The sequence below is a fragment of the Euprymna scolopes genome, chromosome 36, assembly GCF_053919585.1.
Source record: "Euprymna scolopes isolate OS-2025 chromosome 36, ASM5391958v1, whole genome shotgun sequence".
Taxonomy (NCBI): domain Eukaryota; kingdom Metazoa; phylum Mollusca; class Cephalopoda; order Sepiida; family Sepiolidae; genus Euprymna; species Euprymna scolopes.
The window spans coordinates 53,899,901-54,044,079 of NC_136517.1; the positions used below are offsets into that span (position 1 = coordinate 53,899,901).

Below are 144,179 nucleotides of genomic sequence, written 5' to 3' on the forward strand. Positions count from 1 at the left end.
GAAAGAAAATAGACACAACAATGTTGCGAAATTGAAGCCAGTGATTAAAGGATCGATTCTCACAAATGGAAAAAAAACTGGAGAAAAAAAAGACAGAAAGGAAGATCTAACACAAGAGACTACATGCAAATGAGAAAGAGAAAGAAAAATAATCTGATAATGATTCACAAAATGGTGTAACAACCAGTAAGAAAAATAAGATGGAGAGAAAATGTAACTGCATGAAAAAAAAATAAATAAAAAGAAAAAAAAAAGAAAAAGAAATCAATAAAAAAAAGGAGAGAAGATAAAACAACAACAAAAAAAAACGCTGACAGAAAAAAGACATGCAAAGGTAAGTGAGTGGCTTTGCTCATTTAAAACTTGGCATAAAGGGTCGGCTCATTCTACATATTTTTCTCGTTTTACTAATATACTAGCGGGACCTGTGGAAATTCCACAGCGGACTCTTTCATATGTAATATATTGATGTGGCATTCTGTAGATGTTCAACATAAATATAGGCACTCTTATATTATTGTACTATTTACAATGCCTCCCCACTGGACAGAGTTAGACACCAGGGTCGTTTTTTAACATGGAGCTCTTTTGTTAAAACTGTAAAATTATCTAAGCTAGCAGGGACACCCGGCGTATACCTGTCATAATATATGCTTAAATATGATATTTTAATTCATGCAGATTTCAAATATATTATTATAGAGTCAATTTTTTTATCGGTTCTTATGTATTATAAAAGTTGTGATTTCAAAAATAAAAAAAATACATCCATATGCATCAGCTTGAATCAAAACCGAAACCAAAACTTTTGAAGAAGAAAAAAATATATGTGTATATTTATACTCCTACAATTTTCTTTTTTTGTGTGCATTGATATTCATATAAAAAAACTCTTTTTTCTATTTATTTAATGTATTTATTTGCTTCCCCACCAAAGCAAATTAGGCACAAGGCCGTTTTTAATGTGGGGTAAAAACCAGCTTCCCTAAAAGTAGGCAAAAAGAGGGGTTCTCTGGTTACCAAAAATAATAATTGTCCCAGTATAGAGGGTTTCCCCTCCATTGACTGGTACAAATTATCTTAAGTGCAGCATCTGCAGAACAGATACTACACTTTGATCCCGGCCCGAAGGCCAAGAACAACAGGGTATTTATTTGCTCCTCCACCAAGCAAATTAGGCACAGGGCCGATTTTTAATGTGAGGAGTGAAGGGGGAATGGGGACCAACTCCCCGGGGAGTAGGGGAGCTGGATAGTGACAATTGGTATGAAGGGTTGCCCCTACATTGAGCAAGGTCTTATATGTGGGGTTTTCCCCACATATGGCTTTGCTTGCAGTATCTGCCTGAACAGATGGTATTTATTTGATCCCCCACCGAGCAAATTAGGCACAAGGCCAATTTTTAATGTGAGGAGTGAAGGGAGGGGGAAGGGAAAAGGGGACCAGCTCCCGAGAGGTGGGAAATGGGAGCTGGTTAAAGGTCAGGCATGTGGGGTTGCTCCCACATCTGGTCTTTGCTAGTCATAGCTAGCAGTATCTGCCGGAACAGATGGTATTTATTTGCTACTAAAAGTATTAATAGTAATAATAAAACTAATAACAAAAGTATTAGTAGTAATATAATTTGTGTGAATAATTTGGAATCTAGTTTACTGTGCAAGCCGAACAATTAATGTGAAGGATTGTTTTGTAGTGAAAAAGAATTGGAAAAGTTACAATACAATCTACATTAAAAGCGACACTGAGAAAGGTTTTTGCAGTGTTCAGAAATACAAACTGCTAATCTGAAAAACAATTGATTCTAACATTAATGTGGTGATTGCAAGATTTTCTGCTAAACTAAGAAGCGTTCATTATTTTCAATTTTTTTGCCAACATAATAAGTGGGACACTCATGGATCTATGAAGTAGAATAATTTCCTAGTGGCACATGGCTAAGTATAACTAAAAGACCCAGTGATTTTGGATTTTGTGAGAGGACTAAATTTAAAACAGAGGTAAGATTTGCTACTACCTATATGAGATTACACAGCTGAGAGAGTGAGGCAAGGAGAGAAAATTGTATTTTTAAAACTGACAAACTGTGCGTAATCTTGCTTGAAAACATGCTGCAGTATTAGCATAGGAATGACCCTTTGGTTTCCTATAGTGTCGCGGAAAAATGTTATTTCATTACACATAGATATAAAAGAATTGCTGTGTTCACAAAACTTCATGAATAGCTATTTATTTGATGTTTTGGAAACGTGCTATGATATACACTATAAATGAGACTGGGTAAATCCACACTGAAATTTAGACAAGCATACACAACTCAAATACATTTGATTTTCAGAGGTTTAAAGTACAATTTTTAAATTCCTTGTTCCAAAAACTTGCTTGTTTTTAATCTTAGAGTTAGTCTAGAATTCATTTTATTTACAAAATACTCTATTTTCTATTGTGCCCTTTTTCAACTTATTTGAAACCTTAAAACTGCAATATTTTGGAAATGGCTTTAAATTACAAACTCAAATGATCTGAATGATTAGACATCAAATTATCTTGAAATAGTTTTAAATCTCACCATACTTTTTTCGCCGATATTTGTTAAAGTTATCCTCTCCTTTAGATTGTCTAGCTTTAATTTTAAAAAAATGTCGCTTCCAATTTGGCGGTGGTTATAACAGCATAAACGTTAGGTTTTCCTCCTTTGCAGTACAGGTTTGAGCCTGCCTTCCTACTACCACTTTTTTTTTTGGCTCAACATACACATCTAAGTACCCAGGCAACGTCGGGCTGAAATGCTAGTATATCTATAAAAGTGAACGTGTCTGTCTGTGTAGATTTTCCTTCGCAATAACTGTTAATAATTTTCAGTCTACAGTTTGATATATAGGGTACTGAGATTTGGGAAAATCTGTGATCGGTTTTCGGCCAGAAATTTTGCTGTTAAGGGGTTAAAGTTTAACGACTTGACCTTTGAGAACTCTACCAAAAACTCCTCCGACAATTTTGGGTCTAAACACTTGAAATTTTAGATATGGGTTCCTTGTACATGGATCTAACTTAATAACTTTGAGCCCAAAACAATAAATTTTAAGGGGTCATAATAGGGGTTAAAGTTAAAAAAATTGACCGCTTTTTTTTTTTTTTTTTTTTTTGCTCAGCATACACCTCGAAACACCCGGGCAGTAATTACATATAATAGTTAACTAAAGGTGATCACCCCATAAGAAAATCGAAAAAACTAATCGGGCATTAATTAAGTAAATTAGCTAGATCTTTTGCTAGTGAATGCAATCCCACAACCCATATAAGAAAATTGTATTTTTTTAAAAAATAGAAAAGAGGGTTTTTAATATGAATATCAATACACAAAAAAGAAAAACGAATTTATAGGAGATAGATAGATTATAACATTTTATAGACCTTGCTTGCATCTGGTCTTTGGCGATTCTATCTTTTAAGAGATAGCAGGTGAATTTTTTATATAAAAATATATAAAACCAGGTGAGTGACACGTGTGTGTGAATGTGTGTATGGGCGTGGCTCAGAGGTTTAGGAATGATGGTGGAGAGTTGTATGTTTTGATTCTAGCTGATGGCATCCAAATTATGTTTTTAATTTTTATCTCACTACTATATATCAGGTTCAATATTATTGTCGCTCTGATATGTAATCTGCATGAATTAAAATGTATTTAAACTTATCGTACAACCCAACAGCCTGCTAGTATTCATATAAAAATCATAGAAATTACTGTTCCTAAAATAATGGAAGCATTTTATCATGTAAATTTATTAGTTGATAATTAGTTACATTTATATGAAGAGGGGCAAGGGGTTACCTTTCCTAAGTATACATTATGAATTCGTGCATCTTTACCCTATCAAATATTCAGGAAGTCATGAGATTCGATTATGGACCCTTTTTGATCAATTTCACAAATCGTGTTATAAATTCCATTTGACTGTACAAACAGGTGCTTGTTAGATTAATAAAAATCCAATTTTAATGGTAAGCAATTTTATCTAATTAATTATCATGTCGAAATTACCACACAAAACATTTTCATGATCCAGCATTACTGCCTGTGCAGTTACCTCCCCTGGCTATCATAACTTATTTATTAGTGCAATAAAATTTGAAATTTTCCTCATTAAATTGATTTTCTACTTATCATTTGAGGTTTCTGAATTTTTGAGATGTGGATTGATTATTCGTATTATTTGGATTCATCGGACTACGGTCTGTGGTTAGAGTACTTGGAAAAATCAATTGCAAAAAGTGATATTCACCTGAAAGTTTAAGGCTCAATCCTCAGTGTGGGCAACCGTAAAATACAGTTGTGAATTACTGAGGATCTCTATCCAGTCATGGCTGATGGAACAAAAGCATGCTATCCCTATGAAGTAAATAAAGGGTTCTGCTCAAAATTCCAGAGTTCGACAAGATACACCTGAAGAAGGTTGGAAGTTAGATCGACCGAAACATGAAAAATCACACTCAAGATGACAGTAGTTTGATAAATCCAAATAATACGTACTTATCATTTATCGTAATTTTTGGATACGTTACTAATTTTGACATGACAAAGTAGATATTATTTTTAGTACTTGTACAGTTTGATCAAGACATTAAAAAATGAAAATATCAAAAAAAAGTTTAAATTGTACGTGTCCGTTATGGAATGAAATTCTCAAAAAAAATTTCATTTAATTTCATCAAGTAGTTTTTTTTTTACAGCGAAAAAACAATTTGTTATGATACTGAGCAAAAGGTTTGATTTTTAGGAAGAAAAGCTAGTATTATATTAGTATTTATTGGGTGGGGAGGGAGTATCGACACTTTAAATTGAGTTATCTCCCCGTGGCATGTTCTAAAAATCCAAACAAAAATTTAAAGATGTCTACCTTCAACGTGCTGTTATAACAAAGTGTTTTTCCTTTGTAGAAAAAACAACAAAAAAAAACTACTCGATCAAATTAAGTGAAATTTTTTCCAGATATCTTCAGTTCAAAACGGATATGTACAATATAATCCCCACCCCCCGATAGTTTCATTTTTTAATGTCTTGATTAAATTGTACAAGTACCTTGTTTTTGATTGCAATTCATTTCTTTTCGCTTTTTGTTATTCCAAAGTACCAGAAAATGTAAATAATTAATGACCACAAAAAAGAAACAATATTCTTTTTTTTTAAATTTATTTTGTCAATGACAGTTTTGTTGTAACATCAGGCAATCATGATGCTGGTGAGAAAAAAAAAAACGATGCCACCTGGTTCACAGGTAAAGACATTCTCTATTACAGACCAGAACCAATCCTCACACCATTTATTACAGTTTTTTGTTTTGTTTATTCTTCAACCGTGCCCTTTTCTGACACATAAATTCCGTCCAAGAATTTTCGAATGTCCTTCTCTTTCACCGAGGTGGACTGTTGGATGAGTGCTGCAGAGCGAGAGACTAATTCAATGTCATTGCCTTCAAGAATGAACTCATCCTTCTGGGCTGGAGAAACGGAAAAAACAACGCCGGGTAACATATCCACATGTCGCACATACTTCTCACCAAGGAAGTTACGGATTTCGACTGCTTGGCCTTGTTCGAGGATGACAACGTTGATGGGGAAGTGAGCATAGACCGATCGCATCTTGTAACTGAAACCCTTGGTGACACCCTTAATCATATTCTCAATGTGACTGCAGACTGTGCGGACGGCAGCCAGCTCCTTCCTTTTTCCAAACTGTTTCTCCACCTTGATGAAATTGGGAGAGGGATGTGTGATTGTAATGAACAAGTGGCGAAAGCTACGGTTGAGCTTACCCCGCGGTCCAGTCACCTCAACCTCTCGAGATTTCACCCGCACAGACACTCCCTTAGGGATCTTTATGAGCTGATCAGCTTTGATGGTCTTCATTTTTATTTATACAAAACCTGCAAGAGGAGAAGAAAAAATAAGTCATTTTCAATTAAAGAATTGCATCCTTTAAGTTAAAATAAAGTTTAATGCAATCATGTAGATATAAGGATATCTTTTAACAGGCCCTTTTTATTATTAAAAAAAAAAAAAAAAAAAAAAAAAAAAAGGCCTGTCAAGGAATGTTTTTGTCTATCCTCTGCAATATTAGAAGTTGACAGTGTAGGACTAAATTTGGTTTAATATTGGACTTAATTTTTAAAGCCACCTAATAGAGTTTGTACGGAGGAAATAGGTCAAAATCAACGTTAAGGGTGTGAGTTTTATTATAGAAACGTTGATTTAATTTGAATAAAATATGCATCAAGTGCGCTTGAAAGAGAAATCACAACGTAATAGGAAAATTAAAAATATTTTACTTGTTTGAAATTCATAATTTAAATATATTTTGAAGCTAAACTCCATACTCGGTATGTGCTTTTCTTCTTTCTTGCTATATTGTGAAGTTGGAGAATACACCGCACAGCTCTTTACAGACAGACTCTTCTTTCTCCAACTTTACAATATGGGGGAGAAAAAAAAAAAAAAAAAAAAAAAAAAAAAAAAAAAAAAAAAAGTAAGATGCATTTACTACAGGGTGTCCAAAAAGTCACCGAAGTTTGTTTTTTTTTGTTTTTTTTAATATTTTCCTGTAATTTTGACACAATCTGACTACGACATTGAGAATTTTTTTTTAAAATGCAAAATTCAAACAATCTTTATGAAAAATAATGTCAATTGGCCATTTTCAGTTTCACACATTTGTACTCTTTCCAAAACATTCATGACAGATTGCAGAATCTCTGGATTGCGATTTAACTCCCTTCTGCAATCTGTCATTGAATAATGTTTTGGAAAGAGCACAAATATGCGAAGCTGAACATGGGCAACATTTAAGACATTTTTCGTAGATATTGTTTGAATTTTGTATTAAAAAAAAAAAAAAAATCCCATTGTCTTAAGTTAGATTGTGTTACATTTTTTATTTTAATGAAATAAATTGGGCGATTGTGCAGTATAGTTAAAAATATGAATGAAAACAATAAAATTAAATATTACTAAATGATATTTACTTATCCATATAATTTTCACGCATTTTTTTTTTTTTTTTTTTTTTACAATATACATTAGTATGAAAGTTATTACTTAAAATATTTACTTTCCAATTTGCGGCCATTCTTGTTTTTACTTAACTAAAAAACTATACAAAATACTGTTAGCAACCCACCAAATATGTGAGCCTATGTTATGGTAACAGAACATATATTGAGTGGGTTTCTAACAGTATTTTGTATAGCTTTTTTAAAAAAGTTTTAACGCATTTTCCCAAACTTACGCATTCAACAGAGCCTACCGCCATTTGCATTTTTTTAAAAATACATCGCTAAACACTTTTTCGAGCCGATTAAACACGTTACATTAAATAAAAACACTAAAAACTTATCCAGTTAGGTAGAAAAGTAACTTATTTTACCTTTGATAACACTTGTTATATATTTGTTTTTTTTTTTGACAACTTTTTCGAATCTATGTGTATAGCAATATAAACCCAAATACTAAAAATTTATTCATATAACTAGAAGAGCCTTTGATAACATGTCATATTTGTTTTTGTAACCACTTCTCCGTATTAATTGTAAATTAAATCCGTATTTACTTAATGCAAAATTTATGCATTTGTTATCGTTACTTTTACTTAACCAAAGCAATGTGATGTCATGGTTGCCAATCTTGTTAGGACTGGGTCGGGAAATTCAAATACATCGGTTTCATTTAAGAATCATGGTTTATTGTTTACTTATGATTATCATGGGATAAGATCTTATTGTATGGAAGACCAAAGCGTACATAATTTACTTAAGAAAAGGTTGTCAATAATAATAATAAAAAAAAATCGTTAAAATAAAATAAGATTTTAGGAAAGGTTTGATTTTTATAAACCTGTACGTTTTTTTTAAAATTCTGTTACAATATTTTTTTATATTCTAATAGTAAAATGAAGTGGCATTTATTAACTATACTAAAAAAGAAAAAACCTGTAAGATTTTCAAACGAGATTTTCTTTCCTCCAAAAGGTAATATAGCTGTAGCTTGGGCAGATTTGCCGTTTAGTTGTACAAATAGCCTCGAAGCCTATTATCACAAAAAGGGACATGTTGGTTGACACCGGTATACAGCGCTTAAATCACATGGTTTAACAAAAAAAAAAAAAAAAAAAAAAGAAAAAAAAAAGAAAGAAAGAATCAAATATTAAGTTTTAAAATGATTAAATGTGCTTTAGTTTATAATTTAAAACATTGAACAATACAAATATGTTGGTTAACAAAACGCTTTGAAATCTTATCTCATGATAATCGGAAAGTAAACAAACCCCGATTCTTAAATTAAACCGATAAATCTTACACAATCAGTAAAAGAAAAAAAAAAAGTGAAAATTAAATAAAATCTTACATTCAGTAAAAATAAATAAATAAAAATAAGTGAAAATTAAGTAGAGAAGCAAATTTTCTTGCGATTGGTAAACAGCGAATTTGTCAATTTCATTTTCAACAATTGTTAACTATACCGTACAATCGTCAGAAATGTACATACACAGGCAATGATAACGTTTATTTTTATCTTATTTTATTTTTGCGTGTGTTGGTGTTGGGGTCAATTGTGTGAGATACAGCGAAATATTATTTGTAGCACTGAAATTATTTTAACTTTCAGTATTTCCATTATCGTCATGACCACTGTTTTCACTTCCGGTTAATGTTAAGATAAGCATGATGTACTTTTCCCTAACAATTTCACAAAAAATTGGAAACACAGATAAGCGTATTTTCTATGGAGTCACTGAAGACCATTTTTACCTAGTTCCGTGACCATACTTTATTGAAGATTCTCGGCTCGTGGTCTTCGCTTTAAATTTGTTAAAATTTACACACAAAGACACATTTGGTGGGTTCGTATTACTGTACACAGATTCGAAAAAGTTGTCAACAAATATATAACAAATAAATGTTATCAAAGGCAAGATAAGTTACTTTTCTACCAAACTGGATATATTTTTCGTGTAACATATTTATTCGGCTCGAAAAACATACAGTGTTTACCGATGTATTCGAAAATTCAAGATGGCGTCTCCACACCCTCGTTAACACCGTAAGTTTGGGAAAAGGTGTTATAAATAAAAAACTATACAAAATACTATTAAAAACCCGCCGAATATATGTCAACCTATGTCACTGTAACATATATTGAGCGAGTTTTTAACAATATTTTATTCTGTTTTTTATTTATAACACCTTTTCCCAAACTTACCATGTTAAAGAAAGAATCAGACACCATCTTGAATGTTCCAATACATCGGTAAACACTGTTTTTCGAGCTGAATAAATGTTACATTGAATAAAAACACAAAAAATATATCCAGTTTGGCAGAAAAGTAACTTATCTTGCCTTTGATAACATTTATTTGTTATATATTTGTTTTTTGACAACTTTTTCGAATCTATGTGTACAGTAATACAAACCCCATTTGGTTACTTGTGCAGTTTTACGACGTGCCCCAGCGTATTATAAACACCCCATGTTAAGAACAGCTTTCGGAATAAACACCCCCAACCTCGAAAGCCGTTCTTAACATGGGGTGTTTATACCACGCCGGGGCAGGTTGTAAAAACATACCGATTAAATTGAGTATTTAGAAGTATAGACAAAACAAAATGTTAAATTTTATCTGGATAAGTTTTGTGAATTTTATAAGGAAGTGTTTATTATTTTGGAACAAAAACAGCTCAAAGTCTTAAATTAGAACAAAGACATGGCTGATATTAGACAGTCGATTGGGAAGTCTCGATGATAGCTCAAAAATCGAAAATTTAAAATACTGATAGAAACTCACAATTTTACAGTATTTATATTAAAATACTAGGTGAAAGTACAAATTTAAGCCCTCTCTCATAAAAATGTTTTTTTTTTTTTTAACGCATGGTCTGAACTGCACAAGTATCCAGATTAGTTGACGTGAAGTCGACGAGAATCGGCGATACTCATGCAAAGATGCCGTACTAATTTTTGATAACTAGCAAGTTTTACGGTGATTTTCTTTCATTAAATGGTTAGATGAAAGTACAGGATAGCTACAAAACAGTATCCCCATGTTAAGAATGGGTTTCTAAATAACATTTTCAACCCGGTTTCTCTACATATGCACCGAATCGGCAAATAAAACAAAACTGGGTCCTTATGCAGAACACGGGCCGTGCTGAAATAACGCCATTATTTAGAAATATACAGTAAAATAAAAATTAAAAAAAATAGCACGGTCCATATTTTGCCTAAGTACCAAAAACTAAATAGTTCAAATTTACAGATTTGAAACAAAAGGACAATTTTATTGCAAATTCAATTTAAGACAAAGATTCGATTGTATCCAAAGTATAGCTGAAAGGGAAGAATCCTCATCACAAAGTCAATAAAATACAGTGTTTAGAAAAATACATAATATATGAACACCGGCGTGGCCAGGTTAAGAAAGTGCCACACGTGCAATAGAAATAATTTGAGAAAATGTCATCCGTTTAATATTATGGCTTTGAAATTAGTATTTTTAATTTACAAGACAATCTAACAAATACAAGTAAATCATGATCTAAATAGATGTAAAACTAACGGGGAAAAAATCGAGATACTAAAAAAATCACACGCGGAAAAGTAAAAAAAAAAAAAATGCGATACCAATATGGCGCTTGTCTACATTAATCAAATTTGATTATCAAATCTCACACTTAAACATCATAATAAAAGAAAAAACGGCATATGAACAATAAAATAAGGACCTTAGCAACAATTTCAAGTAATTTAAACACATTAAAGATAAAATTATCAAATAAATTTAAAGTGTGCAATGTGATCTCCAAATACGTACCTGCACCTCGGTATACAGGAAAAATCAGAAAGAACGAGATTTGGCTGACACACGTGTGAACAAACGAGAGTTGACCGCAGCAAATAGATAAATAAGTGAAATAAATCATACCAACTTAAAAAAAAATAGTTTTATCATATATTTATTTTTTTAAATTATTAAAACATGCTTAATTAGTAAATATATTATATATACTTAAAAAAAACAACAACCATTTTTATTGTTAAATTTTTATTTACTCCGTGACTACAATTTACAAATTCTAACTCTTTAACGTTGAAATCAAAATTGTTTTGTTAACAACTTCCGTTCTCTATGTTGTTGTCGGTTTTATCCATTAACGAAAAAGAAAAATGCCGAGTACTAACGATATTACCAAAATAGACTTATATGAACTGCTAGATGTGACCGAAGTTGCAACCAAGAAGGAGGTAGGCTTATCATTACCAATAGTTATAATTAAAAAATTAAACTTGTTCAAGTTACTCTCTAATAGTAAACTGCATTTATTTAACTCTGAAATGTACAATTTTTTTGAGGGGGGTATTATTATTATTATTTACGAATATATCGGACCAGTCTTCTCACCTTGATTATGGTTATCAGAGCGTTTCGGCCGATTTACTTACCGACCTTCTTCATGTGCCTTGTGTCAAACATGGCAACAATCATGACATTTTTAAACGAAAACCGAGCATTTTGCAATTAAGACAACAGCAAAATAGCGGTCAAAAACAAATATCGGTGTTTATTTATAATTATACTTATTGAAATAAAAATAAACAAACATACAAAAATATTTATGATGTACGTACTTGTCACGAAACCAATGTGTCATACTCCAGAAAATCGCATAAATTGATTAAGTATTTTTTCTTTTTAGCCAAAAAAAATAAAATTGTTTTATTTTTTTCGTTGAAAATAAAATGTCTTTCGGAATAAACACCACCAATCTCCCCGAGTTAAGAACAGCTTTCATGATACCCCCCAGGGTCCCCCACCTCCCCATGTTAAGAATGGCTTTCGGAATAAACATCCTTTGAAGATTGAACAACCAGTGCACATTGATCGTCATTTCTTATGTTATTGCTGGTGACCATCTTGGTACGCGCGTGCTCGCACGGTTTCTTGGGGTTGTTTGTGTTTACGCACTAGCGTGCTGACTGCTGCTCGCGTGTACCAGCAGTAACATAAGAAATGACATTGCTTAATATCTGTTAAACTATTTATTTGTAGAAAATTTAAATGCGATATTCATTTTCAGCATACTCCAAAACTTATTAGGTCATCATTTTAAATGAAAATGTTAAGACAGGTAAAATTTTACCAAAAATAAAATAAACCAGTGACTAGACTGACAGTTAAAGGGAGGTAATTTAGATTTCAACAAACTTCAAACAGTCATAATTTGTTGACTAATTATGGTACCAAAATAAATTCGCGGACCTGAACGAGAATCACCCCCCCCCCGATATATATTAGTGTCCAATCAATAATAATCCACTGAAACAATTGCAAAAAAACGAAAACCGTTCTTAACACAGAGAGGTTGGGGTGTTTATTTTGAAAGCCGTTCTTAGGGAGGTGATTGATTCTCATTTAGGCCCGTCAATAAATTCAATATCATTGTTTATTGTTGTATTCATTTTTTTTGCAGACTGTTATCCTCATCTTCATAGTTTTTGTTTCACCACGTTTCGCCCATCATCCTCTGGCCTTTATTTGAGTGGTTAAACGCAACGGTATAGAAATGATGAGTAACTGTATTCCCAGTAATTACTGCCTTCCATAGTTCATTTTGTCTCACTACGTTTTGGCCAATTAATCCTCTGGCTTGCTTTGGGTAGGATTGAAACCTTCTTCAGACAATGCTTACATAAAACTGTAGAGACTCAATGCCTTTATCCATTGCACCATGGGCCCTGAATGGCATTCAAGGTTGGATTTTATGGTCTTATAAATCCAATTTTGTGTTCTTATCTGGTCTTCCATCGTCAGGTCTGTACTGAATGGTATTATATATTATTTTATTTTCTGATAGAGGCGTTGAATCTCTATGGTTCCAGGTGAGCATTGTCTGAAGAAAGCGGTTTCAATCCTACCCAAAGCAGGCCAGAGGATTAGTTGGCCAAAAAACGTGGTGAAACAACAACAGCTATGGAAGGCAATAATTATTGGGGGATACAATTACAAGACTCCACATTCCTATCTCATTGTGGTTAACACCTGAAGAAGGCCAGAGGATGAGTTGGCTGAAATGTGGTGAAACAACAACTATGAAGATGAGAATAACAGTCCACAAAAAAATAAATAAATAAATAAATAAATACACAAATTATCGAACCTCATCTCAAAAGATTCTAAGAAATAAAAGCAAAATAATATATAATCATCGTTTATGTTTTGCAAAGATCTATTTGCTCAGATTAAAAGTTTTGGTCTTTCTTCAGGTTTACATCTGGCTTGAATGTGTGTGTAAACCCCCCCCCCCCCCAAAAAAAAATAGCAAGACGTCTTTATAATGTAAGAGAAAATAACTACCATTCACCAAAATTTCTAGAAATTCACCCAGCAGTTTTATTTTTATAAAATAAATTCCACTTTTAGCTGTATGTGGAATATGGCTACTATTATGAGAATACTTATGGAAATAAAGGGAGATAATTCAAATTTGAGGGAGAGAAATTAATCTTTTGTTGTTTAAACCCCCAAAATGGAATTATTTTCCTTGAATATCATGATAATTGCAAAGATATTTTGCATATGGCTAAAAGTTGAATTTATTTTATGAAAATAAAACTACTGGATGAATTTCTGCAATTTTTGGTGGATAATTTTATTTTCACTCACAAGGAAGTACACCATGCAAATTTTTTGCAATTTTTTTTTTTATGATGTCCATATTGAATCTAGGTCTAACCATGGAGAAGCACCAGTGATTTTAAATGTAATAAAAATAAATTTTGAATTTTGGATCTCTATAAATATCAGAAAATACAATAATTATTTTCTGCTTAAAACTAAACGAAAGTTGTAATGAATGTTTATATTATTCAAATGATGAACTTCATTTCCTGGTAAAATTACATCTTATAGTTTTAAAGCATGTAACAGTATTTTATTTTTGTGAAGTTACATTAATATTTGTTTTTTGTTTTTTTACCAAATGATAGACTTGGAATCAGAATAGCAGTCACTTTAATCTGAACACAAAGCAAGACTAGTCCACATAAAATCCTAACTGCACAGTTACTTTGCCTGTTTTGCTTGAATATCACTGTTAATTACAGTAGACCACACAGCAAGCTCGCTGAAATAATGGGCTGTTTTATCAATGGGCATAAAAATCGACCAAACAAAAGTTGTGATGAATGTTATTATTATATATACTAGCAGTTCAGCCCGGCTTTGCTCGGGCCCTATGTACTGTTCATAACTTTATGTGCATATATATACTGTTTTGTTTTTAAATCCCCGAAACAGTGTTTCATGGTAAACAACTGATGATCCCTTGAAAAATTTTAAAAAAATTGGTATTTTAGTAAATTCGAGAGAGTTGATGCAGTGATTGCAGGTGATTAAATGACTTACTGACTAAGTGTTTTTTTTTTTTTTTTTTAACGAATGATAAAAAGTAATTTTTTGTGTAGTTTCAAATGTTAAAAAAACTTCAAAGACTATATATATACATATTAAAAAGTTTGACTCATGTCCAGGTAACCTACATCTAAAATTTCAAGTGTTTAGACCCAAAATTGGCAGAGGAGTTTAGTAGAGTCTGCAAAGGTCAACTCTTTCAACTTTGACCTCTTGGCAGCCAAATTTCTGGCCGAAAACCAATAAAAAAGATTTTCCCAAATCTCAATACCCCTTATGTCAAATCTCGAGTTTGTAGGCTGAAAATTGACAGAGTAGTTTGGTAGGGAAATGTACACACACAGACAGACAATTTCACTTTTATAAATATATAGATTATTTAAATAGAAATGTGAAGTTGTGATTGTGTGAATCTGCTTGTTGTCTTCTGAATTTGGTACTTGATTTATGGTCTCAGTTAGTGTTGTAAACGAGGGATTTCTCTTTCAAATAAAATTACAATTTTGAATTTTAAAACAAGAAAGAATATTTTATTTTATGAATTTACAATGAAACTCGACTTCTAGACCAAAGAAGACTTGCAGTCAGAATGACAGTCATTTCCAGCAACAGACCAGTCCATTTAAATTTCTGACTATATCCAGAGTCTGATCAAAAGAAAAATTTCTCTACCTGATTTTGCTTGAATATCACTGTCAATTGAAGTAAACCACACAGCAAGCTTAAAAATAATGGGTTGTTTTGTTAATGGGCGTAAAAATCAAGCAAACAAAAGTTGTGCTAAATGTTGATATAATTTTGTTAAAATGTTTTTGAGTGTGAATGAGTATATGACCCCAATGATTCTGATGATCTTACTTATAACTTACGGTTAGGACAATCAACCAATCAAAAGCCTCTGACCTTATTATAAAAATATTGAATTTTGGATTCAATTCAGTTCGCTGTCAATCTCTGTCTTGAAACGACTGAATTGATTCTTCGCCGATTTGATTTACTACTGCCATCTTTGTTCAACATAATGTCTCAACACTTAAGAAGTTATGGGCCTAGCACGCTTATACAACATGCTTGCACACTTCCACATAGTTATAACAACAGAAGTGTGCAGTTATTTTTGTGTGCATCCACTTGTTGTCTTTGTCTAAATTTGGTGATTGATTTTAACACTTGCCATAGTGTCGATCACATAGTTTCAATCAGTGCTGTGAATGAAGGATTTCCCTTCAAGTGAAATTACAATTTTGAGTTTTAAAACAAGTAACAATATTTTATTAAGTTTAAAATGACACTTGTTTTTCTACCAGACAACAGACTTGCAATCAGAATGATAATCACTTCCAACTAAGCACAAAACAACAAATCGATCTATTTAAATTCCTGGCCAAAAGGAAAAAAAAAATTATCTGCCTATTTTTGCTGGAATATCACTGTTAATTAGAGTTAGAGGTTTGTCAACCGGAATGAAGATGACTATCTGATCATCTTAGAGGGATGATGGATGACTTGTGCTGAATTATGAAGCAAGGGTTGCACAATCCCTAACCATTCCTCTCCTGAATCGGCACCGCTTGATTCCAATGGCGAGAAGTCTAGGATGATTGAAAACAGTGCTGAGTGAAGTGGAGAGCATGTAAAGAATCTGGTCACCCATTTTAGTGGTAATCAGGCTCAACAAAGCTTAACTTCACTGATCTAATGGAAATTGGTATGTGAACATAATTATACTGTATTGGAATAGACCACACAGTCCGTTTGAAAATAATTGGCTATTTTATCATTGGACATAAAAAAACAATTAACTAGAGTATATATTATCTAAAGTGGTCATAATTTCTGTAGGATTTCAAGTGGTTTGCTTTAAAGTAATTAGTTTTTCAAATGGAGAAATCAATTTTTTGGTGGTCAAACTTTGAGCCAAATATTTTTCCCATCATAAGCCTGTCGTTTGCATGCATGGCAACAATGAACCTCACGAAACATGCAATTTATATACACATTATTTGTTTTGTTTTTAATTTATCTTTTTTGTTATTTGTTTGTTTTTATAATTTTACAGGTGGAAAATAAGGAATAAGCAAATGGAAAAAATGGCATAAATAACCCTGTTTAAATGTTAACACTTTAAAAATTGAAAAAAAATGTCCGATATGTCTGCGCGAATGTGCAACCTTAAGATTACGACACTGCCAAGATAACCACTGCTCTACAGTGGCATCAACGAAGTAATGTAGTTTTTTTTTTTCTATTTAAATCAATTCAAGAAAGAACATTTTTCACCCATGCATGTTTGGCTAAATTGCCATGAAGGAACGATTTTTTGCTACCCTCCCTCATCGCGAACGTCAATTTCTATAGGAAATAACTGACCGTTTTTTTTCTAATTTTCAACTGAGACATCGCCCTTTCAGACGGTACCGGTTTCGACCAAGTTCAAAGTTTAGGCAGATATACAAACACCCATACATACATTCAAACAGACAGATGAGATTTATATATTAGACTAGCCTGGGTGCCTGGCATTGCCCTGGCTGTTTGGAGGGGTGTGTTGAGCAAAAAAAAAAAAAGTGGTAGTAGACAGGCAGGTTCGAACCTGTACCATGAAGGAGGAAAAGAATGTGAAAAAAAAATGTGTGACGTCTTTGCTGTTGCATCCATCACCAAACTGGAAGTGGCAAAGGTTTAAATTAAGGCTAGTCAATCGAAAAGAGTGAATGACTTTAAAAAATATCAGCAAAAAAAATTACCCCTCCCTGTAGAAAAATGCCCAGTTGAGAGTGAAAGAATTAATGTTTTCAGCCAACTTTTCAATATTTGTCGTCCGAAGGGTTGAGCTTAAAAGTGATATCAATCTCGTGAAAATCTGTCGCCTAAGTCAAAAGTTTTAGGAAGATACATACATGATGATTGCAACGTCTTGTCAGACGAGTGCCACTCCCTCAGACATTTAAAATCCATGAGCCAAAATGCCTGAGAGAGTATCTATACAAAGATGATGTTACAGAGTCTTAGCTTTGTACGACAGCTAAGTCTCTCTCTCGGTTCAAAATGTTGAGATCCAGCAACAAGCAAGAGCAAGATAGCCAGCAACAAATTAAACTGCAGACCAGCTTAATGCGGGTACTGGTCTCCCGCTTTATGGTTTATTAAATCAGAGATTTGCTTCTCCTAGAAAGGTTGCCTTCACCACGGCTTACGGGAGCCCTCTCCACCCCAATACACATATGCACACACACAAATATACACGGTGCTAGTTGGCCGTTGACCCAGAAAAAGGGTCCATTCGCCCTTTGGAAGGTCTTGTTTTTAATCCTTCAGGGAGACTAGCCGCCCTCCTCACCAAACAAGTCTGGTGGGGGAACCAGTTTAGTCGCCGGTGACCCGACCATGAGGCAGGTAGTACTGGGTTACATGGTACCACTAGCATATGACATGACCTGACACATACATACATACATACACACACATACATTTAAACAGACAGGTGAGATTTATATAATAGATTATTTTATTTTATTTTTGTTATTTATTTTTTTTTATGTTTATAATTTTATTATTTTATCTTCTTTGTTATTCATTTATAGATAATCTCAGCATATCGAAAGAAGGCCTTGAAATGCCATCCTGATAAAAACCCAGATAATCCAAATGCAGGTAAGCAGTATTTACAAAACCAAAACATTTATATATTTTCTTTTATATACTAATAAGTCACTGATGGATGGGCATAATGAGATTGTCGGTTGGATGACAAACAATTATTGGAAATGAGTGATGGAATGGGCAAAATTTGATTACTTAAAAGTGTAAACATGTGCTGCATTGCATGTTTTGCTGGTGAATATGGATGGTGGTTCCCTTGGCTGGAACTCCTTACAAATCCTCATTAAAAAAAAATTCCAAACCTTTTTGATTTGTACATTTTTGTTACATTGTCATTGTTGAATTTAAAGAAAAAATTATTTGAAGCTTTGAAACAAGTAATTTAAAATCCAAAAATCATCATTTTAGATTAAAAAAAAATCATTTTTTCATTGAGTAGCCATGCTTTAATTTTGACATGTTTGTTCTTATCTGATAGAGAAACGCTTTCGACCAAGAATTTATTTATGTATGAATATTTTTTAAACAAAATATCAATGAAAAAATTTCCATAAATTAGAGAGTCACTTTTTGCAATGAATTCTTTAAACTGTAATTGTACCTTTTGGATGATTTGAATTATTCCGACTCCTTTTACTCCTCTTAGATGTTACTCTCACAATGTTTCGGTTAATGTAAGCTCCGACATTTTTCAGGTAGATTGTGTCAAACATTGGAATCTGTACAGAATCATTATTGGTTCAAGTCCAGGGTTCAACCTAATTAAAAAACAAATACAAAATTACAAATTACAAAAAAATCTTTGATTTACATACACATCATGGAATGAAGATATATTCCAAAAATCACATAAACTGATCAGGTATTGTTTTTTTTTTGTTAACTAAGAAAATAAAATTGTGTCTTGATCCGGCATGTTTAATAAAGGGAGACAATTCAAATAAAGCACTGTTTGACTGTCCTTTACTCTTGTAATTGTTACAATGATACTATTAATCGCTAAAGATAGGAAAATTTGTTTTTCTTATTAAAAAAATACTTAATCAGTTTATGTGACTTTTGGAATATGATATTTTCGTTTCACGACGGGTATGTACATTATAAAAGATTTTTCTATAATATTGTTTTTATAAATTAGGTTGAACCCTGAACTTGCACCGAATTATCAATACTGATTTTAAAAATCTCAAAACATTTAACTGAACCATATTGATAACTTTATTTTACTAATATATTTGTCAAAGTAAAAATATTCAATTTGATGTTAAATATTTGTATGTTAATTTTGCAGCTATTGAATTTCAACAATTATCCAGTGCTCTTCAAATACTTACTGACATTGCAGCCAAGGTAAAAAAAAAGTCTTTTTTTATATTTCTATTTGAAAGAAAAAAATATGTATTTTTTTGGTTTTGAAGATTGTTTTGTTTTATTATTTTCTTTTCATTTTTTTCAAAAACCTCCTTTTCTCTTTGCTTCTTTCAAATCCTTTTTCTTTCTTTCTTTCCTGATGCCATCAGATTAGTCTATCTGAAAATATTAGCTTCCTTAACCTAAAATGCATCAAACATTGATGGTATTTATTTTTTCTTTTCCAGTTGCAAAACTCAATCATATTCTGCAAAGTCAAAAACAAAAACAACAATTTTCATCCATAAAATAACCAAATAAAAATATTTGGAAATAAATAGAGTGGAACCCCGGCATACGGCATTAAAAATTAGTAACAAAATACAGTACAGTATATAATACACATGTATATAATCAAATAACATTATAAATAACAACATAAGGCAAGACAAATACCGTGACCAAGGTCCGGAAAAACATTGTATTCCACATCGTAACCTGAAAAAAACTATATCCTGGGGCCAACGTATCCCAGGGTTCTACTGTATTTGATGATCTAAAGAATTTGAAGCATGAAATATTTTTCCAAAATTACTAGATTTGGTATTAATTAACCTGAAAAGAGTTGATATGCTGTAAAACAAAAGAACTAAACAATCTCTTCCCTTCTTTCAAACTCCTTTTCTCTCTTTTCGGTTCTTGTCCTGAATTATTTATTTACTAGCCTAGGTTCCTGGTGTTGTCCAGGTGTTTGGAGGTGTGTGTTGAGCAAAAAAAAAAAAAAAAAAAAAATTGCAGAAGGCAGGCAGGCTCGAACCCATACCACGAAGGAGGAAAAGAACGTTAAAAAAAGAGGATAGTGAATTCAAAGAGTTGGTAATTAACTTTTGCCTGGGTAGAAGATATTTGCACAAGGACGAAATAAAATTAAAAAAAAAAAAGATAGAGAGAGGTGGGATTGAACTCAAAAACGTAGGGTAATTAGTCTTCCTCGCTAACCATTAGGCCAAAGAGGATAGTGAATTCAATGAGTTGGTAATTAACTTAACACTCATAGGAGATGCCACGCTTGCGGAGAAATGAATGTTGCTTTTAAACCTGGCCGGGATGAGAGCTTTTGTTGGAATATTAAACCTGGCCGGGACGAGAGCTTTTTGTTGGAATATTTATTTGCTTCCCCACGAAAGCAAATTAGTTGTTTTTTAATGTGAGGAAAACCAGCTCTTCCAAAAAAAGGGGGCATTCTGGCAATATCCCCCCCCCCCAAATAGTAATTGTCTCAGTATGAAGGGTTTCCCCTACATTGACCAAGGACCAATTAACTTAAGTGAAGCATTAATCCCGTCCGTAGGCCAAGAAATGCTTTGCCGCTTTTTCGAAGAGTTTTGTTTTCTACGAAAAAGCCAAACAAACACCTGAGACGACGGCATGGTAGGTATTTTGTTTTACTCGATCAAAAAAAAAGGAAAGAAAGGATGTCGTTTGCGAATCTGAGATATTACGATCTGGAAAGTGTACAAAAACTTCTCACGGAATCTAACCGACGCGAGAAGCCCGATGCAAAAAGCCTTTGGCGGACATACACAAATGCTTCCGCCTATTTTGCCTTTTATATATTAGATTTTTTACTTGGCAGTCACCACTTATCAAGGTACGAAGGCCACTCGAGGATAAGGGTTAACGAATGTAAAGTGGTAGTGTAGTCATCGTCGATGATGTAAAGTGAGTAGAATTTGATTATTTATTGGGACGGTTCAACAAGAACTTGTTTACATTGGATTTGAAGGCTACCATGTTGTATTCAACTGGGAAGCAGGCCAGCAAAACAGTGTTCCACAGGTGAGCAGTTCTGGGAAAGAAGCTTTGTTCATGGAATCTGTGTTTAGATTTATGCACAGATAGAGTGGGGGAAATCATATAGTGATTGTAGCTAGTCAAGTGTTTTTTTTTGTGAAAGTTTAGCAAGGGGGAGCCATAGATTGGAGTTCAGTTGAACACTTGCTATGAAAATAACAATAGAGCTGAAACAGGCTTGCAGTGTCTCGTCCGTGGGAAAGAGGTTGTAGGGTAGGGAAAAGGGTATCACTTACTAGATTTTGAAGCTGGTTTTAAACTTTATCAAGGCCGGATAGGGTGCGCTGAGAAGCTCTTGTCCAAATGTGGCAACAGTACTCCATTTTAGGCCATACCTTGCTCATATACAGATAAAGGATTGCATCGGCAGTGAGATACTTGCTGGAGCGGTAAAGTGATCCAACCAATGTTGGCAACAGATTTGATGTACGTATTCCATTTCAGATCAGGAGGGAAGGTCAGTCCCAGAAGCTTGTCAAGACATGAAGCTTCCCCAAGACGAGAGCCATTCATTTCAATTGGAGCGTGATGGGGGCCAGAGCGATTATGATGAAAGGTGAGAAGCTTGGTTTTAGATGCATTAAAATTAACCAGCCACCTTTTTCCCCATTGCACCACATTCTTAAGATCAGAACAGAACGAATCAGAAAGAACTTGTTGATTGCTGGCCTTTGAAGTGTTGCCATAGATTGTGGTGTCGTCTGCATAAATGTCTACGAATGAGTTAAGAATATGATTTGAGAGATCACTGATGAATTAAAAAACAAAAATAAAGAAAAATTTGTATGAAGTATGTACCTGTGATAAAACAAAAATATATTCCAAAAATCATGGAAAATGTTCAAGTAGTTTTATTTTTAAAAAGAAAATCCAATTTTATGAGCACCCAAGAAGTAACTGTAATGCTCACCATTTTAAAAATAGTCAAGAAACAAAGAGATGACTTAACGATAATTCAAACATGCAAAATTTATGTTGTAATGCCTATGAATTCACATTAATCGCTTAAAAATGATTTTCTTTATAAAAATAGAACTACTTGATCACTTTATATGATTTTCGTAATATATTTTCGTTTCGTCTACAAACTTTTCTTTATTTTTGTTTTCTAATATAGAAAAATTCTTGACAAGAATTGTCTTTTCTTTTTTAAAACTCCTTTTCTCTCTCGCTTCCCTTTTTTCAAACAACTTTTTCCCTCTCTTCCCTTCTTTCAAGCACTTTTTCCTTCTCTCTCTTTTTTATTTTATCAAACTCTTTTTTTTGTTTTTCCGCTTTCAACACATTTTCTATTTTAAACTCTTGTTTTTTTGTTTTTTTTTCTTTCCTTTGAATTTTTTTTCTCTTCTCTCAGCTTTTTTGTCTTTCTAATCCCTTTCTCGTTTCCATTTTCAAAATCCCCCTTTCCCCTGTTTCCTTCTTACAAAAAACATTTCTTCTTTTCGAAGCATTTTTCTTCTCCAAAATCTTTCTGTATTAGTTTGAGATGACAAATATTTATTTATTTTTTTTTGTTTTGTACAGGCTGCTTATGACAGAGTATGGAAGGCCAAAAAAGCAGCAAAAATAAGACACAAAGAACTTGACAGCAAAAGGAAAAAACTTAAAGAAGGTTAGTTTACAATTTTACAACCATGGAAAATTGATTCCTCATCATTCTTATCGTAGTTGTTTTTTGTTATGGCAGTACTATACCCTTTTGTTATGATGGCGTAAAATTTTTTATTTTGCCAGGAAAGTATCACTATTTATCTTTTAAATCAAATTTCAGATTTAGAAGCCCGAGAAAAAGCCTACGAAGAAAAGAAGGTTAAAGAAGAAATTTCTCAGAAGGATCTGCAAGCTGAGGTACCATAATAATGGAGATGTAACATTTTATTTTATTTACGTTTTATTCTTGGAGGTAGGTGTTGTATACCATTGTGATTATCTAGTGGCTCTGCTTTGAGATTCTACTCATTTGTTGGGGCTCTTCTTCAGATGATGATGATGACTATTTGATCTAGACCTTGTTACCACTGAAAGGAAACTTCAGTTGCTGTTTTATTTTTTTTTTTTTTTTTTACAAAGGAGTCACCATTTATCAAGGCCTGTAAGCCACTCAGAGATAAAGGTTAATGAATGTACAGTAATCAATGGGACAATATCGTAGTAAACATTACTAGTGGAAATTTGGTAAATTGGACTACTTAAGGGGACGGCTCATCAAAAATTTGTTTACATTGGACTTGATGTTGACCAAATTGTAATCAGCTGAGAAGTAGGCAAACAGAAGAGAGTTCCACAGGTGTGTAGTTCTGAGAAAGAAGCTCTGTTCATGGAATCTACGTTTAGGTTTAGGCACAGATAAAGAGTGGGGGAAATTATTGATAGTAGTTTCAGACAGACGAGTGTTTTTCGTGAAAGTTTGGAGAGGTGGGACCGTAGATTGGAGCTCAGACGAGCACTTTCCATGAAAATAATGATAAAGCAGAGACAGGTTCGCCATGTCTCTTCTGTGATAAAGAGGTTGCAGGAAAGAGAAAAGGGCATCCCCCACTAGGCTACGAAGTCTATTTTGAACTCTGTCAAGGCAGGATTAGGTCTTTCTAGCAGCTCCTGCCCATATGTGGCAATAGTACTCACTCCTTGGCTCTTATATAGGTAGAGAATTGTGTCAGCAGTGAGATATTTACTGGAGCGTTAATCTTTATAATTAACATTGATGCATGACCATAACAACTTGTTCTTTTATTCATCATCATGATATGATGAGGGTAAGGCAACCTAAGTTTGTTTTCATTGCTTGTTTTATGACCCCTTTTTTTTACTATGTGATGTTTTACCGACTTCCAGTTGATTTTTCACTGCTAAAATCTCCCCTAACGTTTTTGTTACATAATTCTTCCGCCTTCTCTGTTCATCTGACTCCTACTTTTACATCTTTCATTTACTTGACTCCTACTTTTGTTCCGTCCATTTCCCTGACTCCTACTTTCGCCCTGTCCGTTCACACGATTCCTACTTTTGCCCTGTCCGTTCACACGATTCCTACTTTCGCCCTGTCCGTTCACACGACTCCTACTTTCGCCCTGTCTGTTCCCACGACTTCTACTTTCGCCCTGTCCATTCTCACGACTCCTACTTTCACCCCATCCATTCCCACGGCTCCTACTTTTGCCCGTTTGTTCCAGCCATGCCTACTTTTGCCCTGTCCGTTCTCATAACTCCCTATTCTGCCCTTTCTGCTTACGTAGTTGTCAAACTTGAACTGACCTTGATAGATCTAGTTGCTAGGGTTGTCAATGAAACCTTCAAAGCCTCATTTAGTATACAACATGGAGAGGCCGATGAATAAAAGCTAAACTGGGAGTTTGTTTAAAAAGGAAAAAAAATCACTGACTTTGATTTCTGCGAAAATATTTATGACTGATTCCCTACCTCAGATGAGAAGTAGGTTGAAGTTAATCTGCTTTAAAACTTTATTGTTTTAATTTAATTTTTTAATTTATTAATTTTTTTTATTTTATTTTCTATTTGAATTTTAAAACAGTATATGTAATTTAATTCAAAAATGTTTTTTAATTTAATTTTTTAATTTTATTATTAATTTTTTTAATTGTATTTCTTAATTTTATTTATTAAATTAAAAAAAACTTTATAATTAATTTTTTGTAATAAATACCTATCATTTCACAACCGATCTCTATTTGATTTTCAAATATCTATACAAATTCTTGTTTTTATTTTTAATGAGTTAAAAAAAAAAATTCTGAGTTCAGTGTTATCGTTTTTTTTTTTTTTGTTTTTTTTTTCTGCTATAGATTGAGCGTTTGCAAAGAGAAGGTTCTCGATTGTTGGAACAGGAGCAGGAATTGCTGAAAGAACAAATGAAGAAAGAACAGCAGGAAGCAACAATCATCCAGCGTATGTAAAAAACAAATCTAGAAATTATTCACTGAGATAGGGATTACATAAAAAAATAAATGTTAAACATGTAAAATAAAAAAAAACAATTTATTCACTTGCATTTACAAGAAATTATTTGAATGGTTTAAATGGTTTTAGTATGAGTGAACGTTTCCAAAATCAAAGTGATGGTAGCGCTTGTAGTGTTGGAAAGATTACAAAAAGAGGAATTTTGAACAAAATATTCAGTGCAGTAAGTTTTGAACAAAGTGATGATCAGTTGTTGCAGTGTTTAAAAGAGGAAAGTTCCTATGCTCAGTTCAAGTGCAATCCATTGTTTTTCATTTGTGTCTTAGAAACATTGTCGAAGAAGTTTCGTATGAATTGCCTAGAAGAGATATTAAATGCTGACAGTTTTAGTACTTATGGTATAATCACATTGGCACACTGGTTCCAGTTAGATTACCAGAGTTAAATGACTTTGAGCTTGATCAGTATTAAATGGGTGACCATTGGAGAATAATAAGTGCAGAAGAGATGCTGTATACTGACGATTTAGTATTTATCTATGGCATTATCACATTGACACACTGGTCACCAAAGTTAAGTGACTTTGAGCTTGGTTAGTACTAAAATGGGTGACCATTTGGGAATACGAGGGGCTGTATATGCTCTCTGCTTATCTTGGTATTGTTTCCAGTCGTCCTGGATTTCTCCTTGCTACTAGAATCAAACAATATCAACTCAGGAGAGGTGTGTTTAGGGATTGTCTAACCCTTAGTTCACATATATAAGCACTGGCACTCCATTCTCTGTTTTTCTTTTCATTCTTTTTTTTTTTATTTAAATAATATGTGTTGCTGTAAATACCTCCAGACACACAAGCACGTAACACTCACCTAACACTCATCAACCCTTATTTTTAAGTTGCCTCCGGGCCTTAGTAACAGCCATTTGATATTCTTATTCGCCATGAGTTCAAAGTTAACTAAGAAACCATCCCACAAAAGTTTCAATAATTTGCACATTGTAGAAAATAATGTATAGGCTCCTTGCTTTTGCAAAGAGTTTTTCATTCACTGGGTTTCTGAATGGCAGACTAGGGAACAACCATCAGTAGATATGTTTCTGAATTTTTGAGATGAGGATTAATAATGTATATTATTTGGACTACTGTTCTCATCTTAAGTGTTATTCTCAGCATTTCGGCTGATGTAATCTCCAATCTTCTTTCACAAAGACCCATAGCATAATAGATAAAATACTAAGTAAACTACAGTTTTAAATGACACTCTTCTAAAGGTTGAAGGTTCACTCATCAGTGCAGGTAATACTAAAATTGCAATGGTGATTTTAAACTTCTATTTGGTCATGGCTGATGGAATGTGAGCATGCTAGCCCCATGGATTAAATAAAGTATTCTGTTTGAAATTCTATGCAGATTCCAAAGTCTGACGGAAAGATTCTTGAGTCCAGCAAGATACTCCTGATGAAAGTCAAAGGTTACATCAGCCGAAACATTATGCGAATAACACTCAAGATAAGAACAGTAGTCCATATAAAACAAATAATACAAACCATCAGGTGGTCTGCTATGAATAACTAATAGGTAGTCCAACTAAATGATGGTGTGGCACTCGTCCTAGTCAGTTAAAGAGGAATAAGTATTTTATATTTTAATATATTTTTGGGTGCTTATTTAGAATGACACTTATTTAAACCACAAAAATTCAGAAAAATATTTATGATGTACATATTCCTCGTAGAACTAAGATGTTATGTTCCAAAAATCATTTGGTCCTGGATATGACCTTAAACTATATCCGATGCTGAGGCCCCAGCTTGCGGGCTTTGGGGAGCGTGGAGCCACCCTCTAATTGCCGTTACTCCCAGGTCCACTCTGACCCGGAGTAGTAGTACCTGTTAGGGTCCCAACTATGGGTTAAATAGAAACCAACTTGAAAACAACAAATATATTCTATTAAAAATTTTTTCTTCAAAATCTTTGGATTCGGCATTAAATAACCTGAAAAGGGTTGATATGCCGTAAAACAACCAAACCAAACCAAAAATCATGTAAACTGATCAAGTTTTTTTTAACTGAGAAAATTTAATTTTATGATTAAGCAATTCTAGTGTTTTCATCGGCTATGATTAAATAAATAAGGTAGATACAGCTAAATTAAAAAAGGTTTAGATCAAAATAAATCTTATACTGAATTCAGTTTGGTATTAAAATCGCTAAAAATCATAAATTTTGATTTTCTTAGTTTACAAAAAAACTACTTGATCAATTTACATTATTTTTGCAATATGACATCTTCATTCCGTCTTCTGTATTTTTTTATTTTTTTTATTTTAAATAAGTACAATTTTAAATAGGTACATTTTTTGTATGGATGTTAACTTTTTACATCTTAATTTCATTTTTCGTTATTCGATTTGTAGTTTTAAAAGTCGATCTGGTGTCTAATCTGCCCGAGTGGAGCTGCAGGCCAAAATTTTGTGATTTCTTTTTTAAATTAAAAATTTATTATTCTATAAATTTCTAAGTTCGATTTTTAATGTAGGGAAAATTCCGTTTGCCCCCTAAATAGGCACTTTGGATTACCCCAGTTTGGAAGGATTTCTCCTAAACTGATCAAGGACAGAAAAGATATTGACAAAACGATGCAGAACTTTTTTAATTAAAAAGTTAAATTTTATTTCGTTTTTATTATTTTAATTGGAATTCATTATTGAGATGAGTATTTATTAATTTTATTTATTGCAGACTATTATCCTCATCTTTTCTTAGTTGTTTCACGACATTTCGGCCAACTATTCCTCTGGCCTTCATCAGGTGGTAACCACAACGGGATAGCAACTGAATCTCCAAACTGCATCCACTGCAATTACTGCCTTCCATGGTGCAGTTGATAGAGACGTTGAATCTCTACAGTTCCAAGTGAGAATTGTCTGAAGATAGCGGTTTCAATCCTACCCAAAGCCGGCCAAAGGCTTACTTGGCCAAAACGTGGTGAGACGACAACAACCCTGGAAGGCAGTAATTGCAGTTTATTTCGTTTGTTTATATATTTTGCTTACAGGAAAAAGTTTGTAAACTTATTGTTTTGTTTTAGCTCCTCCCTCATTGGAAGACAAAACAAGATTAACTGAGCCTGCTTATAATTTTACAACTATGAATCAACTAATGAAAAATTAATTCAAAATGTTAAAAGTTAAAATATCTACCAAAAAATCATATAAATATTAGAATGTAAAATAATTATTATCTATATATATTAATACGATAGCGTGTGTTTTCTTTTGTATGTCATGCTTACATCCGGGTTGTTTAATTGTTATGTACTTCCATTCCTTGTCATAAATAATTTTACCAAGAATTCTTCATAAGTTTTGGTTTTGATTTCGATTATGGCTAAAGGAACTCATATTATATACATATATTTTTTTCATAAGTTTTTATTTCGGTTTCGATTCAAGCTAATGCACCCAAGTCATATGGATATAATTTTTCATTTTTGAAATCGTAACTTTATAACATATAAAAATCGATAGAGCATTAACTCTATAATAATATATACAAAATCTGCAAGAATTAAAATATCATATTTAAGCATACTTTATGACCGGGCTTTACTGGGCATTCGTGCTAGCTTAGATAAATACTTTTGTAGTTTTAACAAAAAAGCTACAATAATATCAGAACGTCTCCATTTATACTGAACATTTACAGAATGCCAACATCAATATATTACATATGAATGAGTCCCCTGTGGAATTTCCACAGGTCCCGCTAGTTAGAATTATAATAATTTACTTATAAGCCTCAATCATAGGGAACAAAGTAATTTGGAAATGAAAAATTAAGATGTATAAAATCTTCAGTTTTGACAAATGGAGACAATGATTTGTTTGTTTATTAAAAAAAAAACAAGTAAAAAACAACATACCAAAAAATAAATATTTAGTATAAACCCCTCCTCCTTTGTGTTTTTACATTAAAAATCAACCTTGTGATGAAAAACAAGACAACCAAGGTTTAGACAAATGTGTAGTTTAGCGGTGTAAATTATTTATTTTTATATAAAACAAATTATTAAACCCTAAGACTGAAATAAAACCCAAAAAGTTTTTTCAACATTTTTTATTAGAATAAATGTATGACAATCGAGGCTGCCATATTGTTTTTAAAATTTGACCTGTCTAAGGTTTGACAGATTGGCCTTTTAGAGGCCAAATTAGGCCTTTTTTTTACGCTCTTTCATGGACTATGTTTTTGGCCGCCATTTTTTTTTTTTTTGTAATGAAAGAGTATAAAAAAGGCCAAATTTGGCCTTAATAAAGCCAATCTGTCAAACCTTAGAAAGGCCAAATTTTAAAAGCAATACAGCGACTTCGAATGTCATACACTTAGTCTAATAAAAAATGTTGAAAAAATAATAAAAATGAATTTTTTTTCTGGTTTTATTTCAGCCTTTGGGTCTAATGTGTTTTATATAAAAATAAATAGTTTTTATAAATTTTTGTTTGTCAAATAATTTATGCCGCTAAACTACACATTTAACGAGGTTTATTATTCATTTGTTCACAGTGTGAACAGCTAAAGTGGAAGAAATCTGTGTATGTCCAAATTTTTCTCTTTCGTTTTACTTATTTTCTGGGGTTCCTTGAAACCTAACTGATCCAATAAATTTTAAAATAACTTATTGCGTTTTGCATTCAAATTCTTGATTTGCTATTAAAGATTATTGTTGAGTTTCATTTTGTTTGTTCCTTTTTAGGTGACCCTGAGGCTCTGCCGAGGTTGAAGGTAAAGAAACTCCAGATATTTCATTCAATCTTTCATTATTACAGAGTTTTTTCTATGAGTCCAACTTCGATATAAATTTAGGTAAGTTTGAGCTTATGAATTTGAGTCCTAAAAGTGATCAGGGTTTCTTTTCTTTTTTTTTTTTTTTTAAATATACATATTTTAGAAAGAAAATACTGTTTTTTTTGTGTGTGTGTGTGTTATCACTTTAACTTTTGAAAGTTTGTTTAGTGGTACAAAACATCAGTATTGCCTTAATATTTGAATACAAACAGTCTATGACGTGTTTGGTGGAAAAACGACATAAGCGCCACTTGATACTTTTTACAAAAAAAGAAGTTAAATCTTTGGAGTATAATAGTACTTCTTTGAGCCTTTAAATGGGGTTTAACATTTGTGTAATGGAAGAAATTTATTAACTGTTTAAATACAAAGACAATCTTACAATATCATCTATATATATATATATATATATATATATATATATATATATAAAAGCGAAAATGTGTGTATGTATGTATGTATGTATGTTCGCTTTTTGTGTATGCCTGCAAAAGGCTTTTTTCCAAGGCCTTCTTGGGGGGGGGGGGTCAGTCCTTCTTAAAACTTTTTATATCACGTCTAAATGATAATATCTACGACTTAACAATGGGGGTCGCGTGTGTATTTTAACTTTTACCAGCTTGCCGCGTCTTCGAAAAGTGAATGATGGGGCGGCTGGCTTGCAGCGCAAAACTAGGTCAAATATCACGCCACTTCCTCGCACCTGTATATTTCAGTTTATAAACCTTAACTGAACACACTTATCAATTCCTCTCCTTTGTGGCCGAGATGGTTAGGTGGCTGGCCTTTTTCCCCTTTCATTTCCACCTTCGCATCAAGGCTTTGGGGTTCAATCCTACCTTCCTACTAAAACTTTTTTGTTCTTTTACACCTCCAAACACCTGGCCAACGTTTTTTTTTTAACACACACACCTCCAAACACCCGGGCAACACTGGGTATGCCCCGCTAGTCTATATATATAAAAGCGAAAATGTATGTATGTTTGTGTGTCTGCTAAAAACTTTCGACAGACACAACAAAAATTCACAAACTTGGTCTCATATGAAAGCCCCATGTTCTGGACGACAAACATCGAAAAATTGGCCCAAAGTGACCATCAGAAGTGCGTCAACAGATCGATTTTTTGCAGGGGGGGGGCAAAAAAAGTGACATTTTAATGTTAAACATTACATATTTTTAAATCGATTTATAACTGCCCCAAAAAATACGGCCGCCAAGTCTTCTACATAAAGTATGCACGCGGCTGTTTATTTTGGATCAACTTGTATTTAAAACCCGCTGAGTCATGTCACGTGATCTTGACGTCAGCAACCTCTAATGGCGGTCTTAATTTACAATTTACAAATTGTTATCGGTAAAAAAAAATTAATTAAAGCTAAACTATGAACTTCTACGCTATGGCAACGTTACCAAAGTTATTACCACATTCAAAATAGTTAGACTCGATAGTTAAACGAAAAATAATAAGCCAAACATGTGAAGTAAAAAAAAAAATATGCTTACAAAAAATATTAACGAACGAAGTTTTTAAAAATAAAAACAGCCAGACGCCATTTTCCAGTCTTTAGAGTAAGGCAGACGAAGTGAGAGAGAGAGAGAGAGAGAGAGAGAGAGAGAGAGAGAGAGAAAGTGAGAGAGAGATGTCTAGACAGATTCGACAGGGGGGAGGGTCAACAACGCATGCATCAGATGACGTCATGACTTGATTTACTTTAAATAGTTGATAAACCGAACAAACTTTATATACGCCGCTTTAGCGTAGGTAGTTAAGGGTTGGTTCATTATCTAAACGTTTTGGGTTCGAATCGTGGTGTGAAATGTCTTCTTTTTTTTTTTCGATTTTTTTACATTTAAATATTGAACCCTGTATTATTTAAGCCATTTTTCACGTAACGTTCGTTCGTTTTTCTGTTTTAATTTGTGTTTCCCTTCTCCCCCGCGCTTAATTAAAACATTCTTTTCTTTTCTTACTTCGCTTATAACAATGCTTACATCGTCATCGTCGTAACGCTCGACGACTTTCAAACATCTTTCACTTATGGCTGGCCGATTTTATTTTCAAACTTCGCCTCAGGGGTTCGGCTTTGATCCTACCCCCCGGTTTCTTTTTTATTTAACACCACACACCCCTACAAACACCCGTCAACGCCGGGTACCCCTCGCTAGTATATATATAAAAGACAAAAGTGGCACTCACGTTCTTGTATGTCCAAGAAAGGCTTGGAGGGGGAGGGCTCTTGACCATGTTACTATTTTTTAGAACTTTTTATATACTCCCTAAATTATAATATCTACAATTTGCGAACGGACATCATATTTACATTTATTCATATTAAATTCCCTCTATTCCGTCCTTTTGCCTGTTTGTTGGTCTTTTTTGTATAAATAAAGCGAACCTAATCAGAGCGAAGGTACAGTGCCTGGCCTTTTGTGCCGGGATGTTTTGAAAGCAATTAGCTTTGATCAATGTTGGGGAAACCCTTCATATCAGACAATTGCTATTCATTTCGACGCTGCCAGAGTTCCCCCTTTTTCGGGGGAACGGCCTTGTGGGAAGAAAATAAATACCACGAGAGGAAGTGGAAAGCTTCACTGGCCTCAGGCACGTTTTAGAAGCCACTTTCATTTCTGCGCCGACTCCTATGATTCTGAACTTAATTATCATTGAGTTGACACCTTTTTGATTGACATCGCTAAATTTGCATGCTTTTCAATTTCTGTGGCGTCATAGCGTAGTGGTAAGAGTTCAGGTTTTCTTTCATTTTCTTTTCTGCCTTTGTGTCATGGGTTCGAGCCTACCTGCCTACTAACACTTTTTTTTTTTCTCGACAGACACCTCCAAACACTCCGGGCAACGCCAGGCATCCCTGCTAGTTCTAACTTAAATTACATATTTAACCAGATATAATTATAAACCATATAGAGGTCGGTGCAGTGAATAATATAGAAGAGAAAAGCGCTTTATATTAAAGATATTGATATATATCTATGCTAAATTAAATTACATAAATATACAAATTGTTGATTTGCAAGTCTGGAAAAATCAAAACAAATAGAACATAATTAGGTAGTAGTCTTAAATGTACACATTCCAACATATCAAATATTCAAACACTTATTTTCAAATAAATACTTTGAATTCAGCAATGATCTTTTATGATTAGAACCCACTTTTTATTTTGTGACAAAAATCTCAAAATTTCAAATTTTGGTGTTTATGCTGTTCTTCCACCGAATTCGTCATATAATACTAGAAGGCCACCCAGCGTAAGATTAAATATGATATTTTAATCCATGCAAATTATGTATTTATTATTGTTATAATTCTCTATTGATTATTATATTCAACCTAATATATAATAGTGAGTTCAAAACTAAGAAATACAGAGTGACCCCAAAAAAAAACAAAAGCTAAATGGAGGCCATCTAGAACATATGCTGTAGAATGTAGAAAAAAAGGGCCAAAGACCCTAGTGTTTTGATGTGATGTTTTGAATATAATAAACTAGTTATGACCAAAGTTTCATTTCATTCGGACAAAAACACTAAGAAACGGGGCCTAATTAGAGTTGGGGCCCGTTTTTTTTTTTGGGGGGGGTCACCCTGTACATAGTGCAAAACTTGTTGAAATTCAAAGACTTACATTTTTTCTTTTTTTGTAAATTTTGTTTATTTCATTTTGGATTTCTTCATTACAGCCGTTTCGTTAATGGAATGGCAATTTTATGATTTCATAAAAATTTCCTGCTTCCCATCAACTCATCAGATGTTGTTTCCATTCGATGTTACCAACAAAAAGTTGATTTTGTACATGACAAACCTGGTGTTTTTGGAAAAAGAAATTCCATCCCCACGTTGTTATAAGTCGACCATCTTGGACACCCAAGATAGATACATGGAGCTTCACTCGAAATTAACGGTGATTCAGTTTTTATCTTAACAGTCTTAACCCGTTAAACGAAAACGGTAGACATTGAAACTGACAATATTTCAAAAATAAACATTTATAGAAATATATACATATTACTTGGATGCTATCGGCTAGAACCGAAACCAAAACATGCAACTCTCCACTCGCATTCCTTAGCCTCTGAGCCATGCCCATACACATTTAATGAGGTTATTAAGAGTGCTCAATAAAGGAAGAGCAACATATATTTTTTATGAATATTAACAAATTTATATGGTTACGACACTGGACATGCTAATGCTTTGAACAAATGGTCAATCAAACCAGAAGTCCCCCCTCTCTCTCTCTCTCTCATATATATATATTCCAGGTTGACAAGAAAGTTCTTACAGCTTTAATTTCAAATGAACATAGCTCAAACAAAAATTTATTGATCAAAATAAGCACCATCACCATCAACACACTTTTGCCAACGCAAAACAAGTGTATGTAGGCTAGTAACGTAAAAATCTTGCATTTTGGTGGCGATAAAATCGCTGAAGGCATTTTTGATATCGTTTAGGTTTTTTAAACATTCCTCATGCAGAAAGTTGTCGAGATGTTTGAAAAAGTGGTAGGCTGAAGAGTATGGCAGATAAGGCAGAGTTTCGTAGTGAAATTCGTTCAATTTCTGTAGGGTCGGTTTAGCAATGTGCGATCGGACATTATCATGGAGGAGAATTGAGCCTTTTCTGTTGACTAATGCTGGGTGTTGTTGTTGAAGTTTCTGATGCATTTCATCCATTTGTTGACAGTACTTCTCTGCCATAATGGTTTCGCCTGCATTCAAAAAAATGTAACGGATGAGACCAATCGCAGACCTCCAAACAGTCAGCATGACATTTTTTTGGTGCAACTCTGGCTTTGGAAAATGCTGTGGAGTTTCGTTGACATCTAACCACTGAGCTGAGTGCCGCCATTTGTCGTAAAGAACCCAGTTTTTATTTTGTTGTTGTTGTTTGGGTTGTTCTTGTTACGTAAAAGAAGAGAAGATGACACTTCATCATGCCATTTCTTTTGGTTGTCATTCAATTCGTGAGGTATCCATTTATCAAGTTTTTTTTATCTTTCCAATCTCTCTCTCTCTCAAGTGGTTGGAAATCATTGTATACTTTACGTCTAATTCAGAAGCAAATTCTCGAACAGTAGTGCATGGATTGGCTTCGACTAAGGCTCTTTGTTGTCAACATCAAAAGGCCGACCACTATGCTCATCGTCTTCAAAACTCGTCGCCACCGTGAAATTTCTTAAACCACCATTGTGCTGTGCATTCAGTAGTGGTTCCTGGGACAAATGCTTTGTTGATATTGCGAGCTGTGCCAGCAGCTTTTCAGCCTAGCTTGAATTGAAATAAGAAAATCGTGTGAATTTGCTTTTTTTTTTTCCATCTTGATTTAATGTTCATAAAAGAAGGCATCATTGTTTTTAAACAATTGTGATTTCAATGATTAGATAAGATCGAAGGACGTCCTATAAAATGAGTAAAGGTATTATAATGAAAACTTATTTGAAAATACATCATTTGAAATCAAAATTAAAAATTCCACAATAACTTTCTTCTCAACCGAATATAAGTTTAATAGACTTACTACTTGTGGTGATATCCCCTTTTGTTTGTAATGGACTGTTCCAATCTTCCACTGTTAATAAACAGAGAGAAAGAGTGATTATGCTGGTATGATCATCTGCAACATTCATCCTCCTGGATAAACTCTTATAGCAGCTGTGTCAGAAGAGTCATAATATAGGGCAGTGAATGCTGGGCCCTCGTACAGTCCTCTTTCACCTGACTGCAGCGCAATAACATGGATCTGCGATTGATCAAACCCAACACATCATGTGAAAGGATTTGCTGAAAGAACTACACTTGCCCCGCATAGACATTTCCTAAGGACAAATCAGTTATACTAATACGGTTATGTAGAGCTTTCATTATGTGCGTAATAGCACATAATGAAACACATTATGGTTATGTGTAGTGCTCATCCTCCTGGATAAACTGTTGTAGAAGCATGAATGTTTTAAATCACAGGAAGCTTGACTGACCAAGGAAAACTTGCAAACAAGTGATTGGCACATAATCAAATTTGGTAACCTGCTGAACCACATGAACTGAATCAATAATGTTGGTATGATCATGGGGGACGTTCATCCTCTTAAATAAATCACTACAGAAGTGTGAATGTCCTAAACTGCAGGAAGGTTGGCCAGCTGGAGAAAACATGGAGGCAAGTGATTAGTAGGATTGTGACAATAGAATATACTTTTCATTCTTTTGACTCTCAAGTATATATCCGACACAGTAAGACACAGTCAATCAACCGAGAACCACATCAGTCTATATAAAAACATATAAGATATTAACAGATATATACTCAAGAGTCAAAACAATGAAAAGAATATGCTGTTGTCACAGCCCTAGTGATTAGACAAAATCGCACAGAATGGAATTCGGAGACAGTTGACTGATGTCAACCGTTTGGATTGGACTACATTAACCCTTAGGTTATGCTGGTTGTTAATTTTTTAACACCTAATTTTTACTATTACAAACAACTGCAACAATGGTGTCTTCAAGGACTATGGAATTCTTTTTTGTCGTAACTGCATTAATCAATGCTTGAAACCCATGTTTGAATGTTTGTATTGTTTTTTGATAAAAAAAATTCTTTTTCAAAGACCCTGGACTTGATTTTATGTGATGTGAAAAAATTCACTCCTTTCATAGGCAATGTGTGTAAAAATACCATCGTAGCCGAAGGGTTAAAGGTAAGTTGTACAGCAGTTGTGTCAGTTGCGTCATGTTATATGGCAGTGAATGCTGGGCCCTTACCCAGTCCTCTCTCACCCGTTTGCAACACGATGACAGATCCGTGATCAGATGAATCTGTAATGACCAAACCCAACACATCAGCTCAGAGGATTTGTTGAAAGCAATACATTTATCCAGCAATGGAGGTTATCATAATTATGGATCGGTTACACTAGTATGATCACATGGTCTGGATAAACCATTGCAGAAACAGGGATGTCTTAAATTTCAGGAAGATTAGCCGACCAGGGAAAACTTTGAAACAAAGCTGCACAAAGTGCAATCTGGAGACAGTTGACCCGTTGAACTGTGAGAACTGGAAAGTGAGCTTGCATAATATTAAAAAAACGTCTGCCCCCTGAACAAGAGAAAGAAGAAGAATCAGACGGGGAGTTCAGGAAATTTGCAGCATCTTAAATATCAAATTCGGATGAAGAAGAATTGAAATTATTGTCACCATTAAAATGATTAAACTATTTCAATTGAATGATTAGATTGATCTGCAATGTGAAATCTGACCAAACCCAACACATCAGATCAAAGGATTTGTTGAAAACACTACATTTACCCATCATGGATGTAATCCTAAGGACAAATCAATTATATTGGTATGATTATATGGAGTTTTCATCCTCTTGGATAAACTGTTGCAGAAGCATGGATGTTTTAAATCGTAGGAAAATTTGGCAGTAAGTGATTGGACAAGAGTGGAATTTGGAAACAGCTGACCCGCTGAACTGTAAGAAGTGGAGAATGAACTTACATAATATCAAAAAGTATTTGACCACTAAACAAAGGAAAAGTGACGTTAAATGCATGGAAGATTTAGTTCTTGTCAAGAATTCCACCTATATTAAAAAGCATAAATAAAGAAAACTGTATGATGTATGTACCCATGATGAAACGGAAATGTCATATTCCAAAAATCATGTAAATTGATCAAGTAGTTTTATTTTTATTAAGAAATTCATTTTCAAGCGATTAATGGGAATTCGTAGGCATTACAGCATAAATCTAGTAAGTATGAATTTCCTTTGTTTCTTGAGATCTGTTTTTCAAAATGGCAGGCATCACAGTCACTGTTCAGATACTCAAATTTTGATTTTCTTATTTAAACATAAAACTACATGATCAATTTACATGACTTTTTTTTTAATATTTTTTTTTCAACATGCATACTTACATCATAAAGAATTTTATTTCTTTTTGTTTTTTAATCTATATAAATAAAATGAACTCATTTTTTCCCGTCGGATTTTGACCTTAATAGGATTAAAAATCAAGATATTTCATGCAAATATAATATGCACAAACGGCAGAACAATATCTGAGGTGTGTTATAGGCTTATTATTTCTCAAATTCCTCGATAATCTTAGATTTCTATACTTTTTCTGCTGAGAAGTAACGGCCAAAATCGGTTAAGATCAATGGAAGTGGTAAAATATTTTCTCTCTAATAAATTCCTCCTCCCCCTGCCACCACTTAACACCGTTTGGGGATCGTTCACAAGGAACAGTTGAGAAGAGAACACCGGTTTGGCTTCGTAGTTCTTTCATGTGAAGTTATTTAAAATCACTAAACTAAGCTGTAGTGCTCTGTGGTGTAGTGGTTAGCGTGCTGGACAATTCACATTATATTTTCACGTTCGCGCCGATCTATCGTAGTCGTTTTTTTTTTTTTCCTAAACAACTGGAATGGTCTTTTCTTGGTGGCCGAACTGTTAACGTTGCAGATGTTTTTTTTTTTGTTTTTTTTTCACACTTTATTTTCCTACTTTTACTCATGACTCCGGGTTTGATCCTTCCTACTTACCTACCATAACATTTTTTAAAACTCCCTCCCCGTCCCGGAAACAAACATTCGGGCAATGCCGGGTACCCCCGCTAGTTTTTTAATATAGAGGAAATTCTGGACAAGAAGCAAAGATTATGCATATTTAAAACATATGAAAAAGCCTTAGGGAAACAAATGTTGATTAACTCGGCTTTAGTATAATAATAGAAAGTGGAGTACAAACAAAAATGGAGAGAAATGTTACATCAGGAATTGAAAAACGAAAAAATCAGTAACAGTTTTTATATTTCGATAAAATTGATTTCCATTCAATTATTTACATCATCCGTTTCTTGTCAGATATTGTTTAGTGAAAACTATTTGGGCATTCAATAGAAACTCCACAATTATGATGAAAACAAAGAAGCTTGGTTTTAGATGCATTAAAATTAACCAGCCACCTTTTTCCCCATTGCATCATGTGTACAAGATCAGAAGAGAAAGAATCAGAAAGATCTTGGTCATTGCCAGCCTTTGAAATGTTGAAATGAAATAAATTGTTGTGTCATCTGCATAAATGTCTGCGAATGATCTAAGAATGTGATTTGGAAAATCATTGATGAAGATCCAGGGTAGAAACCTGATGGATGCCAGCATTGATACTATGAGCTTTTGATTTCTGTCCATCGATGACTACTCTTATAAGCATATCAGAGAGAAAGGACTTAATAATTGAGAGGACATTTCCAGCTATGGAATAGCTGGAAATCTTGTGAAGTAGACTATGCCATACCCTATCAAAAGCCTTGGATATGTCAAGAGCTCTAGAAGCGTAGCTCCTGTTGAGAGATTCACTAATCCTGTGTGAGAATACCTGAGAGAAATTTTATATTTTTTAAACAAATCAATCAAGAATCGGGGGGAAAAAAAAAGATCAGAAACATTTTTATATTTCAATAAAATTTATTTACATTCAATGAACTATTTACGTCACCAGTTTCCTGTCGAATATTGTTTAGTGAAAACTTTTGGCATTGAATAAAAAGTTAAAATGTACTGCACTGTAGTGGGATTGAACTCAGTTTTCAGATTATAAGACTATTGTGTTTAATACATCCCCCACCACCCTTAGTTGCTCCTTCTAATACATTTAGTGTGCAAACAACTAAGCAGAATTTTCAAAGTTTTAATTTCCCCACCATCTGCTCATTTCTTCCCACAACTTCTCATCCTATTCGTCCTTCATTGTCTTATGTTGTTTACTTGGCTCTCCAAGAAGGCAGGCATTTTTTTTTTTTTTCTTTGTATTATTTGGATTCTTCTTGGGTGTTATTTTCACAATGTTTCGGTTGATGTAACCCTCGGCTTTTTTCAGGTGTATTTTGTTTAACTCAGGAATCTCTTTGTTGAACGTGGGAATCTGCATTAAATTTTGAACAAAACCTTTGATTTAATCCAGGATGTAGCATGCTCTCATTCTGTCAGCCATGACCGGGTGGAAGTCCTAGGTAATTTGCAATTATATTTTGAGTGTCACTCGCACTGAGCATTGAACGGATTGAACTTTTGACCTCCGAAGAGTGTACCTTACAACTGAATTTTAACAATGTTTTTATCCACTATGCCACAGGTCTTTTTTTTTTCTTTTTTTTTAATCATATGAATATAGCAAATTATCATTAAGATATGAATAAAGCAAATTACCATTAAGATATAATGGGGTACTATGAAGAATTGGGGATCATGCCTACTGGGACATTCTAAGTACGGAGTTGAGCAGCAAGAGTTTTTCACATTACACTTCTACATGTTAGTACAGTCGGGGAAGCAGAATACAGTAAGGGAATTCCAAATTCTAGCAGTTTGAAGGGAGAGACTTTCAAAGTAGAAGGTTTTCTGGCATCAGGGGAGCTCTACTACATAGGCATGTTTGGTTCAACTCTACATAGGTGTTCATGACCAGGGTAACAATTATTCATGAAAAAATAACCTCTCAGTCTAGGAGGTTTCCTTCCTGTGACTGAGGACATAAACTGTCATCATCGAGTTTTGGCATTTAGAGTGATGCAAGTTTCTCTGTCTTTGAGATGGACAACACAAAACAATGTCTCGTTTGCTCTCTATGCAGTTCAATTGAAATAGTTGACATAAATCACGTTGCATATCACTTCTTACACACGTGCGTCAGGTTTTCCTCAGTTTACCACATTCTTTTTATCTGGCATATTCAGCATGTTATGGAGTTGATGTAAAAAGATGGGATGCTGTATGTGGCTGAACCACCTGAGATACTGAATGTCATCCATAATTCCACCAGGTGCAAACCCACAACTCCACTTCTACGAAAAAACAAAAATACTAAAAATTAAAAATATTAAGAAAATTTTTATGGTATATGAGCCTGTGATTTAAAAAAAAACAAAAACATCATGCACCAAAAATCACGTAAATTAATCAGGTCATTTTATTTAAGCAAAAAAAAAAAAAAAAGTAAAATTTTATGGCTAAACAATGATTGTTGATCACTCAACACCATTTCTGAAGAACAAAGGAGACAATTTCAAATAATTAAAATTTTGCAAGATTTTAGGAGGCATTTAACATGGGAGGGGGAAAACATTGGAAAAACACAAATTTACTTAAAAGTGATTTTGTTCTCATTCTATATTAAAAAAACAAAAATAAACCTGTATGATGTACATAGTTGTGACAAAACGAAATATCATATTCCAGAAATCATGTAAATTGATCAATTAGTTTCATTTTTAAATACTAAAATCAAATTTTTTGAGTAGTAGAAGAGTGACTGTCTTGTCTGGCATTTTGAAAACAATCTACAAAACACAAAGGGGGGACAACTCAATAATTCAAACTTGCGAGATTTACATTGTAATGCCTACAGATTCCTATTAATCGCTTTTTGATTCCTATTAATCGCTTTTTCTTTATAAAAATGAAAGTACTTGATCAATTTATATAATTTTTAAAATATATTTTCATTTTGTCATGGGTAAGGTACATCATACAGATTTATTTTTAGTTTTGTTTTTTAATATAGAGGGAATTCTGGGTAAGAACCAGTGTTTTCTTTATAAAAATAAAACTAGTTGATCAATTTATGTGATTTTTTGGTTTTGTAATATTTTCTTTTCATCACAGGTATGTGCATCATGCAAATTTTTCTTTATTTTTTTTATTTTTATTTTTTTTCGTGGGGAGGGGAGAGGAGTTATGGACAAGCAGTTTCCACCAATATTAAGTTTGCCAGCCACACTTTCATCTGGTTATGGACAGATTATTATACTAAAGCTGTCACAGATCAGAAGTGTTTAGAGCCGATGTCTTATTGCAGTGTGTACACAAATTGAAAAGACTTTGCTTTGAATCTTAAAGAAAAAGTGTCTAGATGTAAGGATTGGAAGTAGTTTTCTGAATCTTCCATTTCCCCACACAGCGCAATATCGAGCAATGATAGTGTTCGTAACCACTGTTGATATTCAACATGTTTCCCAAGTAGCAGAAAGGTCCAATACTGTTAGAAATTTGCTCGATATATGTTACCGTGACATAGGTTGACATATATTCTGTGTTTTTTAATAGTATTTTGTCTAGTTTATTATTTATAACATGTTTTCCCAAACTTACCGTGTTAAAGAGAGAGTTGGGCGCCATTTTGAATTTTCCAATACATCGGTAAACACTGCATGTTTTTCGAGCTAAATAAACATGTTACATTGAATAAAAACACAAAAAATATACCCAGTTTGGTAGAAAAGTAACTTATCTTGCTTTTGATAACATTTATTTGTTATATATTTGTTTTTTGATAACTTTTTCGAATCTATGTGTACAGTAATACAAACCCGGTCCAAGATTTGACCTTAAGGTATCCAGTGGTCAGGCCCCGTTTGGAAGTTGTGAGGAATGTAGAATTGATCCTTAGTTACCATTGTTTCCAAATCCACTTTGGCCCAGAGTGATAATACTTCTTAGAGCATTTGGTGCTACCAGATCAGGCTGTCTGAAGATACTGGCTTCTAAACAAAAATGAACCAAATATTGATGTTATTGTTTTTTCCCTTTCCCAACTCAATCACGTTAATAAAAGCAATTGTTTTTTACAACACAATCTAATCAAGTACCAAGTTAAAGAACTTTAAGCATAAAAACCTTTTTTCCAAAATGACTAGATTCATCATTAAATAATCCAAAAAGGTGTTGATATGCTGTAAAACAAAACAACCAAACCAAAGTATAGGTTGAAAAATTTTGCCCCCAAATCTTAAAGGAAATCTGCCTAAATGTAAGGATTGGAAGTAATTTTCTGAACCTTCCCTTTCCTCATGCAATCTCAAGCAATGATAATGTTGGCAACCATGACCAACATTGAACATCTTAACAAAGTAGCAGAAAGTAGTGTCAGTATCAAGTGGGGCAGCTTCTATATCCACGTGGGCTACAGCTTATTTGATGGAGCGGGCAACACTACAACCTCTATAACAAATGTAATTCAAAACCACTACACTTTTTGTGAACCGATAATTTGCATTGGAAGCACCCAATGGAATTTATACTCACACTTCTTAAATTTTAGACATTTTTAGAATCAAAATCATGTAATGGATTTTGACCAGAATTGGAATAAGGATTATAGCTATAAGGTTTAGTATCATTATATCTTAATTTTTGTCTTGTAAGGGGAACATAAAAATGGTGGAAAACTGCTCTGTTCAGAAGAATTTAACGTATCCTGGAACCGGTATTATTTCTAGTGTATATATATATATATATATATATATATATATATATATATATATATATATATACAGGGTGTCCGTAAAGTTACTATACAGTCTTATTGTTTTATTGTATTATATTTGTATTAATAGTTAATATTTTTAAGATAAATATTAACAATTATTTTTATACCTACGGACACTAGTGTTTCATGCTTACACAATCATCAGTGTAGGAATTATAATTGCTATTAGTTGGGAGATTCAAACCCAGTTATAAAGTCATACTTGACTTCGTAGACTAGCATTTTACCTCAAGGTCACTGGTAATTAGCACCAGAATTGAGGGAAATTAAAATCTGGGAGAGAAGAACAACCTTGACAGATAAATAGTCAACTTATCTTTAATTTATAAGAGTAAGCATAGGTATAGTGACCAAATGTTTAAAATACTGAAGATATAAAGTCAGCGCAATGGTAGAAGAAATGAATTTGTTAGAGCTATCTGTCTATCTATATATATATATATATATATTTCTATATATATATGATGATTGCAACGTCTTGTCAGACGAGTGCCACTCCCTCAGACACTTGAAGTCCATGAGCCCAGAAATGACTTCTTTTTTTAAATTTTTTTTTAGTCCTACCGGTGAAAATTCACATGCTCAAGCAGGCATAACACTGAAGACGGTCATTGAGATCAATTATTATATACTACCAGCATTTCAAGCCTCCACACATCACAACTTTTCCATCGGCACAGGACCATTTTTATAGACAAATGCCTGAGGGAGTATCTATACACAGATGATGTTACAGAGTCTTAGCTTTGTATGACAGCTAAGTCTCTCTCTCGGTTTAAAATGTTGAGATCCAGCAACAAGCAAGAGCAAGATAGCCAGCAACAAGTTAAACTGCAGACCAGCTTAATGCAGGTATTGGTCTCCCGCTTTATGGTTTTTTAAATCAGGGATTTGCTTCTCCTAGAAAGCCTGCCTTCACCACGGCTTACGGGAGCCCTCTCCACCCCAACACACACATACACACACAGTGCTAGTTGGCCATTGACCCCAAAAAAGGGTTCATTCGCCCTTTGGAAGGTCTTGTTTTTAATCTTTCAGGGAGACTAGCCACCCTCCTCACCAAACAAGTCTGGTGGGGGAACCAGTTTAGTCGCTGGTGACCCGACCATAAGGCAGGTAGTACTGGGTTACATGGTACCAGTAGCATATGACATGACCTGACATATATATATATATATATATATATATATATATATATATATATATATATATATACACACACATACATACACACGTTTGTAAACAGATATATACTTATAATGTATATATTCAATAAAGTTATTCAAAATTGCCACAATGAATTAAGCTCAATAAAAATGAATTCACACTTTCAGAGCATATATAACTTTATTAAATATTCCAAAGTCACAAAAATATTCACTTAATTCACATTCATATTGTTTTATTTTTGCATGTTACACATGTTTCATTGAATGGGATAAATATACCAAACTGTAAACTGTTTTTGACTCCTAATGGGGGTATGACACCAATGATTTCGACAATCGTTTTTATAACCACCGGTTGTGGGAATCAATCAATGAAAATGTTCCAAAGTTACTATAAAAATTGTCGAATTTTGGATTCAATCAGTTCGCCGTTGGCTATGTCACGAACCACATTTGATTCTTAGCCGCCATCTTTGTTACTGGAAATTATTTCACACTCACTGTCGAGACTGCACTCTGTTCAACATAATGTTTCAACACTTAACACAAACAACTCATCAGAGATTTACATTAGTTCCCCAGGAAAAAAAAAAAAAAAATTTTTGTCCCCCCCCCCCCATCAGATTGAAAGGGATAAGTAATGTTAAAATGAATTGGAAACTTTTAGAAATCATAAAAAAACATAAAAATCTTAATAAAGTTGTGTGTGTATATTATATATATATATATATATATATATATATATATGAGAAAGAGATATTAATTAAATGGATATTTTATTAATATATAGCAGTAAGTCTCATGTTTACAGATATGATATGTGAAAGGTCTATTGAAAAATAAAAAGATAATTGTGAAGATTTATACTCGAAATATTATCTTTGATTGTTTGTTTGTGTTCATATTCCCTTTCATCATTTTGTCTTTTTTGCATCGCTATCAATCTTTATAAATAACCCTCTCTCTTACACACACACACACACACATATATGGCAGAGGAACTATTTAAATTTTATTAAGTATATCTGCATATAAAGGCAATTAAAACATTTTGTACCACTAAATGAACTTTTAATCAATAGAAAATTTGTATCTAAATTTTGATTTTTACCAAAAATAATTAAAATTTACAAATGGATTAACTACAAATATTTATTGATATAAACTTGATCAGTTTTAAAAACCATCTTAATCTTATTTTTCTTTCTTTGCCAACATTTGCTTTTTATGCTTTCATCTCTTCCACAGATCAAATGGAAAGCTTCAAAGACAGATCAGGACAATGGTGGATATTCAGCAGGCATTTTGAACAAAATATTCAGTGCAGTAAGTCAACCTTTTGACTGACAGTCTGAAAGTGAATGTTATCAAGAACAAAGTGATGATCAGTTGTTGTAGTGTTTAAAAACTCTGCAAAAGAGGAAAGTTTCTATGCTCAGTTTAAGTGCAAGCCATTGTTTTTCATTTGTGTTTTAGAAATGTTGTTCAGGAAGTGTTGTAAAAGTTGTCCAGAAGAGATGCTGTATACTGACGGTTTAGTGCTTGTCTGTGGCATAATCACATTGACACACTGGTTCCAGTTAGTTCACCGAAGTTAAGCAACTTTGAGCCTGGTCATTACTAAAATGGTTGACCATTTGAGAATACCAAGTGCTGTATGTGCTCTCTGCTTATCTCAGCATTGTTTCCAGTCGTCCTGGACTTCTTGTCACTGGAATTAAGCAATACCAACTCAGGAGAGGTGTGATTAGAGATTGTCTAAGCCTTGCTTAATAAATATAAGCACTGCACTCTTACAGGGAGTATCCATTGTCTTTCAAGACTCAATGGAGGCCATGAATACTTGTCTGTAAAACAGTAGAAGACTTACTTGTTAAGTTAGAGACTTGGAGGAATGCTAGTTAGGACTTGGAGGAAAGTAAAAGTCTGAGAGTTAATGTTAATAAGACGAAACTGATGATCAATGATTGCAGTATTAGAAAGTTCCCCAAAAGACTTTATAACTGGGTTCAAATCTCCTAACCAATAGCAATTATAATTTTCTACACTGATGATTGCATAAGCATGAAACACTAGTGTCTGTAGGTATAAAAGTAATTGTTAATATTTTTAAAATATTATACATTATATATATACTATACTATATTATATACTAGAAATAATACCGGTCCCAGGACAGGTTAAATTCTTCTGAACGGAACAGTTTTGCACTGTTTTTATTCCCCAGAAGAGACAAGTTCCTCTGCTTAGATTGTGGAAAGGGAGTCGGATGCAATTCAATTTTTTCTGGTACTTGCAAACATTGGGTACAACAAGAAGTGCAGTGAAATTATTGGCAGGTTGAGAAAGGATAACCAATTTATGTGCAAGAAGTGTAAGACAATGAAGATAGATGAGAACTCGGATATGGACCAGACATATACATATGGCAAAGCTATTGAGGCTGACACAAAGTTTTATTACTCTGTTGATACCATTAGAGCACAGGGTGGAGTAGGTTATGGAGTGATTGCAAGAGTTAGAAGTGGATGGAGTAAGTTCAGGGAACTTCTGCCATTACTAAGCAGCAGAACATCACCAATCTCAATAAATGGAAGAGGCTATTAGGAATGTGTATGCAGTGTGATGTATGGAAGTGAAATCTGGACAGTGAGGGTTGAAGACATGTGTTGCATGAAGAGAAATGATGTAAGAATGATACAATGGATGCGTGATTAAAGACAGACTTAAATTTGATAACCTAAGATGAAGATTAAGTGTAGACAGTGTGGGGAAATGGGTACAGAACAGAAGATGCTGATGTTATAGCTATGTTGAAAGAATGGATGAGAGTGGTTAGTAGATGTAAAACAGTTGAGGTAGCAAGGTCAGTTAAAAGGAGGGGGCTAAGGAAAACATAGGAAGAAATAATAGAAATTAATTTGAGAAAAAGAGGGATGAATAAAAACTTGACGAGAGATAGGTTAGTTTGGAAGTCAATTTCTTAAAACCATCCAACACATGCCAGCATGTAAAACAGCTGTCAAACCAAATGTAATGGTGATGATGATGATGATGATGATGATGATTGTGGCTAATATTTTTCCTGCGATTAAAACTGCAATTCATTGTTTCTTTCCTTATAAAGCTATAAAAGTAATTTTTAATATTTTAAAAATGCTATACATTATATATATATATATATATATATATATATATATATATATATATATATACTATACTATATTATATACTAGAAATAATACCAGTCCCAGGACAGGTTAAATTATTCTGAACAGAGCAGTTTTGCACTGTTTTTATGCCCCAGAGAGAGAGTCATTGCTTAACGCATAAATGCTTTCTGTTTCCTTGACAAATTTCGTCGGTTTGCTCATTATCTTAAAATTCTGGTGGATCAGTCTTCTTCATCTCAACACAAACCGATCAGCCTCTTCTGCATCGTTAATAAGTTGTTTAAATCTGTGATAAATCAGAATCTGATACTTATTCTCTTTTGTTGTTCTCTTCTCTTTTTTGAAGTATGGTGAAGTGACGGCTCTGGCGATTTCGAGTAAGAAAAATGGATCAGCTATTGTAGAGTTTCCAAACACAACCATCGCAGTATGTACAGGAATTTTTTCTTCTTCTTTGTAACAATTTGTTCTGAGGGAAACTCGGTTATTCAGAACAGGCCACTGAAAGTTCGCAGTAAGCAGTGTCAGATAAAATATTTGCATTATATTTAATTATTTTTTTGCATAAGTAAAATGTTATTGTTTCATTGTTTTGAATTTGTTTTTCGTATTATCTAAAATGTATTACTTTATGAAATATTTATTTTTTTCTCTTTTTTCTTTCCTTTTCTTTTTTTTTTTTTTTTGTAAGAAAAATAAAATAATTTTTTATCTGACACTGTTCGCTGCAGACTTTGAGTCGTTTGTTTTTGATTCACCGAAACTTTCAACACTTTTCATTCATTATAAGTTTTGAAAATATATTTGGAAAAGTTTTAGAATATTTGTGAATAGAATTGATATTATCCATGCTATGATTCTCATCTTGGTTGCTATTTTCACAACATTTCAACTGATGCAATCTCTGTCTGAAATGAATAAACATACAAAGATCTGAAATCTGTTAACTTCTGATTGCATTTAATGAAAAAAATATAAATCCTCCTTTAGTTCTTATCCAAAATTTCCCTATATTTTTTAATATAGGAGAATTTTGGATAAGAACAAACAAAATAATTATGATGTACGTACCTGTGATGCAATGAAAATATTATATTCCAAAAAATCACATAAATTGATCAAGTTGTTTTATTTTTAAATGAAAAAAAAATCTAATTTATGAATATTGGCGGAGTGACTATTACTTAGTGATAAGAGTTATTATGAATAAAAATATAAAGTAATAAGATAAAAAAGACATATAAAGGTAAGTTGTTTGTATGACCAGTTAAAACTTAAAAAATACACAACAAACCCATACAAAGTTGGTATTTTTTTAACCAACATAACCCTGGAAAAATGAAATCTAAAATTTAGAAAAAAAAAAATTCTTTGTGGGATTCAAATGACCTTTTCTATCATTGAATGTTATCAAGAATTAAACATAATTTTTTACTGTTATCATGTATCATTAATCAACATTTTTTTTAAATTGAAAGACACTAGCTTTGGATTTATTTTATCATTTCTTAACTATTGTCATTTCTCTAGTTTAGTTTTAGTATTGCTTTGGAAGCATCCTTAATTTTATTTTCTGCTTTCAGTAGTGCTATGAAGGCCTCCTAAGTTTTATTTTTTCACTCCTCACATGAAAAAAAAAGAATTCTTCATTAGGTGGGAGTTGTGAGAAAATTAACACTATTTAACATCTATTTAGTTTTTTATGGTCCCAAGCAATGCTAGGTAACCCTGCAAGTATGCCATAAAACTGCATCCAGTGATATGCATGTAAATTTACATCATAGATAATTGTTGCATAGGGATGGGGTCTTTTTAAGATGACGGGTACATGTAATATAGGAGGTAACAATGAGAGTGGAGAGAGAAGAGACATTTATACAGTTCTGGAATGTTTCTTCTTAACACATATATTAGCAAGGAGAGAGGGTGATCAGTTCTTTTAACACAGAAGAGGGGAGGAGAGAGACATTTCTTGTAAGAGTTACATAACGATGAGGGAGACAAAGTTCATATTAAGTATGTTTTCACACGTTAAGGATGTTTCACACGCTGTTGAATGATGACACGGCACAGTTTTACAAAAACATGATGATAAGTTCTTTATTATCATATCGACCGGTTGATGATAATGATGACAAGGAATTCAAAGTCGTTTTACATGATTAAACCGTTCTACCCCTTCGCCTCTGAGGGAACCCTCCTCTGATCATGTCAGCTCTGTCCAACCAACTCTGCTGACTGTTCGACCCAGACTCGATTGCCTCTAATTTTTTACTCAAACTAGCTCCTATATTGAGAATTCATTTTTGCTATGACGTTAGATGTGTGCTCTAAACGCGATCGACTCACGTGGCTTAAACATACATGCTCGGCACGTGTTCCCAAAACACACTTCCAGACAAAGAATTCTCACTAACTTATTTTTCAATATATTTAATTTCTATTGTTCATTCTTCTCTAGCTGACCTTTTTTTTTAATTCAGTTTTCATAAAAACAATTGAACAATTAAATTCTTTTTACAATACCTATTTCCAAACAATAGCTACATTCTTACATTCCAATCTCAATCTATTCTGAACCTTGCTTGCACGGTTCAAATCTCGGTCTATCCCAATCCCATTTTCACTTATCTAATGTTCTTCTTACTTACAGGAAAAGGGGACAGCCCTTTTTCCTGTAACATAATTTCTGAAAGATATCACAAGTTGGAGGCTTTTTACCAAAACAATTGAGTTCAGTAAAGGGTTGATACGCCATAAAAATAAACAACTAACATTACAAGCTAGAAAAACTATTAGATATCATGTTAGCTATTTTTAAAATCTAGGTGTTTTCTTGATATTTTGTGCTGTTTAAAAAAAATAAAGCACTTCTGCTGTGTGCCTAATGTCAGGCAGAATTTCCATAAAAAGAGTTTCTTTTCAAAAATCTCTGTGGAACATATTTCCACGAAACTGCTTTACTGCAGATTATAACATGGTTGTCTTCAAATCCAATATCATCAAATATTTATCATAAACCGTCCTTATAAGTGATTCAATTTTATTAATTTTATTTATCACTAGCAGGGAGACCCAACATTGCTCGGGATTGAACGATGATCAATGAATGTTTCATACTCCCATATTTTTATTGGCATTGAAATTGGTGAAATCGCCTGTTTTTCAATCAAATCGATTGCTTGCTCAAGTTAGGGACCATTGCGGTGCACCAGGAGGAAGCTTCACATGTCTCCCTGTAGTGAGTTAGTCCACAGTTCATTTTAGTTTACATACACTGTAGAGAACCTACTCTTGATTTGTGCAGTTGTGCTTTAAATAAATTGATTTCAAACATGCTCCTATCATATCAAAGAATATATTGTTGATTTTATAAGTTTGTGTGGTAATAAAGCTCCTCAAATGCACTTATGATATTAGGTTGTGTAAAGTGTTAACTTTGGTCAAAATCGCCTGTTCCATTTTTCATCGGATTATTTTGATTATTGATACTTATCTATGAACACTGCCAGGCACATAAAGTACTTTCATAAAGTGAAATTTCATTAAAATCAGCCCAGCTATTTTCAAGTCCATAGAACAAATGCACATACACACAAAGTTTTTTTTATATAATAGTAGATAGATAAATATAGATTTTCAATCCTCTCATAATATTCATTATTCAACTGACAATCCATCCATCCATTTTATTAATCCTGATATTCAAGTGGCTTTTAGCCTTGATAAGTAATAACTCATTATTAAAAAAAAAGATATGGAAAATCTGCAAATGGCTTAAGATACATTCTATACATCATATCTGTTAACAAAATGGGCTTTCATTCAGTTTTTACTCAGCTTTTGGTAATTTTCACTACTTATTAAGGCTGAGAGCCATTCAAGAATAAATTTTATTAGTCATGGCAGAGATTACTATTTTTTAAAGGTTCTAAAGTTTGTTCAAATTTTTTTATGAGGGTAGGGAAGGGATTATGGTAACTATTTAATATTTATTTTCTTTCTTCCAGCAAAAGGTTCTGCTTTGTGAACGGGGTCTTGAAGAAAATCCATTCACTCTAACTTGGGTTGATGCAGCGCCTGTAAATAGAGCAGCTCCACCTCCAGTGCCCAGCAAGTGGGATGACAACGATGAAGAAGAAACCCACTCATTTGTGCACAAGGTAAGCAACTAAGGAAATGGAAATGAAGGAACAATTTATGATATCATTTTGGGCTTCTTGTCCAGAATTCACCCAATTAAAAAAAATAAAAAAATGAAGAAAAATCTGCATGATATACATATCCGTGATGAACCAAAAATATCATATTCCAAAAATTATGTAAAGTGATCAAGTAGTTGTATTTTTAAATAAAAAAAATAAGATTTTAACTGAATAGCGGTTGTCTTGCCCGCTATTTTAAAAACACTGAAAAAAAAAAATAGAAAAACCATGGGAGACAACTCAACATAATTCAAACTTGCGAGGCTTATGTTTTAATGGTTATGAATTCCCATTTATCACTTAAAAATGATTTTCTTTCTAAAAATAAAACTATTAGATCAACTTAAGTGATTTTTAGAATATGATATTTTCATTTTATCACAAGATCGTTAATTATTATATCAATCAGTGAATCTATTATGCCCTTAACTCATCAGAAGAAATAGCAACAATCAATCCGTCAAAAGGAAATAAAGTGTGATTTGACATGATTAAAATCCGAAAATTGGAAGAGAAGCTGGAAACATATTAAAGGTATTTGCAGCTTCTCTTCCAAGTGATTGATTTTGTGCTATGAAACAGATACTGTCAAGAATTGTAAATGTAAACTGAATTAAAGGAATAAATAATAAGATGGTCAACATCATGAATTTTGGAATATAGTCTTTTGTCATTTATTCACTATATTGCTCTGTAATTACATTGAGCTTCTTAAATAAGGATTGGTATATATTATAAGAAAATATATTTCTACAAAAAAAAATATATATATATGTATGTTAGTGGAAATGGTAATTAATAAAAACTGAAGAAAGTGCTCAATACTGTTGTAGAGCAAATATGCGTTTTATTTTTTATTACCGTATCTTTCTGTTAAGTTACATTATTGTTTCCGCTACCCGGCCGTTTTTTTGCAGTCTGTAGCTTCCTCAGACTTTTACAGAAATGTTCGTTATTATGGGATGGAATATATATATTGTCACTGTTCATGTAGACAACCTGTGCTGTTTTTGGATCACAGGTCATCTATGTTCAATTGATGACGTCATCCTTTTGTTACTTTAGCATTTATAACATTAAAAAGAATCTCTTCTCAATGTCTTCAATCTGTTTAAGTAGATGACATCATCCGCTGTGACATCCTAAAGGATATTTCCAGTGTCTTCCACCTCTGTATAAGGGCATGATGCCATCCACTGTGCACACAGACATACAAGATCCTCAGAGTTTTAGTAGTATATAGGGTTCTTGTGCAGAATTTAACCTAATTAAAAAACAAAAACACAGACAGATCTTTGAGATGTATGTACCTATCACAAAATGAAAATGTCATATTCCAAAATTCATGTAAATTAATCAAATAGTTCCTTTCATTGAGAAAACCAAATTTTATGAAGACACGAGGATGGTGTCTCGTTCCACCATAAAGGAAGCCAACTCAATTCGAAGTAGTAGTCTGTACATCATAAAGATTTTTTTTTATACTTTTGTTTTTTTAATTACGTTAAATTCTGGGCAACAAGCATATATAGTTGAAGGTTAGAAAAGTGTTATGCTGTGAAAGCTTTGTTCAAAGACTGATTATTTTTGCTTTGCATTTTAGATCCCATCATCTCAGTTTGGTCAACAGAACTCAATGTTTCAACCAATGACAGCCCAAGAACGAGACTATGAGAGTTTAGTCCTTCGAAAAATGAGACAAGCCGAGGAACGGAGGCGACTCACGGAACAAATGCTGAAAGAAGATCAGGAATAAGAATGAGCGAGAAAATGTTTGTCTTGTGTGTTTGTACAAATTTATTTTTGTATGTAAATTATGACGATTATTTGAGCAATTAAAAGACAATAAAAAACAGTTTTAAAATATGTTTTTTATTATTGTTGCATTTTGTTAAGTTGAAATGGATTATCATTTTAAGATATAGTCTGTTGGTACTTTTGCATAATGAGGGTCGTGCTATCATCAGAATTTCCCTGGCAGTTTACGTAAAACAGTGGAAAGTGCCAAAATGCTGAACCAATGAAATTGCAACAGCCAAAAGAAAAAAAAATCATCTATATATTAATACGATAGCGTGTGTGTTATTTTCTGTGTCATGCTTACATTCGGGTCGTTTAATTGTTATGTACTTCCATTTCTTGTCATAAATAATTTTACCAAGAATTCTTCATAAGTTTGGTTTCAGTTTCGATTATAGCTGATGGCACTTAAGTCATCTATTTTTTTATAAATAATTTTATCAAAAATTCTTCATAAGTTTTGGTTTCTGTTTCGATTAAAGCTGAACAAACTAAAGTTATATATATATATATATATATATATATATATATATATGTATAAGTTTGGGATTCTGTTTCGATTCAAGCTGATGAGCCCAAGTCATATAGATATATATTTTATTTTTGAAATTGCAACTTTATAATATATAAAAATTGATAAAACATTAACTCTATAATAATACTAGCATTTCAGCCGGCGTTGCCCATGTGTTTGAAGGTGTATGTTGAGCAAAAAAAAAAAAAAAAAAAAAAGTGGTAGTAGGAAGGAAAAGAACGGGAAAAAAAACCTGGCGTCTTTGCTGTTACAATCACTGCCAAACCGGAAGTGATGTAGGTTTAAATTAAGGCTAGACAATCGAAAGGAGAGGATGACTTTTGAAAATATCGGCGAAAAAAAGCAACCCCCCCCCTGTAGAAAAGTGTTGAAGGTGAAGATATTAATGTTTTTAGCCAATTTTTCGATATTTGTTGTCTGAAAGGTCGAACTTTAAAAAGATTCTGATCTTGTAAAAATCTGTCGCCTCTGTCAAAAGTTTTAGGCAGACATGCAAACATACATACATGCATACATTTATATATTGGTAACAAAAGATTTTCGACCCAAACCGATTAAAAAGCTTGCCCTATCTCTGAATACCCTTTATGTAAAATTTCAAATGTTTAGATCAGAAATTGTCTGAGTAATTAGGTAGAGACCGCAGAGGTCAATTTTTTTAAACTTTGACCCCTATTATGACCCCTTAACATTTATTGTTTTGGGCTCAAATCAAGTTATTAAGTTAGATCCAAAATTTCAAGTGTTTAGACCCAAAATTGGCAGAGGAGTTTGGTAGAGTTCTCAAAGGTCAAATCGTTGAACTTTAACCCCTTAACAGCTAAATTTCTGGCCGAACACAGATTACAAAGATTTTCACAAATCTCAGTACCCTGTATATCATATTTCGAGTCTGTAAACTGAAAATTGACAGAGTTATTGCGTAGAGAAATGTACACACACAGATACACAGACAGACAGATACACAGACACGTTCACTTTTATAGATAGATAGATAGATTTGAATTCTTCCGACTAATATTCTCATTTCAAGTATTATTTTCACATTTCGGTCGATGTAACCTCCAACCTTCTTCAGATGTATCTTGTGGAACTCGGGAATCCATGCAGAATTTTGAATGGAACCCTTTATTTAATCCATGGTGTAGCTATGACTGGGTAGAAGTCTGAAGTAATTCGCAATTGTATTTTGAGTGTTTCCTGCACTGATGATGGAACCTTCAACCTCCAGAAGAGTGTAATTACAACTGAATTTTACCAAGTACTTTATCCGCTATGCTACAGGACAATTCTAGTATGAATTTTAGGAGCCTTCAACCTATTCTTGTTTTTTTTTATATAAAGATTTGTTATTGTGTGAATAAAAGTAAAGTCTGCAACTATGGTTTCTTTTGTTAGTTACTACACAGAAATGTAGGGGAGGGCGCCGCTTATTTTTCAGGATTACTACACTTACCTTTGATTTTTCACTTTATGATGCTGAGCATTTCACAAGAGAGGAATTGAGTACCATTGTTTTTTTTTTTTTTTTTTTTTAGTCTTTGGTATAACCCGACTAAAAATTGAACCCTGGTCTCCCAACTCATTGGTCCTGGATATGACCTAAAACTATATCTGATGGTGAGGCCCCACCTTGCGGGCCTTGAGGAGTGTGGAGCCACCCTTTAATTGCCATTGCTCCCAGGTCCACTCTGACCCGGAGTGGTAGTACCTGTTCGGGTCCCAACTATGGGTTAAATAGAATCTGACTTAAAAAAAACAAATATGCTCCATTAAAAATCGTTCCTCAAAATAACTAGATTTGGCATTAAATAACCTGAAAAAGGTTGATATGCCATAAAACAAAAACAACCAACCAACCAACCAACCAACCACACTCATTAGCTAACACTAACCATTATACTTAACTTTGTTTTGTTTTTATTCAAAGACTTACCTATGATTTAATTTCAGATCAATTTTTTCTTTCTTTCTTTTTTTTAAATTTTTTTTTATACGCAAACAAAGCATGTTGCCACTTCGACGTAAGGGGCTATTATTTGAGATTGTGTCTAATGGAGGACTGTGGGGAGTTGAGTATTGAGATGTCTGTTAACATTACATTTAAGTTTTTGCAGGTTAGTACAGTCAAAGAAGCAGGAAACAGGGAGGGAATTCTAATAATAAGTCTAGCTGTCCAAGGGAAGAAAATATTAGAGTAGAAAGCTTTCCAGCATCTGTGGACCTCAGCAGCCTGAAAAATCTATGGCAACAATATTCTATGCATATATGAATTGTGGTTTGTAAAGATATAGGATACTGTCTGGCACAATGATTTTGTAGCACAGTAGAAGGAAACCCACCTGCTTTGCAACAGCCTTGGCAATGTCCTCAATGTGTTTGTTCCAATTTACATTTACGGTCCCATTCCGTTACATACTAAAGGTCGTTTTCCAGAATTTCTGCCATTACTTTGGATATGTGTACATTTAGTTTTCCCTCATATCGCATGAGTAGGGCTATGACAACAGCATATTCTTTTCATTGTTTTGACTCTCGAGTATATATCCGACACAGTTGGACACAGTTAATCAACCGAGAACCACATCACTCTATATAAAAGCATGTAAGATATCAACAGATACACGCTCGAGAGTAAAAACAATGAAAAGAATATGCTGTTGTCATAGCCCTACTCATGAGTTACCTTTCGTTTGCCAATTCAAAAACATTTCCAAAAGAATGAGAATTTGAAAACCTTGAATAATAAAAAAAAAAAATTAGTCATATATTAATAGGATAGCATGTTTTGTTTTTTTTATTTTTTTTACATGGGGGATCACCTCTTATCAAGGTCCGAAAGCAACTCGGGGATAAGGGTTATTGTGTGTACAATAATCAATGGGATTGTATTGTAGTAATCGTTAGTATTGGAGATTTGATAAAGTGTCTTACTTAAGGGGGCGATTAATCAGGAATTTGTTTCTGTTGGACTTGAAGACATCCAAGTTGTAGTCAGGTGGGAAACAGGCAGACGGAAGAGAATTCCACAGGCGTGCACTTCTCAGAAAGAAGCTTTGTTCATGGAATCTACGTTTTGATTTAGGCACAGATAAAGAGTGGGGGAAATTACTGACAGTGGTTTTAGCTAGACGGGTGTTTATCGTGAAAGATTGGCAAGGGGGAACCAGAGATTGGAGCTCGGACGAGCACTTGCCATGGAAATAATGATAAAACAAAGACAGGCTCGCAACGTCTCTTCTGTGGAAGGGAGGTTGCAGGGAAGAGAAAAGGACATCTCCCACTAAGCCACAAAGTCTATTTTGTACTTTGTCATGCAGGATAGAGAGTTTTTAGCAGCTCCAGCCCAGATGTGGCAGCATGTGTGTTATTTATTTTGTGCGTCACGCTTACATCTGAGTGACTGTCATTTACTTGTTATGAACTTCCATTTTTTTTAATAAATAATTTTACCAAGAATTCTTCATAAGTTTGGGTTTCGATTATAACTGAAAGAACTCAAGTTATATATATATATATATATATATATATATATATTTCATAATTTTTAGTTTCAATTCAAGCTGATGCCCCCAAGTCATAAGGATATATTCTTTTATTTTTAATCGCAACTTTATAACATATAAAAATCAATAGAACATTAACTCTATAATAATAATATATACAAAATCTGCAAGAATTAAATATCATATTTAAGCGTATTTTACGACCGGGCTATGTCGGACGTCCCTGCTAGTTTAGATAAATACTTTTGCAGTTTTAACAAAAGAGCTACAATAATATCAGAGCCTTTTGGCCAAGATCAAAGTGTAGTACCTGTTCTTCAGATGCAGCAATTCCATTTCTCGTTCTCTTTCAGTGGAGGAGAAATCCTTCACGACTGAGACAATTTTTATTTTTGTACCTTTTCTCCACGTTAAAAAACGACCCTGGTGTCTAACTCTGTCCCGTGGGGAGGCATTGTAAATAGGTACAATAATATCAGAGCATCTCCATTTATGCTGAACATCTACAGAATGCCGACATCAATATATTACATACTAGCCTGGGTGTGCGGTGTTACCTGGGTGTTTGGAGGTGTGTGTTGAGCAAAAACAAACTGGTAGTAGGCAGGCAGGCTCGAACTTGTGAATGTGGAGAGAGGTGTTTAAAAAAAAAAAAAAAAAAAAAAAAAAAGATGGTAGTAGCATGAGGAGGGAATCAAAACAACAGTAGGCAGCCAGGGCGAAGAGAGATATTTAAAAAAAAAAATTGGTAGTAGACAGGCAGGCTCAAACCCATGACGCGAAGGCAAAAAAGAAAGTGAAAGAAAATATGATGTCTTAGCCGATGTCTCCATGACGCGACCGGAAGTCAAAAGCGTTCAAATTAACCAAAGTCAATCCGCCGGTGACGATGACTTGCTAAAATGTCAGCGAACAAAATCGACCCCTCCTTGTACAAAACGGCTGAGTTTAGGGTGAAGGAATTAATGTTTTTGGCCAATTTTTTGATATTTGTTGTCCGAGATGTTGAACTTCAAAATGATATCGATCTTGTCAGGATGTGTTGCCTGTCAAAAGTTTTTGCGAGATATACAAATGTACATACATTTAAACAGAGAGGTGAGATTTATATTATAGATGAATGAGCCCCTGTGGAATTTCCACAGGTCCTGCTAGTTTGTATTATTTGAATTGCATTGTTTTCATCTTGGCTGTTATTGTCACAACGTCCCAACCAATGTTCCTGCCGCCCTCTTCAAGTACGTCCTGTCAAACTTGAGAATGTTTTTGTCAAACATGAAATGGCAAACGTTTAAATTAAAGCTCGTCAATTGAAGAGAGGAGATGACTTTCAAAAATATCAGCGAAAAAAGTAGAAAAGTGCCCAGTTGTGGGTGAAGGAATTAATGTTTTTAGCCAAGTTTTCAATATTTGTCGTCTGAAGGGTCAAACTTAAAAATTACATTGATATCGTGAAAATCCATTGCCTCTGTCAAAAGTTTTAGGCAGACATGCAAACATACATACATTTAAACAGACAGGTGATATTTATATTATAGACTAGCGGGGGGCACCTGGTGTTGCCCGGGTGTTTGTAGCTGTGTGTGTTTTTGGGTAAATCGTTGGCCGGGTGTTTGTTTAAAAAAAAAAAAAAATGAAGCCTTGACGCGCAGTTGGAAAATAATAAAGTGTGAAAAAAAAAAAAAAAAGTGCGACTTGGCAGGTGCCCATTTTTGACGAGTTAATGACGTCAACTTTGAGTGCGGGACAGTGTTTTATTTACCGCGAGTCTGTTTTTATATTAAAAAGCTTAATACAATCGAAAATTGTTGAATATTTATCTTTTGAAAGTTGGGCAAATTAAATAGACAGGCGACCCCGGTTGTTAACTCATAGATATTATCATTTAGGCGCGATATAAAAAGTTTTAAGAAGTTGTGAGGCAACCGATCGGTTCTCGGAAAAAAGCCTTTCTTGAACATACACGAAAACACACACACACACAAAGATTTTCACTTTTATATTTTTATATATTTATAGATATTTACTGCTAAAATTTCACAAAAATCAGAGGTATCTGAATTTTCACAAAGAACTTCCACCCTCTCTTTGCCTCCTTTACATGAAACTAATTTAAACTAAATATAGCCTGCATTATACAGCCTTACATCTCCTTTTCAAAATTTTTAATGATGAGTAAATTAGTTCAGGAGTGAATTCTCTACATGCAAATACACAGGGTGGCACATAAGTCATTTTACCATTTTAAAATAAAACTTTTTTATGAATAAGTGTACTTTATTATTTTTTTTATAAAAAGTGGCAAAGTGATGTATATGCCTCCTGTATAAGCACTAAGTTTGTATAAATAGATATATGTAAAATTTGAACACAGTTTGATGAAAATAAAATAAAGATGAAACAGGTTAAAAAATATATTTTTTTATTTACAAATTTTGACATGTAAAAATATTGAAAGGCATTCATAGAATGCAGCTAATTTTTGCCACAAACAGAATATTTATGAAAGAGTTTCTTGGAATTACCAATGGATTTTTAGCGTTACATTTATTATCATTTTTTTTTTTATTATCATTTTTAATTATTTTTATCATTTTTTTTATTATTATCACTTTTTAGTCGTTGTACAGAATTCAATGTAATTAAAAAAAAAAAAATGCAAATCATGATGTACGTATCTGTCATGGAATGAATTGTTATATTCCAAAAATCATGTAAATTGATAATTTTTTAATTTATATATGTTACAGTCATTGCCAAGATTTTATTCTGATTCATTAAATTTTATTCTAACCTGATGTAACGCAAAATTGATAGAGCCTTTTTGAAGTTATCAAAATAACAGTAACAGCATCAATATTAGTAGGAGCAGAAAGAACGATTTCTGCAAAAATAATCAATTCTGATTGGTTATATGTCCAAGTTTGGTTGGTCATAAAGATCCAACTTCAACCAATCACCTGGCAAACTTCTAAATATAAGGCAGAGCACAAGCTCACCCAGAGAGAGGCTTGGAGAAGCAGCAACGTTGCCTAACGAATCCTTGTCAGTCAGACCCACAGCTCTAGACCAAGAGTTATTGACAATTTAACAATGATAATTTCCACCCAGCAATGCCATCATTACCATTTTCTCAACAACCAGCAGCAAAACTTTTACAGTCTTGCTCTAACTATTATCACGATGATAGCCTTCATGCGATCAAACACCGCCCTAATATCATCTCACATAATAATTTCTATGCGGATAACTCCATCTTCACAAGAGAATTGTGTAGCTATTCAACAACCCTCTCTCTGACAATCTTTCTTCACTGTGATATCCTCTTACATGATCATTTCTATGCAGACAACTCCACTTCAATTCTTTTCATAAGGGAATCATGCCTCACTCTCCAATAATCTTCTCTCTGACAATCTTTCCCCATTAACAACAACTTCCCTTAAATTTTAATAAATGATTGTAAAACAATCAGTCAAAAGGTTCATCCCGTGTTTTGTCTGTTTCTTTCTTGTCACCATACGCTTTATTCATTATAGAACATAAGTTTGAATAGAAAACTTTATTCGAAATATAGAATCCCCACCATGGTGGCTTTATTGTAACAAACAAGACATTAAAAGCATGTATGTGTTATAGTCATTGATAAGATCTCATTCCGATTTATTAAGTTTTATCCTAACCTGACATAAGATAAAATTGATGGAGTCCTTTCGAAGTGATCAAAATAACAGTAGCATCAACAAAATTGACAGCACGAACAGCAACAAAAATTATCTGGAGCAGAAAAAATGATTTCTACAAAAATAATCAAATCTGATTAGTTAGAAACCTACAGTTTCATTGGTTATTTGACCTAACCAATCAGAACAAGTCACAATGGGAGCTGAGCACCAGCCAGATTTCTTGATATAAAGCAGGGTGCAGGCTTGCTGAGCAGAGAGATTCTGAGGAGCAACAACGTTGCCAAACGAACCCTTGTCAGTCAGAAACCGTAACTCTCATAAGGGGACGTCCAATTTGACCCTGACTGCAAGGCCACGGATTCTCGACAACTTGCATGATAATTTCCACACAGCAACATTATGTTTACGTGGACAACTTCACCTCAGTTATCTTCACAGGGGGATTTATGCTTAGCTTCGATAACCATCTTTCTTCACTGTGATATCACTTTACATGATAATTTCTATGCGGAAAAATTTGCTCCAATTATTTTCACAAGAGACTCACATCTCACTCTCCAATAATCCTCTCTCTGTGACAATCTTTCCTCACTAAAAACAACTTTCTTTAAAGTTTAATAAATGATTGTAAAACAATCAGTCAAAAGGTCCATCTTGTGTTTTGTCTTTCTTTCTCACCACCATCTATTATAGAACATATAGAAAATCATACCTTAGGATTTTTATGGATTAATAATAAATCGTAGCTATTAAAAGACTGATTCTATTATCTGTAGATCGAATTGATTTATCTCCCTTTATTTAAAGATGGTGAATCGAGACACACCATCCTTGTTTCCTCAAACAATTTTATTTTCTTAGTAAAAAAACAAAAACATTTGATCAATTTATATGATTTTGGGAATATGACATTTTCGTTCTGTGATGGGTATGTACACCATAAAGATTTTTCTATATTTTTGTTTGTTTAATATGATTGAATTCTTGATAAGAACCCACTTTTTATTATCATTTTTAAGTTAATAAAAAAAAATAAATGAAGAAAATTGTAAAATACGAAATTAATTGAAATTTTTTTTAATGTTTTAGACATACTTAACTAGACATATTTAACAAGACCATGTTTATATATACATCTGTTTATTGTATAAATGATCCAACAGTCTGAAAATGAAATATCAGGAAAAAATACAAACATCTCTCCCCTCACATTTTTATTTAATTTGTTAATTTTCAAAATTCCCTTTATTGCTTTCATTGGTATAGGAAAGTGTTCACTCTATGGCCTTTTTCCGTAATATTTTTCAACCATTTGGGCTTTGAAGTCGTTTACAAGAGTATGAACACTCTAAGGGGCATTGTTGGATGTTTCTCGACAGTTACTACTTCCAAAATGGGCCCCAATAATAGTTCAAGCTTCTTGGTTCCCAAAAGAGATAGGTCTGTTACTAGCAGCAGTTCAATAAAGGTTCAGAATTAAATTTTTGGTGAATCAGAAGAACAATTGACTAAGTCCGCAGCAAACAGTACCAAATAAAAAATTTGCATTATACTTAATTATTTTAGCATAAAATAATAAATAAAATGTTATTGTTTCACTGTTTTGAATTCATTTTTAGTATTATAAAAAATTATATTACTTTATGAAACATTGATTTTTTTCTTTCTTTTTTTTTTTTAAATAGAATAATTTTTTTTTATTTTACACTGCTTGCTGTGGACTTAGAGTCACCTGTTCTGATTTACAAACTATTTTGATTAACATGTAAATTTGACTCTTTATCAACACCAATAGCATGTAAAAATATTAGAATATTGTGAATAACTTAAAATGAAAACAAAACAAATCCACATCGAATTGGTACAGGATTATTGTTGATTTTTGTTTAACAAAAAGGATAACAATTTGGTGGTTTGTTTCATTAGTTTCATAAAAATAATCCTGTTTTCTTTTCAGACTGCATAACAAAAATCGTATCGACATTCATTATATTATGCTCTATCATTTTGAGAAAATTAGATTGCAGCACAATCATTTTGTGATATCAATAAAATGTTTGGTGTAGGAAAGAAATAAAATGAGCAAAATCCAAATTGAAAATTTTTTCATGAAGTTAAAATTGGTTTGATACAAACTTCACAAACAAAGAAGGAAATCAACCATCAAATTTCAACAATCGGACTCTTTTGCCAGCTGTGTAAAAGGACGAAAGTTTGATAATGAGAATGTTGGCTGAAGACTTTAATGTGAACCATTCGACCATCGTTTGTATAAAAAAAAAACTTAGGAAAGTATGGAAATTAGAGGGTAGGTCCCCACAAATTCTCAGATAGCAACAAAACTGAAACTGTCTAAATTTTAGCAATTTTTTAAATTTAACAAAAAAACCCCCAAAAAACAAAAAAAACCCAGATATTAAAGTAGCGCATAATTATGGAAGTTCTTTTTACAAAAAAAAAAAAAAAAAGCTGCCATAATTATGCACCACTCAGTATCTTTAATAGTGCTCCCCTAAAAAATAATTCATTGAAAGATAAAAATAAAAATAAATCCATAATATAAAAAGCAGGTGTGTGTGTGTGTGTGCGCGTGTCTCAAAAACAACAAAACAACTACCTACGGAGTTGGTATTTTCTTGATAAGTGTTGCTTTGAATGAATATTTAAAATTTAGAAAAAAAATCATTCTTTGATCCTAAACGGGTGCAGATTTTTGTCAGCGGTGGGTAGGTGCTTTCCCAGACAGATTATGTACTAACTAAAGGGAAGTAACTGCTTTTAATGAGTTAATTTCGTTATGCTGACTCATTCCTCGAGGAATCTATAAAAACAAGTTGTCTGTGTGCGTGTACATATTCAAAGAGAGGAATGGGCTGGGCAGAGAAGAAAGAAGAGTGGAAAGAGAGAAAGAGAGAGAGGAAACCAGAGGAGTGGGGGGGGGGGAGTCAGAAAGATATCAAAGAGATAGAAATTTTAATAGAGATATGTTGCATTTTTGCCCTGAGCAAAAACAGGTAGCCCTGTTAGTTTTAAATAAATATTGATGGAGATAAAAGTGTTACATCACAATCTGGTTAAATTTTAGCAAAATTTTCTTCAATCTCTTTTCAACTGGGGTTCTGTTTTTTTTTATATTCTCTTAATTATGACAGTTATTTTAGAGATTGAAATATTAGTCAATGAAGTCCCTGGAAATTACCAAGACCCTTGGAATATTCTTGGAGGTTTCATTATTTGTTACTGTTTCACAAGGGTCCCAGTGATAGTGCCATCTTCTTGGTCACCCACCAAAAGTTAAGTCTGTGAATGCTTTCATCCTTGACTCCATGAAAAAAGATGTTAGTACACGCTACACAGAAAAGTGTGATCAAGGAAACAGGTAAATTGAGTTAGAAAACGTCCATTTAGTTTGCCTGGTGGGCACGAATTGAATGGAACTCCATGAACCAATCTCTGATCATTCTTCTGGATATGGAACCGTCTGGAAGTCTGGGGATTTCTGGATGAAATTTAATGCCCCCTCGTAACTGTTTGAATGACGCACAATGGTCTGAAAAAAAAAAAAAAATAAATAAAATAAAAAAACAACGCTTTAGTGTCACAGAAAAAAATAAATAAATAAAAAAATAAAAAATAATAAAAAATAAATAAATAAAAAAAATGTGTCACAGACTGATCGATAAATAAATGTTTGCAGCGTTATTATTATCAGTCTTTATCAGTTTGTAGAAAGAGCATTTTAAACCATTGAAATTTATTTTTTTCACCTGAAAGAAAAGTTATAAATTAATCATGATGATATGTTCAAGTAATAACAATATGCACAAAATAAATTTAAATGTTTTAAAATGCCATCTATAATATAAATCTCACCTGTATGTATGTATGTATGTATGTATGTATGTATGTATGTATGTATGTATGTATGTATGTATGTATGCATGCATGTATGTTTATATGTCTGCCTAAAACATTCGACAGAGGTGATGGATTTTCACGAGGTCAGTATAAAAATTTTTATTCAAAAATTTTTATAAATAAAAATTTTTAAAAATATTTTTTTTTTAATTTGAAAATTTAAGAGAATTAAAAAATCTTTTTTTTAAAATTTAAAACACTTTTTTTTTTCCAAAAAATTTAAAAGCATCTAAATTAAAAAAAAAAAGTTTTAAAAAATCTTTAAAAATATAAATAAAATAGGATAAATTAAATTAAAAATTTTTTAATTTTTTTTATTATTATATTTTTACCCCAAACAAGGCAAATTGCCACTTTGGTGTAGGGGGCTACTATCAGGGGCAACAACTACTGGAGTACTATGTAGGGATTTGGGCAGCAAGATGTCGGTTCACGTTACACTTGAACTTCTGCATGTCAGTACTGTTGGGGAAGCAGGGACCTGGAATGGAATTCCAGAGTCTAGCGGTTCTGGGGAAGAAACTACTGGAGTAGAAAGATCTTTTACATCTAGGGATCTCTACTACAATTGTACAAAGAACAAGTGAAGCATGCATGGCCCACCATGAGTGCACAGTGAACGAGACAAAATAAAAATGACTGAATTTAGCATTTACCCCCACCCCATTTAGCCCCAAAAGTCCCCAGGGCACGTTAAATCCTGATGAAAATTAACAAGCGGTGCAGTTTTAAGCCTTAACATATGTAAACTTGAGTTCTGCACCATGCAAAAAAAGAAATGAAATCCATCATTTGCCTCACCCCTCCCATTTAGCCACAAAAGCCCCCAAAGCCTTAACATATTTAAATTTGAGTTCAGCACCATGCAAAACTGCTAAATAGACATGCACAAAAACCTTTTGGACAAATATGGTAAAATAGTCCCCAAAATGGAGTGTTTTTATTAGCCCTAAAAGAGCCCTTGGGGCACACCCAAGAGTTATCGCGAAGTATAGACAAACAAAATTATATAAAAATCAGTTAGTTACAATTTTTCAGAAAGATTTATAAAAATCTAAGGCATCAATTTTCTTTTTATAAGCACAAAAGTGTCAGTGTTAGCCATTTTAACCCCAAAGACACCTGGGGGGGGGGGGGGTGAATCAGAGTTTTCCCGGAAAATCCGTTCGGTTACTTTTTTACTCATATCATGTTTAATGTCTGTGCAAAATTTGCAAAAAATTCCAAGGTGTATTATTGAGAAAAATGTGGACAGAGGAACAGACGAGGGTGAATTTACAGGCCCACCCTCCTTTTGTCAGGGGATCGAAAACCCAAAGAATTGTTTTCAATGTCTAATTGATCTAAGGAGGCTCTGAAAAAGAAATCTGAAAAACGAATCTGATTCTGGGTTCTTGGATAAAAAAAATCCTTACGAAAAAATTGCATATTAGCGCTCCTTGTGCATAAAATATATTTTCATACATATCAAAAGGTTTTTAGAAAGGTGTAGTGTTTGTTCCAAAGGACCGTGCACAATACAGATATTAGGATGTTAAATTCAATAGAAAGGAGCAATAAAATCCAAGTGAAACGCTTTCTATAATTTTCAAGAAAAAAATTGTTCGATTTGAAATTATAGAAAAACTTAAAATATAAGTTAAGGTTAAAAATAATGACTAATAATTAAGGTCTGATGTGGACCAGAAGAAAAAGTGAATGTGCATCAGGCTGTCTCAAACAAGAGGCGAAAATACTGAATTTATCCTATTTCATTTATTGAGGAATCTATAAAAATAAGTTGTCTGTGTGCATGTACATATTCAAAGAGAGGTATGGGCTGGGCAGGAAAGAAGAGTAAAGAGAGAGAAAGAGAGAGAGAAAGGAAACCAGAGGAGTGTGGGGGGGGGAGAGTGAGAAAGATATCAATGAGATAGAAATTTTAAGAGAGATATGTTGCATTTTTGCCCTGAGCAAAAACAGGTAGCCCTGTTAGTTTTAAATAAATATTGATGGAGACAAAAGTGTTACATCACAATCTGGTTAAATTTTAGCAAAAGTTTCTTCAATCTCTTTTCAACTGGGGTTCTGTTTTTTTTATATTCTCTTAATTATGACAGTTATTTTAGAGATTTAAATATTAGTCAATGAAGTTCCTGAAAATTACCAAGACTCTTGGAATATTCTTGGAGGTTTCATTATTTGTTACTGTTTCACAAGGGTCCCAGTGATAGTGCCATCTTCTTGGTCACCCACCAAAAGTTAAGTCTGTGAATGCTTTCATCCTAGACTCCATGAATAAATATTGATGGAGATAAAATGATATATATTTTTTAAAAAGATTTTTTGAAATTTAAAACAAAATTTTTTTTTTAACTATTTTTAAATTAAAAAAAAATTGGTTTTGAAAAAATTTGCTCTGAATTGAAAAAAAAAAAAAAATGTTTAAAAATTTTTATTTTCTTTATTGTTTCTTCCATTCTCTTCTCTCTTTTGTATCCATCATATTATCCCTCCCCCGCACAATTTTTTTCATTTCTAATCTGAATATTTTTAAAATAGATGTTGTCTTTTTTACCCTCATCTTTGCCGGCTTTGTCTCCTCTTCTGACGAGAAGCATTTACCTTTGAAATGACAAGGCTTAAACAGGTGTCTTCCTTTCATTTCTATAACCCTTTATTGACTTGATATTGTAATAAGGTTTCAATGTAACTTTACTCTTTATCCTTTTAACTTATTTTTTGCTCCTCTTAATTAGGTAGAGCTTTTTATCCTGATGGGTTTCTCTTATGGACAATTTATTTATCAGCTTAATTTTATTACTAATATGAGTCAATAAAGAGAGAAAATGAAGGTATAAAGACTACATTCGGAGTAACATAAATTATTGAGACTGTTTGGGAGAATCCTATTGGTCATATAGTTCCCCCAAACAGCTTCAATAATTTATTTTTCTCCTAGACATCGCATACCTATTATGTTATTTAATATCTTCTCTTCTCTTCTGATGAGAAGCATTAGTAGGCTTCAAAATACCATGGTATAAAGAGTTTCCACTTACCCAACACCCCTAATTGATGTATACCCTTATTAAATAAATAAATAAATCCATATATATTACTATGCCCTTCTTATACCTTCATTTCTCTTTATTGACTTCTATATAATCTCCAAAACAATTTGTTGAGCTTTGTATTATCCCGATAAATCTCCTCTTAAAGAATTAATTTTATTCCCTTCCTTTAAACCCCCCCCTCCGTTTATTAATATATACGTACATGCATAAGGATAAGAAAAAAAATCTTAAAAAGAGGTGGCCTACCATTTATAAAATTTTGTAGTTCTTTTGCATCTACGTCTCTCTGTTTCACAACGAGGGCAGTTGGGATTTCTCCAGCCTCACCATCAGGCAACCCAATCACAGCAACATCTAACACTGCAGGATGATTCAGCAACAAGTCTTCAATTTCTTCGGGGGAAACCTGCAGAGAAAAAAATCAGGTTAGAATAACTGAAATTTTCAGAAATCTCTGCAGAATTTTGCACACATATCATGGGTAGAGTTTCAGTTCTTGTCCAGAATTCTCCAATATTAAAAAACAAAAATAAAGTTTGTATGATGTACTTCCCATGACAAAACAAAAATATCATATTCAAAAAATCACGTGAATTGGTCAAGTAGTTTTATTTTTAAATAAGAAAATTTAATTTTATGAGTTTTCAGGGAGTAACTCATTTTGAAAAAAACTATCAAGAAACAAGGGAGATAACTATACAATAATTTATACTTACTAGATTTATGTCATAATGACTATGAATTCTCATCAATCGCTTAAAAATGATTTTCTTTATAAAAATAAACTATTTGATTCATGTCTGTGATTTTTGGAATATGATGTGTCAAAAATACAATTAAAAATAAAACATGCAAAAAAAAAAAAGAGGCCCATCTACACTCGAGAGAAGGATAGACCACGCCAGTTTCCCAACTTATTATTTTACCTCGCGGTATATACAGCGCCTCACCTTCCCAAATCGTCACCTCACTGGGCAGGTCCAACGTTGCTTAATTTTGATGATCTGGTGAGAACTGGTGTGTCAACGTGATTGTGCCGTATTATTACCACAGGCACAAGGCTGTATAAAAGACCAAAGAAAACTTGGCTTGACTACTTACAACTGTTATTAACTTTATGGATCAAACCCCATGGAGAGTAGATGTAAGATGTTACCTGGTGTTGCTCACACTGGAGTTTGGGATACTCGCAACATCTTAAATGCAGGATGGAACGATAAATTTGTCGCCTAAAGAAAACAACACTATAGCATTATTTTAAAACTTTTATTGAAAAAAAAAAATCAATTCCAGGAACTTGATTATGTAGTAGAGCTGACATCTACTCAATGTAGCCGCCTTCAGCCTCAATGACCGCCTTGATACAAATCCGGGACTGGGAGCATGCCTTTTCCACATGCGCTGGCAGGAGCTCGGTGAATACTTGGTGGATGGTGGTGATCGTGTTAGGCTTGAGGTTGTAGGAGGTCATGTGGTGAGGTTTTCAACTTATGACCAAACAAAGTAGTCCAGCAAGTTCAGGTCGGAAGAGGAGAGGGGCTAGTGAGAGAAGAGTACAAAGTCGTAGCACTCATTCTAAAGCCAAGCCTGGGTCTCTCTGGTGCCGGGTCTGCCAGTGGCCATCTGATTGCATCAGGGGATAACCACACTCTTGAGCATATGCAAGTACACTTTGCTGTTAACTTTCAAGCTGACTTTGAAGATGTGAGGTGGTATGACGTGGCCCTCACTTGAAACCATACCAAAGACCATAACCATAACTGGAAACTTTGCTTTTATCACTCTGGGCATATCCCTATTATTTATGGCAATTCAGTGATGCATTTTAAGGGTGCTGGCAATGGTCCTGTTGTCATAACTTGGATCGATAGAGGGCATAAATTGTACAGCAGTGCATCATCGCTTGTTGAACATTGTGTCACTTTCAGACATGATAGAAGGCTCTTATCACTCTTGGGATTTGTACACAACTGGCCAGCTAGTAAATGATCTTTAACAAAACAAGAAAACCGGTTTTTAACAAACAGAAATGGAATCATGTTGTCTTTTCTAATGCGACAATTTTATTGTTCTACCCTGTACAAAAACTGGATGATGGTGACCATGATGATTTAAATTTGTTGCAGTTGGAACTGGGTAAATCGTAACTCCTCATCCTTGCTTTTTTCAAGCAACAGGATGAGTAAAAGAATGAAGATCTTAAGAAAAAATAATTAAAAAAGGTGGAGAAGGAGGGATACTGACTCACCTGGCAGCCTTTGTATTTAATGAGTGGCTTTATTTTGTCTACAATTCTATAATGACCATCTGGATCACACACACCAACGTCGCCTGCAATAGAAAGAACCTCAATTGGTAAACATAACCAATGCCTTGTATCTTTTATTTTTTTTGGAAAAGTGTTAAACTTTAGTGGCTGTTGATATCATTTATTTGGTTTGGTTGTTTAATTCCGAATCCAGTCATTTTGGGAAAAAAAAAAATTATACTTCAAGTTCTTTATATATTCAAATATTTATTCATGATGTTTGGTTTGGTTGTTTTGTAGAGGAAAATTGTTGTTTTTGTTCTTGACATTTCAGAATAGAGAAAGAAAAAAGAACAATAACAACAATGTTTGGTGCATTTTAGGTCAGTAAGCTTCAGACAGCCTGATTTGGTAGCACCAGGGATATCATTTGAAAGCGATTCTCTTATAACTATTCACAAAAAATATAAGTACTCTTTACGAAATGTGGTAATACCAATACAAAAAAATGCTAACAAGTGGATTCTTACTTTGGATTCCTACTTTCATCTTTTTTCTGAATTTGCTCATTTACATTTTTTGTGAATCTCCAGATTAACCTCTACATGTAATACTGTTTGTAAAAAAAAAAAAAAAAAAAAAAAAAAACAACAAAAAAAAAACATTGCACAAAAACTTTATTTTGTACTTACCTATTAGGTTAAAAAAAAGTTAATTCATCATGAACTATGCAAATTCATCCAGGATTTCTGTTGTTAAACAAATAAAATCAAATAAACTGTCGCCAACCATTTTCGACCTTATTAAGATCGATGATCAAGGGATATAACACAAACTTTACTTGTAGCAAGGGAAGTGTTAAAGCCATCCCATCCCCATGTTAAGAATGGCTTCCTAAATTTGCATGAGGATTGATTTTATTTTTTTTTTAAACAAAAATACTGGATGAATTTATGTAAAATTTGGTGTATGGTCTTTTTTTAACCTAACAAGTAAGTATAGAAATTTGTTGTGTAACTTTTTTTATTTTTTAGATATTGGATTTAATCTGGAGAAGCACCACAATTTTTTTCATATACTAATGCTTCATGTGAAGTCTCCTATAAAAAACAGTATAACTTTTATACAAAAATTTTATCGGTCATTCAATCATCTAGCACACTTTAGTTTTTAATAGCATTTCTATTGTTAAATGTCTAGATTTATGAGTGTAAGCATGCCTTACTATCAAGGCTGAATACAATCATGCTGATGTGTAAGAAGTTGAAGTAGACATAAAGATTAACTAAGATAATAAATATGAGAATAAAAATTATGTGCTAAAAGTTTAACTTGTGTAACAGTAAAAGTATTTTATGTTAAAAAATTGTTTGTTATTGAACTCTTTGGTTTTAATGAAAAAAAAAAAAAAACGTAGGAGATGCCATGTTTATTTTAGTGTTTGTAAAATGTAAAGTATTCCTAGGATGGGACAGTATCCAGCCAATCAGAACAGCGTATAACTTTCAAACCTGGATGGAGCAGTGCATATTTCATGAGGGAAGTATTGTTTAGTGATAGACACAAAATATGAAAATGAAACAACAATGAACTGAAATGAATAAAGTAAATGAAGAAGAGGAATTCATGGTGATTAATGAGAGAGTGGTAGGACATATTTATTAGTGAGTGAAAGTAATAACCACTTTCTCTAATTATGAATGTCATATGAGAGTCATGTATGTTGGAATTAATGTAGGAAATGTTTAAATTGAATGTTAATTTCCGGAAACACATCAGTTATTGTCAAGAAGCAAGAGCATTTTGGAATAATATGTAACTAGCGAGGGGTACCCAGCATTGCCCGGGTGTTTGGCGGTGTGTGGGGGGGTTAAAAAAAAAAAGTAAGTATGAGGATCGAACCTGAACCGTTGAGGCAAAGTTGTGAAAAAAACACTGTGCGACGTTAACCATTGCCCCACCGCGACATGCTTACGGAAACACGTTTGAATTTATTTAATTACTTGTATTTAGCAGGTGCTCGTTTTAATGAGTTAATGAGGTCAAGTTTGACTGTGGGATTTCATTTACTGCTGAACGCTTTTTTTTCCCCCAAGATGTTATAGGAAAAAGACTAACCCACATGCGGTGAGCAACAAATGTTGAATATTTATGTTCCTGAAATCGAGCAAATTAAATAGACAGGCGAGCTTCGTTGTTAACTGTGAGATATTACGATTTATATGTGATATAAAAAGTTTTAAAAAGTTGTGAACCGACCGACCGCTTCTCTGAAAGAAGCCTTTTGTAGACACACAGAAAAAGCGAACACACATACATACATACATACATACATACATACATTTTCGCTTTTATATTTATAGATGCCTGTGTTTCTATTCCTATTGGAACTTTAACCAGACGGGAAAATGCAATAATTCTATTATATAGAAATATACATGAATTTAGGTGTATAGAGATCAATAAAGAGAGAGTATCTGTCTTTAATGATCTAAATTCATGTATATTTTTATTCATATAATAAAATTATTTCACGTTTCCCCTCTGGTTAAAGTTTCAATAGGAATAGAAACACAGATATTGCCTACTAAATATACCAAAATTCATCACTTATATTTTATTACTAATGTAATAAAATATAAGTAATATTTTATTACTAATGTAATAAAATATAAGTAAAAACGAAAAGTATATTCTTTGATTTCATATAATTTCATACGATAAAAAATGAATTGGGGAACATGCGGGGGGGGGGGTAAATAGAAATTGCAAACTACATGTTTTCCCAACAAAATAATTCTGAGATTTAACTTTTAAAATAACACTCATAAGAAAAATTGGATATACATATTTAAAGTTTTAAGAAGGTTCTGTTCTCATGGATCAATTAGAGGTGGGAGGGGGGGCATGTAGATATTTAGCACATACAGGGTAACAAAGATTCCTGATCCCTTATATTGTCTTCCTGGAGAATCTTATACATATGATATAAATTTTTTCAAAATATTTGTAGCTTTAAAGGAGTTCGACTTCCATAACTCCCTTTGGTTAGGAGGTCACTTAGAGATTTAGGACCACTTCCATTGCCTTCCTCAAAAATTTTATAAATATGATTTCATGAAAGTAAGAGTGCATTTATGGATTCAAAAATACTTTCATTATCTTGCCCAGTAACTTTGACATAAGAATACACTTAAACATTTTATATAGATTCTCTAATCTTTTTTTCTATAGGGAGAACGAACACGAACACGAACACACACACACACACACACACACACACACACACACACACACACACACACACACACACACACACACACACACACACACACACACACACAGACAGAAATTTTATTAAGGGAAAGTTGTTTGGAAAAGAAAAAAAAGCAATCAAGATAAACCGACCTGTTCTGAGCCAACCATCTTCCAAAAGCATCCTTTCATTCTCATTACGAGCTTTCCCAAATTGTTTGGCCACGCTTGGTCCTCTCAGGCAGATTTCACCTTCCTTCCCAGCTGGCAATTCTTCTCGAGTACTTGGATTCAGAATCTGTAAGTTGGATTAAAAAAAGTCGAAAACAAAAACAAGAGGTGGAGACTTCGAAGCAAGTAATAAATTAGCCAAAATATTAGCTAATACACCAAAGTTGAAATAGGCAAGGAAACCTTTGAGGTGGTAGACTCCTTTTGTTACCTAGAGGATATGCTGCGTGCTGGAAGTGACTGTGACCTAAGTTCAACCATCAAAGTCAAGACAACTTGAGAAAAGTTCAGAGAATTTCTTCCAATCCTAACATCCTGAACCATCACAATTATTAGGTTGTCCTAAAAATTTGTAAACACTAACAAAACAAAAATAAATTTTCCTCGCTAAATAATGACAAAAAAACAAAAAGTAATCCTCAAAATAAAGACCATAATTTTCCAAGACTTTCTGCCACCGATCTGCAAGCTTTTGGATCTAGTCAAAATACCATTCAGCTGGCTTCAAATCAAAGAATTCTTGATACTCTTCCTCAACTTCATCAAATGAGTCGAATCAGCAGCCCTTCAGAAAGTGTTGCATTGAGCAGAAAAGGCCATAGTCTGATGGAGCACAGTCAAGACTGTAAGCTGAATGTGGAAGAACCTTAATGCTGTCCAGCTCTTCAAACTTGTCTAAGCTCACCAGCCAATTCTCGAATGTTCAATGAAGGCGCAATGTCCGACCTGGTTTGCAAGTCTCCATCATCTAACTTTTACGGCCGTCCCTAACGAGGCTTATCTTTAAGACTCATGTCATCAGAATCAAAACGCTTGTACCACTTTGAGATCGATGCATATGCAATTGTTCCTTCACCTTCAGAAGCACAAATCACTTTCCTGGTCAAAAGACCTCGCTTTCAACAGTAACGAATCAAAACTCGCAGCTCAATTTTATCAATTTCCATCTGGAATAGAAAGATGAAGATCTCTACAACAATATAAATGCAAAAAACAGTTAACAATTGCATTAAATATTTTGCAAGTGTTTACAAACTTTTTGGGTCAACCTAATATTATGAAGGGTAACTTATAAGAAGCATGGTGGCATATGACAGTGAGTGTTGGCCTCACTTGTCATACTCCAGAGAAATGACAAGGCAATCATTAGATGGATATGCAATGTAAAGCCAGATCAAATCCAGCAAATTAGGTGAGACACTCTACTTGTGAAATTGGCTATCCCAAAACTTGATTTTCTAACAAGGGCAAACTGAAAGACGCAAGGGGTATATTAACACTTACACAGACCTAAGACTGGACAGCAAAAAGAAAGCCAGGCACCCTAAGATACGGAAAAAACCCAAAAGCATCAAGCAAGACAAATGGACACAGTCAATTCCCACAACTGTGATCACTAAAGACTTAACAGAAGGACAGCCAGGCAGTGTCAAACATTTTAGTCAAAGGGAACATTGAGGATAAATCTAGATAGTGAGTGACTGATAGCTTGAATGGTGCTTAACGAAAGCAAAATGAAAATATAACTGGTGTTGTATTTAATGGTGGCGTGTACTTTTTTGAGGATGAGTGTGACTGATGTATTACATCAAATGATTGGCTAATTTTGGTCATGTGACTAGATTCACAGTGATGTGGATAGATTTTTAGTTTTCATTTACGAATTGGAGACAACATTATGTAGTCAGAGTCCAGATTCATACCTTTTCAGCAGATCACCAAGCAGAGAGAATCAACCAACAAATCTAAAAGAAGCTTTGCAATAATAACATATTTGACCGATTAATGAAAGATAATCCATCCCATAATAACTTCTATATAACTCTTCTACATTTAAACTTTACTAATAACTAGAAAAACAATATTGAACTGAACATTTTATTAGAGAAATTCTATATTATTTTTATATACTTTATGTGGCTCTAAGGAGGATGAAAATAGCACGTAAGTTATATGATGAAACTGTCGCGTTTTTTTAAGCTCATTTTAAATTGTTCAAATATTGTTAAACTAATCTTTGTACTGAGTATGTTTTTAATATGTTTAACCACCAATACCATAGATATATTTAATTTAATTAAATCTAACATTTTTGCTTTTGTAAGTGATTGTTTCAGTAAGGAGATCCCAGTACAATGCTTTGCCCAGGGGCCTGTAGTGCTGTTAAAACTGTAGCAGTCATAAATTAAGACTAGTTATCTTTCACAGTGAACTCTCCCTGCTAGGTGATTTGGTTACACATTGACCAATCAGCTTGAAGGGTATATTGATTCCATCTGTTCCCTGAAGAACTATTTCAGCGCCTTTGAGAATCACAGTTAGCAAAGAAAACCCTGAAAAGCAATGAGGAAAGATATCCCCTTTCTCTCTCTTCGGTCTCTGTGCACTAGATGCTCAAGTAGCGACTATCTTCACCTAAAAATAACTGATGAGAGACTTGCTCATATCAAGTTCCTTCTTACTGGATGCTCAAGCATTGACCATCTTCACCTGAAGATAACTGCTGGTTGACCTTTGACAGCCCATAATAACTTTCTACATTTCCTTCTTCACTTGGACACTGTTCAACTTTCTTCCATTTTTATCAAACATTGCATGCAATTGAATAAATCCTTTCGTTGTTGTTATAAAAAAATTTTTTTTTTTTTTCTTTTCTGCAATGGTTTTCATTACATATTAATAAAATATACGAGTTGGTGTTAACATTTCACTGATGAAACTACCACTTATGGCACTGATGACATTTCAAATTTGTTAAAAATTTAATTTAATTCCCAGCGTTACATAGTCAAGGTCATTTCAGAATTGGAATGTTGGGCTGAGAGACTTGCAAAACAAAAAAACAAACTTTTATGTGGAATGTTTTGTGTTCCTACTGTTAATTCTAGATGCTAAAAGAGAAACTCACCTTAATTTCCATACCAGGGATTGGAATTCCTACAGATCCACTTTTCCAGTTATCAATTGGTGTTGCCAAGCCAACTCCACAAGCCTCAGTTAATCCATAACCTGATAAAATAAAGAATATATAGAATCCAAAAAATACATTTTCTAGATATATTAAGTGAGGAGATTGTCAGTGATGTAATATCCTCATAACTTTGGACATTTTGCATCATATCGGCTCAACTTGAAATAGGCAGATTCAGGTTGCCTCCTTGAAAGCAGAGCACTACACCATAACCTAACAAAACTTATCAAATATAAAACTACCTTTTATACCGAGTTGAGCTTTCCAGTCTCAGCCAATCAGAATAATTCACACATACCGAAGCCCTTTTATGACCAGTTATGAGTAGTTTTCATGCATAAGGATTCATATGTTTCCAGCGTCTTTTACATGTCTTTTCACAGCTCAGTTTGTTTCAGCCAAATCAATTTGGAAGCAATTAATGTTTGTATTTGTAATATTTTTAGTACTTTTGTTCTCACTATTCCTATATTTGCAAGATCTCTGCACATATTGTGCTGCTGCAATTTCTGCAATGAACTTTTATTCGATCATGTTAGATATTCCATCTATTTCATCAGTTTGACAAGTTTGTGGTGAAACAAATAAGATAAATCACTACAGCCATACATTATTTATATATATAAGATTGGACAAAATAATTGGGCGAATACAATTTTATTCCAATATTCAATGACCAATTTAAGGAAAATGGACCTGGGGTTCACTTTTGCCAGCCCGATAACTCTTAATTCTCTTATTTTGTCCTTTATTAGTCTTCACATTCCATGAGCAATGTTTCTGATAAAGGGGTAAAAATTGCTGTTTTCTGGGTCAGAATCGATCTAACATTTATTGTTGATTAGTTTTTGACCTTGAAGTATTATTATTATTTATTTTTAGCTCAAGTGGTTACATGCCTTGTCTGTAGCGATTTTTATAAATAAAAACAAAAAAAAACAAGAAAATTATATCAGTAATATGGATTTGTAGCAGTAAAATGATGCATTTTTCTTGTACCAACATTCAATCACAGTTCGGTCAGACAACACAGGCATTCCCAGATTTGTGTAGTGATTAGTGTTGAAATGATTAATTGGAATATGGAATCAGAATTTTTTTTTTTGGGGGGGGGGGTATTATTGGAACAATTTTTGCCTATTTTCCAATGCCATAAACGATTCTTTTATTTTTTTGTTCATTTTTGTTTAAAGACAGTCCACCATTTTAGTCACATTACATTGATGCACACAGCGACATTCAAAGATGTTGCCATCACAGTGGTAATAATGGTTGTCCATGCCAATTGAAGCACCACTGACTCGTGTATTATACCTGTGGTTGTAGACAAACATCCAGGACAATGAAGTTAACCATGTCCAATTATGCAAATGATTTGTTTTGCTGAAGAATCAACATTTCAGGTTTGATATTAGCAGATGTATTTTGTCTGTTCAGTCAGTTGACTCATCTGCTACTGAGTTTTAGTTGGTTTTCTCAGTGAGCCCTTATCCTCCCTCTCTTCCAATCAGATGTTTGCTGAAGACAGTATTGATTGAAAACTTGTAACACCTGGTATTGTTATCCATCGAAGTTCAAGTCAGTTAAAGACTGGTCAACCTTTTGCTTTTTGTCGGTCCAGTTGCTATCCCATCAGAGTTTGGCTACAACCAGTAAACTGATAAAGTTTTATTTACTATAAAATTTTTGTATGGATTATTATTGAACTGGATTAATATTCAGGAAAAATGAAGGAAAATGGTAGGTTATTTGGTCCATTCATAATAAAAAAAGTCCAATTTTCATAATTTTTTTTGGGGGGGGGGGGTAGGTGATAAATAAAATGAAAAGGCTGAATTACCTTGTCTAATTTGCGAAATGTTCAGTTTTTCAGTCAACTGTTCAGTAAGATATGGATCGAGGGCTGCACATTGACTGAAGACTGTTTGAAGACTCGACAAGTTTATTTCCTTTGAAAATGGATGGTTGTTTAAACTCCAGAGCATTGATGGAGTTGCCATCGTGAAGGTGCCCTGTTTCAAGAGAAAAAGAAGAAGAAAAAAAAAATCTTACATTATCTATTAATAACCATCACTTCCATACACACACAAAAAATGAAGTTCTATTACTTTTAGCAAAAGCATCCAAAATCTTTAAGTTTTAAAATTTTTTAGATATGGATTGATACTTTGTATTATTCGGACTACTATTCTCATCTTGGTTATTATTTTCACAACATTCTGGCCGATATAAGGTCCAAACATTTTTATGTGAAAATGAACCAATCAGGCAATGGTTAAAAATGTTGAATAGCTTCTGGAGGTTGAAGGTTCAATCCTTACTGCAGACAATAAATAAGAATAACATTAAATTAATTAACATTTCTATCCGATGGAACAAGAATAATCAACCTCTATAGATTAAATAAAAGGTTCAGTTTGAGATCTTGAGTTTGACAAGGATTCAGAGGAGCAAAATGATGCACATGAATATTGATATTAAAGCGGCTAAAAAAAAAAGAATTGTGAAAATAACAACAAAGAATTTCATACCTTATATTTGTGAAAAGCTTGCAAATAGGAACGGGGTTCAAATCTTTTGAGAGTTACGACTGTGGCACCCTGCACAAGGGAGAGGCCGAATCCAACCACTAAGCCAGTTGCATGAGTCATTGGAAACACCATTATGCTATGATCTTTGCCAGATTCAAATTGCATAAAATTGGGTTGCCTGGAGTGGAAAAAAAGTAAATTAAATTTTGTCAAATATTTTTAATATAAGAAATTATCATCTATAATATAAATCTCACCTGTCAGTTTAAATGTACGTATGTATGTTTGTATGTATTATGTATGTATGTATGTATGTATGTATGTATGTTTGCCTAAAACTTTTGACAGAGGCGACAGAGTTTCATAAGATCAGTATCGTTTTGAAGCTTGACCCTTCGGATGACAAATATAAAAAAAATTGGCTAAAACCATTAATTCCTTTACCCTCAACTGGACACTTTTCTACAGGGAGGGGTAAATTTTTTGCCGCTATTTTCGAAAGTCATCCCCCTCTTTTTGATTGACTAGCCTTAATTTTAACATTCGTCACTTCCGGTTTGGCGATGGACGCAACAGCAAAGACGTCACATTTTTTTTTTCACATTCTTTTCCTCCTTTGTGGTACAGGTTCGAGTCTACCTGCCTACTACCACTTTTTTTTTTTTTTTTTTTTTTTTTGCTCAACACACACCTCCAAACACCCGGGCACCCAGGCTAGTTATTATATAAAACTAATATCATTATTGTCATATTTATGTGCGATATCAATAATAAAGATAAAAATAAAATAAGATGTACAATATGGTGGATATTTTTTCATAAAATTTTACACTTTTGGTTCAACCTAATCAAAATAAACTAAAATACCAAAAAATCTATATTATGTAGGTATCTGTCACAGAACAAAAACATCACACTCCAAAAATCACATCAAGTATTATTTCATATAGAAAATCATTTTTTTATGATTTGTAGAAATTTTAATAGTAAATCGTAGGTATTACAAGGCTGATTTTGATCTTGGTAGTTTGAATTGAATTATTATATTATTAAAAATGGCCAATCAGCATCACTTTTCTAATAAAATTTGATTTTCTTGGTTAAAAAATAACTACTTGATAAATTTACATGATTTTTGGAATCTAACGTTTCCGTTCTGTATGTAAATCAAAAATTTTTCTGTATTTAAAAAAAAAATGGACTTGGACCAGACTTTCTAATAAAACTTTTCACAGCTATAATGCCATGTTGAATTACATTTTATGTTAAGCATTATTTAATATTATTTTTCCAAAATCTTTTCTGAAAAATAAACATATTTTTTTAAAGAAAATATTTGCTTCTATGCCTAATTTACTGCATGATTCACAACATTCAACATTTTTTTTATTGGTCCAGAGACTGAAACAAATTGAGAACCACTGCATCGGATAATCCATCAAATTGTCAACAAAAAAACAAAAAACAGAAGTGATGCATATTCTCGCAGTGGATTTAATCTTTTAGGATATTCACAGATCTTTATATTCTATTTCAACTATACAAAATTTAAGAAAGGAAAAAAAAAAAAAAAAAGGAGAAAACAGAAAAAAAATTTGTCATAATCTGTATCCATGTCTCTGTTATTTAAGATAACCTTGTATTTATTACAATAGAAAAATGCAAGCATGAAAAGTAATATGGTTAAGCTTAAACATGGAAAAGTAAAGGACTAGTTGTTAGAAAAGAAAAGGACAAGATAGTCTAATAAAAAACATAATAAATATAGAACTTAAAATATTGCAGGATTAAGAATTGAATTAAAAATCTTTTTTTTAATACTGCAATATTTTAAGTTATAAATTTATTTTATTTTTTACTAGAATATCTTGTCCTTTTCCTTTCCTGTCTTAACAACTTGTCCTTTACTTTTCCATGTTTAAGCTTAATCATATTACTTTTCATGCTTGCACTTTTCTATTGTAATCCATGATTTTTTCAGGCTTCCAGTAAATTCACTTATCTTTGTTTAATTTCAGTCTTATTTTTTGTCCCCATAAACATAGCATACACATATGTAATAACAATGTATGACATTCGTCTGCTTTCAATAAAATCCCTCCAATTATCTCCCTTTCATTCTGTTTCACTTGTTACTTCTCTTTTCATGAGAGCAGTGAATTGGTAGCAACAGTAATCACTGAAGTGACGTGGTTGCTATGGAAATCAGTCATAAAAAACGCCGCTCACCTCCTTACATTTTTTATGATTTTGAACATCATTAAATTTATCACAACTTTTGTTTTACTGAACAAAAATTGAAATTTTTTTTTCACAATATAGCCGAGAAGGCTGTAATAATTGTTTGAAATTTGGTCCAAAAACGAGTGAGCGATGGATCTTTAAAGCAGTTCTAAATGACTAAAACTGCCACTTAACCATATATTCAATCACTACCATGTTTATATATATTATTCCTTAATTGGAATTCATTTTTGAGATGAGCATTATATATATTAATTTATTTTTATTTCGGACTATTATTCTCATCTTTATTAGTTGTTGTTTTTCACAACGTTTCGGCCAACTATTCCGTGTTTGAATGATAGTAGATTTTTTTTTTTTATTTTATTAAAAGTTATTTTATTTATTTAAAATTAATTGTAGAATTTTTTATTGTGTAAGTACTGTCTAGACAAGAGTTATACCCCCCCCCCCCGCTCAAATGTTCCATAGAGGAAAATAACATTTCTTTTTCTTTCTCAGAAGTTTATTTGAGTCATAAAAATAAAAAAAGCAATTAGCTAAATAATCATGGTCTTTGATAAAAACAAGGGAGGGAGGAATATATGTGCAAACTAATTTAAAGTTAACTCCCTTATTTAAAGTTAACTCCCTTATTTAAAGTTAACTCCCTTATTTATTTAAATTTTCAAATGTTTGTCGTCTATGGCTATTTATATTTTCTAATGACTAACGATAGTAACAGTAAATTTATCAAGCTACTAGCAGGCTGCCCAGCGTTGCCCGGTTATAAAATACACATTAATATTACATTTTAATTCACACAGATTTCGTATTTACTATTTAAGCGCCAGTTCTCTATTGATTATTATCCAATATATAGTAATGATTTCAAAAGTTAAAAAAAAAGAAGAAAAAAAGACATGACTAGGGTGTCATATCCGCTAGAACCAGAAACAAAATGTTCAGTACTCAATCCTTAGTCGTTATTTATCTCTTTAGCATTATTAACATCTCAATAGGGATATGAAAGATTAAAATTAAGCGACTTTGAGCTATGAACGTTTAATTTTACACATGCACAAAATAGCAGGAGTAACAGTTTTATTTGACTTACCCTGCCAAGGTAAACTGTTTTGACCTCTTAGCAGTTATTTTTACAGCCTAAAAGCAAAATCGAAATTGTTTCATAGGCTGAAATCCTCTATATATCAAGTTTCAAGTTTGTAGACCAAAACTTCTGAGAGGAGTTTGGTAGAGACTTTCTGCACACACAGAGACAAGGTCACTTTTATATATGTATATGTATAGATATATAACTATAAATACATTTGTGTGCTAGACTATTTTATCCTAAATGCTATGCAATTATGCACAATGTAGAAACTATGCATCAATAAAACTGAACATGATAGTTAAATGAAACCAATCATCTGACAAGAAACCATTAAAAAAACAATTAAAGTTCGTTTTTCAAAGAATATGCAAATTAGTTAAACTTTATTTAGTAGCTCGCATATCCATGACAGAGTATATTAAGTTCCTTTTAATAATTTTTAAATTGAAAAAGTAGGCTTTTAATATCAATGTAAGTATGAAGAAAAACTCTCTCTCTCTCTCTCTCTCTCTCTCTCTCTCTCTATATATATATATATATATATATATATATATATATATATAGAGAGAGAGAGAGAGAGAGATAGATAGATAGATAGATAGATAGATAGATAAAGTTATTATTTTTATAAATATTTAGATTCTTATTATTTTTAAAATTACCTTTACTCAAGAAATTATATAATAATTAGGCGATTTAGTTTTAAACAAATAAAATAACTTTGGTAAATGAAGCCCACTTAAAAATTATTTTAATAACAGACACAGGGACACAAATAATGCTGTAGCTTTATTTTATTTTTTCAATTTGTAAATAGGAAAATACAAGGATATCTAGTTTTTTGGAATAATAGTTTTTATCTGGGTAAGATCTCTCTATTTTTTCTGTTGGAAAATTATTTGTCCTTATTTATAATACGAATAGCAATGTGATTGGCTACTGAATATAGATGGCTATCCATTGAAAAATATTGATGTTTATCATGAACTTTCTCTTACTAAAGGACATATCTGCCGGATAGAATATGTAATCGATGAAGTATATTGGAATATTTTTTATTATGTGAATGGTGGTTGAAAAATCCTCTAATTCATTAGCCAAACGAAATCAAATATCAATCTGGCAGAATAGATGCTATTTGGTTCTGATGTTTAGAATCCAGCTGACTTTTTTTCATATGCAAGATGTCACAAAACTTACTATTTCGAAATATAAATAATCCTCAAAACAGGGGGTTAATTTTGGGGTACACTGCATTAGATGCTTGGTATTATCTAGGACTACAATGACGTTTCACTTGCAAGACAAATAAATGCGTGAGAACAAGGAAAATAAAAGAATCCTACTTGAAGACTTTTGTCAAAGTTCTCAGGTTAAACTATCTTATGTCTACATCTTGACAAATCTGTATTAACAAATGGGTTTTCAGGGACATCATTTTTGAATGCAAGGCCAAGAAATATTTGCAGGAACAAGCTTATCTTAAAATAAGTTAAAACAGTTTGTAAGACATGATGTTAAGTGCATATATGGGGATCCATTTCCTATGAGTATATGGTGTGGCACAATGATCTTTTTGGGGGAGCCCCAGCTCTCCACATTTGGGGGCCTTATACCTGATTCAACTTGTACTTGAATGGAGACAAGTATATTTTAACAGGTGTTATTAAAACCATGATGGAGAAAGCAGTCTCTGCTTCGATTCGGATTGACGGATTGTCTTTGTTCTCGAGTTTATAAACAAAGTCAAAGCAGTGAACTCAGCTAAAGTTTGAAAAATAACATTTCAGTCTTTTTGTTTTTAATATGTATTTATCTGTCTCTCTCCCTCTCTAAATTTCTTTTGTTTTGATGATGGAAGAATTGTAATCGAGTTGAAACTGAGATATCATCACAGCTGGGTCGCAAACAGTATCACGAGACTGTTGTAGATGATTGCAAAAAGTTGAAGCTTGAACTCTGCATGCAGCGGATGCAAAAAGTTGGAATTTTGACTTTGTCGAGAACGAGTCTTAAGTTAAAATGCGCATTCAATTGTTAAAATAAATTCTAAAAAAAAATGTTTATTTCATACAACTATTCAATTGCAGCACAGTGGTCCTACCAGTAATGACACCGACAGAAGACCCACCAACAGATGTAGCTGACAATCCTTTTATTATGGAGGATGTGCCTATGATTTTATTGTGTCTAAAACCTAAGGAGCTGGTTGCCATGCACAAGACGTAACACTCATTCCAGAAATATCCCCATGGTATGGACAAACCAAGATACTCTCCCCAGCAAATGATAGTAACACACTGGAAAGGGGGGGGGACAGTGAAAACTCCTATGAACATTTGATGCAATAACCAACTGGCTGGTGATTGAGGTGAGACAATAAATTAATCTTAGATTTAAAAATTCACCTTGACATTCAAGGCGAGTCCTTAGTATTTTGCTGTATGTATAATGAAGTATATGGTGTTCATACACCATGCCAACTTTACTAAATACTCAGCTTTGCTCTGACTGAAAATAGCCCACTTTGATATGACACAATTAAATGACATGTAACTAAATTCATTCATAGATCACTGCATTGTCCAGTGTGAAAATTTTCTGTTAACTGATTTGTTTATAAAAGGAGGTGTGATGGTATTTAAAAAAATGTTTTGTAAAACTATGCTTACCTCATGGCTTCAATGGCTGAAATTAGATTATAATGGGATAAAAGAACACTTTTTGGCTTGCCAGATATTCCAGCAGAGTATGGCATGAGGGCAATATCTTTTGAGGGATTGATATAAATATCTGGAAAAGAGAGCCTGGCATTTTTTATTAAATCCGAAAATGGACGACAACCTTCAGCTTGTCCCAAGACGATCACTTCCTGAAAAAAAAAAAATGTATCATTTTGTGAGTGCTAGGTAAATTGTATAGCCATTCGATGAAGGAATATTAACATTTTTAGCTACAGAAAGTGGACATAACCCTAAACCCTAACCCACTTAAACTTTTTACTATCATTTTTCTATCATTAACTTCAGAAATATAATTATTTATTTTTAAAAATTATAAGCCTTGGCCTTTTGACTTAGATCAACATGTAGTATTTATTCTTTACAATATCAGCACCATTTGACACCGTGTCAAAAGTAGATACACAACCAGTGACTTCCTAATATTGTGCCAACACTTGTTGACCTATGGTCATTTCTGTAATGTAAATTATCCACCCCCAAATTTTTTTTAAAGTCCATTTATCCATTTTACAGTGCCACATTCTATTCCTGAAGAAGGTGTTATATCATAGAAAATCTGATTATAAACAAAAAAATTTTCATAAAAAAAATAAAAAAGTAAATAAAAAAATAATGGCTTTCTAAAATTACAGATTTTATTCAAATTTAAATAATGCTTTCAGTGTGGAAAAAATCCATTTAAAAATAGATTATTTTCTAATTCTGTAATATTTTTCCAGGATGAGAGCAATAGATAGAAATTTAGTAAGACAGTGATCACTTGCTGAGCTGATTATAAATTGTAGCTAACTAGATTAAAATGGAAATCTTTTTTCAAACACAATTGAATCCTGAAACTGAGGAATATTTTAGCATGCATTTTGTGTGATTAAAACATAAGTAAAAATTAGCCTTAGTGAAATAAACGTGTATTAACTCTATCGTTTTATTGTTGCCTCAATTCAATATTATCTGTAGTTACTATCTACTTACAAGCAGCACTTTCTGTTTGCATGCCTGTCCATATTTTTAATTGTTTCAAGGGAGATAATTACATAAAAACTTCCGTTGTCAAATGGTGCTGATATTGCAGAGAACAAATACTACAAAAGGTCAAGGCTTATAATTTTTTAAAATAAATAATTATATTTTTAATTTATTGATAACAATAATATTGTGAGGTCTGCATTTGCACTTGACATTTATAAAATCGAAATACATTTTAATTTTTAATATATTCATGTTCACTGTTCGTCTGTCATTGTCAATGAAGATCAAGCACATCACTGATGCTGCTGCGACTTGCATGTGAATTTTTTGTGGTAAGAGTTGTGCAGTCTCCAAGCACACATCTCCTGAGTTGGCATTGTTTTATTCCAGTGGCAAATAAAAATTCAGGACAACTGGAAACAATGCTGAGATAGGCGAAATGCATGTGCAGCGCCTAATATTCCCAAATGATTACTAATCTGGTACTGGCCATGTTCAGCGTTGCTTAATTTTGGTGATTTGATGAGAACCGAATTTGACAATCATAAAAAGGAAATATGTTTTGATTTATTCATACCAATAATATTGTGAGGTTTATCTCGGCTCGGCGGATCTATTATATAAAAAGCAATTATCTGTCTGTCCATTTGTGTGTGTGTTCATTTAAAAGTCAAAAACTTTAGTATAATTATAGATTTGGACTGTCTGTAACTAAAAAAAAAAGTCTGATTTTCACAAATAAATGATTGTAGAAAACTCCATTACTCAAATATCGGAAAGCCAACACGTCTTAAGTTTATAAAAATGTGTTGCATATTAGGGACTCTATGCTGCTTAAATTAGTTGGTGTGAATTTTAACAAGGGTCACACTGAGTGCATGATAATCCAGATCTGTAATACAGAATCATTCCTAGATGGCTGACATCAATCTGAGGATAACAGGTCAAATGGTAAGCAAAACAGAGTTGAACAATGACGAATTAAGTCACATTTTCGAGCTGAGACAAACAAAGGTTTTCATATCAGTCTCTCACTAGAGACTGGCTTGAAAACCTTTGTTTGCAAATGAAACACTGCCAATAATATAGAATGATCTGAGCGGAATATTACTAGTATATCTATGCCCATCAGTGTTACTCATTTCAATGAGTTAAAAAGTTAAGAAATAAACAATTAGCTAAGATATCAATAGTCTCTCTCTCCCTGTGAAATCCATTATCTCCAAATAAAACCTTGAAAAAACTCAGTGAATATCTCCATCTGTTACTTCATGAAAAGAAGAATATTTTATAGTAACCATTAGACGAAATGGTGATGATGAAAAGAAGTGACTATAAAAAAGTGACCCCATATAAATACCCACACAGATATAAACGATGCACATGTGTATAAAGAATATTTTATTTTGTTATTGAAAATCTTACTAACATTGATCGTTCTAGCTTGGATCAATGAAAGACAAAAGAGCAGATATGTTAGCAAAAACAGATCTAGATATAGATGACAATCATTGAAATACCGACTCATATGCTAACCCTTTTAATGCATAATCAAATTTCATGGTTATTTCCATAATGATGTAAATTATCAACCAAAGAATTTAGATTTATATTTTCTGCTTCTGAAGCTTGACAGACAGAAGGAACGCCTTACAATAAAAGCTTGTTGAGGTAATAAATAAATGTTGATCAAAAAAAAAAAAAAAAAGAAAGAAAATGTAAATTAAAAAAAAAATTTGTACCTGAATTTCTCCACATTTTTCTGCTGCTGCTTTGGCACGAATAACGCACTCAGGTGTTGTGATCAAGAATTTGGCCCGTGAGTCAGTCAACTGGTTTTTCAACTCAACTGAAGAAAATTTTATAATTAATCAAACTTGTAGAAAACATGAAAATGTCACAGAATTTAGCAACATAAGTAATTTGGAGGCTTCTTTGCAATAATCTCAGCATGGAAATAAAAATCTTATCTTTTTTTTAAACTAGCAAATATATACTCCTGTCGATCACATTTTTGTTAAGCAAAGAGGACTATATGATTGTAAAAAAAATTACATACAATACATAGTTAAAACAAAATAAATTGTTTTAGACTATTCAAATAATTACCAACGTTATTGATAATATGTTTCTGAATATTTGAGAATAGGATTGGTTATTTGTATTATTCGGACTACTGTTTTCATCCTGAGTGTCCTGTGTGTCACAGCATTTTGGTTGATGTAACCTCCGACCTTCTTCAGGTGTATTTTATTGAACTCCGGAATGTTCTGTCTAACTCAGGATATTCAAAATGAGAACAGTAGTCTGAAGAATCCAAATAATGCTATTAATAATGTTTATGCAGTCATTTATTTGTTTTTATCACTTAAGTTTGAATTCATGTTTTGAAAAAAAATACAACATAAATCATAAATCTATAATGTCACACCAAAACTATGATTATTTTGTTCAGGTAATGTTTTAAGCTCTATTTATAAGAACCTCAGAGTGAAGATGTTAAATTTTCAGTTTCTGATCATGGCATCTGTTCTACGTGTTGGAAATTTATTATTTACTATTAATGCAATAGTTAAGATGTCTGATATCTCAAAATTAAACAAATTCCACCATGTCTTTATGACATTTAAAAATTGTGACAAATGGAAAGACAGAAAAAAAATCTATTTATATAAGCCCAATTTTTGGCTAGATACTCCTATAAAATTAGAAAAAAGAAAAAAATTGGTCTTAATTCTCAACCATATGTTGGTACTAGAGTTTTAAGATGATCTTGAGTTCATAAAATTTGAGGATCTATGTTTTTCCACCAAGAGAGAGTTTTTATTTTTGTTCTTCTTCATTATTGTAGTGAAATTCAAAACTTGAAATATTGAATTTCAAGTGAAACCAATTATATCTACTGAATTGTCATATCACAGTAATGAACATACCCAAAGATTACGAAAAATGATGGGTTAGAAAATTAATTATTAATGAAAATAGTTTTTGAAGACAATTAGCAAAAATTGAGTTTTGCAAACAAAAAGAAACCGGAGAGTTCTAATTGTAACAAAAGGGAGGTAAATACTTTCTGAAAACTGAAAATCTTTGGCCGATTTAGCAAAACTTGATTTTTACTGATTGTCTTCGAAAACTGTTTTCATTAATAACTAATTTTTTATCTTATGATTTTTTATAATTTTGGAATATTTTCATTACTGCGACATGCCAATTCAGTAGATACCATTGGTTTCACTGGAAAGTTAATATTTCAATTTTCGAATTTTGCTACAATAATGAAACATTTTTCTTTAGCCAAGAGGCATAATCCTGGCTTAGAATAAATTACATGTGCCATTCAGCCGACTGTGCTACACGTTGTAAACACTGATATACATAGATCCTTTTTAGCATTTTATTTTTGTATTTTATTTCTGTAGTGCAAAGAAATGACAAAATCAACTGGAGCACAAATATTATCAATAAAAACAAATTCATTGAATCAACTAGTTTAGTGATTCAAATACTTATTGATCACATCACAACCCTCATAACCAATACTGTAGGTGTTCCACTACTTTTGGAGCTATTCCAGCTCCTGCTTCACACGCTTCAAATTAGTTTCCCTCACTCTTTCTATTTTCAAAAAGGAGTCGCTCCAATTCCAATTTCTTAAAAAAAAAAAGAAGAGCAGCTCTTTTTCAGTGCTCTATAGTGAAAATGCATCTTTTTTTACAAACATTTTACTTTGTCAATAAGTGGTCAAACTATAGGTGTGAGGATCAAAGGATCTCATCAAAATGAGTGAGGATGCTACTTTAAATGTAAGATTGAAGATAATGTTTGGCAAAATCTCTCTAATATTGGGAGATTTGCTAAAATGTTATGCTCGAAAAGGAGAAAATGTTGGACAAAACATAAAATTATACATAAATTTTCATTGTTAAAATAGACAACCTTGAAATATTTTTAAACAATTTTAATTTTCATTACATTAACAACCAATTATTTCAGCCGAGAAAATTTGACCAGATATTTTTTTCAACACCCAAGGTGTCAACCAAATACCTTTGTACAAAATTTTAGAGCATTAATTGGATCTCATGGCAATTTGTTGATATTTTGAGCCATTGTTTATTCAAAAATACACTGTATATTTTAAAATAATATACTAACATACATGCACTCTGAACCTTTTGAGTGCTGAATTTTTTTTTGTAGAAAAATGATTTTTTGCATCTATTTTTAAAAAAGACTATGTAACCTTTCATTGTAAACTCAAACAATGCATATCGCATTTGTAGCACTATAAAAAGAAATTGACTAATTTGCATATTGTGATGCCGGCCATCTTAAATTTATAATGAAGCTGAAGGGAAATTGTCATTTACTCATGCATATATTTAGTCAATTGCTGAATTTATTGTATTGTGTATATTATTTCTGTTGTGTCTTATATTGCAAATAAAAACAGTTTTGCATGTAGAATTGTCCGTTATTAGGAGGTAGACTTGTTGCAATTTTGTGACAGCTGCCCTAAAGTGGATTAACGATTTTAAACAAACCAAATTAACTTATTCAAAGTCCATGAATTTTTTTTTAAATTATTAATAAAAAAAAGTGACCAATTTAAATTTTTACTGTAATCATTTCTAAAGAGGAAAACTATAGGAGCCTCATTTCTGTGAAAATTAATTATTTACTATTTATTTAGATTTGTTCAAAGAAAAAAAAAAAGAAAGATTTACATTTAAACATTGCATCAGTGATAAAGAAAGCAGCAAACATTATCTTTCCAAGAAGGAAGAGATAGAACAATATTAGTTTCTATTTACTTATCTTCACAAGAGGGTCGGTTTTTAATGTGGGAAAAACTAGGTCTCAAAAAAAAAAAAAAAATAAATAAATAAATAAAAATTGTCTTAGTCTACAAGGATTCCTCCTTCATTGAATGAGGACACCACAGATGAGGTGTCGTATCAGAACAGCTAATACAACATTGTTGAAATGTAGTATTAAAGGCAACATTAGTTGTCATGTTGTTTGATTTGTTCTAGAAAGTGCTAAACAAAACAAAAAAACACTAGTTAGAAAGTTTAGTCATTTGCTTTTTTTAATCTATCTATTAATACGATAGCATGTATGTTATTTTCCGTGTCACGTTTACATCCGGGATGTTTAATTGTTACGTACTTCCATTTCTTGTAATAAATAATTTCACCAAGAATTCCTCATAAGTGTTGGTTTCAATTATAGCTGATGGAACTCCAATAATCTATTTTTAAAAAAATAATTTTATCAAGAATTCTTCATAAGTCTTGGTTTTGGTTTTAGCTGATGGCATCTTAGTAATCTATTTTTTATAAATAATTTTATCAAGAATTCTTCATAAGTTTTGGTTTCGATTATAGCTGAATGAACTAAAGTTATATATATATATATATATATATATATATATATATATATATATATATATATATATATATATATATATGGGATTCGGTTTTGATTCAAGCTAATGAACCCAAGTCATATAGATATATTTTTTATTTTTGAAATCGCAACTTTATAATATATAAAAATCGATAGAACATTAACTCAAAAATAATATATATGAAATCTGCAAGAATTAAAATATCATATTTAAGCATACTTTATGATCTGGCTATGCCGGGCATCCCTTCTAGCTTGGATAAATACTTTTGCAGTTTTAAAAAAATAGCTACAATAATATCAGAACATCTCCATTTACGCTGAACATCTACAGAATGCCAATATCAATATATTACATATGAAAGAGTCCTTTGTGGAATTTCCACCGTTCCCCCTAGTTACTGTTCAATTTGTTTTCTTTAATTAAATCAGAAATATGTTGACTTGTAAAATAGAGGTTTTTTTTCTTCAATCATTTTGTTTGATATTGGCTCAATTTCGAATAAAATTGCTCATTGGTCTTAATTATAACCCCTCCTCCGAGAAATAAAATTTTAATTTACTTTATATATAAAGTGTTGAGAACCTAACTTTAATTGCAGGTTTTAATCGCTGGTGACCATGTTGTATTTTATTGTTTTTCTTACTTGAATAAAAAATATTGTTTTCCATTTAAAAATTTTATTACATCCAAAAGCAAACTTTGAACGTTCTATTTATAAAAACTAAAAGAAAAAATTTTTTTAATGGAATCTAACAAGTTTAAATGCAAAAATGAAAAATTAAAAAAATTCTAGAAGGGGATTTAAGAATAGCGTTATGCTATTAATGCGACTAAAAGTAAAAATAGTTTGAGACTATTCATTGATTATTTCATGCCAGATTGAACAAAAGGGTTTTATGCTCCAACTTCATCATCATATCCAATTTACTGTCCGTTTTACACGTGTTATAGCGATCAAAAGCTTAAGGAGAAATAACTAATAAAGGAAGTAACAGTTATTGCCCTTATATAGATGAAAAGAAAAAGACTAGAGAGTTCCAGGAAGAATGGACAATACGTGCTAACACGTGCATATTGTGCTGTAAATATAATTTGTTTTTCGACTGTAATAAATAGTATTTAACCTAAAATGAACTTGTTTACTTTTCATGCAAATATCCCATGATTCCGACAACCCATTTCTCTAGACACAGCAACATGCTGATGTGTGTTGGGCAGCTTTCAGATATGATCTTTCAAAGTAACCTATCTCTGGCCAGGTCTTTATTCCTCTTTCTCTCCAATCTAATTTTATCACTTCCTTCCATGTTTAACTTGGCCTTCTTCTGTCATGTGATAGCTACCACAAGTGTTCTACATCTACGAACGCAAAAACTGTCATTCATTCTTTCACTATGTCCATACAATTGGAGTCGCCCTTTCTGCACACATTTGCCTATTGCTGTCTAGATTTAATCTTTCTCTGAGCTTATCAGATCGAAAGCTGTCTTTAAGACTAACATTATACATCCATAGTATCATTCTCATATCAGTACTCTTCATGCAACGCATATCCTCAACTCTCACTAGTCAGGCTTCACTTCCATACATAATCGCACTGTGTGGACACATGTCGGATTACTGCTGTTTCATTTCTGTGCAATTCATTTTATGCAATAATTTTCAAATATCATGGCTTTAGGAACAAGTTTATCTTTAGTTGATCTTTGGCAACTAAATATTTTCATTTACTAGCCAAACGCATATGATTTTTGGAATATGACATCTTTATTTTGTGACAAGTACGTACATCAAAGATTTTTCTGTATTTTTTTTAAAGGAATAAGTGTAATTCTTAATATGCATAGGATTTTATGTTGAAATTGAAGGTACAGGGCGAGTCATGGGAAACGGATGTTCTTAAGGAAAACAAAACTCTGTGAATATTTCTTAAGCAGATTTAAAGACTACCTTTCTCACTCCCTATACCTTACTCAAGGAGAGCAAAGAGCGTTCTAAAAACATCCACTTCCCTTGACTCACCCAGTATAAACATTTTAATTTCATCAGATGTTTTTTTAAACAGCCTTTGTTAAAAAAACAACAAAAAATAACAATATATTGTTCTTGTAGCAAAACAAAAAAGAAAAGGTCTAACGAGACGCAAAGCAAATTTCACTACACGGGTTGTATCAAAAAAAGTTTGATGAGACACAGAGCACTGTTCATGGTACGCAGGTCTGAACGCTCTGCCAACTCCTCCCAGTAACCTGCTTTTATCGTGTCCGGCATGCCTCATTAGCAGGTGTGTCATATGACCATGCGAGAACTGTGCGAGATCGAAGGCTTTAAAAGATCACAGACGCCATCTTGGATCTTTTTGATTTTTCTTTCTTCTCAGCCCGCAAGACAGAAGGACGTTTCCGATATGAGTGTTGATTATTTATTTATCGCTTGTATCGCCACACAAGGCACAAACGCATGGACGCTTGCTTCTTTGATGAACATCACAGTTCTTTTGAACTTGACTTTGCTTATTTTATTTAAAAAAAAAAAGGTTGAAAAGATATTTTTCACCCAGCAATGCGCTATAGAAGATTGTCTGTGAAAAAACATAATCGCTAAAAGATAAGCATTTTATTATTTCTAGTTGCCACTTGGGGGGAAAAAAAAAACAAAAAAAAAAAACACTCGCAAATGTGACCGTTTCACTCACAACATAAAACCCTAAATACTAACTAATATTTTAACAGGGATAAGGTAAGTTAAGACTAATACAAGAAATTGATTTATGTCCATCCATCACACTCAACCACTGGTCAGCTGAAATGATGAACATTTCAAAATCCGAATATCCAATAGTCATGTTTTAAAGGATTCAAATGTGTCACACTCACCCGTGGATAATTGCGCCATTGCAGGACTGATCACTCCACCAATAGCTGTGACCCCACAAAAAATGTGCAGCATTTCAGGAGTATTGGATCCATAGAGACAGACAACATCGCCCTTTCGAAGTCCCAGACGAAAGAAAGAATTGGCAACCCGGATGGAATCGGTTTGAAGATTGTCATAACGGTACTGTTGACCTGTTTCACCATCAATCTGAAATGACAATTGCAAAGAAATTCTTGTTCAGATTTCAGTTTTACGCATGATGCTAGAATTAGGAACGAATTCTAATTTATTTCGGAAAAAAAAAATGGCCTCTGATTTTGGGATGAAACTACACTTTGCTTCAAATGTCAACAGAAAAATCAAAATAAGATTCTATTTTTTCTTGTCTTACACGTTAACACTGAAAATATCTGAAAAAAAAAAAAAATGAAATCAAGAAAAGAAAAATGTTAGATTTAGTATGGGGTTTCACTTTATTACAAATTTAATGTATTTTTCAGTGCCTCCCTCTTCCTTTTTAAGCTGAAAAATAATAACTTTCATTAACCCTAAGTTTGAGACGGCAATAAAAAAATAGATTAAGTTATACTAATTCTGAAAAAAATATTAATTTAAAAATAGTGACCATTTTTAAAATGCAAAAGTAAAAGGTATGTAAATAAACTGATGCAACAATTATATGTTCCATCCTCCCAGGCGTTGCCTTCTCTCCTTGATAAGGTGGTTAGTTTATTGCTAATCGCCTGAGACACCCTTACTGAAGAATGCCGATAGGGCTGTCCAGGCATTTTTTTACAGGTCAGAATGGCCCTCCTCAGAGGCGCTGACTTCTCAATCCAACTTTCCGACCCTGGCGTCTAAGTTCTTGCAGCAGGGGAGAACTAAAATCCTTCTATTTACATTCATATTATACTAGTAAGGCTACCCGGCATTGTCTGGGGCAAAAGTGTAAAATAACTTCTATCTCTCTCTCTCTTTCTCTTCCCAGGTTCCCTCTCTCTCTTTCTTCTTTGTCCAACCCATTCCTCTCTTTTGACATGCACACTCAACTTGAGTCGGCATAAGGGAAATAATTTTATGAAAACAAAAAGAAAAGAGTTATTTCCCTTAAGTAGCTAGAAAACAGACTACAATAACATTAAAAGATGCGTGCACATCTTGATAATGTTAAATGATATAAATGACTATTTGACCCCCAAATTATGAATCTTTTTCTTTAAATTTTAAATATACATCTGGGTTATACTGGTAAAAAAAAGAAAATCAATATTGCGGATGTTTGTTGTGTATTTTTCAAGTTTTAGCTGAACATATAGACATTTGCCTTTTATATAACAGATTATGATATTGCTTACTTCTGTTTTTTTTTATGTCTAAAGTTTTTGTGTGTGAATGAAAACTACATGATGAAGTATCATAAACAAGCAATATGAATAAAATATGCATCAAGTGCGCTTGAAAGCCAAATACAACGTAATATTAGGAAAATAAACAAATATTTTACTTGTTTGAAATTTATCATAAATATATTTCAGAGGCATACTCCATCTTCAGTGTTTTGTTTTGTTTCTTTTTCCTTTTCTTCTTCTTGCCATGTTGTAAAGTGGGAAAAAGAAGTCTGTTTGTAAAGAGCCACAGGTTGTATCTTGCGGTTGTATTTCAAAATGTTTGAACTGTGCGTAAGCAACGTGAGAATAACGTCATATAAAAACGTTTTAATTTGAATAAAATAAAATATGCATCAACTGCGCTTGGAAGCCAAATCACATGAAACACTGTGGCCTGTCCGCCATTGCTTGTATCTAGTCTTTACCAATTCCACCCTTTAAAAAGGGCTGACATGTGAATTCATATATATATATATATATATATATATATATATATATATATATATATATATATATATGGGCATGGCTCCGAGGCTAAGGATTGGGGGTGGAGAGTTGTATATTTCTAGCTGATGGCACTCAAGTCATAGATATAATTTTTTAGTTTTGATTTTACAACTATATATTAGGTCCAATATAATACTTGATAGAGAATTGTTTCTATAATAATGAATATGCAATCTGCATGAATTAAAATATCATATTTAAGCATATCTTATGACCAGGCAACGCCGAGCATCCTGTTAGTATAATATAATGCCTGAAGTAATGAAGTTGAAAACATGAAATAAGAAAGAAAACGCCTTTAACTGGAAAGTTTAATAAAGGAAAAAGTAAAGAAATATAAAGAAAACAGAAAAAAAAAACCCTTCTCATTATGGAAATAAATTGAAAGTGATGGCTTTTTGACTTGCCATTTGCTTTCTCAATTCCTTTATATACTTGAAATGGATTTTTCCATTTTTTTTTTTACCTGCTACCTTTTGTGCAATGGGTCTATATATATATATATATATATATATATATATATATATATATATATATATATATATGAGTCTCTCTCTCTCTCTCTCTCTCTCTCTCTCTCTCTCTATCCATTCATGTGTAATCACCTTTTTCTTCACCATATTCCCTCTGCTTTATTTTTTGTTATCAAGTAAGATAACTTACTTACTTACTTGTTGTTTCATCAAAAACTTTTGTATGCAAAATCCGATCCCGCATTTTGCTAATTCCTACCCTCTGATGAGAAAGAAAGTATTTCTTTGAAACTCCGCAGATTAAGGACTATCCACTTATCTTGTGTTTCCTTTTTTAAAATTAAATATGTTTTTAACTCTTTTTCAAGATGTCTTTTAACATGTTTTATTAACTGTTTGCTCTTATATATATATATATATATATATATATATATATATATATATATATATATATATATATATATATACACGAGCAAACAGTTAATAAAACATGTTAAAAAAACACTTTGAAATGAATTAAAAACATATTTAATCTAAAAAGGAAACTCTAGATAAGTGGATAGTCACTAGATTATTTATCTTCCACCAGACTATCCATTCATGTGTAATCACCTTTTTCTTCACCATATTCCCTCTGCTTCACTTTTTTTGTTATCAAGTAAGATCTTTGACTTATTTGTTGTTTCATCAAATACTTTTGCATGCAAAATCCGATCCCGCATTTTGCTAATTCCTACCCTCTGATGAGAAAGAAAGTATTTCTTCGAAACTCCGCAGATTAAGGACTATCCACTTATCTAGTGTTTCCTTTTCAGATTAAATATGTTTTTAATTCATTTCAAAGTGTTTTTTAACATGTTTTATTAACTGTTTGCTCGTATTATAAGCTCTATCTCCTATTTGGTTTTATCGAACTTTTACATCTGGCTGAGATAACTTTATAAATATTAATATTTTAATATTTATAATATTCTTTAATTTTACCATCTTGGATCATTTTGGTAAATTTAATTGAAATGTTTATTTTATTTTATTTTATATATATATATATATATATATATATATATATATATATGGGCATGCTCTATAACAGACATGAGGGGAAAACGAATGAACACGTATCCAAGGTAATGGCAGAAACCCTAGAGGAAAACCTCCAGTCTGTAGCGGAATGAGGACAAAAATGTAAGGACACATTCAATGCCGCTAAGACTAAGCTCCTTTTCTTTAATAACTACAAGAAACCCTCTCAACCACTGATAGCCATGACTAATGATACATTACCTGAAAATACTTTGTTCAAACACCTCAGCTTAACGTTAACGGGGATCATGAATTGGAACAAATACATTGAGTGCATTGCCAAGGCTGCTGCAAAGAAGGTGGGCTCTCTCTACCGTGCTAAAAAAAATTACTTACGCCCAAGAGTATCCTGTACCTTTACAAGGCCACTATTCGCCCATGTATGGAGTATTGTTGCCACATTTGGGCTGGTGCATTTGCTACTAGTTGCCAACCTAATAAGTTCCGTACTATCAGCTAGGCTTCAACCACTGTCCCATCGACAAAATGTTGCATCTCTCTGCCTGTTTTATAAGTATTCAATGGTAAGTGCTCTGACGAACTACAAGTCCTTGTACCCCCCTCGACATAAATACCCCTGACAAACAGCAAAATCCCACCCCTACACCGTAGAAATCCCTAGATGTAAGAAAACCTTCTATTCTAATAGTTTCTTCCCTAGGACTACAAGACTTTGGAATTCCCTTCCGGGTTTCTATTTTCTTGACTGTACTGACATGCAGAAGAGCAAGTGCAATGTAAGCAGACAAACATCTTGCTGCTCAACTCCCTACATGATACCACTACAAATTATGTTCCAGATAGTAGCCCCCCCCCCTTACATTAAAGAGGCATTGTGTCTTGTTGAGGTGTAAATGCAATAAATAAATAAATATATTACACAAATACACATTGCTCTTTCTTATAGAATGTAAGATAATATTTACAATGTGAATTAGAATGAAAATAAAGTAAGGAAAATATGATACATCATTTTGTTTTTGTGTAGAGAACATGAGACATGTAATCTATTTTGTGGGCACCATGAGACATGTAATCTATTTTGTGGGCACCATGAGACATGTAATCTATTTTGTGGGCACCATGAGACATGTAATCTATTTTGTGGGTACGATGAGACATGTAATCTATTTTGTGGGTATGATGAGACATGTAATCTATTTGGTGGGTACAATGAGACATGTAATCTATTTTGTGGGTACAATGAGACATGTAATCTATTTTGTGGGCACCATGAGACATGTAATCTATTTTGTGGGTACGATGAGACATGTAATCTATTTTGTGGGTATGATGAGACATGTAATCTATTTGGTGGGTACAATGAGACATGTAATCTATTTTGTGGGTACAATGAGATGTAATCTATTTTGTGGGCACCATGAGACATGTAATCTATTTTGTGGGTACAATGAGACATGTAATCTATTCTGTGGGTACAATGAGACATGTAATCTATTTTATGGGCACCATGAGACATGTAATCTATTTTGTGGGTACAATGAGACATGTAAGCTATTTTGTGGGTACGATGAGACATGTAATCTATTTTGTGGGTATGATGAGACATGTAATCTATTTTGTGGATACAATGAGACATGTAATCTATTTTGTGGGTACAATGAGACATGTAATCTATTTTGTGGGTACAATGAGACATGTAATCCATTTTGTGGTTACAATGAGACATGCAATCTATTTTAAGGATTTTGCAAGGGTAAAAAGATTTGGAAATACACTAGAATGCATAGACAAAAACAACAAAAAAAAACTTTGATCAAAACTTTTAAAAGAAAAAGAGAAAAATATTTGTTGTTTTAGGGTAAACGTGCAGATAACAGAAAAGGAAGTAATGTGTTATAGGCTAGTATCAGATGTGCTAAAGTGTCATGTTTCAAAATAATTCAGTAGATAGTGTTACAATCATCGTAAACAAATTGACTTGAAATTTTCTCAAAACATTAAAAACACATTAAAGAATTTCAATTTTAATACCATTTCTTCTGGATAGTTTGTAGTGACATGCAATCTACAAATAATTTTATGTATTAACAATGAATGCCCCCCCCCTCATGTTAGAAAGGAAAAAATAAAAAAATAAATTTATCAGCAGAAAAAAGGTACTGGAAGTTGTTTATCAAGGCACACAAAACAAAGCTAAAATAGGATTGTTATTCAAGGTGTGGCAGTAAAGGAAACAAAAGATCAGTCAATATATTTTAGAGTTAGTTTTAGGAGTCGTAATAAAAAAACGACCCTGGTGACTAACTCTGTCCTGTGAGAAGGCATTGTAAATAGGAACAGTTTACGGCAGTTAGGGACAATTTATGGGCAGTTTTGGATTTGTGAAAATGGAGGACAGTGACCAGTTCGGTACAGTGGAACACAGGTTGTGGCTCAGAGCAGATTGAGATGAGCTGACAGCAACTAATGAACATAGCCTCAGCAGATGACTATGTATCTTTGGACTTTAGCATGTAGAGGATTGATGGTGTCACACACAGAGTGTGACTATTATTTGCAGACCATGTCAGAGTTTGTATTTTCATGCTTTGTTTTATTTTTTATGTTTTTAAATCGGTACGTGCCCCCTTCGGCAGTCAGTACTGTGAGACCATGACATGACCAGAAGAAAAGATGAAAAAGAAGATGATCACGGAAACAATGTTGGGGGTTGGCATTTGTTGTTGAGCGGACAAATATGTGGTCTCACACCATCACCACCATCTCCACTTTTATATAAAAATCACTTTGTGCATGTGTGTGTGTGTGTTCCTTCCCCATAGCTGAGCCTATCTTTTGCAAATTTCACACAAAGCTATATTATATGTCTGGCAGTGTTCTTAGATATGTTTTGTACAGAAATTCATCTGATAAGTATTGAAAATTGGAAAAATTTAATCTTAAAAAATAGTCTTTCTCTCTTATAGATAAAAAAGAAGAATTTTTACAGGGGAATATTTTACGTTACACTGGCCAAGGGAACCAATAAAATCTCAGAAAATCATTTCTTCTTAAAAATAATTTATTGTCAACTGGAGATATAGCTGAGGGGTAGAACATTCGTCTACAGATTGAATGATCCCCTGTTCAAGCCCGGGTATACTTCAGTATTTTATTCCAATTTTTTCTTATTAATGAGTTCAATTTATGATAAAAGAAGAGATACCGTTTAAAATCGTAGGAAATCATTTTTTCATTTGCATATTTTAAAACTAAACATTAATCAGAAGTGACTTTTCCAGGGCATTCATTGTCAAGTCCAACTATCAGCTGATGTGATATTGTAAACAAACACAGATGAAATCTGATGAATGACATTATCATTATTATTTTTTGTCTTATTTGAACTATTATTTTCATCTTGGTTGTTGTTTTTTCCTCACAATGTTTTAGCCGATGTAACCTCCGACCATTTCAGGTGCATTCACATTGGATGTTATCAGTGAATAGTGAAAATGTTTTGTTTTTTTTGCTTTCCCAACGAACATAACTGTTAGAAACTCAAACGCAAATAGTGTCAGTCAATCCTCATCATATCAGAAACCGGAATGGACCCTGATTTATAAAGAAAAAAAACAAACGAAATAGATTTGGCGCTATTTGCATTTGAATTTCTAACAGCTAATTCATTAGGAAAGCAAAAAAACAAAAAAAAAAAAACATATCGTAGGTTTGCAACAACAGATGCCACATACAAATTTATTATGTCTAAACTATTAGCCACTATCTTATGTAACTTTTGATTAACATTTTAGACACATTAGTCGTTGTAATAAAATCCTACAATTCATCCAAGGAGCAACACTATCACAATCACAGCATCTTTAGAGGAAGTAGTTCCTATTTTTCCCCTAAATATTAGGTCCTCCTACCAACTCCCAGTCAAGACCGGGAGGAAATATACACATTCTACAGATATTCTGCTTACACCCTTCGTAACTGGATCATAAACTCATAGACATAATCTTTCCATTTCCTGATTCAAATTTTAAATTCTCTCTTAAATTCCATCCATTCTCATTGGCTGAGAGCTGACAATTTGATTATTCTGGAATCTACCTCTTAATACATAAACGAATGCTCCAGAACTTTTCTAATATTGTGACACTCTCTACAAGAGGCTATCGCTTTTAAAAAATAAACCAAGCACAAACATAATAACCGCTCATAAGTAGAAAATTAAATACTGATAACTTTATACTTACCTATGCACACATTAACAACACAGCACTATCCCCCTCCCCTCCAAAAAACAAACCCTGAAAAAAAAGAAAAAATGTACAGGTACCATTGTTTATTTTTCGATTTCAGAGCAGCTTAGTGAACCTAACACAATGCCATTTCTTTTCGTTTTCTTTTACTTTTTTTTTTATTACTGGGCGTTTTTTCATTATCTTTGTCTTACTTTTTTTTAACATTTACCTTTAATGTGGGTGATTTAAATTACTTACATATTTTCCTATGATTAACTAGATTTTAATCATGTTACTTATCTTGTCCGCATAGGTTTTCAACTATGAAAGAGAGCTAGAACAAGTGACATTATATGGTGTCAACATTATCGACACCATTTTTTTATTTCCTCTCTCTATCGCTTGCTTTTTACAATTATTTCTACCGAAATAAAAAAAAAAAACATTTTACGGTGTCAACATTATCTACAACATTTTTTATCTCCTCTCTCTCTCTTTCTCTCTCTATTTATTTATATATATCCATCTCTCTCTCTAGCTTGCTTTTTACATTTTTTTCTTCTGCGACCCCCCCCTCCAACATTTTATGGCGTCAACACCATCTAAAACAGTTTTTATTTCCTCTCTCTTTCCCTCCTTCTGTATATATTTTTCCCAACTCTTCTTCTCTCCCTCACTCACTCTTCTCTCTTTTTCTTGCATGTTTCTGTGTACATGTATTTGTTTTACCATGCAGCTTGATACAATAAATTGCTATCACAAAAGCAAAAAAAAAAAAATCATCTACCTAATTTTCATTCCGCATTTACTTATGTATTCACAGATGGTCATGAAACAACAACTATAGGAGATGAGGATAACAGTCCACAAATGAATAAATACATAAACTGTTTTCTTTATTAATTAACTTACAGATATTTTCTATAAGCAAAAAAAAAAAGGTTTGGCACACTAATCCTTTCTTAAAAAAATAAAATGAAAAGAATTTTGTCTTTTTTTTTGGTGGTGGTGGGGGGTTCCATTTACACAAATGGAGTCACAGCAATGTGTGGCCAGGTATGGCTAGTATATATATAATTTAAAAAAATCTGCCATATGGAAGAATTCCTTTTGATGATTTCTTAACCAATGCCTTGAATTTTTGGGAACTTGTTTGATGAACCTTTTTGATGTGTATCCAACGTTTATTCTGGACTTTTGACTTTGGAATTTTTTGAGAATTAAGTTTTAGCCTGGGTTACCTTCATGTCGCCATTGACGTCCCTGGTACTTTTATAGAAATTTGTGGAAACTTTTCTGCACTAATTTTCACTTTGACATTGTATAATTTTCATTTGGCAAATGAAGATGGGATATTCATGTTGAGAGTGGAATTTGTTCAAGTATGCTCTAAATTTTTGCAGAAACGAATGTAAGCTTTCTTTGCTCCAAAATTGACATCAATCACATTATGATATAACTATGATCTGTCATTTTATTTATTTATGACTATTGCAATTAATTTCTTTTTTAAATAACTATTAAATAAACGATTAAATATTGAGCTTCATTTTGTTTGGAAATTGATTCTCAAAAAAATCGATCTGAACGATATAAAAAATTGTTTTATATTATCATATATATACATATAATATATATATATATATATAGATATATATATTGTTTGTGGTTAAAGTTGATATTTTCTGATATATATATATATATATATATATATATATATATATATATATCTACACACACATATATATATCAGAAAATATCAACTTTAACCACGAACAAGTTCTAAAATACTATTTTATCATGATAACTGATGTTGGCTATAAATGTTTCAGAAATATTGATTATTTAGTTATAAAAGATCTAGGGTTGAAAGGAATAAAGATTCAAGAAATTTAATTGTTTATATATATATATATATATATATATATATATATATATATATATGTGTGTGTGTGTAATCATGTTAATCGTGACACCCTGCACTGATTATTCCCGAAAGAATGAAACACTAGTGTCTGTAGGTATTTAATAATTATTATAGTAAATAATTATGTCAGCCCCTTTTAGAAATTCGTTTCTTATCGTTGAGCACTTTACAGTTGAAATAAAGTCGGTCAATTTAGCTTGCATGCACAGATCATCATATAATGCTTAGATCACTCTGACAGACGTTAAAAACATTTTTTTTTTTTAATTTTAAATTTCAACAATATTTCTCACGGTTAAAGATGGCTGAATGAATTAGGTCCTCGCTAATGGAGTCAGGAATGGCTTCGTTGCCGAGTTCAAATCTATTGACCAGTTAATCATGACACCCTGCACTGATGAAAGGATAAAACACTAATGTTTGTGGGTATTTAATAATTATTATACTATATATATATATATATATATATATATGTATATATATATATATATATATATATATATATATATATATATATATAATTTTAGTCATTCAATGAATTTAAAAATTTATGACGTGAAATGTTTAAATTTCAAATCAAAACATTTTTATTATTCTATGTAAGACAAAGATTGCCTAGGTCGATCAGGACCCTCTAACAGCATTATTTGTTATTAATGATAATAAGAATACCTATTTATTTCTGGCACATCTGCGGACAGCAACAAAATTATTTGATAAGAACTGGCCATTCCTTAGATTAGCATTTACTTTTGTTGCTATGCCAAACAAAATAAACCAGATAATAAGGTCATTCTTAATGAACTTTAAACTCGACCAAAAGTCGCTTCTAATTAAAAAAAGCATATAAATTTAATGACCAACCTAAATTTTAAAACAAAGAGAAAAAAGAAAATTATGTCAAAATGAAAATGGTATTTTTATTTTTATGCATTCTGTTCAGGTCACTTATTTCGATTGACAAAATCAGTCATCGTTATTAATAAATATCATTTGATTTATTTGAATCTAAATCCAAATGCGATTCTTTTTCTTTCTTTTATATAATAGTGATGGGACGATTCAAATATTTTTCCAGATTCTGATACAATTACCAATTCCGTTTTAAATTTCTGATTTGATTCTTTTAAAATCTCTAAATATTTAGTTGTATAGTTGCTGTTTTTTTTTTTTTGTAAATTATTATTTTTCAGATTACCGTAAAAAAAACTATGTAATATGTGCACATATTTTCGCAAATGTAAAAATACACTTGCGGAGTTTACCTATAGATTTTTAATTTTTTTGATACTTTAAAATCAATTAATATTTATCATTTCATCATTGGTGCAAGAAATGTAGCATTATGTTTTAGATAAAAAAACAAAAAAACAAAAGGTAAATAATTAAAAGAATCGTTTTTTAAATTGGAGAAATAGGTACATTTTTTTTTTTAGATTCCAATGCAGATACCCTTAAAAGTTCTGATATTTCAATTCCAATTAATCATACCAACAATAAAATTATATATAAAGTTCACTAAGCATCTCCACAGCATTGTGTAAAACATCAGCTTTGTAGACATCAGCAACGTCATCATTTCATGTGTTTGTGTCAATTCTTAGTCCACAGTTTAAAAAGTACAGTTTATATAATAATTTAAATTTAAAGTTTTTTTTAAATTAGACAAGTGTAAGATTTTTATTTTTTTATAAAGAAACATAATTGTTCATTAAAATTAAATTCTTTTGAATTTGAATCGTAAAAGATTCTTCTTCAGGAAGTGTGTCCCCCCCCCCTCTGTTATACCATATATTAAATTTTTGGATCCATTGCTTTGAATATATATATATATACATATATATTCACTGCAAACAAAGCATATGGTTTGAGACATAAGGGACTAGTGTGAAATTTGGGTTCAAATTTTTGGAGCATACTAAACAGAGAGTGGTGTAGCGATATACTCGTTTACATTACATTTAAATTTTTGGTGCCATTTCGCTACAGACTGGAGTCTGTTTCTAAGGATTCAGCCATTGAATTGGACATGTGTGCATTTGTTTTGCCCATATATTGAGAATAGAGTAAAGTGCCGTCAACAAATATAATCGTCTCAGATGCTACATATATAGATATCAGCAAGTCACATTGAAGAGCTGTGATATAGCAAAACAGTTGGTATGTGAACGAATAAAACATGCCCCGACCTTCTTGAATTAAGCTGTCTGGTAAGTGAAATCACCAACTTATACTACTCAATAATATTCATCCCTTACAAAGCATATTGCCTTCGAGACAATAAGGGTCTACTTAAAACTTTGGGGCCAGATTTAAGGAGCATTCTAAATGAAAAGTTGTGTAGCAAGATATTTGTTCATATTAGATTTGAATTTATGCATGTTAATACAGCTAGGTCAAGGAAACTGGGAGCAGAGAGAGAATTTTAAAGGCAAGTACTTTGAGAAAAGCTATTGAAGTAGAAAACTTTCTGGCATCTAAGGATGTCTATCGTGAAAGGGTGGGATTTTGCTGATTGACGGCTTCATTGAGGGTATTTACATCAAAAGTGCACGAGTGCAGCAAAGTTTGTTGGAGCGCATTCCATCAGTGCTCGTAAAACAAGCACAGGAATGCAACATTGTGGCGATGGGACAGGGGCTGAAGCTTGGTAGACCATGTCCAAAGGGAGAGATTTGTTTGGTGCACCAGCCCAGGTGGGGCAACAATACTCAATGCATGGTCAAACAGTGACATGGTAAAGATATAGCAGATGCGACAGGTGCAAGAAGTTTTTATAGCTCGGTACTAGGAGCCCACCTTCCTTACACCAGACTTGGTAGTATCTTTTATGTGTTTAATACAATTCAAGTTAGCCATGAATGTTGGGACGACGAGTTTGAATGATGGGGTGGGATTTAGCAGCCTGTCGGGTTTGTCGAAGGTGCCATGGTTCGAAAGATTTTTTATAATTGTTAACGGAAAGAAGCTTTGTCTTAGTAGCATGAAATGTAAGCATCCATTTATGGCCACATCTCATGACAAACTGAAGGTGAGTTTCTAAGGATTCAGCCTTGGATGTGTGCATTTGTCTCATCTATCGAGGATAGAGTACAGGGTCATCAGTAAATATACCCAGCTCGGATTCTACATGCGTACATATTGTCTAGTCATACTGAAGTTGTGTGAAATTTTAACAATAGGTATTAAACAACAATTAATAAATATCTTTTAAATTTCAGTTTTGTTAGAGTATTTTAAAGGGGTTTTAGAAGACAATGTAGATACAACCTCCCATTTGAAAACTTAAATATATAAAACTTGCAGAGAATTTGATTCTTCATCATTAAGTCCCTTTAAACTTAAACATTAAATTTGAGACACGAGAACTTTCCAATGAATTAAAAATTGATGTACAAGATGAACGAACATAATAAGCTACCCCATCATAAGAGCAAAATTAGAAATACTGAATTTGAAATAAAACTAATGATACTTATGTAATTGTCATATTGCAAAGAGTAACATATCCAAAAATTACGAAAAACGATGAGATAGAAAAATTATTAATGAAAAAAGAAATTTGTGAAATCAAGTGATTTTACTAGATTTGGCTGAATAAAAAAAAAAAAAAAAAAATCACAGGGGAGATAATTAAGTTCTGAATTTCTGAGAATTGAGTTATTTGCCCTTTTGCTTATGTCAAACGCATTTCAAAATGTCGGACACATTTGTTCTTCATATAACCTTTATTGAAAACTGTTTTTCATTAATAATTATTTTTCTATCTTATCGTTTTTCGTAATTTTGGGATATGTTACTCTTTGCGACCTTCTTGTCTACAACATTTTGACAGAGGGGTCTGGTCTGCTGAGTACCCGATCTTTAAATCAGAATGATATATGGTTCTATTAGGTCCTATGAGGACATCCTCCCAGGCATTACCTCTTTTCTTTTTTTTTTCTTCATATTTCTTTTATTCATTTGATGTCACTTTGGTGCTATTTTTTAATAAAATTTTTAAGTTGAATTCAAGTTTTATGATACCTCTTTTTTTATTAAATTGTTAGGTGAAAGTACAGAAATGTTACAAAACACCCTCTCCTCTTCATGTTAAGAATGGGTTTCTAAATAATAACATTGTTATTTCAGCATGGTACAATAAGTGCATAAGTACTGCAACTTATCTCTTGTTCAGAGATCAGACGTTTTCCGATACTATGGAAGCTCACTCTCCAATTCTCACAATTCAATGAGTTAATTGTCTCCAAATTCCACTCTGTGCGATCTTGTCTAATTTACTTGCTGCCAAGTTTTTCTTGGCCAGCCAATCTTCCTGAGATTCAAGACATCCATGTTTCTGCAATGGTTAATCCAGGAGGATGAACACTCTAGATAACTATCCATACCAAGGACAACCTCTATGCTGGACAAATATAGTGCATTTGCCAAATCCTCTGACCTGATGTGTTGGATTCAGAAGGAGGAATTGTTTTATCAGTGTCAGCTCAGGCCGAAGTGTTTGATAGAAATGCTGGCATGTCCGATAAAGGAAAAGAGCAAAGTGCCCATTCATGAATAAAACAAAGATTTATTTTCTCTTGTAAATTAATGTCCTTACAAAACAATTCTGATCGCACACTGACCAATCAGCTTGCAAGGTGCAAAATTTCATCTGTCCCCTAAGGAACTTCTTTAGCCCCTTTGGGAATCATGGTCAGTCAGCAGAGAGAACCCAAGAAGCATAAAAGAGAAACAGCCTCTCTCTTTCTTTCTCCTGTCCACTGAACGTTTTCCCATCAATGATTTTCGCTTGCAGATAACTGTTGGCTGACCTGCGACAGCCCAACCTCTTCATTTTCCTGATGAACACCATCCAACTTTCTGCCACCAAAATAAACTCTTTCGTTGTTTTAATGGAAGGACCACCGAGACTTACATCACTACCAATTTTCTTACTAAGCCAGTGACCCTATCCTCACACATTTTTCTTGTGCATTACAACTAGTGCTACTTGACACTTTTTGACAGAAGAGGATCAAAGCCTTGACAAATAATCTTAATAACCTAGTCGGCTAACCAATGATCTATACTTAAGATAAAAAAATTTTGTTTTGCCTTCCATGATACGTTTTCATTTACTATTAATATAATTAAGTGCATCTCACATCTCTCAACCCCTCACTTGGAGGTGGGGTGGAGGGATTTAGGGGTGTTTAAGATAGAGTCGACAGATCAATGTTTTGAAAAATATCGTTTTAAGCAAAAATAATATTACATACTTAATTCGTCATCGGCATGCATTCATGTCCAAATATCATAGTTCCTAAGTCCAATACAGAAAAGAAGCAGAGGAGAAAGCTTTATGAGTTTCATAAGAATTTTACTCATTATCAAGATTGGGGAGTCCTATTGTGGCTGGAAAAAAACAATTTGGGCTCTGAATAGTCAGGGGCATTGGCCACATAGTATTGTGTGTGTGGGGGGGGGTTGCAGTTGGTTGGCTCTGAGGGTCCTTTGTTGCCATTTGGTTATTAGATTGGCTCTTCTATTTTCTTCAAATTGGCTTGTACCCACTTCGACTTTGTTCCTCCATTCATGTCTGTTGTTTGATGAGGCTTCAAAAGGTATTTGGATCTATATTGGTATTGGCCTCACCTAGAGATTTCTTCAGCTAATCTTTGAATCTAAGTAGCGGGCAGCCTCATTTAGTTGACTGAAGAGCACTTGTTTCAGCAGTCTAGTGTCCTCCATGCGAGCCACATGGCCAGACCATCTCAGTCAGTGTTTCATGATCAGGGCCTCAATGCTGGTAACGTTGGCTCTCTTGAGAACAGTTATGTTGGACACATAATCGTCCCACTTAAACTGCATGATGGTCTGCAGTTTTCTCTGGTGGAACTGTTCAAGTTTTTAAGGTCTTTACTGTAGATGGTCCAGGTCTTACATACATATAATAGGGTGGAGAAAACTATGGTGTTGTATACCATCACCTTAGTCTGGATGGTTAGATCCTTATTCTTGAAGATCCTGGTGGACAGTCTTCCAAAAGTGGTGTGGCTGCCTGTAGTCGGTTTTCGATTTCTTTTGAGCAGTTAGCTTGAATGGAAAGAATGCTGCCCAGGTATTGGAAATGTTCGACGCATTCTATGGTGGTGCCATCCATGGTGATGAACAACTTCCCCTGGCAGTGGTTGGGCCAGTATTTTGGTCTTGGTTTTGTTAACTGTTAGAACAAAGTATGAGTATGCGGCAAGAAAATTGTCCATAGACTGCTGGAGTTCATCTGGGGATTGGGCTATGACAGCTTTGTCGTCTGCATATTGCAGTTCAGTCATTTTGGTGTTGGTCATTCGTCTTGATTTTAATTTGGCCAGTTTGAAAATTCCTCCATCAAACCTGAACTCGATATCTATCCCAGGGTTGCTTTGAAGGACTTGGAATATCATGACTGTGAGATAGAGGGAGAACAATGTCGGTGCCAGCACACAGCCCTGTTTAAGCCCGCAAATGATCGAGAAGGGCTTTGACAGGTTACTTTATGGGATCACTTTAGCTGACATCTGGTCGTGCAGGGCTTTGATCATATCCACAAATGGTTCAGGGACTCCAAACCGATCTAGGACTGACCACATTGCTGTTCTTGGAATACTGTCATACGCTTTCTCAATGTCGTAGAATGTTAGGAGTATGGGTTTTTGTTGTTCTTTTGATTTTTCCTGTAGTTGGCGGGCACAGAAAATCATGTCAATGGTTCCTCTGGATGGGTAGAAACCACAGTGGGATTTAGGCAGGATATCTTAGGCTATGTTCTGTAGTTGGTTTAAAAGTATATAGGCCAGAATCTTCCTTGCTATTGATAGTAGCGAAATCCCTCTATAATTCCCACATTCTCTTCTATCTCCCTTTTTGAAGACGGTAACAAGGAGAGCATCTTTCCAGTCACAGGGGACATGTTTTTCTTCCCTTGCTTTTAATATGAGAGAGTGGAGGTGTGTCTTCACAGAAAGACCCCCTTGTGTGAGGAGCTAAATATACTCAAACAAAAGCTTTGGGAAATACAAAACGAGTGGTGACAACAAACTGCCAAAAACCGGCAAAGTTTCGCAGACAGAAGGGACCTCAGAAACTTTTTTACTGGTACTAAGAAAATCTTTGAACAAAAACGCTCTGCTGCAGGGACTCATGTCAGCAACCAACACTATCCTGACAGAAGAAATCGACATACAGAACAGATGGGTTGAAGACTTCAACACTGTACTCAATAGCGACTCCTGAGCCGATCAGGACTTTTTCAGGAATATGCTACAGCATTCACCCCACCTATGGATGTCTCTTCTACCAACCTTCGAAGAGCACTATAAAACAAATGTGCCAAATGAAAGCTGCCGGACCCGACAACATCCCTACATACTTAATTATCATGTCTAAAATAGTAATATATCAAAACATTATGAAAATTCATCAAGTAGAACAACTGTTATTCTGTTTTCAGTAAAAAAAAGAAGAAAAAAAAGAAGTCTATTGCTATAGACTACAAATGTCAGTGTAATCTAAATTTTGCACTCCGAGTTATGTCCCCTGTCTCTTCATTATCTATTTTATAACATCTAAAAAAATATGCAATTTTACCTGATTTTCCATAGTCTTTTACCTAAATAACTTTCTACTCAATGAATTTGCGTTATTTTTTGATATATTACTATTTTAAACATGACAGTTTAAGTACGTGATATTATTTTTGCTTAGAACATTAAAAAATCGATCTGTCGACGATCTTAACAAGCATCGATTTAACTCCCATGTTATCCCGACTTGCTACAGTGGAGAGAAGATAAATAACCTTGGAATTTTATAATTAAAATAATAATTAGTTCAATCAAACATGGTTCTACTCAACAAAGTTGAAGTAACCGGAGATCAAAATTATGATGTCTTGATTTAAAGTTTCTCTGATACGATTCAACTCACTATAAATTGCTTTTTTTTTTCTTTTTTTTTTTTTTTTTTTTACTATTTCTAAAACATGTTTCTTACATAACGATAAGTTATACAAAAATAGTGCCCAAACCTGTCCACACCTGCCCAAACCCAGTTGACTGTCATTATATGTGACTAAAAATAGGACACCTTAATCGTTCAGCTGGAGATCTTTTTAGATTTAGACTCTGCGGCCTCAAAACTCTCTAATACAAGTCAAATTTTTCCATATAGGTTATGCGATGTGTCAACGGAATGACGGAATGACACGAAAATCGGGGCTGGCCCATCGTCTATACGTTGTTGCTAAAAAAAAGTTAACCGTTACAAATAGTATTTTTTTTTTACATGGGCATCACCACTTATCAAGGTCTTGAGGCCACTCGAGGATAAGGGCTAAAGTAGAAATTGGACAATATAGTAATCGTTCTAAAGTAGAAATTGGACAATATAGTAATCGTTAGTAATGGAAATTTGGTGAATTTGTTAACTTATATGGAACGGCTCATAAAAAACTTGTTTACATTAGACTTGAAGACAACCATATTGTAATCAGCTGGAAAGCAGGAAAACGGAAGACAATTCCATAGGCATGTAGTTCTAATAAAGAAGCTTTGCTCATGGAATCTACATTTAGGTTTAGGCACAGATAAAGAGTGGGGGAAATTATTGATAGTGATTTCTGCTAGACGGGTGTTTCTTGTGAAAGTTTGGCGAGGGGAGACCATACATTGGAGCTCAACCAAGCACTAGCCATGAAAATAATGATAAAGCAGAGACAAACTCGCAACATTTCTTCTGTGAGAAAGAGGTTGCAGGGAAGAGAAAAGGATATCCCCTATGAGGCTACGAAGTCTATTTTGAACTCTATCAAGGCAGGACAAGTCCTTTCTAGCAGTTCCTGCCCAGATTTGGTAACAGTACTCTATCCTTGGACGTACCTGGCTCTTATATAGATAGAGAATTGCATCAGCAGTGATATATCTACTGGATAGATAGAAGGATCCCACCATTTTTCCAGCAGCCTTGGCAACGGATTTAATGTATGTGTTCCACTTAAGATCAGGAGTAAAAGTCAAGCCCAGAAGCTTGTCAAAACATGAGATCTCCCCAAGACAAGAGCCATTCATTTCAATTGATGCCAGATGGAGATCAGAGCGTTGATGATGTAAAGATAAAAGCTTGGTTTTGGATGCATTAAAAGTAATTAGCCACTCCTTTCCCCATTGTACCACATGCTCAAGATCAGAGGAGGGAGAATCGGAGAGAACTTATTCATTTACAGTCTTAAATGTGCTACCATAGATAGTAGTGTCATCAGCATAAATGCCTACGAATGATGTAAGGATGTGATTTGGAAGATCATTAATGTAGATCAGGAAGAGAGTTGGGCCCAGAATGGACCCCTGAGGGACTCCAGCATTAATACTAAGAGCTTCTGATTTCTGCCCATCAACCACTACTCTTATGAACCTATCAGAGAGAAATGATTTAATAATTGAAAAAACATTTCCAGCTATACTGTAGCTGGAGATCTTGTGAAGTAAACCTTTATGCCATACCCTATCAAAGGCTTTTGATATGTCAAGAGCAATTGCCCTAGAAAGGAAGCCTCCATTGAGAGATTTGCTAATCCTATGAGATATAACAGTACATCTGCTGTAGATCTAGCAGAACGGAAACCATATTACATGTCACTAAGAAGGCTATTTTTGCTGAGATGGTTGATTACCTCTGTATTTAACACAAATTCCAGCAACTTAATCATGACGCACAGGAGACTTATTAGCCTGTACTGAGAGAGATGAGTGATCACCTGAATTCTTAAATACAGGGCATACTGATGAGATTTTCCAGGATGATGGGAAGCAATTCTCCTTAAAGCAACGTTTAAACAGTTTTGTAAGGATGGATGCTAGTTCTGGTTGAAGTCTTTTGAGTACTATAATTGGAATACCATTAGGGCCGGTTGCTTTACTGGAATCAAGGTTTTTAATTAGTTTGACAACATCACACACAGATATTGGTATATCACATAGCGTGTTTTCTGATACAGGAGGAAAGGGTAGAATTAGCTGCAAAGTTCTTGGCAAAGAGTTTGGCTTTGTCTGATGCTGACGAGATTACCTCAGGTCCATTGATGATAGTTGGGATAGAGCACACATTTCTGTTCAGGATTCTGTTAGCTATTTGCCCAAACTGATGGGAACCAAGCCACTGCTCAGCTACTTTGGACTTAACAGACTGAGCATATAACTCTCTTGCATTCTTTATTACTTTTTTACAGTGGTTGTTGGCAGTCCTGAAAGCAGCTTTAGTCTCAGTACATCTATTACGTTGGAAGCAATGGAAAAAGTGATTTCTGTGCGCAATGGCAGCAGCACATTCCGGAGAGAACCACGGTTGGCTGTTAGGTTTTTGCTGGAATTTTTTTGAGGGTATGAAACAGTCTATACCTACAATTAACCACTTTGTCAGGTCTGATACTATAGAGGACACATCCTTTTTAAACATGGAACGCAGAGGTAGATCTGATATAAATGTATGGAAGCTATCCCAGTCAGCCATAGAGTATCGATATAGTGTACGATGGAGAGGTACATCTGAGGATTTATTACATTTCGTTTTTATCTTAACTGATACAGCGGAGTGGCCGGAAGATCCAAGTCGAGACAGAACGGAAGCTGAACACAGTTCAGGGCAAGTTGTTAGAAAAAGGTCTAAGAGACTTGCATACTGGCTGTCAGTATAAGGCACACGAGTGGGTTCGTGAACAATCTGAGTGAGGTCATAAGCAATGGAGAAATCATGACAGAACCTCCCCTCATCATCGGTCTTGTTTGAGTGAGTTAACCATTCCACATTGTGAACATTACAGTCTCCACAGACATGAATGTTAGCTGAAGGATAAGCAGATAGGAACATTGTCAATTTTCTCAGATATGCTTTTAAAGATAGTAACTTCGCTGTTGTGGGGGCGATAGAGAGCAATTATAAATGCAGTAATTTGAGCAAGTGCAACCCGGAAGCACATATAGGGTAAGTTAGGATCTTCTCTGGAGATGTCTCTACCACATGGAAACCCATCTTTTATATAGACATATATTCCATGCCCATGGCGATCTTGGGGGTCAGATTTGGAAGTTAAATTAGAGTATCCTTTAATTCCGAACTCATCTAGGGAAATAGCCAGTTTCACTTAAAAAGAATATGTCTAGTTTAGTCTCCTGTAATTGTGTTTCAACCTCTGGAAGGTTAGAACGTAGACCCCTGATGTTCGAGAAGGAGACATGGTAGTGGGGTTTTTCGTTAGAAGTTGGAGATTCGGGTTTAATCGTGTATTTTTTATTGAAACTTTTCATGATGGAGTTTTGGGAATTGTGGACTAGGTCAACTGACTTGATTGAAGCAGGGCAGAGAGGGAAAATAAGAGAGAAATAGAAATGAAGAAATATTTTTTTGTAGCACATGAAAAGGTAAAGCCATAACAATTACCCACTAATATTGCATCGAGAAGCCCCACCAGAAGCTACTGCAGGGTCTAGAATCCATTTACCAAATGGCAATACAGCAGCCCCAGTACTTTGCACCTGCTGATAGAACAGCCTCCTTAGTAGTTAATCCAAGGTTCGGGTCAGATAACGTCAGCACAGATAAAACGCTTACTTCCAGCACCCTTACTAGTGACATGGCAACAAAGATAGACATAGAAACAGAAAATTTCCGACATCTCTGGCGACTGTTCACGCAAAATACTGCAAACCTAGAATACAGCTTTTTCTTCTCCCTTTGTCAGAAAAATCACTCATTAAAATACGATTTAAAATTTTTGGTATTATTGGAGATTTAAGTTTGAATCAAGTTCTATAAAATTACTTTCACTCTGATCTTTTGGTGCTTATGCACTTATGTTACCATGCTATTTAAAAAAAAATCGTATTTTCAAGTTAAATTCGAGTTTTACGATATCTTTCTTTTTCTTTTTATTGAATTGTTAGGTGAAAGTACAGAATAGTTACAAAACTACCCCTCCTCGTGCCTTGAAAAACCTGACAGATAGAAAAAGTACAATAAACATTTGTTTTAATTTAGAATTTAAAATGAGGGATCAGTTTCGCATATAAATTAAACATAAAATTACATCCTTCCCATTTCCGGGTCACGTTAGCTTTTTTAGGTCAGTTAATCAAAGTTTTATGACTATGAGGAATCCACGCGATTTTTGGGGGTGGGGTGGGGGGTCTATTTTATTAAGCGATCTTGTCACTCGAACTTACAGTTTTATAGTATTTCAAGTTAAATTCAAGTTTCACGGTATCTTTTATCGGTAAAAGTTTATTTTAACAGAACGCTGACCATTCTAGTTTGGGTTACCGAGGTCCGTTGAAAACGAATCTGGCATTTATTTAAACACGTCGCAAATTTACCGTTTGTATGGCATTAACCCCTCCTGGACCGTAGGACTATTTTGCACTATTTCGTTGCCTTCATTAACGATTTTCTTACATGATGCGTTCGCGCGTAGAAAAGTGATTTGTCACATCGCGGAGGATTCTTTAGCGGACATTTGAAATAAGTTTTTTAAAAAATGTGGTCCAATTTTTTGTGTTGTTATATAGTTTTTAATGCTTTTTAATTGATCTAAAAAAATAAGTTTTCACGAGCGGTTAGCAAAAACATGTTTTTCGTTTTTTTTTTTTTTTTTTTTAGGAGGATATTTAACTATATAACTTGTATAGTTTTAACAAGTGCTTCTGCAGTTTAATAAACCGTAAGTAACGTGCCGATATTAACTGAGCAGGAGAAGAACCGTCTAATATTTCACACAAATTTTGTTTATATTGCGCCCCCCCCCCCTCCCCAATAAAACACAATTTGTGTGAAATACTAGACAGTTCTTCTGCTCGGTTAATGTCGGCGCGTTCGTTACTCATGGAAAAACGGTTAATTCGGTTAATTCTCCCTTTTTATCGACCCCTCCCCGTCCAATGAAAACAAAATTTGTGTGAAATATTAAACGGTTCTTCTGCTCGGTTAATGTCGGCGTATTATTACTTACGGAAAAACGGTTAATTAAATTGCAGAAACATCTGTTAAAAATTATACAAGTTCTTTAATTGAAATGAATCCCACCTAAAAAAAAAAAATAAATAAATAAAAACAACACGAAAAACAAAAATGTTTTTGTAAACCGCTCGTGAAAACTTATTAATTAAACTTATTAATTAAAAAGCCCTAAAAACTACGCAACAACACAAAAAAATGAACCAAGTTTTTTTTGTTTTTTTTTAAACTTGTTATTTCAAATGTCCGCTAAAGATTCCTCCGCGATGTGACTAGTTACTTTACTACGCGCGTGCACGCATGCAAGAAAAGCGTTAACGAAGGCATTCTTCTTTTTCATATAATTTTAAATGTTCCATAAAAGATTTTCATGTGAAAAGGCAGTTTGCTACGTGAAGGCACATTCAACAGCCGTCGTTTATATTACCGCGCGCTCGTGCATAGCGTAAACGGCGGAAGCTGTAAAATAGCGGAAAATAATCCCTGGGTTCAGGGGTTAATACCATGCAAACGGTAAATTTGCGACGAGTTTGTTTATCAGATTCGTTACCAGCGACCTCGATTATCTTAAAAAAAAAAAAACAAATTAAAGTGGTCGGTGTTCTGTTGTAGTGTATTCCTATATTTATCTAAAAAAAACTATCACCCCACTGTAAATTCTAAAATAAGTTTAGTGTATGAGAGGGGTAGCTAAGAGTATCCCCTTCTCTCTACGAGGGCAGAGTGAGACAGTATTTTTAATGTGGAGAAAATCCATCCCCCATCTCCAAGGCACTCTGAATTGGAACAAGAGTAAAATTTGCCTCAATCTAGAAGGATTTCTCCATTACTGAGCGAGGACAGATTAAATTGTGCAGGAACAGAACAGATACTATACATTTCTCCTAGCCAAAAGGTCAGCTGCTAATCTACGAATTTATCTTTTTGTAAATCTAAAAACAAACAAAAAAATGACATGTATGCTGAATAAATACGGACCGTACTGAAATAACTTATTATTATTTACAAAACCCACTCTTAGATGAGGTGTTTAAGATAAGGTGCTTTTTTTAAAAACTGGTCTGTACTTTTACCTATCAATTTAATAAACGAAAGATATCGTAAGAATTGAATTTAACTTGAAAATCCTACTTAAGAAAAAACAAAACAAAAAACAAATAAACAAAACGCAACAACACAGCCATAACCGACAAAAGTACCAAAACAATTTAGTTTCCAACCATACTAAAACGAAAGTACAATCATTGTAAGAACTTTTTGGACACATTTCATACTTACCATAGCAATCTGATTGGCATACTTGGAAACTTCTCCAAGGATATACATGGGAAGAGAAATATTATCTGGAAAGAAGAGACTTGCATCGGTTGCCGAGTGCGATCCCCTTGATGCGATGACGGGTCGCATGATCGTCCTTACTGAGCTGCATAATAAACGTGGGAGAAATCGACCACAAACCATTTTGATTGTTTTATAGTTAAAAATATAATAATTATAATAATAATAAAAACAATAAAAAGAATAGGAGAAAGTTTAAAGTTATTTGAAAATATTTGTTATCCAAGAGCCCAAAAGTTATATATTTTTAAAAAGTTTTAAAAATGTAAATCCGTTTTCAGGGTTACTGTCCTTTCGGTGAGCGTGTTATCCGCAATTTTTTTTTTTTTTTTTTTTTAATTTTAAATTAATAAATCGACGTAATCGTGATTTATTAAACTCTATAAAAACTTTTAAAAAATAAAGTAATAATTCGTAGTCTTTTTTTTCCTTTTTTTTTTTTTTTTTTTTTTTGAATGAATGAATGTATTTAAAAAAAACTTAGCAAAACAGAACGCTGGTATATGCTAAGTGAAAAAGCGTCTTTTTTCTCGCTCTTTTTTTTCCGACTGCAAATATCTGGTTAACAATTGTTTTCTTCCTTCCTCTGGCTTTTTATTACTTGTTTTGAAGTTTTTCAAGGAAATAGTTACTGTTGACAGTTTTAGTTTATGACACAGCAAACCTTAAAAAAAAAAGAAAGAAAAGAAAGGGGGTTCCTTATATCTTTTTATCAAGTTGCCAGTGTAAACAACAATAAAACGTACTTAAAGTTAAAACAGTGTCGAAAAATAGACCTGTTAAATATGACCCGAGATGGTGTTGGTGTATATGTGTGTGCGCGTGTGTGTGGTGGTGTTAGTATTTACATCGAATCTGACAACACGTGTTCCACATGCATTCCTCCCACCTCTATCTCAGTCCATAAGCTTTGCTCCTACTTTCTTTTGTTATTTGATGGTTTTCTTATCGAATTGTCAGGCTTAGCCTTCCTATTCTGATTAAGCGGCGATAGCAGCTCGACCCAGATGTTAACCCAAGTGGAATTTTTTTTAAATATATATATTTAATACTAACTTGCATCCTTATGTTGCCTGGGAAGTAATGACAATCCTGTGCGCTTGTTGTTTTCAATTATTGGTGCTTTGCTTCTTCCTACACTTTATTGCCGAAATTGGAGACGTCATTTTATTTCACGCACCTGCTCTCCAAATTTAGGGGAGAACATTATATTAAACTATGGCCGAAACATGAAATAAATAATTTATTTAATAACAAATTAAACTTCCGGAAAGAACTATGAAAAAAAGTAAATAAAGTGAAAAAGAACATATATCCGTAATTGTTTAATTGGAAATGTTTCGATTTAATTAATGAGAACGGAAAAGTTTTTCATGGAACATTTTTTTTTTTATTGAAAACAAAAATGAAATGACATATAATGGTTTAAACTGGGCGAGCACCATTTAAAAATAAAACCAAAACATTTATTGTATAAAAATTTATCAAAATATAATTGGAAAAACATTTATTGAAAAGTTTGCGTAAAAAAATATAATTTTAATAAAACAATTTTGTAATGAAAGCAACATTGGATTTTTATAAAATAGTTTCTTTTGTTTATTTGTGTGTGTGTGTGTGTGTGTGTGTGTGTGTGTGTGTGTGTTTGTTTGTTTTTTTGGTACTTGTACAGTTTAATCAAGACATTAAAAAAATGGAAATATCGAAAAAAAAGTTTAAATTGTGCATATCCGTTATGGAACGAAGCTCTCCGAAAGAAAAAAAATTCACTTAATTTCATCAATGTTTTTTTTTTTTTTTTTTTTTTTTTTTTTTACATAGAAAAAAAAAACAATTTGTTATGATACCGAGCAAAATGTTCGATTTTTAGGAAGAAAAACTAATATTAGAGATCGGAAAGGGTGTCATCGCTTTAACTGGAGTTATCTCCCTTTGTCATTTCTAAAATTCAAACACTTTTTTTTTTTTTTTTATCCAAGATGATCGCCTTCAACGCGCTCTCATAAAAACGTGTTTTTTCGCTGTAAAAAAACCCCCAAAACTAGTTGATGAAATTAAGTGAATTTTTTTTTCGGAAAACTTCGTTCTATAACGGATACATACAATTTAAACTTTTTTCGATATTTTCATTTTTTAATATCTTGACTAAACTGTATAAGCGCCAATTTTTTTTTTTTTTTTTTCATGTTTCAGCCATAGTCACCCCTGGAGAGCAGGTACGTGAAATAAAATGGTGTCTCCAATTTCGGCAATAAAGTGTAGAAGCAGCGAATTTTTTGTTTATTTATGGTACATATACGTTACAACAGAACACCGACCAACCACTAATTTGTTTTTAGGGGTAATCGAGGTCGCTGACAACGAATCTGATACTCAAACCGGGGGCAAATTTACTGTTTGCATGGTATTAACCCCCACCATCGAACTACTTTCCGCCATTTTACAGCTTCCGTTTACGTTACGCGCGCAAGCGGCAGCATAAACGACGGCTTGCTTCACCTAGCAAACTGCCTTCTCACATGGCGTACCAATCTTCCGCGAAAAATTTAAAATTAGATGAAAAAGAAATAAAGCAAGAAAAGAAAAGCATATCAAGTTGTGGGCGCGCGCCCAAACACCACACACGCCCCCCTTGCTCGCGCCCCCAATGTAAACAGTAAAATCTTCGAAAAATGTTAAATGGTGTTCTAATCGGTAAATGTCGGTGCGTTACTTTTTGAAAATTTGAAAATTCTATGTTACAGGAAAAAACAAACAAACAAAAAAGACAATTAAATTACCTCCCCCCCCTCCTCTCCCCAACTTGGAGTGCTTTCCTTTTCTTGTTTTATTTCTTTTTCAGCTAATTTTAAATTTTTCACCCAAAAAAGTGCTATAATGTATTTTTGAAAATTAGAAAATTCTATGTTCTGGAAAAAAAAAAAAGAAAAAATGAAATTACCCCCTCCACACACACACACACATAACTGAAAAAAAATGAACCACATTTAAAAAAAAAATCTTTCTTATTTGAAAGATTCCTACACAATGTGATAAGACATTTCACTATGACCGTTTGCACGCGAATGTATAATGTAAGAAAAACACTACCAAAGGCGGTGAAATGGCACAAAATAGTTCCAAGGTCTAGGGGTTCATACCATGCAAACGGTAAATTTGCGGCGGGTTTGATTATCAGATTCGTTGCCAGCGACCTCGAATACTCTTAAAAGAACGAATTAGAGTGGTCGGTGTTCTGTTGTAGCGTAAGGTAACATTTATAATTTTTTTTGCTTTTTATTCTATTATTTTCGCTCCCTGCACTACTCTAACCAAGTCTGTTAACCTATTCCACAAATCCTAAAACTTCATGAAAAGTCTCCAGAAAGAATACAACTTCCAACGTAGACCCCCACTATCATGTCTCCTTCTCCAACATCAGGGGTCTATGTTCCAACCTTCCAGAGGTTGAAATTCAGTTAGAGGAAACAAAACCAGACCTATTCTTCCTAAGTGAAACTGGCATTGGATCAACTATTTCTCTAGATGATTTTGCAATTTAAGGATATTCTAATTTAACATCCAAATCTGACCCCCAAGATCATCATGGGCATGGAATATGTGCCTACATTAGAGATGGCTTTCCATGTTGTAGGGACATCTCGAGAGAAGACCCTAAATTGCCCTGTTATATTGTGTGATGCGTTAGATCAATATAACAAAATATCTTACCGCAGGGAGTCCAGCCTTTACGTTTGGTAGGTAGCAGCTCATAAGGGAAGAACATAATACTTATGAACAAATAAGGGAACATTTCACTGTTACACACGTAACTACAATTCAAACATAATAGATGAAAGTTAGAAGTCCAAATATGATAAATGGATGAACGGGAATGATGTTCATCTCGCCATTGTCAAAGTCACTCTGTTTTCTCTCCACTGTCCACTTCCAGTCATTCATCTCATGAGAAATCGTGAGAAATTAAAGTTTGGGACTACAGACAAAGGGAGGCGACTTTGCCCAAAGAAGTAAAGAGTTACTCTCCTTTGCATTATAAATTTGTCTGATCCCAACATCTTCCCTTTAAATTTTGTCGCTGGTACGACTTCAGTTGGGGATCCACCTGCAAATGCTGTGTTGGACAACGGGTGCGAGCTGACTTCCGGATGTTAGGTTCTAGCACTCCAGCTTCAGTGTTCTGAGAAGCTTCTGGTGTTTGTTGTGGCAAGTTGAAGGTGTCCAACAAGATGTTTAGTGGAATAAAGTGATCTGGTATTCTGTCTGGGAGATGTGATGGTCGCAGTTCGTTGAAGTGTCGAACCCAAACTGAATTTTGGACATTTACCTCGTACGTTACATTTCAGGTTCGTCGTACAATGTAGCATTGGGTCCATGACTCTTTGTTGTTCCAGTAGTCTTTTGTTTGGACTTGTTGATCTGGTAAGAATGTTCTTTGAAGTGAACCATGGTGGTGGTTGTACTGCTGTTCCATTTTTGTGTTCCTCTTGATGGAATGACGTAGTTTTGGACATCGATATGTAATCAGATTTTCCAGTTCATCAAACATTCAGCTGGTGAGCTCCCGTTTGGTGTGTTAGGGTTTGGTGTTGCCCTATAGCTTGTCAAGAAGGTTTCAAATATCTCTGATGTTGTCCCTTCTCCCCTGAGTTTTAAAAGGGCTCTTTTAAACGTGTCCACAAGACGTTCAACTCGACCTTTTGACTGAGGATGAAATGGTGGTGTGTGAATGTGGTTGATACCGTTTTGTTGGCAGAAAGTCAAAAACTTGACTGAGCTAAAAGCGGTTCCATTATCAGAGACCAAAGTCTCAGGAATGCCAAATCAGCTAAAAATCTTCTGAAGTTTAGAAATTGTTTCCTCAGAAGTAATGTGACTCATTTGGAATATCTCGGGCCATTTGCTGTAAGCATCTACAACAACGAGAAAAGATTTCCCATTTGTAGGCCCTGCAAAATCTATGTGGAGGCGCGACCAGGGGGAATCTGGATTAGGCCATGAAGAAAGTGTAGATTTTTTGAGGGGATTTAGCTGTTAGCTGACATTTAGAGCAAGTGCGTGCAAGATCTTCCAGCTACTTATCCATTTTTGGCCAATAAATGTATCCACGTTTAATGCTTTCATACGACTGATGCCTTGGTGTCCGAAATGGAATTGTTTTAGAATTCTGTTTTGCAAGGATGAGGGAATGATGACCCGCTCGGCAAGGAGAAGTATAGCATCAACCTCTGATAAGGAAGATTTCCGTTGAAAGAATGTTAGTAATTGTTTGTTTGGGGGTACTGATGGCCACTTGGTACAATGGTAGTGGATGACTTCTTGTAGAGTATCAGAAGCTGTAGCTTCTTTAATCATGTCAGAAGTAACCGGTAGTTCTCTTACAGTAGCTGTCAGCGTTGAAGAGATTTCTGGCTCCAGGGATGTTGCTGCAACAACAGAGTCTTCAGGTAGACTCTGGTGTGTACTAATTAATCTCGACAGGGCATCTGCATGTCCAATCCAATTGGTTGGAAGGTACTTTATTGTGAAATTGTAGTCCAATAATGCTCATCAAAGGTTTATGGTCTGTAACCAAACGTTATGTGACGTCCGTAGATCATTTTATGAAACTTCTTTACAGCATATATTATCGCCAATGCTTCTCTCTCAATTTGACAGGTGCCAATGTGCTAGATGTATGAGCGATAGCTTTTTGACTGCCGTCAGGAAAAATAGGAGAGATCACGGTTCTAATACCATAGTCAGAAGCATCGGAAACCATGATAATGTCCAAAGATGGATTAAAATGGGTCAAGAGAAGAGCTGAAGAGAGAAAAACTTTGAAGAGAGCAAAAGCAGCTTTGCATTCTAGTGACCAGTTCCATGCAATCCCTTTTTTCAGGAGGTTATTGAGAGGAGTTTGAATGCGGTGTAAGTCTGTTAAAAATGAGCTGTAATGGCTTACCAACCCAAGGAAAGAACATAGAGTTTTAACATCTGTTGGAGCTGGCATGTTTTTGATAGCTGATATGTTCTCTGGGTCGGGTCGTCGACCTGTTTTGTCAAAGATGAAACCCAGATATTTTATTGACGTTCAGTAGAATTGACATTTTCCAGCTTGTACATGGAAACCATTTTCAAAGTCACTCTGTTTTCCCTCTACTGTCTACTTCCAGTCGTTCATCTCACGAGAAATCGCGAGAAATTAAAATTTAGGACTACGGACAAAAGGAGGCGACCTTGCCCAAAGGAGCAAAGAGTTACTACCCTTTGCATTATAAATTTGTTTTATCCCAACATACCCTATATGTGCTCCCCGGTTGCACTTGCTCACACCACTGCGTTTATATTTGCCCTCTATTGCTCGCACCCCACAACCGCAGAGTTACTATCTTATCTGAAAAAATTGACCACATCCTATCTGCTCATCCTTTGGCTAACATTTATGTCTGTGGAGACTTCAATGTTCACAATGTGAAATGGTTAACCCACTCAAACACGACATGATGAGGGGCGATTCTGTCATAATTTCTCCATTGCTTATGACCTAACTCAGATTGTTCACAAACCCACCCGTGTGCTCGATACTGATGGTCAGTATGCAAGTCTCCTAGATCTTTTCCTCACAACTTTCCCTGAGCTATGTTCATCCTCCATTCTGTCTTTACTGGGAGCTTCCGACCACTCGGTTGTCTCAGTTAAGATAAAAGCAAAATGTAATAAGTCCTTTGACATACCTCTCCATCGTACACTATATCAATACTCTATGGCTGACCGGGATAGCTTCCGTACATTTATATCAGATTTACCTCTGCATTATATGTGTAAAAAGAACGTGTCCTCGATAGTATCAGAACTGACAGAATGGTTAATTGTAGGTATAGACCGCTTCATACCCTCCAAAAATTCAAACAAAACATAACAGCCAATGACACCCAATAAAGCATTGTTAAGTGTACTTTTTAAATTGATTAAATATGCATAGTTTATCTTTAAAAGCTTCTTGTTGAAGTACAACAGACTTCGATATCTTAAAAAGTTCCTTATCAATAACAGTGTCAATAACTACTCTGTATATATACAGGGTGTTGCACCATAATCTGACACTTGACAAAAAGCTAACAAAATAGGCTACTATAAAAACAAAAGTTGTACGAGGAGCGTTTAATACGTAATGCCCCTGGCTCATCTCCAGGTGTCTAATCTATCTGAAATTTTGTATATGCAATGGCTTATATCTCTATGGGTTATGTGGCGATTTACAACTCTGGACTAATTATGGTTTCTGATTTACAGGTGTTTAAACTCAGTCAGGTGTGAAATGGAGCCTGTTGAGTGTCGTGCAGTGATCTGGTTTTGTGTTTGAAAAAGTACACACCACATGAAACTTTTGATGGGAAAAAATACCCCATCATATAACCTTGAAAAACGCTGGCATTGACGCAAACAGAAACTTGAGATTAATAGACAAATAGTCCCTTAACTAACTACTGCTACTAATTATATCTTCCCTCCCTCTTTTTGAATTTGTCTATTTTTGCCTTGTGTCTACCTTCCTATCGAAATGTTTTCTATTGTCTTTTTTTTTTTTTTTGATGTTATCTAGTTTTTCCTTTGTAGTTTTCACGGTGATTATTGAATAAAATTGATGACATCAAAAGTGTTTTTTTTTTTTTTCATAGCTGGCAGTCAGTTACAGATAGTTTTAAAAGCTCTGCTAAAAGCCATGTTCAGTCAAAATCATTGCAAAGTCATTATTACACCTACACGTTCCTCTTGACTGATGACCTGAATTTTCTCAGCAATTCAATGCAGTAATACTGCAATGCCATCGTTAAGAAACATCAGGCCATCATTCAGGCGTTACGAACACGAAATGGCCCACATCTGGTGTGTTTCTAATTCACGTTTGAAAGTAAATGGTTGCAGTTCCAAAAAATATGTTATACTTCCAGCTTATGTGCAAGAAATGGAAGACAACAGGTGTTACATATTATGGACTCTACGTCACTAGCGATTAAGTTAGTATGAACTTTGACAAGGGCCACATTTAAGACATGTCATGATAACCCAGAACAGTAAACAGAGACAGTTGATGTAACGACAAGGTAGAAACTGTTATGCTATCAACGTCTGTCCTTCTCTCAAGTGTTAGGAAGTAAAAAAAAAAAAGAGAAAAAATATATAACAAATAAAAGAAATAAGTTTATCAGTAGAACAATGGCAAAGAAGTTGTCCACCAAAGCACACAAAAGAAAGCTGAAATTGTATTGTTAATCCAGGTGTGGCAGTGAACGGGAACAAAAGGACTGGATATATATGTTTGGAATTATTTTATGGGTAGTTTTAGGTGTGGTAGTGAGTTTTGTCAAAGTCATAGACGATTTATAGACAGTCTTGTGCTTGCGATGGTTGGCGAGAGTTAAAAGTTGAGGGCAGCTTGTTAGTTAGCCTCAATGATGAACAGGTTGTGGGTTGAACCAGATCAAGAGAACTTTAGGGGATCGGAATGAGCTGATATCAACTGATGAACTCGGCCTCTACAGAAAAAATAAGGAGGTTAGCGTGTGGAGGTTTGAAGGTGTCATGCACACACACACACACACGCACATACACACATACATACATACACACACATACATACACACACACATACACAGAATACAACTGATATTTGCAGAATGTGTGGGAGTTTGTGTTTTTCTTTATTTTATTTTTTCATATTTGCAAGGCAGTACACCCTACTTAGCAGTCACCAATACGTGGGAAATGGCACCATGGCCAGAATGAGAAGAGAAGACGTTAGCGGTTGTCAAGTGAGTGGAAGCATACCTAGTTTAATTATATGGACAACAGCGATCAAAACATGTCAGACAAAATAATGTCGAATGAGGACAAATGGCGTCACATTTTCGAGTGCGGTGCAAAAGGCTTTTCGAATCAGTTCTCTCAGTGGAACTCATTATAGAGACAGTTGACAGTGCATTTAGTCCCTGTGTGTGCATGCAGCGCACACAGGAACTAAATGCACAACACCCTTAAGTTTGAGACATATACAATAATGCCCCTTATTTCCAGAGTTGCATGTTTAAACTGATAGGTGGTGATATCGATTTCTTTTTTCTTTCTTTCTATCTCATTCTCTTTTCGTCTGTTTTTCTTATAAACATGTCGTGTACCAGTCTCCCATAATAAATTCACACGGTTTGTAAGTTACATATTTGATGAGCGTTGTTTCTTTATTTGTTGTTCGTCCATTAATTTTGCCTTTCTCAGCATGGTAGACAGTATTTAACAAGGTCCACTACAAGTAGTAACCCTGAATACACCATACAGACATAACACGATCTAATGATATAGAAAACTGATTATCTCTGTGAATATTATTAATTTCTGTCCGTCTGCATCATTCATTTGTCAATTAAACACTCTTAATTTCTTAATTAAGTTAGAAAATTAAGTTGAAGAGCATAATTATTTTGTTACATAATCTCTTTCTCTCTCTCTCTCTCTCTTCATGAGTAAATTATGTCCAAATAAAAGCTTTGAAGAAAAGTCAGCAAATGTTTCCTTGTGTCTTTCATAGATGAAAAGTTTTATTCATCTTTGATAGACAAGACAAGATGTTTAGTAAGGTACTGGTTTGTACCCACTAATAAAATATATTTAATGAACACAGCACGGAATGAACAACAAACTTCTTTTCAACAGTAACAATGTAAAAGGGTATTTGTTTGCAGCAGAAGTTGAAGGTCGGACTGAGATAGAGGAAGGAGAAATAGAAAGTTCTTTCAGTGTCGGTGTCGGTCATTTAGGATATTTCCTGTGTCGTCCCAAGTTAGCAGTTGTCTCCAGTGGAGGCCATCGACGCTAGGTCAAGATGTCCAGTGGACAGGGGATGAGATAGGAGAGGTGTTGCTAAGCTGAAGGTCCGGTCCTGACTGACTGACATTATCTCAAGACTTTAGGGAGCAGATGAATCAATGTGCCCTGTGAACTGATGGATCAACCTATGGACAAAGGATTCAGAGCGGGGGGGGGGGGCATTGATTCCCTAGAGAAAGTAGTTATTCGTAACTGCTACGGATGAATTGCTATAACAGAGCGCGTAAGAACGTGTGTGAAAATATCAGTAGCAGCCGAAGGATAGATGGCTGGCAGAGAGATTAGCAGCAGCAGCCAAAAAATCGCATATGCAAATTAGGGAGTGTGCACAGGCTTTTGTAGCAAGAAAAAGGAAAAAAAGACAGCATGTAGTCGAGGAGAAGCAAAGTGTGCATTGGAAAAGATGGATGTGTAAAGTTGAAGCTGAGAAATGGCTGGCTACAGCTGGTGTGTAGTTGAGGAGAAAGAAAAACACGACCAGGTGAGATTGACGTGTGATTCTGTGGTGGTGGTGGTGGTGGTGGTAAGAGACTTTTTAGTTGGTGTCGAGATGGCCGGGTGTTGTTAATATCATGGCAGACGAAAGGAACAAGTTAGAAAAAAGAAGGAGGCATTGTTATCTTGAGTGTCATTTACACCACGTTTCGGCCAATGTAACCTCCCACCTTCTTCAGGTGTATCTTGTCGAACTCTGGAATGTTTCTGTTGAATTCGGGAATTTGGACAGAATTTTGAATTAGAACCCTTTATTTAATCCACACAGGTAGCATGCTCATGTTCTATCAGCCATGACTGGATAGAGGTCCTAAGTAATTCGCAATTGTATTTTTCAATTGCTCAAAATGAGTACTGAACTTTCAACCTTCAGCAGAATATCACTTTTTACAATTAATTTTTCCAAGTACTCTAATCACTGAGTCACAGGTTCGATAAGATACACTTGAAGAAGGTAGGAGATTGCATTGGCCAAAACATTGTGTAAATGACACTCAAAATGAGAACAGTAGTCCGATGAATCCAAATAATATGAATAACCAATCTCTAAAATTTAGAAACCAGATACTTCAAGACTTGATAATAAATATTAACGGGTGCAGGAGTTGTATGCTTTTTTTTATTGAATGCTTTTTTTTATTGAATGCTTTTTTTAATTGAATGCTTTTTTTATTGAATGCTTTTTTATTGAATGCTTTTTTTTATTGAATGCTTTTTTTATTGAATGCTTTTTTTATTGAATGCTTTTTTTATTGAATGCTTTTTTTAATTGAATGCTTTTTTTAAGCTCTGCAATATTAAACTGTTAAGGTCCCTAAATGTCAGAAAGTTTTCTACTCAAACAGCTTCTTCCCTAGAACAGCTAGACTTTGGAATTCCCTTCCTGCTACCTGCTTCCCAAACTGTACTGATATGCAGAAGTTCAAATGCAACGTAAACCAACATTTTAATCTTTCTTAGGTATGGCCCCAATTAGTAGCCCCTTACATCCAAGAGGCAATATGCCTTGTTTGAAGTAAAGGTGAGTAAAAAAAAAAAAAAAAAAAAAAAAAAAGGTAATAAATGTATTGTGATAAAAAGGAAAAAAATGCCGACCCGGATTTTTATTCATTTGTTTCCTTTGTTTGTTTGTTTCCGCAAGACGTGACATTGCCAATCATGAAATGTGGCGAAGAGAAACAGGGATGATAAAGAGATTCAAAAAGACTGTGTGCATGCATGTATAAAGACTTTTAAAGCATTACTCAGGGACGAATGTAAACTAAGAGACGGAGAATATATGTGTGGATAGTGATGTTATTGAGGCTGTTCAGAAATTTTGTTACCTTGGTGATACTAGTGAGGCACAGGATGGAACAGGTGCTAGTGTACTACACTGGCATGACGATTTTTCGAGCTTTAGTTATTAATAGAGCTTACCATTGGAGCTATAAGGAATGGGGAATAATAAAATATGGGGGAGGATGGTGACGATATGGAGAGAAGACACAAAGAGAGATGACTGTATAACAAGGCAAAGGACATATTCAGTGAGCAAAGGGATTAGATAAAGAAGGATTGTTTAAAATTATAAACAGGTGATAAAAGATAAGGAGATAGTTGAATAGAGTAAGATGCGATAGAATAAATGAATCGAAAAAATGTAGATATGAATATACAGGTAAAAAGGAAAAAAGGTAAAGATATAACAAGTGAAGCATGCATGGTCCCCCGTGAGTGCACAGTGAACGAGGAATAAAAAAAATGACTAAGTTCAGCATTTGTTCCCCCACCCCACCACCACCACCATTTAGCCCCAAAAGTCCCCAGAGGACGTCAAATCCTGGTAAAAATGAACAAACGGTACACTTTTAGGCCTTAACATATGTAAATTTAAGTTGTGCCCCATGCAAAAAAAAAAAAGAAATGACTAAGTCCGTCATTTGCCCACCCCCTCCTCCATTTAGCCCCAAAAGTCACCAGGACCTTAACATATTTAAATTTGAATTCATCACCATGCAAAACTGCTAAATAGGCATACACAGAAAATTTTGGACAAATATGGTAAAATAGTCCCAAAAATGGAGTGTTTTTATTTGCCCTAAAAGAGCCCTGGCGCACACCCAAAAGTTATTGCGAAGTATAGACAAGCAAAATTATATAGAAATCAGTTAGTTACAACTTTTCAGAAAGTTTTATAAAAATCCAAGACATCAATTTTTTTCATAAGCGCAAAAGTGTCAATTTTAGCCATTTTAACCCAAAAGGCACTTTAGGAAGTTGAGTTAATGCTTTTCGGGTACTCCCTAATAAAATAAATATTTCAACACAAGCTACTGAATAAACGAACAAACGACTTCGTAAAACTTGCAAGGAAAAGGTTTATTAAAGTAAGGCAAGATGCCATTTAGATATAGCTGGGATAGAACTCGTCTGCCATTGCCCGGTAGTTATTCCCAAGTGGGGACTGTCGATACCGATGTAGGCAGAGAGAGAGAGAGAGTGAGGAAACAGGTCCGCTCTCTTTGACGTCTCGCTGGAAAAAGAAGAGTTTTTCTTGTCCGGGACAGAAGCAGTTATAGTTCTTTAAGGGGGTAAGGAAGATCCCTGCACTATGCCTCTGATTGGTCAGTATGTGCCATATCGCACAGTTAGGGGAGGCACTGACGCAGAAGAAAAGAATTCTATTTGTTTCTGCTACAGCACCCCTAGGGTGAGCAACTGTAGTTTTCCCGGAAAATCTGTTCTGTTAGTTTTTACTCATATCATATTTAATGTTTGTGTAAAAATTTTTCCAAATTCCAAGGCGTAGTTATTGAGAAAAGTACGGACAGACGTACGGACAAGGGTGAATTTACAGGTCCACTCTCCTTTTGTTGGGGGACCAAAAACATAATATCATTCAAACCGTGTTTGAATATATGGTTAAGGGTTGGTTTTGCTCATTTATACCTGCTTTAAAGCTTCACCACTCACTCATTTTGCGACCAAATTTCAAACAATTTTTACAGTTCATAGGTCACCTTTTCAACTATATTTTGAAAAAAAAAAATTTCAATTTTCGTTCAGTAAAACAAAAGTTAAAATAAAATTACTGTGTTAAAAAATTCTCAGAATTTGTAAGGAATGGAGAGACTGACTTTTTGATTGGCTGTTGGTTACCATAGCAACCAAATCTGTTACACTTCTTCAAATCGGCTGGGAATGGCGGAGATGATGACATAACAGGATATAAAAAAACTGTCGCTAATAATTCACCGCTGTCCCGATCTGTCACTCAGCTGTACTATCACTAATAATTCACAGGAACGAGTAAAACAGAGAGAAAATTTTATTTAAAAGCAAAGCCTCGAAAAATCATGGATTACATAGAAAAATGCAAGCATGAAATGCAATATGGTTAAGATTAAACATAGAAAAGTGAAAAGACTAGTTGTTAAAACTGGAAAAGAAAAAGACAAGGTATTCTAGTAAAAAAATGTAATAAATTTATAACTTAAAATATTGCGGTATTAATTAAGAACTGATTATATAATGCTAAATTGAATTAAAAAAAAATCTTAAATGAATGCGTGGGAAAAGAGGTAATGCTGCAACCTCTACTTCTACTATTATATAAAAGGCACTTTCTGTGTGTGTGAGTTTGTTCCCTACGGACTCGAAAATGGCTGAGCCAATTTTTATGAAATTTTGCACAAAGGTACTTTATGTGCCTGGCAATGTTCTTAGATAAGTTTTGTAGCAGAGTGTCTTAAGTATTGATACTCGATAATCAAAACAATCTGATGAAAGAAAGAATAGGTGATTTTGACTAAAGTTAACACCTTACACAGCCTAACGTCACAAGTGCATTTGAAAAGTTTTATTACCACATATGTCGAAAGGCGTGACATATAAAATCAACAATAGGTACATCAGGGGTATATTTGAAATGATTGTTTCTGTTTAAAGCACAACTGAACCATGATACTTGACTATTTCATTTTAAACTTAAATTCAAGCCATTATCACCGCACAAGCAGTAGGGTCAGGCATAAAAAATCAACATTAAGTTCTTTAATATGATAGGGGCGCATTCAAAATGTAATGTTTCTATTTAGAGCACAATTGAAGCATGATACTTTTTGCATTTTTAACTTTAATTCAAACCATCATATATAAAAATATATTTTTTAAATCAACAGTAGATTCTCTACAGTGCAATGTAAACTACAATATATTGTGGACTAAATCACTGCAGGGAGGCATGTCAACCTTCCCCCTGGTGCACCGCGATGAGTCCCCAACTAGAGCAGGCAATCAATTGACTTGATTGAAAAATGGGCGATTTCACTGAGTTCGATGACAATAAAAATATGGGAGTGTGAAACGTTCGTTGATCATCATTCAATCCTGGGCAACGTCCGGTATCCCTGCTAGTACATTATATGATAATCATCAATATTTAAAAGTATAATAAGTTTACTTGATTTTATTTTAATTACAAAAAAACTAAATAAAACAAAACAAAAACAATATTTACATTTAAAAAAATGTATGATTAATAATAGTCATCCATTATATAAATGACGTTCGGAAAGTGCTTGAGTTCTAAGAATTTGAAGACTAAGTGAATTCCAAATAAACTTGTGCTATTTATTATAATTAGTTTCAAAGTACGTTTATAGTCAACGTTTGATAATCGTGTTTAGGGAAACTTTGGACGCTACTTTTATCTTGATTTAATCTTTCCAACTCAGGCATTCGTTCGGTCAGTAAGTGGGACCACGAACACCACCAACAGCAACGCCGTTATCACTATGAGTTGTTCACATACAGTTTATATTTCCGAAAAATAACTTTCGTAGTATTACTAGATAAAAATAAAAAAATAAAAATAAATAAATAAATAAAGAATATGACCCGTTAGGTCTCCTATTAAGCTCAGGGTAGCTTGTTTGAATCACGAAAAATGAGTTTGAAAAGCCAGTTAAATATATAAAAAATGTTTTTTGAAACTGAAAATTAACATATTTCTGCTCGTTATATTTCTCCCTCCCTTCTCTCCCTTTTCTTCTTTATATTTATGGCTAAATAATATTACTGCTTCCTTTTTGTTTATAATGGAGTATTTCAATCTTTATTACATTCACCACTTACTAAACAGAAAGAGAGAGAGAGAGAGAGAGTCTATGTGTGTGTGAGAGAGAGAAAGAGAGAGAAAGAAGAGAGAGAGAGAAAGAGAGAGAAAGAGAGAGAAATAAAGAGAGAGAGAGAGAGAAGAGAGAGAGAGAGAGAGAGAGAGAGAGAGAGAGAGAGAGAGAGAGAGAGAGAGAGAGAGAGAGAGAGAGAGAGAGAGAGAGAGAGAGCAGAGTGATATATACAATATAAAATAAGAGTGGAAGGTGTGTAGCAGCCAACACCCGCTACATCACAGGCAGGAGCTACTTCTCTCGATGAGATTTGAAATCCATTTTCTCCCTGGCATGTCCAATCACAAGCCAGCTCTCTATCACGTGACAGAGTAAATAAAAGACCAAATCTGAAACCATTAATTCTTTTTTTTTTTTTATTCTAATCCTGCCAGGCAGCGGACAAGCCTGGGGCGAAAGCCTCAGGCAGAACATGAGTACTACAAGCTAATATGGCTCTCTTCAAACTCAGATTTGTTTCCACGTGCTGTACCCAAACGAACATTCTTTGTCATGCTACAGAACATACAACTCACACTTACGCACGCCAATACATTAATACACGGAAGACTGCCCTTTCTCTCTCCTTTAATCAGTTTCCTTCATCCCGGCGACTACTACCTATAAACATGTGTAAATGGAACTGAACTGTTATCTCCTCAACCAGCCGGCATGATATAAATTCTATTTTCACACAAGAACACGTCAACCTACTAACCTCGTCTTTCTCGTGTACACTCTACTAACGAAGATAACAAATAAAGTTTGTTTATTAATATGGAGTGAAACTTCATTGCGTTATCCCTTATTCAATATATTTTGGTGAACCCGATGTGATGGGAACACACAGCCCCATTCCATTTTTTTCGCTATATTTGGTGACCCCGGAACACGTAACTTTTTGAGCTTTGTTTGGTATTTTTGCTAAGCTTAAAAACAACAAACTTTCAGTAACGCTACATTTCACATTGCCGAAGAATTTTTTTTTTTCCTTTCAAAAATTTGGTTTGACCGTATACTCGTCACGAACAAAACAAAGTAGCATAAAAAACAAAACAAAAAAACTGCCACTTTAGACAGACAAGCGAAAACAATCTTCAAATGTCGCTTACTTATCACTTGCGAATTCTCTTGAACACTGTTTTTGCCGAAAAGAAACACAAAACATTCTCGTCGAATACGATAAACAAAAAAAGCTGAAACATTTTCAAAGACACGTGTCATATAAACAAAGCTAAAAACATTTTAGCGGAAACGCATTTCATAAGAAATACATCCCACATTTTCATGAGAGAAAACGTTTCAACCGGATACGTTTCCTCTGAAACAAACAAAACAAAGGAAAAAACATCATTTCTTTCCCAACGGCTACGAATAAATAAAAAAAAACACCAGCCTAAAAAAAGAGTTAACACTTTCTTAGTGTACAAAAATTCTAATATCTGGCCGGGACTTTCGCTGTTTTTCATACTACCTTTTTCTCTTACTAACTCCCTGCCTTTTACGCGCACCGCGCATACTACTACTACTACTACTACTACTACAAAACATGGATTAACTCGACTCCATTTTTACACACATGGTGTGAATATTCACTGCTGCAAGAAATATTCCACTCTCAAAACTATCTTACACACACACTCTCTCTTTCTCCCTTTCTGTTTATTAAGTGTATGATGTAATAAAGATTGAAATAGTTCATTATAAACAAAAGGGAATATCGCCGGTAGCAGTAATATTATTTAGCCATAAAGAGGAAAAGAGAGAGAAGGGGGGGGGGAAGAAATATAATAATATGTGTAAAAAATATTTCTCATAAAGGTAACATCACTACATTTTCTTTTGTTTTCTTTTGCTTAATTTTCTATTGTTGGCATTAATGATGAAATGATAAGTATTTATTGATTGTTAAACTACCAGTAAAACTCGTAAAATCTATGGATCACCCTCTCCCCACAACTGTGAAGTGTATTTTGCATTTTCAAAATTATATGCACATCTGGGTTTTTATATCAAATGCAAATGAACAAATTGTTAACTGGTGAGACATTATGTTGAACAAAGATGGCGGCAGTAAATCAAATCGGGGAAGGATCAATGCAGTCACGATTTCGAATGTTAAGTAAGAATTAATGCAGTCTCGATCTTCAGTCGGTTGGAGACAGAAGCCGACGGCGAACTGAGCTGAATCCAAAATTCGACATTTTTTATAATAACATTTGAAGCTTCTTGATTGTAATAACTGTGGTTATAAAAACGATCGTCAAAATCATTGGAGTCATTCACTCATAAGTAATCAAAAACATTTTAACATAAATCATAAATAGTATTGATAAATCATAAATAGTATTATTAAATCATGAACAGTATTATCAAATCATAAACAGTATTACCAAATGATAAACCGTATTATTAAACTATAAACAGTATTATTAAACTATAAACAGTTGTTAAATCATAAACAGTATTAATAAATCATAAACAGTATTATTTTTTTATTTTTATTTATTTTTTTTTTTTACATGGGTGTCACCACTTATCAAGGCCCAGAGGCCACTCAAGGATAAGGGTTAATAGGTATACATTAGTCATTGTGATTTTAGCATAGTAAACAGTGGGAATTTTGTAACTTGGATTACTTAGGGGGACGATTCAATTAGAACTTGTTCACATTGGACTTTTTCTTTTTTTTTTTTTTTTTCATAGGTATCAACACATTATCAAGGCCAAGAGGCCACTCAAGGATAAGGGTTAAAGAGTGTACAGTAGAAATTGGACAATATAATAATCATTAGTAATGAAAATTTGTTAAATTTGATAACTTATATGGAACGGCTCATCAAGAACTTATTTACGTTAGATTTGAAGACAACCATATTGTAGTCAGCCGGAAAGCAGGAAAACGGAAGACAATTCCACAGGCGTGCAGTTCTAAGAAAAAAGCTTTGTTCATGGAATCTACGTTTAGGTTTAGGCACAGATAAAGAGTGGGGGGAATTATTGATAGTGTTTACAGCTAGACGAGTGTTTCTTGTGAAAGTTTTGCGAGGGGGGACCATAGATTGAAGCTCAGTCGAACACTTTCCATGAAAATAACGATACATCAGAGACAAACTCGCAACATCTCTTCTGTGAGATAGAGGTTGCAAGGAAGAGAAAAGGACATCTCCTACGAGGCTACGAAGTCTATTTTGAACTCTATCAAGGCAGGACAAGTCCTTTCTAGCAGCTCCTGCCCAGATGTGGCCACAGTATTCCATCCTTGGACGTACTTGGCTTTTATATAAATAGAGAATTGCATCAGCAGTGAGATATCTACTGGATCGATAGAAAGATCCCACCATTTTTCCAGCGGCCTTGGCAACAGATTTGATGTACGTGTTCCATTTAAGATCAGGAGTAATGGTCAAGCCCAGAAGCTTGTCAAAACTTGAGGCCTCCTGAAGACGAGAGCCATTCATTTCAATTGATGCCAGATGGGGATCAGAATGTTGATGATGTAAAGAGAGAAGCTTGGTTTTAGATGCATTAAAAGTAACCAGCCACTCCTTTCCCCATTGTACTACATGCTCAAGATCAGAGGAGAGAGAATTGGAGAGAACTTGGTCGTTTACTGTCTTAGATGTGCTACCATAAATGGTAGTGTCGTCAGCATAAATGTCTACAAATGATGTAAGGATGTGATTTGGAAGATCATTAATGTAGATCAGGAAAAGAGTTGGGCCCAGGATGGACCCCTGAGGGACACCGGCATTAATACTGTGGGCTTCTGATTTTTGCCCCTCAACTACTACTCTTATGAACCTATCAGAAAGAAATGATTTAATAATTGAGAAGACATTTCCAGCTATACCATAGCTAGAGATCTTATGAAGTAAACCTTTATGCCATACCCTATCAAAGGCCTTTGATATGTCAAGAGCAATTGCCCTAGAAAGGTTGCCTCCGTCGAGAGATTTGCTAATCCTATGAGATATAACTGTAAGCACATCTGCAGTAGATCTAGCAGAATGGAAACCATATTGAGTGTCACTAAGAAGGTTATTTTTGTTGAGATGGTTGATTACTTCTGTATTTAACACAGATTCCAGCAACTTACTCATGACGCACAGGAGACTTATTGGCCTGTATTATTAAATCATAAACAGTGTTATTAAATCATAAACAGTATTATTAAATCATAAACAGTATTAATAAATCATAAACAGTGTTATTAAATCATAAACAGTATTAATAAATCATAAACAGTGTTATTAAATCATAAACAGTATTATTAAATCATAAACAGTATTAATAAATCATAAACAGTATTATTAAATCATAAACAGTATTATTAAATCATAAACAGTATCATTATTTTAAACACAGTTGAATTTTGTGGTGATGGGAGAAAAGGTGTTTTGTGGTTTAATGTATTTTTTTTTATTAAATTTTCACTCCAAACAAGGCTGCCACTTTAAAATAGGGGGCTACCATCGGTGACATAAGTTGCAGGGATATTATGAAGGGAGATGAGTAGCAAGATGTCTGTTCACATTACACTTGAACTTCTGCATGTCAGTACAGTTGGGAAGCAGAATCCAGGAGGGGAGTTCCAAAGTCTAGCAGTTCTGGGAAAGAAGCTATTGGAGTAGAAGGCTTTCTTACACCTAGGGATCTTTAATCTGTAGGGGTGGGATTCAGCTGCTTGTTGGGTTTGTCAGGGGGGTTATTTACGTCAAGGGAGTACAAGTGCTAGTAATTCGTTGGAGCATCCACCATTAAAATATTTGTAGAACAGGCAGAGGGATACACCATTTCGTTGATGGGACAGAGGCTGAAGCTTAGATGACAGTTCAGGACCTATCAGGTTGGCGACTCTTGAACCCTGTCAAGGAGTGAGGAGCAGATGCACCAGCCCAAATGTGACAACAGTCGTCCATACATGGGCGAATGGTGGCCTTATAGAGGTACAGGATACTTTCAGGCGTAAGTAGCTTTCTAGCACGGTAGAGAGAGCCCACTTTCTTTGCAGCAGCCTTGGCGATGCTCTCAATGTATCTATACCAGTTCATGTTCCCTGTGAACGTTAGGCCGAGGAGTTTAAAGGAAGTACTTTTAGGTAATGTGTTTTTGCTATTGGTGGTAGAGAAGGTTTCTAGTAATCATTGAAGGAAACAAGCTTAGTCTTGGCAGCATTGAATGTGACCATCCATTTTTGTCCCCATTCCACTACAGACTGGAGGTCTTCATCTAGTGTTTCTGCCATTTCCTTAGATATGTGTTCATTTGTTTTCCCCTCGTCATCAGCAAATATACCCATCTCAGAAACAATTTTATCAGGGAGGTCATTTAGGAAAATAACTACACTTTTTTTTTTTTTTTTTTTTTTTTTACACAGTGATCACCACTTATCAAGACCCGGAAGCCACTCAGGGATAAGGGTTATTGCAAGTACATTACGTTAGTGTGGAGATTTGATGAAGTGTTTAATTAAGGGGGCGGCTCATTAGGAATTTGTTAACGTTGGACTTGAAGACATCCAAGTTGTAGTCCAGTGGCAAGCAGGCAGACGGAACAGAGTTCCATAGGCGTGCAGTTCTAAGAAAGAAGCTTTGTTCATGGAATCCACGTTTTGATTTAGTCACAGATAAAGAGTGGGGGAAATTTTTCACAGTGGATTCAGCTAGACGGGTGTTTTTCGGGAAAGATTGGCGAGGGGGGACCAGAGATTGGAGTTCAGACGAGCACCTGCCATGGAAATAACGATAAAACAAGGATAGGCTCGCAATGTCTCTTCTGTGGGAGAGAGGTTGCAGGGTAGAGAAAAGGGCATCCCCCACTAAGCCACGAAGTCTATTTTGTACTCTGTCAAGGCAGGATAGGCTATTTTTAGCAGCTCCTGCCCAGATATGGCAACAGTATTCCATCCTTGGATGTACTTGGCTTTTATATAGATAGAGAATTGCATCAGTAGTGAGATATCTTCTGGAGCAGTAGAAGGATCCCACCATCTTTCCAGCGACCTTGGCAACAGACGATGTACGTGTTCCATTTCAGATCAGGAGTAAAGGTCAAACTCAGAAGCTTGTCAAAACACGGGGCCTCACCCAGACGAGAGCCATCCATCCCAATTGATGCCTTCACATGGCTTAAATTTAACTTGTAACTTCACTACTACAGTGAATAGGATTCTAATTTTAATCTTGTGTTTGCAAATTACATGTTCCCTCCAATCCTATTTATTTGCTAGTCTGCCCCCACCACACACACACACACACACACACACACACACACACACACACACACACACACATACATGCACACAAACACACACACACACACACAAACACACACACATACACACACACACACACACACACACACACACACACACACACACACACACACACACAACAAAAGTAAATTTAAGCCATTTGAAGAATTATTTGTTGACTATTTATTTGTTTTTCACCCCCCCCCCAAAAAAAAATCTATTAAGCAAACTTCATGAATATCCATTTCTGCCATCTTGAAAATGTAACTATAACATATGAATTATTAAAATTGTGGCATGGTCCCTGGCTATGGTAGAGACCATTTTGGAGCATGGCATTGTGTATGTATGTGCGTTTACCTTGTTCTTATTAGTGCATGTATAGATATGCATGAGTTCATGAAAGTTGGTATGCTAATCATTGAATTCTTTCGCCTTGCCATCCTTGCCCCAAATACAGGCGGTAAAGTCTGTCTAAAACTGATTTACTTGACTAAGTCTGGTGGGAATTTATAAGTTCGCACTGGCTTGCTATTTTGTGAAATCATTTCTTATTATATCTCATCACTTGTTACTTTTTTGAGCTTAAAATGATTTCCATTGGTTGGAAAACATTTTGAGTTCACATGCTCATGCCAAAACCTCCTTGCTTTGGGAAGTGAGGAGGAAAGCAAATTCCAAAATACTGTTTAACATCAAAAAAAAATATATATATATATAGTTAAGCAGGTAGGTAGAAGTATGTACTTATTCAGATTGTCACTTGTGGTGGCATTTAAAATTAAAGAATATACAGAAATCTCTGTATGATGATGGAACAAAGATGAAAAATCCCCAAAGTCACGTGATTTTACTGTTTTGATGAGGGTGAAAAAAGCATCCATATTACAATCAACAAATTAGTGGACAAGGGCAGACAACACTGATGCACATGGAAACTGTTAAAATAATCATTGATTACCTCCCCTGATACTGTTCTCTAGAAAAACAAGGCCTCGTATGTCACTTTTCTGTAAAAAAATGACAATTTCGGTTTTTGTAAATAAAAAAAAGATTACTTCATAATTTTTTTTTGTGATTTTTGGAATATGCAATCTTCATTCCATGACAAGTAGGTACAATATAAAAGTTGTTTTTTTTTTTATCTTTGTTTATCGTTATAAGTGCCAATCGGAATAAGTACTCAACTATTTTTGGATTATTTATTTATTTTTTGTCACCCATTTTTTTTTTCTGTTGGCTATTCTAGACACCCCCCCCCCCGCCGCAAAAAAACAAAACAAAACAAAAAAACAAAAAAACCCAGAACTACTCGTTTGTTTTCTACATAAAAGGTTTGCATAACATAAGAGTAGAATCATATTTACTGTAGTCACTGAGGATTGTTATCTTAAGAGGCGCCAACAGAGGATTATAATTTAAATGATTAAATCGACACAACCAAAGAATTTCAATAAAAATACTGTGAATGATTTTGGAATTTAGGAAATGGGTCTTAATTGGAACTCTTGAAATATTTCATCCATTTAGCTTGGGTTTTCACACAAATTTTGGTTAAAATTAATTGCAGGTCTGTAATCAAATTCTATCATTATTGTTTTATGTTTTTGAAAAATTTTATAGTTTGCTTGAGGCATTGTGTGTAATGTATAAGAAGGTAATTTTTGAATGCAGTGCTAATGCAACTTAGCTGGAAACATCGTTTGATACTAAACAAAAATACCGTCAATACAAAAACAAACAAAAAAACATAATAATAGTCAAGTAGGTAGGAAAGTAACTGTTTGGTAACAACTATTGGTGCTTGAATAAACACCCAACTATTAACCAAATGACAATATTGAATAATTGATGCTTCATATTAGAGCGTAATTCGAAAATCGAAATATTGAATTTACAAATAAAACTAATGGTATCTCCTTAACTGTCATGTCGCAGTAATGAACATATCCAAAAATTATAAAAAATTATAAAAAAAAAAACAATAAGGTAAAATTGAAATTAATGAAAATAGTTTTTGAAGACAATTGATTAAAGGTTTGAGGTTTGCTAAAAAAAAGAGTTCAAATTATAACTAGAGAGGTAATTATTTTTGGAAAACTTTGAAAATCTGAGGCCAATCAAGCAAAATCCAGTTCTCGTTAATTGTCTTTGAAAACTGTTTTCATTAATGTTGTGGTGGCAACCACTTATTTGCATGTGTGAATAACATAACACTATAAATGGCAAGCCTAGGTTGGCCTTGGTGTGTCTTACTCAAATGCCACCGGAAGTGACGCCGAAGAGCGTACATGTACTCCCACCAAGACTCTCTGACTCGACACCGTCATTTGTACATATTGTAAATATACCTTTTCTTTAATACACTTATTATTGCGTTATCTTGTTGTTTGCATCTTCATTGTATTTCCTTACTAATTATTGTTCAACCTTGCAACCACAACAGTTGGCGACGAGATATGAAGCGTCAAATATAACAGTTTGACGAAGAACTATTTAAAAAAAAAAAAAAAGTACAACGCAAAGGTTGACCATTTTTTTTTAAGGAATGCAAAGTGTTGACGAGCAAACAGATTTTACGCTAAAGAGAAGTTTCAACTCAAGTGAAAAAAAAAAAAAACTCTAACGTGGCAAAAGCGACAATTTTTACCGACGTTTTCTGGGAATCCGACTTGCAAACGAATGTAAAAGTGAATTTTTGTTTTGTCGCTACACGACAAATCTTACTAAAGGACCAACTTGCAAACGAAAAGCGAACTTTGTTCTGTCGCAAAAACGACAGGTCAGACCTGTATTACGAAAAGCAAGGAAGTAACCTACGAAAAAAGTTCACCAGTGGATTCTAATTACTGTTCTCCATAAACAAAACAACAACTAAAGGACTTTTTAATTAATGTTTTGGTTGACGTCGGTACTAAAAGGAAATACCACAGCTAAAACTAAAATTCAAGGAAAGAATTTTTTTTCTTGAAGTTGTCACTGAATAACGGATAATACAGTAAAACGTCACGGAAAAAAAAAGGTAATCTCAATTTAAGAGGTATTTTAATTACTAAAATACTAGAGAAAAAAAAAACTCAAAGAACTAAATGTAATGCATACATTTATTCAATTGTGACTCGATTAAAAAAAAAACAAAAAAAAAACCCAAACTCTTATTTTGTGGAAAGAGTTACTTATTAGTAAGTGCCTAAAAACGGAAAGTCAATTCCATTTCGTGATTCCAGATAAACCTGTTTTTTTTTTTTTTGCAGCGTGACTCGCAAAAAGAATATATTATTGCAAGCAGCGATATTATTATTGAAAACAGGAGCTTACAGCAATTTGTTTTTTTGTTGTAACCCAAACCGGTGTATATTGTACATGGTACAATATTTTTTTTAACTACACACTAAAACAAAAAAAAAACAAAAAAAAAAACATGGACGACTTATCAAAAATGTTCATGCAATTTTTACA

The 144,179-nt window shown here is 33.7% G+C and overlaps 3 protein-coding genes across 3 annotated transcripts; 1 reads left to right on the forward strand and 2 right to left on the reverse strand.

The window, feature by feature from the left end:
- Positions 1-5,242: 5,242 nt before the first annotated feature.
- LOC145260491 (large ribosomal subunit protein uL6-like) lies at positions 5,243-10,991 on the reverse strand. Its single transcript, XM_080118602.1, has 2 exons — positions 10,859-10,991; positions 5,243-5,921 (listed from the first exon to the last, which is right to left on the reverse strand). Exon 2 carries the CDS (start codon positions 5,902-5,904, stop codon positions 5,341-5,343), a length of 564 nt encoding a protein of 187 aa, XP_079974728.1. The 5' UTR covers positions 5,905-5,921; positions 10,859-10,991; the 3' UTR covers positions 5,243-5,340.
- Positions 10,992-11,106: 115 nt separating this feature from the next.
- Positions 11,107-53,800, forward strand: LOC145260490 (dnaJ homolog subfamily C member 17-like). The gene is made up of 11 exons (XM_080118601.1): positions 11,107-11,289; positions 18,040-18,109; positions 19,350-19,408; positions 22,787-22,874; positions 23,034-23,110; positions 25,066-25,168; positions 29,938-29,966; positions 45,805-45,882; positions 48,076-48,156; positions 51,740-51,892; positions 53,538-53,800. The coding sequence occupies exons 1-11, from the start codon at positions 11,212-11,214 to the stop codon at positions 53,688-53,690; spliced, it is 969 nt and encodes a 322-aa protein (XP_079974727.1). The 5' UTR covers positions 11,107-11,211; the 3' UTR covers positions 53,691-53,800.
- Positions 53,801-63,555: 9,755 nt separating this feature from the next.
- Positions 63,556-119,217, reverse strand: LOC145260489 (uncharacterized). The gene is made up of 11 exons (XM_080118600.1): positions 118,896-119,217; positions 95,020-95,227; positions 88,467-88,573; positions 85,684-85,883; positions 79,672-79,849; positions 78,981-79,152; positions 77,078-77,178; positions 74,092-74,236; positions 70,684-70,766; positions 68,682-68,841; positions 63,556-65,011 (listed from the first exon to the last, which is right to left on the reverse strand). The coding sequence occupies exons 1-11, from the start codon at positions 119,076-119,078 to the stop codon at positions 64,866-64,868; spliced, it is 1,683 nt and encodes a 560-aa protein (XP_079974726.1). The 5' UTR covers positions 119,079-119,217; the 3' UTR covers positions 63,556-64,865.
- Positions 119,218-144,179: the final 24,962 nt, after the last annotated feature.

Excerpts from the sequence above, each read along its gene's own strand:
- LOC145260491 (XM_080118602.1), bottom strand. The coding sequence starts at position 5,904 with ATGAAGACCATCAAAGCTGATCAGCTCATAAAGATCCCTAAGGGAGTG.
- LOC145260490 (XM_080118601.1), top strand. The coding sequence starts at position 11,212 with ATGCCGAGTACTAACGATATTACCAAAATAGACTTATATGAACTGCTA. Across the intron at positions 18,110-19,349 it reads CCCAGATAATCCAAATGCAG|CTATTGAATTTCAACAATTA; the intron begins GTAAGCAGTATT and ends TTAATTTTGCAG. Across the intron at positions 48,157-51,739 it reads TTCCAAACACAACCATCGCA|CAAAAGGTTCTGCTTTGTGA; the intron begins GTATGTACAGGA and ends TCTTTCTTCCAG.
- LOC145260489 (XM_080118600.1), bottom strand. The coding sequence starts at position 119,078 with ATGGTTTGTGGTCGATTTCTCCCACGTTTATTATGCAGCTCAGTAAGG. Across the intron at positions 95,228-118,895 it reads ATGCCAATCAGATTGCTATG|ATTGATGGTGAAACAGGTCA; the intron begins GTAAGTATGAAA and ends TTGTCATTTCAG. Across the intron at positions 68,842-70,683 it reads TTAAATACAAAGGCTGCCAG|GTTTCCCCCGAAGAAATTGA; the intron begins GTGAGTCAGTAT and ends TTTTCTCTGCAG.